The sequence below is a fragment of the Bombina bombina genome, chromosome 3, assembly GCF_027579735.1.
Source record: "Bombina bombina isolate aBomBom1 chromosome 3, aBomBom1.pri, whole genome shotgun sequence".
Classification (NCBI taxonomy): Eukaryota; Metazoa; Chordata; class Amphibia; order Anura; family Bombinatoridae; genus Bombina; species Bombina bombina.
Genome location: NC_069501.1, coordinates 382,894,144 through 383,038,322, shown reverse-complemented (window position 1 = coordinate 383,038,322; position 144,179 = coordinate 382,894,144).

The following is a 144,179-nucleotide window of genomic DNA, read 5'->3' as shown; positions in this document are numbered from 1 at the left end:
GTTGAGTATAGTTGTTTTCCATGTAGGTGACAATAATACAAATATGTTGAAAAATGTTAAAATTAGTTTAATAATAAGTTTCTGGTTTTTTTCCACTTGTGATCTGACAAGTAGTTTGTAGCGGTAAGAAGAAAATATTGCATTTGGGTTTCTCCCTAGAAACATATGATGAGAGAATTGTGAATCAACAGCGATTATTTTATGATTGGCTGCGTCAATTTACAACACAAGTGACGCTGTGGTTCCCAATTAGCTATTAGACTGACTATGTAATTTCCGGTTGGTAGGCGATTGGATCAATGGAGTTTTCCTTTTTAGTCATTCAGAAGCTAGGCACACATACGCCTAGATTTAGAATTTTGCGGCCAAAGGGGTGCGTTAGCTACGCATGCTTTTTTCTGGCCGCACCTTTTAAATACCGCTGGTATTTAGAGTTCACAGAATGGCTGGGTTTTCACTGCGTTAGGCTCCAAAAAGGGAGCGTAGAGCATAATTTAACACCACTGCAACTCTCGATACCAGCGGTGCTTACGGACGCGGCCAGCTTAAAAAACGTGCTCGTGCATTATATCCCCATAGAAAACAATGGGGCATTTTGAGCTGAAAAAAAACCTAACACCTGCAAAAAAGCAGCGTTCAGCTCTTAACGCAGCCCCATTGTTGTCTATCAGGAAACACTTCCTACGTCTGCACCTAACACTCTAACATGTACCCAGAGTCTAAACACCCCTAACCTTACACTTATAAACCCCTAATCTGCCGCCCCCGCTATCGCTGACCCCTGCATATTTTTTTTAACCCCTAATCTGCCGCTCCGTAAACCGCCGCTACCTACATTATCTCTGTGTACCCCTAATCTGCTGCCCCTAACACCGCCGACCCCTATATTATATTTATTAACCCCTAATCTGCCCCCCACAATGTCGCCTCCACCTGCCTACACTTATTAACCCCTAATCTGCCGAGCGGACAGCACCGCTACTATAATAAAGTTATTAACCCCTAATCCGCCTCACTCCCGCCTCAATAACCCTATAATAAATAGTATTAACCCCTAATCTGCCCTCCCTAACATCGCCGACACCTAACTTCAATTATTAACCCCTAACCTGCCGACCGAATCTCGCCGCTACTGTAATAAATGTATTAACCCCTAAAGCTAAGTCTAACCCTAACACTAACACCCCCCTAAGTTAAATATAATTTAAATCTAACGAAATAAATTAACTCTTATTTAATAAATTATTCCTATTTAAAGCTAAATACTTACCTGTAAAATAAACCCTAATATAGCTACAATATAAATTATAATTATATTATAGCTATTTTAGGATTAATATTTATTTTACAGTCAACTTTGTATTTATTTTAACCAGGTACAATAGCTATTAAATAGTTAATAACTATTTAATAGCTAAAATAGTTAAAATAATTACAAAATTACCAGTAAAATAAATCCTAACCTAAGTTACAATTAAACCTAACACTACACTATCAATAAATTAATTAAATAAAATACCTACAATTATCTACAATTAAACCTAACACTACACTATCAATAAATTAATTAAATAAAATACCTACAAATAAATACAATTAAATAAACTAACTAAAGTACAAAAAATAAAAAAGAACTAAGTTACAAAAAATAAAAAAATATTTACAAACATTAGAAAATTATTACAACAATTTTAAACTAATTACACCTACTCTAAGCCCCCTAATAAAATAACAAAGCCCCCCCAAAATAAAAAAAATGCCCTACCCTATTCTAAATTAAAAAAGTTCAAAGCTCTTTTACCTTAAAAAAAGAGAAAAATGACTGATCCTCACTCAGTTCATAAACGAACAAATCTTTAATCCATGTTATTTAAAAGTTGGAAACAGGACATGACAGAACATGCAGCCAAGCTGAATCGTCTGACCGGTTTCGGTCACACAGGACCGTAATCATAGACACAATGACACACACATGCAACTACCCTTAAAAAAGGTTAAAACCACAGTGATTGGTTAATAACAATTGCCACATGACAAACACCTTAATAAAATTGAATGCATTATAAAGATATGAGAAGAAAACCTATGTATAATTTTAATTCAAAACATAGACCCTGGATTAGTGTACAATGAATATTCAAAAGAGCTACCATTAGTAATAATTATTGTACTACTCTGAACACATTTGATGAACATCAGAGGGGAAGATAAATATTACAATTTAACAGACCAATTTATCATTATAAATAAACGAATTGACAGTAAATAATTAGCCTGGCCATTATTTAGTATTATTAAACTTAGCATATAAATCACACAGTTGTATAAATACAACTGCTAATACTAACCGGCACTATTGATGGCTTAATTCACCTGTGCCAAAAATTAAGTATATCATGTTCAGAGTTGAAACCTACTGGAACCAAACAATTCAGTTTGAATATCCAGTAGGTTTTTTGTCTGCATAGGGTGGTTAGCCTATCCCCTCCCCTAGGGGACTTAGGGATTTGCTCTATTGCTTGCCATTTGAAAGTTGTGACATCTCCATTGTGAACATCCAAAAAATGTCTGGAAAGGGCAGAGCATGGTTTATCACCTGAGATATATGATAGATGCTCCCTAATTCTAGTACCAACATCCCTAGTCGTTCTACCTACATAGGATTTTGAACAGCAAGTGCACTCAATGAGATAGACAATGTAGGTACTCCTACAATTAATGCATCCCTTAGTGTTGAATACCTCTCCAGAATGGCCAGATATAAATGATCTGCCCACCCTTATGTGGTCACAAGAGGTGCATGTACGTCTGCCACATCTATAAGTACCCTCATGTGTCAACCATGAGTTACTAGCAGATGGTTCCTTCAGTAGACTTGGAGATAGTATGTTACCCAGCGAGGCAGCTTGCCTCGCTACAAACATACAACCTCCCTCAACTTTGTCCCTCAATTGCTTATCTCCCATCAGTATCGGAAGGTTCTTCGCAATAATCTTGCACACATCTCCGTACTGATTAGAGAACTGAGTTACAAATTTTGGTTTGGTGTTAGTGGATGGGAGCTTTCTTTTATTTGAAACATCTCTTAGCATTGCTGCCCTGTCCATTTTCTTTACCTCAGAATGAGCTTTGTATACAACTTCTCGTGGGTAGCCTCTTTGTCTAAGCCTTCTACACAGGTCCCCACTTTCCCTCTGGAAATCACTTTGCTGGGTACAATTGCATCGCACCCTCATGAATTGGCCCTTGGCAATACCGCCAAAGACATGTTCAGGATGACTGCTTTTAGCATGTAACACAGTGTTACCAGCAATGGGCTTCCTATAGAGGAACGAAACAACCTTTTTCTCAGCTGGGACACCTTTAAGGACTATATCCAAAAAGCAGATATCAGTTTTGTTCCATTCAAAGGTAAATTGGATATCAACTTCATTTGTGTTCAGATAATCCACATACCTCTTAGCAGAAGTATTATCACCTGACCAGATTATGAGCAGATCATCAATATAGTGTATGTACTTGATGACTTGATCTGAGGGATTTATGCCGCTATCTCCATAGACGTGGGCCCTCTCCCACCAACCCATAAAGAGGTTGGCGTAGGAGGGGGCAAATTTAGCCCCCATAGCGGTCCCACGTCTCTGGAGATAGTAGCGACCCTGAAACATAAAAAAATTATGCTCAAGCAAAAATTTAACAGATCCCACGATAAATTCTTTCATTCTATCCGAAAGATCCATATAAAGGTCAAGATAGAATTCAATTGCTCTCAGGCCATTTGTGTGAGTGATGGATGAGTACAAGGAGACAACATCAATTGTCAACCAACTGTACTCCTCTTTCCAAGACACATCCTCCATCACACACATGGCATGGGTTGTATCCCTGATGTAACTTGGGAGCCTTTTTACCAAGGGTTGAAGAAAATAGTCAACCCACTTGGATAAAGGTTCTAATAAAGAGCCAATACCGGCCACAATCGGACTACCTTTCACATTGACAATACTTTTATGAATCTTTGGTAAGTGGTGGAAGATGGGAACAACCGGATTATTAACAATCATTGTTTCAGCAGTTGCATGATCAATTATCCCATCCTCCACCGTTTCATCCACCCAATGCCTCAGTTCATTTGAGTATTTCAATGTCGGATTTCCTGGTAAACCAAGATATGCATCACAGTCTTCTAACTGGCGAAGGGCCTCGCTCACATAGTACTCTTTGTCCATGACAACCACATTACCACCCTTATCAGACTGCTTAATCACAATCTGATCATTATTCCTTAAATCAGTCAAAGCTGATTTTTCTTTAAGAGTAAGATTATGGGGCCCCACTGTGTTAAATATAATTTAAATCTAACGAAATAAATTAACTCTTATTAAATAAATTATTCATATTTAAAGCTAAATACTTACCTGTAAAATAAACCCTAATATAGCTACAATATAAATTATAATTATATTATAGCTATTTTAGGATTAATATTTATTTTACAGTCAACTTTGTATTTATTTTAACCAGGTACAATAGCTATTAAATAGTTAATAACTATTTAATAGCTAAAATAGTTAAAATAATTACAAAATTACCTGTAAAATAAATCCTAACCTAAGTTACAATTAAACCTAACACTACACTATCAATAAATTAATTAAATAAACTACCTACAATTATCTACAATTAAACCTAACACTACACTATCAATAAATAAATTAAATACAATTCCTACAAATAACTACAATGAAATAAACTAACTAAAGTACAACTAAGTTACAAAAAATAAAAAAATATTTACAAACATTAGAAAATTATTACAACAATTTTAAACTAATTACACCTACTCTAAGCCCCCTAATAAAATAACAAAGCCCCCCAAAATAAAAAAATGCCCTACCCTATTCTAAATTAAAAAAGTTCAAAGCTCTTTTACCTTACCAGCCCTGAAAAGGGCCCTTTGCGGGGCATGCCCCAAAGAATTCAGCTCTTTTGCCTGTAAAATAAACACATACAATACCCCCCCCAACATTACAACCCACCACCCACATACCCCTAATCTAACCCAAACCCCCCTTAAATAAACCTAAAACTAAGCCCCTGAAGATCTCCCTACCTTGTCTTCAACTCACCGGGTTCACCGATCGGTCCAGAAGAGGGTCCGAAGTCTTGATCCAAGCAGCGGCTGAAGAACTCCATCATCGGGCTGAAGTCGGAAGTCCATCATTGGGATGAAGTCTTCTATCAAGCCGCATCTTCAATCTTCTTTCTTCCGGAGCAGAGCGGAGCCATCTTCTTCCAAGCCGACGCGGAACATCCTCTTTAAGCGACGCCTACTCGCCGAATGGCGGTTCCTTTAAAAGACGTCATCCAAGATGGCGTCCCTCGAATTCCGATTGGCTGATAGGATTCTATCAGCCAAACGGAATTAAGGTAGGAATATTCTGATTGGCTGATGGAATCAGCCAATCAGATTGAGCTCGCATTTTATTGGCTGATCGGAACAGCCAATAGAATGCGAGCTCAATCTGATTGGCTGATCGGATCAGCCAATCGGATTGAACTTGATTCTGATTGGCTGATTCCATCAGCCAATCAGAATTTTCCTACCTTAATTCCGATTGGCTGATAGAATCCTATCAGCCAATCGGAATTCGAGGGATGCCATCTTGGATGACGTCCCTTAAAGGAACCGTCATTCGTCGGGAAGTCATCGTAAGAAGAAGATGGGTCCACGGTGGAGGTCTTCAAGATGGAGCCGGTCGTCATCGGATGAAGATAGAAGATGCCGCTTGGATCAAGATGGTTGCCGGTCCTGATCGCCTCTTCTTCCCGGATAGGATGAAGACTTTGGAGCCTCTTCTGGACCTCTTCAGCCGCCGGATGATGGATGTCTAGCCCCCGCTTGGGCTTGGATGAAGATTTCGGAGCCTGGAACGATCGGTGATACCAGGCATGGTGAAGACAAGGTAGGAAGATCTTCAGGGGCTTAGTGTTAGGTTTATTTAAGGGGGGTTTGGGTTAGATGTGGGTGGTGGGTTGTAATGTTGTGGGGGTATTGTATGTTTTTTTTTACAGGCAAAAGAGCTGAATTCTTTGGGGCATGCCCCACAAAAGGTCCTTTTAAGGGCTTGTAAGGTAAAAAAGGTTTGAACTTTTGTAATTTAGAATAGGGTAGGGCATTTTTTTATTTTGGGGGTCTTTGTTATTTTATTAGGGGGCTTAGAGTAGGTGTAATTAGTTTAAAATTGTTGTAATAATTTTCTAATGTTTGTAAATATTTTTTTATTTTTTGTAACTTAGTTCTTTTTTATTTTTTGTACTTTAGTTAGTTTATTTAATTGTATTTATTTGTAGGAATTGTATTTAATTTATTTATTGATAGTGTAGTGTTAGGTTTAATTGTAGATAATTGTAGGTATTTTATTTAATTAATTTATTGATAGTGTAGTGTTAGGTTTAATTGTAACTTAGGTTAGGATTTATTTTACAGGTAATTTTGTAATTATTTTAACTAGTTTAGCTATTAAATAGTTCTTAACTATTTAATAGCTATTGTACCTGGTTAAAATAAATACAAAGTTACCTGTAAAATAAATATAAATCCTAAAATAGCTATAATATAATTATAATTTATATTGTAGCTATATTAGGGTTTATTTTACAGGTAAGTATTTAGCTTTAAATATGAATAATTTTTTTAATAAGAGTTAATTTATTTTGTTAGATTTAAATTATATTTAACTTAGGGGGGTGTTAGTGTTAGGGTTAGACTTAGCTTTAGGGGTTAATCCATTTATTACAGTAGCGGCGAGATTCGGTCGGCAGATTAGGGGTTAATAATTGAAGTTAGGTGTCAGCGATGTTAGGGAGAGCAGATTAGGGGTTAATACTATTTATTATAGGGTTATTGAGGCGGGAGTGAGGCGGATTAGGGGTTAATAACTTTATTATAGTAGCGGTGCTGTCCGCTCGGCAGATTAGGGGTTAATAAGTGTAGGCAGGTGGAGGCGACGTTGAGGGGGGCAGATTAGGGGTTAATAAATATAATATAGGGGTCGGCGGTGTTAAGGGCAGCAGATTAGGGGTACATAAGGATAACGTAGGTGGCGGTCGGCAGATTAGGGGTTAAAAAAATTTAATCGAGTGGCGGCGATGTGGGGGGACCTCGGTTTAGGGGTACATAGGTAGTTTATGGGTGTTAGTGTACTTTAGAGCACAGTAGTTAAGAGCTTTATAAACCGGCGTTAGCCCAGAAAGCTCTTAACTACTGACTTTTTTCTGCGGCTGGAGTTTTGTCGTTAGATTTCTAACGCTCACTTCAGCCACGACTCTAAATACCGGCGTTAGAAAGATCCCATTGAAAAGATAGGATACGCAAATGACGTAAGGGGATCTGCGGTATGGAAAAGTCGCGGCTGGAAAGTGAGCATTAGACCCTTTCCTGACTGACTCCAAATACCGGCGGTAGCCCAAAACCAGCGTTAGGAGCCTCTAACGCTGGTTTTCACGGCTACCGCCCAACTCTAAATCTAGGCCTTAGAGTTTCCCAAATCAACCTATTGATGAGCTTTACATCACCAAGAATAACATGTAAATTGTGGTATGCAAACTTTGCCCAACATCTTTGATAAAGCGCTGTTATAGTGCAGAACGCGTCAGAGGGGTTATCATGGTACTTGAGATCCTTGTTCCTATATTTTTTACTTTTTACTGATGTACTAATGACATTTTTTACTTTTACTATATTCCCTCCAATATTTGAGCACTCTATGATCATAACATGTATATTATACTATCAGCCATCGCAGGCAAGTCTTCTACTTGGATTTTGTGGACACGAGGCAGTGAGACTCATTTTGGGACTTTATACAAATGGGGCCCTGAGATGACGATGTTCTTACACCCATGGTTTGATGAGAGGGTGAGTGCATTGTTATTTGATTGTATTATGAATTTGTGTTAAATGGTATATGACCATTTATTTGACTTCAAAGGGGTATAATATATATGTGGGTCTAAATAATAATTCTATAATAATATTTAATAATGTGATTTAAGGTACATTTACTGTAAATATTTAACATTCCAATGTTCTTTATATACAGGAAAATGTTATTTTTATTTAAAAAAAAATAATATATATATATATATATATATATATATTTATATATATATTATTTTTTATATATTCATATAGATACACAGATATAGATATATATTTTAAAATTTTAGAGAAGTGCACTCACAGGAACGAACAACTGTAAAGAACATTGCATGCTATAGGTCTTTGCGATGCTTGGTTAGCACACATGCAGAATTAGTTATCTTAAGATGCATGATATAAATGTTAAATATAAAATATTGAAAAATTATGAATAATAATTATTAATAATTTTTAAATACTGTAAAATATACATCTGTGTGCTGTTGATTTTTTAAAAAATATTGTAGTACATCTTTAATAATTATTTACATGAATTATTAATATTTTTAAATATTTTATATTGAATACAAACATAACATACTTTAAATCAACTCATTTGGGTTAGCACCAATGAAAAACTATTGTTCTCCTGTCAGGTTTCCAAACTCTTACAGGAGTCAAAACAATTTCGGCATCTGCCTTAGTGGTAGCAGATACAAGATTACATACAACAAATAAACAATGTTGCATAAACTCACTTATGCTTTTTATAGAAGTTATTTTTGTAAGGTTGCCTACAGCGTACAGTGTGATTTGTGTAGAATATGTATGTCTCAGCTATTAATAATACTTATTGATCCATTAATTATGCCTCCTGCAGTGAATTATTCAGTAAATTATGCAAAGCAAAAACTGCAGTTACATTTTGCATTACAATTTGTGCTGATCAGAAAGGTTTCCTGTGCATCCCAATTAGAGAAACTGTCTGCTTAGTTTAACCATGTATCTAGATTACTTTATGAGGATGCAGGGATATTTTTTTTTACTACCTAACTCTAAAATCACTGCAAACTATTTATCATAAAAAAGCTGCCTTAATGATTCAGAATAAATACATTTAGAGAATTATTAAATCAGTTGCACTGATTTTCCCGCTTTCAAGCTTGTTAATTTAACTTTATTGGGTCACACAAATTGTTATATTTATCTAAAATATTATTTATAACATTTCTTTACCTTGTAAAGTTCAAGAATATTAAAAAAAAAAGTAAAGTAATTTGGTAATATTTTCCCATATGCGCACCCAGATTTTGTTACATTAATTGGTAGTATCAAGATGCAACTGCAATGCTAGTTAAAAATCAGAGATCTTACCAGGATGGTTGACATGCCCTGTATGATATATTGCTCATGCAACGATATCAGGACAGGTTCCTACAGCAAACCTTGATGGTCCCATTTAGTCAGTATACTGATATAATTACATAAGCCTCAGGATGCATTGTGTATAAAAGTATTGTAGGCAGAGATGTTCTTTATTCTTCAAAGATCGGGAAAAAGTCATAGAAAGGGGAAACATAGCAATTAGTAACAGCATTAAGTACTCAATAAAGCATCAATGTGTGCATGTGTATACATAAAGGGAGATTGTAGGCAACTTTTTTGTTTGTTTCATATAAAAGAGTATATTTTAAAATATATTGGGCTCCATTTAATACGTTTTGGAGTGCCTTTAAGAAAGACTGCAGCCGATTCTTAACCTACTATGGAGTTGATTAAGGTCGTGTCCAACCGAGGGGGTTTGACAGCCCCTCTTTACTCATGAATGGCTGCAGAGGGCTGCATTGCACAAGCAGCGGTTTGTGCAATGATAAATGCGGACAGTATACAGATCTTAGCTTGTTACACTTTCACAAGAAGAAATCCGGCTTCAAAAAGAACTGAATGCCACTAGTGACCACCTTCTTCTGCATTCGGCAGCTAACAAAAGTGCCAAAAGCACATCCCTAATAAATATCTTACAAACCTGGCAAACAACTGAGATTTATTCTTTGCTTGAGCACATGATTTGTTGGTATTCATTTATCATTATCATATCCATTAGTCTAATTTTCAAAACACTTAAGTGTTTAGTAGTTTTATAATAATAAGGTAGTATTACATTTTTGGCAGCATATGACATCCTGCTATTTGTATTGTACAGCAAACACGATCTATAATGCAAAGGAAATAGAAAAATGTTTCATTTCTTATTTTTTACAGTTTTATTTTCTATAAAGAAGCCACAATCCACAAGTAGTGATGTTGCGAACAGTTCGCCGGAGAACAGTTCCCGGCGAACATAGCTTGTTAGCGTTCGCCGCTGCGGGCGAACATATGCGATGTTCGATCCGCCCCCTATTCGTCATCATTGAGTAAACTTTGACCCTGTATCTCACAGCCTTCAGACACATTTGAGCCAATCAGCAGCAGACACTCCCTAGTGAGAGGAGGTTTAGTGTTGCTGCTGCTGACATTATAGGGAAATAGATAGCTAGGCTAGTGTATTTAGTGTCCACTACAGTCCTGAAGGACTCATCTAATCTCTACTGTAAGGACAGCTAGAGCTAGAACTTCAGTTGTTATTTTTTTTATTATTATTTGTAATTTTATTTGCATTTGCCTGGCTTTCAGCCTGTGTGTGAGGATTACAGCATATACAGTGATTAGTGCCACCACTGATATCTGCTTAACATTAGTGTAAATTTAAACAACAAAACTTTTAAATCATTTTGCTAGTGTAATCTAATTTCATTTTCTATCAGGCCTGTGTGTCAGGCTTACACAGCATATACTGTGGTTAATTGCTGTGTCAGCAGCCACCACTCATATCTGCTTAATATTATTGTAAATTTTTTAAAAAAAAACTTTTAAATAATTTTGCTAGTGTAATCTAATTTAATTTTCTATCAGGCCTGTGTGTCAGGCTCACACAGCATAGACTGTGGTTAATTGTTCTGTGCCACCACTGATATCTGCTTAACAATCATTAGTGTAAATTTTTTTTTTTTTTAAACTTTAAAATCATTTTGCTAGTGTAATCTAATTTCATTTTCTATCAGGCCTGTGTGTCAGTCTCACACAGCATATACTGTGGTTAATTGCTGTGCAAGCCACCACTCATATCTGCTTAACATTATTGTAAAATTTTTTTAAAAAACTTTTAAATCATTTTGCTAGTGTAATCTAATTTCATTTTCCGTCAGGCCTGTGTGTCAGGCCCACATCAGATAGTGTGATTAATAGCTCTTTTTTTCCACCACTTATATCTGGTGTAACATTAGTGTAATTTTTTTTTTACATCAGTCCTCTTCTAGTGTTATTTAATTTTAGTTGCCAGGCCAGCCTGGCTGCCATTAGTGCCAGCCTGTGTGTCAGGCTGCCAGCATATACTGTGCCTACTTCCATCCTCAGTGCCAGTCCACCACTCCTATCTGGTGTAACATTAGTTTAAATTTTGTAAAAAAAAAACTTTTACATCAGTCTTCTAGTGTTATTTAATTTTAGTTGACAGGCCAGCCTGCCACTAGTGCCAGCCTGTGTGTCAGGCTGCCAGCACATACTGTGCCTACTTCTATCCTGAGTGCCATCACTCCTATCTGCTGTAACATTAGTGTAACTTTTTAAAAAAAAAATCTTTTACATCAGTCTGCTATTGTTATTTAATTGCAGTTGCCTGTCTGCCAGCGTGTGTGCCAGGCCCACTTTCCAACTAGTGCCACGAATCATATTTGTTATAACAGTAGTGTAAATATTTAAAATAAAAACTTTTTTGACTGTGAATCATCAGTCTGCTAGTGCAATTGAATTGCAGTTGCCTGCCTGCCAGCGTGTGTGCCAGGCCCACTTGCCAACTAGTGCCACCAATCATATTTGTTATAACAGTATTGTAAATATTTAAAATAAAAACTTTTTTGACTGAGAAACATCAGTCATCTAGTGTAATCTAATTGCAGTTGCTTTCCTCCCAGCGTGTGTGCCAGGCCCGCTTGCCAACTAGTGCCACCAATCATATTTGTTATAACAGTAGTGTAAATATTTTAAAAAAATATTTTTTGACTGTGAAGGATCAGTCTGCTAGTGTAATCTAATTGAAGTTGCCTGCCTGCCAGCGTGTGTGCCAGGCCCACTTGCTGCCAACAATTGCCACCAATCATATTTGTTATAACAGTTTTGAAAATATTTAAAATCAAAACTTTTTTGACTGTGAATCATCAGTCTGCTAGTGCAATTGAATTGCAGTTTCCTGCCTGCCAGCGTGTGTGCCAGGCCCACTAGACAACTAGTGCCAACAATCATATTTGTTGTAACAGTATTGTAAATACTTTAAATAAAAACGTTTTTGACTGTGAATCATCAGTCTGCTAGTGCCATTGAATTGCAGTTGCCTGCCTGCCAGCATGTGTGCCAGGCCCACTTGCCAACTACTGCCACTAATCATATTTGTTATAACAGTTTTGAAAATATTTAAAATAAAAACTTTTTTGACTGTGAATCATCAGTCTGCTAGTGCAATTGAATTGCAGTTGCCTGCCTGCCAGCGTGTGTGGCAGGCCCACTTGCCAACTAGTGCCACCAATCATATTTGTTATAACAGTATTTTAAATATTTTTAAAAAAAACTTTTTTGACTGTGAAGCATCAGTCAGCTAGTGTAATCTAATTGCAGTTGCCTTCCACACCACGGGTCCCAGTCCCAGACCGCATGTCTTATTGTTATACTCTGTCAGGGAAATCATATATCTATCAAATCTATCTATTTATCTATCAAATCTATCTAACTATGAATCGTATCTATCAAATATAAATTGCATCTATTGATCGATGTAATTCGTATCTATCAAATGTATATTGCATCTTTTGATCTATGTAATTCGTATCTATCAAATGTATATTGCATCGATTGATCTATGTAATTCGTATCTATCATGAAATGTATATTGCATCTATTGATCTATGTAATTTGTATCTATCATATGTATATTGCATCTATTGATCTATGTAATATACAGGGAGTGCAGAATTATTAGGCAAGTTGTATTTTTGAGGATTAATTTTATTATTGAACAACAACCATGTTCTCAATGAACCCAAAAAACTCATTAATATCAAAGCTGAATAGTTTTGGAAGTAGTTTTTAGTTTGTTTTTAGTTATAGCTATTTTAGCGGGATATCTGTGTGTGCAGGTGACTATTACTGTGCATAATTATTAGGCAACTTAACAAAAAACAAATATATACCCATTTCAATTATTTATTTTTACCAGTGAAACCAATATAACATCTCAACATTCACAAATATACATTTCTGACATTCAAAAACAAAACAAAAACAAATCAGTGACCAATATAGCCACCTTTCTTTGCAAGGACACTCAAAAGCCTGCCATCCATGGATTCTGTCAGTGTTTTGATCTGTTCACCATCAACATTGCGTGCATCAGCAACCACAGCCTCCCAGACACTGTTCAGAGAGGTGTACTGTTTTCCCTCCTTGTAAATCTCACATTTGATGATGGACCACAGGTTCTCAATGGGGTTCAGATCAGGTGAACAAGGAGGCCATGTCATTAGATTTTCTTCTTTTATACCCTTTCTTGCCAGCCACGCTGTGGAGTACTTGGACGCGTGTGATGGAGCATTGTCCTGCATGAAAATCATGTTTTTCTTGAAGGATGCAGACTTCTTCCTGTACCACTGCTTGAAGAAGGTGTCTTCCAGAAACTGGCAGTAGGACTGGGAGTTGAGCTTGACTCCATCCTCAACCCGAAAAGGCCCCACAAGCTCATCTTTGATGATACCAGCCCAAACCAGTACTCCACCTCCACCTTGCTGGCGTCTGAGTCGGACTGGAGCTCTCTGCCCTTTACCAATCCAGCCACGGGCCCATCCATCTGGCCCATCAAGACTCACTCTCATTTCATCAGTCCATAAAACCTTAGAAAAATCAGTCTTGAGATATTTCTTGGCCCAGTCTTGATGTTTCAGCTTGTGTGTCTTGTTCAGTGGTGGTCGTCTTTCAGCCTTTCTTACCTTGGCCATGTCTCTGAGTATTGCACACCTTGTGCTTTTGGGCACTCCAGTGATGTTGCAACTCTGAAATATGGCCAAACTGGTGGCAAGTGGCATCTTGGCAGCTGCACGCTTGACTTTTCTCAGTTCATGGGCAGTTATTTTGCACCTTGGTTTTTCCACACGCTTCTTGCGACCCTGTTGACTATTTTGAATGAAACGCTTGATTGTTCGATGATCACGCTTCAGAAGCTTTGCAATTTTAAGAGTGCTGCATCCCTCTGCAAGATATCTCACTATTTTTTACTTTTCTGAGCCTGTCAAGTCCTTCTTTTGACCCATTTTGCCAAAGGAAAGGAAGTTGCCTAATAATTATGCACACCTGATATAGGGTGTTTATGTATTTAGACCACACCCCTTCTCATTACAGAGATGCACATCACCTAATATGCTTAATTGGTAGTAGGCTTTCGAGCCTATACAGCTTGGAGTAAGACAACATGCATAAAGAGGATGATGTGGTCAAAATACTCATTTGCCTAATAATTCTGCACTCCCTGTATGTATCTAACTATCAATTCTATCTAACTTGTGGTTGTGCAAATGGACTGTTTTCAGTTGTTTGCGGTGCGTTACACGGGGAGTTTGGTCTGTCACTGTGAAGCAGTCGTAACCCTTACACTACCTGATTGATACTATTTCATACCTGATTTTTTAAAGCACATTATTCAAAAAAAATTTCAGAATGTTAGGTGATTAAGGCACTTTATGGCTTAAAACCAGACTCTGCATCAACTATGTAATTTTCCGTGGGAGTTTTGCCATGGATCCCCATCCGGCATGCCACAGTCCAGGTGTTAGTCCCCTTGAAACAACTTTTCCATCACTATTGTGGCCAGAAAGAGTCCTTGTGGGTTTTAAAGTTCGCCTGCCTATTGAAGTCAATGGCGGTTCGCGCGGTTCGCCGGTTCGCGAAATGTAGCGGAAGTTCGAGTCCGCCGTTCGCGAACCGAAATATTTAGGTTCGCGACATCACTATCCACAAGTCATAACACAGTTAAAATGAAAGTTATTTTGTGGTTCAGTCACATTATATCTATAGGGCTTGCACCAGGACCTCATATTTTTTAGAACATTTTTTCAAATGTAAATTAAAGGGCCAGTCTACAATAGAATTTTTAGTGTTTTAAAAGATAGATAATCCCTTTATTACCCATTCCCCCGTTTTGCACAACCAACACTTTAATATTTATATACTTTTTTCCTCTGTGATTACCTTGTATTGAAGCATCTTCTGACAGCCCCCTGATTACATGACTGTGACTATTTATTATCTATTGAATTGCATTTAGTACTGTGTTGTGCTAAATCTTAAATAACTCATTGGGCGTGATTGCAATGTTATCTATATGGCCCACATGAATTAGCAATTTCCTGTTGTGAAAAGCTAATAAAAAGCATGTGATTAAACCACACTGTACACAAGGGGCACCCTTGTTCCAACACTGCCCTTTCTGGATAATTAAAACCATCAGCTGCTGAGAAAGCAGCTGCATAGGAGCAAGAGGAGCTGCTTCTCTTTGACTGTGAGTTGTTCTTCCCCTTTGCTTAGTCTGTACTAGTGATGTCGCGAACCTAAACATTTTGGTTCGCGAACGGCAGACTCGAACTTCCACAACTGTTCGCGAACCGGCGAATCGGGCGAACCGCCATTGACTTCAATAGGCAGGCGAACTTTAAAACCAACAGGGACTCTTTCTGGCCACAATAGTGATGGAAAAGTTGTTTCAAGGGGACTAACACCTGGACTGTGGCATGCCGGAGGGGGATCCATGGCAAAACTCCCATGGAAAATTACATAGTTGATGCAGAGTCTGGTTTTAAGCCATAAAGGGCATAAATCACCTAACATTCCTAAATAGTTTGGAATAACCTGCTTTAAAACATCAGGTATGATGTTGTATCGATCAGGTAGTGTAAGGGTTATGCCCGCTTCACAGTGACAGACCAAACTCCCCGTTTAAAGGTACAGTCTACACCAGAATTTTTATTTTTTTTAAAAGATAGATAATCCCTTTATTACCCATTTCCCAGTTTTGCATAACTAACACATTTATAATAATATACTTAACCTCTGTGATTATCTTGTATCTAAGCCTCTGCAAGCTGCCCCTTTTTTCAGTTTTTTTTAAAATATTTACACTACTGTTACAACAGATATGAGTGGTGGCACTAGTTGGCAAGTGGGCCTGGCACACACGCTGGCAGGCAGGTAACTGCAATTAGATTACACTAGCAGACTGATGTTTCACAGTCAAATTTTTTTTTTTTTAAATATTTAAACTACTGTTACAACAGATATAAGTGGTGGCACTAGTTGGCAAGTGGGCCTGGCACACACGCTGGCAGGCAGGCAACTGCTATTAGATTACACTAGCAGACTGATGTTTCACAGTCAAAAAAGTTTTTTTTTTTAAATTTATACTATTGTTACAACAGATATGAGTGGTGGCACTGCAGGCAGGCAACTGCAATTAGATTACACTAGCAGACTGATGTTTCACAGTCAAAATTACACGGGTAGAAAACCCCCCAAAAAAACAACTGATGTTCTAGCCCTAAAAAGGGCTTTTTGGGGTACTGTCCATAAAGCAGAGATCAGATGAGTCCTTCAGGACTGTAGTGGACACTGAATACACTAGCCTAGCTATCAATTTCCCTAAAAAATCAGCAGCAGCTACACTGTCCCTCCTCTCACTAACAATGCAGGATCAGAATGAATCTAAAATGGCTGCTGCCCAGGAGCTGGGAGGGTCTGAGAGGGAGTGTCTGCTGCTGATTGGCTGTAATGTGTCTGCAGACTGTGAGATACAGGGTCAAAGTTTACTCAATGATGACGAATAGGGGGCGGATCGAACATCGCATATGTTCGCCCGCCGCTGCCAACGCAAGCAAGCTATGTTCGTCAGGAACTATTCGCCGGCAAACAATTTGCGACATCACTAGTCTGTACCACAAGATATGCGCTTGTGCAAACTTCCTGTACAAATAAGGGGGCATGTTTTTCTGTTTGACCACTCTGTAACAGACAATTTTTCAACCCTGCCACTATATTTGTAAAATAAAGTATATACACTTTAATTAAACTGTGAGCCCTGTTTTGCAATGTGGGGGCCACACAGAGGAGCCAGGCATGATGTAGGTGGAGGGCAGACCAACATAACCCCCTGTAGCAAAATCAATACTGATTGCAGGGCCAGATAAGCCTCCTATAGATGCTGGCATGGTTGAGACCTCTGAGACCCCTGTATTTAAGCACATGGATAGCACTTTGTGTTAGTGAAACCTTTCCAAAATCCTAACCTGACTTTATAGATGTGTTAAATGATATATTCTTCTTCCGAGCATCCACTGTTTATATGCTATACATGTGCTAATTACATATCAATAAATGTTGTGGTTCATATACTATATATATATATACAGTATATACAAATTCACAAAGTTTGCTTTAGCACACCATAAAAAAGTTTAAATACATCTTTGGGAGTGATGCAAATATATGAGTCCAGGGAGTTATATTCTATTATAAACAGAAAAAGCAGAAATGATTCAGCCCATAAAGACAAAGTACTGTTAGGACCGGTCAACATTGGGACACCTTGTAATTTGGTGACTGGCCAAGCAGAATATGGCCATATTGTGTGACTAAGTTACCAATTTTAATATAAAGCATATACTGTATATTATCAAATATGAAGGTATCATCTTAAAGTTCATTGCCTTTATTCTTGCTTTATTTGAAAGATTAACAATTTGAAGTCTGTGCAGAACTTTGTGTGGCAACTCAAGTGATTTTTTTTTTGTGCCTTGGCACTTGCTGGATCATTTCAGCCATATAGAAAATCCATGTTTACATTAGCAAAACAACTGGAATCACTTAACGATTTAAAGAGAGAGAGAGAGGGAGGGAGTGAGGGAGGGAGGGGGAGAGAGAGAGACTTAATGTGACAATCATAGACAGTTGATAGACACACATATAGATTTACATACAGAAAGAGAAGCAATCTGCCAGGATCATAGATTTGTTAATATGCATATGGATAACATAGTATCTACTTACTTTACATAGTCTTACAGAGTCAGTCATCCTAAAGGATAGTCTCCATTAAATAATCAGGTGTCTTGAAGGAACACTATGTGTAGGAAGAAGGGAAGCTTAGGTGCAGCAAGTGCACCTCATCACTTGCAGTGCCGATAAAACCGTAGTCTCCTCAGCTTTTACTGTATGACAGTGCAGGGCTTTTCATTTAGGCCCTGATGATCAAAACTGCAAGATGGTGATATATTCAAAAGGGATCCGATGCAATGTCGAGAAAGTTGGTCTAAATATTCAAAAGTGCCGACATTACTGTTTACAGGCAGCATCGCAAGAGGTATTTTACTATACATCAAAATGGGTGGTGATGCTGGCAAAATATTCTTAGCGCATTGAAACCGATATTGAAGATTTCAATTAAAGAATCCCTTTTAAATATATAGCACCAAGCCTAACAAATATACCTATATACCCCTAAATTGACTAACCCTACACTACTTAATCCGTAGCCCACCGCAGTAAACTTCCTAACCTAGTAACCCCTAAACCACCAAAATATCCAAATGCAAACCTGCCCTACACTACTTAACTCCCTAACAGCTAACCCACCCAGACCTATAACCTAACACCCATAAGTTACACAAAATATTAAAAACACATTACCAAAAAAGCAAGGTATGACCAAAAATAAAACAAACACAGTTATGCCTCTCCTAAAACTGAAGACCACTTAAAAAAAAAGCCAACCCCAAATAAAAAAAAATAACAACACTAAAATCTACTCCAACACTTGCCCTGAAACAAGCATTTTTTTAGGACATTGCCCAAAAGTAATTTTGCTCTTTTACTTTGCAAAACAAAAACCCCACCCCCACCCCAGACCCCACCCCCCAAAGAAAAAGCCTACCTTAAAATACCTACTCTAACAATTGCCCTGATAAAGGCATTTGGTAGAGCATTGTCCTAAAGTGATTATAGCTATTTTGGTCATTAAAAATAAATCCCTATTCTTCTTAAAAAAAAAAAAAAACTATGCTAAAAAAAAGATTGTCCTAAAAAGGGCAATTTGTCAGGCATTGCCCTTGGAAGGGCATTTGGTAGGGCAGTACCCTAAAGTGATTATAGCTCTTTTGCCCATAAAAAAAGCCCTGTTTTAAAAAATATCCTGTTTTAAACTATCCTAAAAAAGTTGCCCTGAAAGGGCATTTAGTAGGGCATTGGCTAAAGTCACTAGTACTAGTATGTAAGTTTAATTTCCAGGATATAACCCTAATTCTCCCATACAATTGCATTGCTATATAATAATGTATGTTCATTTTTTTTTAATCCAATCATAATCATCTATCTGATTAACCAAATAAACATATATAATCTTACTGTTGTCATTGCCAATAAAGCCACTTAAAAAAAGCCCACTCCAAAATAACAAAAAAACCCTGTACTAACACTAAAATCTAATCTAACAATTGCCCTGAAACAGGCATTTTGTAGGGCATTGCCCTAAAGTGATTTAGTTCTTTTACTACTACTACTACTACTACTCTAAAACCAAAGTAACTCCCACCCCCAAATAAAAAGCCTACCTTAAAAACACCCATAGAAAAAATAAAAATATATACAGTAATTACAACATAAATCTAAAATTTGCTACCGTAATATATTCGGCCATTTTAATTACTATTATTAGGTATTATTATTATTATTATTAATATTATTATTATTAATAATAATAAGGTATTATTACATATAACAATGTAAGGATATAATTGTTTCATTATTTTTTAATAGAGCTCATATTTGATTGAAATTTTTCTTGGTCACTTAGAAAGAAGCAAGATAATTTTTCTTGTTATGTATCAGTTGTGACTCTTTCCTTTAATAAAGATAACACTATCAGAATCCACAAAAATAATTATTTGAGTTAAATGAAAACATCCAGGCAATGATCATCTTTCCTGGTTCTTTTGACCTCTTTAGATCTGTCTAATACAATTTTCTCATTTATTAAAGGGAGCCAAAGCCTCAGATACACAATTTCATTGAATGCAAATGGAATCATTTCAAATATATCTTATCTTGCTCTATTGATCTTTTGATTTTGTGTATGGTTTGTCTGTAGAAGGTCAGCTTAATCTATTAATGACTTCTTTTAATTTCTCGTGAAATTTTATTTGCTTATTGAATCAAATTATTTGAGTCTTTTGAAAGGAAATCAAATTGAGTTTTGCATAATTTAAAATGACATCAAATAATTATGAAGCTCTTATTGCAGTGGCGTATTTAGGTTTTGCGCTGCCCTAGGAACTCAAAATTTGCTGCCACCACCCACATTAGATATTTTTGGTGTAACGTGACTTTTTTTATGGTATTTCCAAAGTTAACGTTCAAGTGTGCATGTGTGTATGTATGAGTGTGTGTAGTATATGTGTGGGTGTAGTGAGACTCATAAAGTGCTGCCCCAAATCTGTTGCCCTAAGCAAGTGCCTTGTTTGCCTAGGCCAAAATACGCTCTCTTATTGTCTTATTGTGTTAAATTGCAAACTACTTTTCTTTTAGATAATTTTTTTTTTGCTTTTATTGCTTTGGTTCTTGGAGTTTAATGAATTTCTAAACAATGACTCTAATGTGTGTATAAACTAATGTAACCCTGCTGTATGCATTTTTGATAAACATCCTCCATTAAAGCGAATCTTGTTGCATTTTGCTCTTTGGTGATGTAATTTATGCTACAATTAAATTCATGTATAATTGATATCCATACAGTTTCTTGAAAATGGTAGCATGCTGCAGTAATCTGTATCTAAATTATATAGCAATAGGGATAGGTATAAAACTGGCAACACCATAATCTACTGTTTTTTTTTTTTTTAATTGCAAACCCCCCTTCTATTGGTTTTTTTTTTGTTAGCTCTTAGATAATTATAAAATAAGATACAACTTTGTATTTTATTGATGTCTTCATCATAGTGTTTGCAATTATTTTACTTATATATCTTGTTCTTTTATAAGATATTTGTAAGCAATATTATGTAAAACAGTTATTCCATTATTGCCTGATAAGTAGAAAATAATATTATTTATTGAATTAAAATATGAAGACATAAGGGACACAAATGAAATTATATCAAGACATGCAAGTAAACATATCTGCAGTGTATTACAGTAACATATTGACTAAAATATATTTCTTAATGTGTATAGATATTTCCATTCCTTTTAAGATTATTCCATCAGTCTTACAGGCTCCTATTAGTATTACTATGATATATATATATATATATATATATATATATATATATATATATATATATACACATACACACACATAAATATATATATATATATATATATATATATATATATATATTATTGCATTGCTTATAATATCCAGTGTTGTTTGTAAAACAAATATGTAGCTCTTTACCATTTTAGGTTCATGTAGAAAGACCACACATTACATAGTTAAAAATAAATAATTTGCTGTTAGCAGGAGTTCCAGTTAATATTGCCAAATACAAATATTTCAGGACATCCATTAAATCTTTAAATGTTTTCTGCTTTATGTTCTCAGAGCTATAAAGTTGATAGTGGGCTATAAATCCTTGGACTTCCTAAACAAATGAAATACAAATTTCTATATCAGTATTTCTTATGTGCAGTGTAAGTCATATGATATGAGATATATTTGTGTTTTGGCTTACTAAAGACATTCTAATATTCTGAAAATACATTTTTTTTCACTTTAAAGATCCCATAATTGCATAAACACAAGAATGTAATTTACTATATGTGACGGGAGTCACCAAGATCTGAGGGCCTGTTATGGAACATTATTTGGGCAGGGGGTACATGGGCTTAAGGATACCCAGAGACTGCATTGAAATGTGGAATTTTATATGCTGGACACCCCATGTACTTACATAACTCTGTCTTATGTCCACGTCACCCTGTATCCATAAATACAGGATGGGTACAGTGTGTGAGTGCCCCTTGTGGGAGCAATTGTGACTCTATAAACCAAGTGGGCATAAAGGACTGAATAGTTAATAGTTATATTTTGTAATAAGATGTATTTTATTTACGTTTCAGATCTGATTGTGTCTCAGGAGTCTGTCTGGGTAAACTGATTGTGTTCCTGTGTGATTATGTTAACTAGACTGCCCAACATCAGATTGTCTGAGTAAACTTTCTTCCACAGTTAATTAACTTGATATGTAAATCTGTTTTACCTGTGAATAGACAATTGTTAGAGGTTTGATGTGTTGTTCAAATGTTTGCTTTACTGTTTAACCAATTCCCTCTATAACCTGAAGCTCTGTGACTCTGGAATTCCAAGGTGTATAAATCTGTGTGCTGCTTTAAATAAAGTGTTCATTTTGTGTTCAGCCCCCTGAGTGTTGTCTCAGTTCTGTTCCCCTACATAACTTTAGACTGAGGTCAAAGGGAGATACCAGAAGCTATTGCTCTGGATAAAGGGATATCCAGAACAAGAGAAGTGTTCTGACGGAGGTACTCATTCAGGGTACCAGGCAGTCTGTCACATCATACAATGCTTAAATTTCCAGCAAAGTTCAAATTAAACTTTCATAGTTCAGATTGAACATGCAATTTCTAACAACTTTCCAATTTAAGTTGGCAAATAAGTTATCAAATTTGCTTTTTTCTTTTGGTATCCTTTGTTGAAGTGAAGGTTCTGTAGCAGCAATGCATTACTAGGAGCAAGCTGAATCTGATGAACCAATGACAAGAGAAATGGGTGCAGCCACCAATCACTAGCTAGTTCCAAGCAGTGCATTGTCACTCTTGAGTCTACCTGGGTATCCACTTCAATAAAGGATATTAGGAGAACAAAGCAAATTGAATAATATAAATTACATTTTGCATTTTTTATGTGAATCATGAAAGTTTAATTCTGGCTTTATTGTTCCAACAAAGGAACAAAATAGTAGAATTACATAGTCAACAAATATATAATAAAACAATAATAAAGAATGCAATAGCACTTACATTCAGTTTCAAATGAACAGTGAATTTGAATTTTTTCTCACCATTGTCAAAATTTATTTTATTTCCCCACCCCCTGTGTCACATGACATCCAGCAGGCAATCACAGACTCATGCTTAGCAGCAGGAGTTGGTTCCATAGAAAGTGTGCACATTATATAAAGAATGATCAGCTTACCTTTTACAATTGTTTGCTTTCACTAGCTCTTTTACAGACAAAAGCTTTTGTCTCACACAACCAATAGATTTCAAAAGGTGCTCTAACAGTTGCACGTGAGCAATATTGTGGCTCTTTGCATACGTCAGAAGTAGTGCGTGTATTACAAGTTGAAACATGTTTTTTTAGCGCAATTGAATTTAATGTGCATCGGGATATCACACCTTTAGAGCTCTGGTTATCTGTTACGCTCAATTAAAAAATTGCCCAAATTGCATCAAAAATACATTTAAAAGTGCAGTTACACTCATAATAACATTATTGATTAAAATTATCCAAAAACAATATTGCAATATAAAGTTATAAGGGTTCAAAGATAAGAAGTCTCAGGCGTTAGGGAAAAAAAAAGAACAGCAAATAACTTTGACATTGAGATACAAACATACAAATGTCTAAATATATTTATATATATATATATATATATATATATATATATATATATATATATAGTCTCAAATATTAGCAGGCACTCACTGGGTTTCAATGAACAAATAGTTTAATCCAACAAGTGACGTTTCGGGGTTTTACCCCCGTCCTCAGACTCAAAAACCCCAAAACGTCACTTTGTTGGATTAAACTATTTGTTCATGGGGGCGTGTCCGGGCGGCGGTCATGAACGGTCGCAATATCAGGAGCTCTAGCAAAGAATTAGCTAATCCGCCAGTTATTGCTAATACATCGGATTAATTTGGAAGCAGCATTGTATATTTGAATTTTGTGGACATTTCTGACCTGAGTGCCGGTGTATTTATGACAGCAGAGCCCTGATCTGGGCAACTGAGACCTCAGGTGACAGCCTAACACGCGGCCTCAGACACCCCCCCAGTAGAATAGCTGGGTAACGCAGTCACAGGAGGACTGCCATATCTTTTACCATTAGATCTGTGGAGATAAGATTTTACATCCCCCATCGCTAATCATAAGATTTAATTATAGGATCATCTGGTTACGGACCTGCTCAAGAATGCAGAAACTGCAGCACTTTTACCAGAGATCATAGCAATAGTAGATGCACATTTCCTCAAGCTCCATGCAGTACTGACAGCAGAGTGGACCTCCTTAAGAGAGGAGTGCAGGTATTTTACTAGAAAGCAACAACCTTCAACAGAGATCCCAGTGACCCCTCATCCAGGGAAGAAACCCTCCGTTCTGGATTTTACAAGTGCTCTCTCACGCAGTGCTCCTGTGGGCAACCTCCGGCCTGTACAGAGCATACTAACCTCCCCAGTGAAGACTGACTTCAGATGTGGTGCTAGTGAGCAGCGGTCTGAATTTGAAAGCGTAGCGGTTCTTTCAGCTGGAAATCATCACAGAGCTGTTAACCTCGATACTACAGCAGCGGAAGGAGTGGGCATGCAGCGTGGAGATAGCGATATTGGAGTGGGTCAATCCGTGGTGCTCTCGGATCCCAATAAGGACACTGGTGACACTTTTGGTCTGCAGGTGTCTATAGTGAAGGACTCTACCCGGAAAATGCATGGTGCTGAATTTCTTCTGCTCCAGGGAAGCCAAGTTCTGAACTCACAAGCTAGAGGTATTTGTATTTGCACCTGTGACCCATTTGGACTGAGACTAGCAGAAAGGTACACGGTTGATTGTCTTTATGCATTTGAGAAATCCGGGGTAGGTTAACCTACGCATATCTAATGTTACCCAGCCTGGATAATGCTGTCGGATAAACATTCTGCAGACTTCAGGACACACACTTGTAAGAGGACTGTAATTACAATTATTTAAAGATTTTATTGGTGAGAATATAATAATTAGGTGAAATGGCACTTTTCCCCCTAAGGGCGTTTCTGTATTAAAGACTCACAATATATATTTTGGGACTTGCAATTCCAACTCCAATTGAAAGAAAGTTTACCATGACCAGCTACAGCTCAAAGTTTGATTTAAAATGCTGCTTAAAATATGTGTGTATATGTTTATGTGTCTATGTGTGTGTCTGTATATATGTGTGTATGTATGTATATGTATACATATGTGTATATGGCATGTGTGTGTGTATGTATGTATGTGTATATGACTATACATGTAGGAGCGGGATATCCTATAATGGTTTTGGGGCTCACAAAGTTATGCCTACTATAACCCCAGTAGCTAAATCTATTAAGGAGTATGACTCACAACACCATATACTATAGACTTACTGGTTGTATATATACATATCATAGTCTCCCCAGAAGCCCTACAGATGTGCCAGCTGCCTACGGCCGGGCAGTAAAGGTTATTTTATAAGCATTGGGGACTGTAGGTTGTGCCTAATCTTAAGAAGGTACTTTGATTCTGAAGTTGGTGTTTAATAATTGCAAGGGTATACTTCCTGCTCTATTTGTCGCAAGTTTCAAACATATAAACAAATTCAAATATGCTGGTAGACCTATTCTCTAGTCCTCACTATTGTATGGGATGCTGACATTCTGGTAGAAGATGTTTAAAATAATTTCAATGAGAATTATCTTATTCTGCCTTCTAATTTCTCACAGGAACGTTATTTATTCAGTTATTTACTTGCTGTGTCCCTTTAGTATAATCAGTATAATCCTTTGGGGGGAATGATATACCTAAGAGTTTCTCTTCTAATGACAACTTTAAGTTTGTTAGCCCTCAGAGATAATATGTTTTGCTTGTTATTCTCCTTACGGTGATGAAGGATGCTCTCTAACCTATAACCCAGTGTGCCCAAACTCATATAGGTTGATTGATTATTGAAAGTATAGTTGGTGATGAATATTGCTTGATAAGCCAAACCCAGGTTTATTGGCACCTAATACCCCAATTTGACTTGTACCTTAAAGGCACATATTGTAACAATTGGAGTTCTTCTCTAACTTTTAATACATATATCTCGTTTAAGTGTCTAGTTTATCTCTACTTTCTGCAGTTTTATGGCTCACACGTCGCTTCTTTTTGTTAATTTTTTGTGGTGGAGGGTCTAAAAGAGGATCTATATTGTTAGACATCTACTTCTGTTAACACCCCCATAGGGATCGACAGCGCAGGAGTGGCTTTGGTTTGCCTGTGGAGGTGGCAAAAACTAAAGATATCCATTATAGAGCTTATATGTAAATAATTATGTTTTCCTCCCTTACAATTCCCCTATTGATCTATAGCTATTTTGGCCTTTGTCCACTAATCTGAGGAAATATTTTACTTCCTTTTTTCACCATGTTGAAGGGGAGCTATTTTTGCTTTATGTCTCCATAGATCTATACAAGTTCTTTATATCTATAAGTATGCTACTTACTACTAAGTTATCAGTTGCTAGTTTATATTTAAATCCTAGGTCCAAGAGTGACCACATCAAAAGCTAATTTTCCTCTTTTATACTACATAACTTTTCATTTAGGTACAAGAGTTACCTTCTGCGTCAAGCGAAGAAACTTGTCAAGAAACAGATTTAAAATGGAGGTTCCAGATTAATCTTTTGCAATTTTTTTTTTTTTTATAAATAACTTTTATTGAGGTATTTTGAACAACATACATCTTATGCATTATGGGTCAAGAAATGACATTTTAACAACATAACATTAAGGCATAATCCTCGTTTTTACAGAGGCCATCGACAAATGACTCATGAAACTTCACAAGCATTTTTTTTTGGTTTATCATGACATCAATATAAGTGGGACAGCCACAAGGTTGGTGGGTCAGCCCATTAGGGTATCTAGGTAATCAAGGTAATCAAGCACTACAGACCTCGCCGGGTCGTGAATAATGATAGGTCATATGTCTCACCAAACGAGACACGTGGAGTGAGAGAGCCCCTATTAATCCATCCTAGGGATCTCCAACTCCCCGTACCCGGGTGAGTTCTATGTAGGGGTTCAGGAAAATCTCTTGGAGGCGTGGTTGGAATCCAGAAGAGCCAGGGTGGTGAAAGAAAGAAAAGGGGGGTCAGTCATTAAAACTACCCCGTCTCATTTAAAGTCGGTCTATTAATGTAGGTTTATGGGTCCAGTGGGTGTCCCATGGCTCCCATGTCAGGCAGAACTCAGTCAATTGTCTGCGTTCTCTGTATACATAGTTTTCCATATTTTTAATATGGTCCACACAGTCTATAACTCCCTGCAGTCTCGGGGTTGGGTTTTTTTCCAGTTCCTGGCTATAAGGAGTTTAGTGGAAGTGAGGATGCATATTAACAGGTTTCGCCTGAATCTGGGGAGAGAGTCTACTCCTAGGTGTAATATAGCTAGCTCTGGGGTAAGTGGCTCCACCATGCCCAGATCTCTGCATAGTGTTGTCACTCTGCTCCACAAACTATTCATTACCGGGCAGGTCCACCAAATGTGGAGTGGAGTGCCTCGTTCCCCACACTCCCTCCAACACATTGGGGAGTGGGCAGGATATAGTTTCTGCAATTTTGTAGGCACAAGGTGCCATCTTGTAAGAATTTTGAAGTATAACTCGTATAGAGTGACACAATGGGTAGCTTACTTGGTGTGGCTTATTGCTTCTTCCCATGCTTCAAGAGGGTATGTAAGCTGTAGGTCTCTTTCCCAGGTTTCCATGTGGGTTGTTTTAGAGAAGGCATTCTCCTCCATTAAACATTTATAATGTACTGAGAGGGGCCTATATAGTTGGAGAGTTGCTCTCTAGCCTGATTCCCAAGGGGATAAGTCATGGAGTTTGGTCTCCAAGAAACCCCAGGATTTCATTAGAGACCGAATTCGCCAAAGGTCAAAGTGAAATTTTGGAGGCAACTCGGGTGAGGTTACCATCGAGAGTTGTGTCTTCAATTGTCTATTGTCATAGAAATCTTTTAGGGTACCTATCTCATTGGTGGGCCATGAAATGATATGGATATCAGTGAGTGCTAATAGGAGCCCTCGCATGGAATGGACTGGGGAGGGATGGGGGGCTATGAGCCTATTATGTTTTAGTTTCAGCCAACTCTCCTGGCATCCCTTCACTATATTGTTGGAGACACAGATTTTTGACTGCCAATGTGGGGGGAGCCAAAGGAGGTTCTCCAGGTCAACGTATGCTGGCAGTGAGGCCTGCTCCAGCTCTCTCCATCTAGTAACTGGAAGGTCTTTACTCCATGCCGATGCATGTGTAATCATTGCGGCTTTGTGATATTTTCTTACATTAGGAAGGCCTATTCCTCCTCTATCTATAGGGGCCTGAAGGATGTGAGCTGCAACTCAAGGTCTCTTGTTGTGCCAGGTATAGGCATTGAAAAGGGTCTGGAACTTTCGGAGCAGGGAGATAGGGAGTGGGATAGGGATGCAGCGGAATAAATATGTGAGCTTGGGTAGCACCATCATTTTGAGGACTGCAACTCTTCCTTGCCACAAGATCTCACTAAATCTCTTGGAATTGAGGTCCACTGTGATCTCTTTCAGGAGGTTCTCAAAGTTTTCTTTAATAGTCAGGGTTTTGGAATGGGATAAAAATACTCCAAGGTGACGCACTCCCTTGGTAGACCATTTAAAAGAGTAGGTAAGCTGAATTCGTTTTTTGTCCTCCCCAGGTAGATTTACTGAATATGCTTCTGTTTTACTGACGTTAATTTTATAGTATGATAGTTCACCAAATCTCTCCAGTAGAAAAAAGAATGGGGGTAGGGAATCAAGGGGTCTGTGAGGAAGACTGTGAGATCGTCCGCAAACAGGGCCAGCTTCTGGACAGTGTCATGGAGCTGGAGTCCCTGTATTGCAGAGCACCTCTTGATGGCGGCCCCAAGGGGTTCGATTGCCAGGACGAATAGGAGAGGTGACAGGGGACATCCCTGTCTGGTCTCATTTGCTATCTTTATTTATGGGGAGCAGAACTCTAGTCCCCTTACCACCATGGTGGGAGAAGAATATAATGCCCTGGTAGCCCTGATATAAGCATCTGGTATGCCGAATGCCGCTAGAGTTTGAAATAGATATTCCCATCTCACCCTGTCAAACGCCTTCTCGGCATCGAGCAACAGGGTGAGTATGGGTAGGCCCAGATCAGCTGACTCCGCGTAGATGTTGAGGAGGTGACGAGTGTTGTCTGAGCCTTGTCTATTAAGGACAAATCCCACCTGGTCTAGGTGTATGAGTGTTTGCAGGTGTTTGTTCAACCTTTTGGCTAGGATTTTGGCATAAATTTTGGTGTCTACGTTGATGAGGGAAATGGGCCTGTAGCTTGAGCACAACGTATTCCAATGTTGAGGGTATACAGCACTTTAGTATCCAGTGGTGTTAACACTTGACAATTTGGGACTTCGAAATAAAAGTACCTTTAATCCTAATCTGTCTAATCACAGTATAAATACGTTTGTGAAATTAGTTGACTTTGAAATTGCATCTTTAAAAAGCAAAATTAAAAAGCAACAAAATAAAAGAAATGGATCTGAATTAAAGTCAATTAATTTTCATAAACAAGATCATTTGGCCTTAAAAAGCCTGAAGGGTAATGAAAACATCATATTTAAGGGGGCTGATAAGGGGGGAGCCACTGTTATAATGAACAAGTACTATTATGTCAGTGAAATAAAAGAACAACTGAGTGATACCTCCACTTATAAAAAGATAGTTAATAACCCCCTTAATAAGATACAAAAAGAAATCAATTATATCCTCAAACAGGCAGAGGACCAGCAAATTATTAACAATACATTGCCTGATTATTTACAGGTTGTAGACCCCAGGATACCAATTTTTTATATGGTCCCTAAAATACACAAGGACCCCACTAGACCACCAGGGAGGCCTATTGTCTCCTGTGTAAATTCTATATATACCAATATAGCTATTTATCTTGACAGACTGTTACAGCCTGAAGTAGTAAAAATGGCCAGTTATCTTAAAGATACAGGCCATTTTTTAGACAAGATAAAAACTTTGGAATTACAGCCTGACAGATATATACTATATACAATCCATCAATCACGAAACAGGTATATCTATTATAAGGAAGGTATTAATGGTCAGTGGTAAATATTCATATGCACAATGTCACTTGTTGGAGAATTTATTGCGTTTAATATTATATTGGAATTTCTTCCTTTTCAAAGATGATTGGTACATTCAGATAAAGGGGACAGCAATGGGCTCCAATGTTGCCCCATCATACGCCAACCTATATATGAACGAGTTTGAAGAGCGCCTAGTATATGAAAATCATCTATTTAGACAACACGGATCTGTATGGTGGCGCTATATAGATGATGTGTTTGACGTGTGGTGGGGTAGCATTGGAGAACTTGAAGAATTCACTAAAGAGCTCAACACTATGGTAAGAGGCCTTCAGTTCATGCTGACTTACAGTGAAGAACACATTACTTTCTTAGACACTAGAGTCACTAAGGGTCAGAATAGGTTAGATATAGATATTCATTCCAAAGAAACAGACAGGAATACATTGTTAGAATACAATAGTTTTCATCCCAAAGCCTTATCAACTCATTACCAAAAAGCCAACTACTGAGGGTGCAAAGAATAGTGAGTACACCAGAACTTAGAGATAAAAGACTATTAGAGATGTCTAACAAGTTTAAACACAGAGGCTATCCCCCACAACTACTGAGTGAAACAATTAAGGAGCTTACATCCCCTAGGAAAATACAGGAAAGAACAAACAAAGATAATAGACTCATATTTGTATCACAACACAGTGCACATAGCCAAGTTATCTCTAAAGTAATTAGAAAACACTGGCACATCCTCAAGGATTGTAACCAACAGATTGAACAGTTTAAGGAATACCCTTTAATGGCCTATAGACGGGTTAAAAACATATGGGACCATCTTGTAAAAAGTGATATTGGAACAGATAAAAAAGACACACAAACATATATGAGTAGCAGGAGAAATGGAAGGTATCCCTGTTTGGGATGTGTTAGCTGTAACTCTATCATCAAGGGCCCATATTTCTATCATCCGCACAATGGTAAACGTTATGACATTAGGGGGTTTCACACCTGTGACAGTAGCTTTGTAGTCTATCTTATAAAATGCCCGTGTTCTATGTATTACTTAGGCAAGACTACACAGAAGATCAAAGATAGACTCAGCCAACACAGATCTAATATAAGAAAGAAAAATTTGGAAGCCCCCTTATCAAAACATTTCCTGGAGAAGGGCCACAATATCAGCCAGCTACGCTGGCAAATTGTACAACATATTCCTGTCCCCCGTAATGGTACTAATAGGGAAAAAATTCTTAAACAACAAGAAATGAGGTGGATCTATTTATTAGACACGCTTATCCCTAAGGGTTAAATAGAGATTTCGACCTTAAAGGGACAGTTTACTCAAATATTTTCTCCCCTTTAATTTGTTTCCAATGATCCACTTTACCTGCTGGAGTGTATTAAATTTTTTACAAGTAGCTCCTTTACCCTTATATTGGCATTTTAAATTGTTAATTTAGCATGTAGTATCCCCACCTATTCTGAAAGTTTGTGGCCGCGCGTACCAGCTATAGATAAGCTTTGTAAACACAGCCAGCAGAAGAAATTACACTCCCAGTGTGATAAAGCAGAGATAAGGTAATAAAATGTTGATTTTCCATTGTTCTCTCAAAGTATTGGTGATTGTTTTAAGGACAGATATAAGATAAAGAAGCAGGTATATTTGCACAATGTGATACAGTAATGAGATCTGATTATACCTACAAGCTCAACCTATTTTATTAGGCTGTGGCTTCAAAACACAAAATCAGGGCTTTAATATACAGAAATAAACCTTAAAAAGCTAATTTTCATACATTTTTTACTCTGCAGTTGGTAAAAAAAGCAATTGTAAACACATAAGGGAAAAACTATTTTACAGTATACTGTCCCTTTAATTGTTTCTCTTAGTGTTTCACTTAGTTTCTTTGAAAGTAATAATACAGTAAATAATTAATGTTCCCTATAAAAAAACTGTTTAATAGGACTTTCAAACAATTTTTCTAAAATAAAAATTTTGACAAGTAGGAACTTTTACTATGAGTTTAATATGTCATCCTTGCAAATATTATTGAAGTTTTAAGAATATAACTTTAATGTCTTACTTTTTGTGAAATAAAGAAAATTGCTTATTATAGGTACAACAAGAGATATAAACATTGCCATAGTCACAAAAAGTTTTAACACATTGTTGCACATCCGATAAATTGTTTAGTCTGTTACATTGTTTTTAATTTGTATATACATTGTATATTATTTTGCATCCACTAGGGGGTGTGATGACACCCACACTGAAGCCTTTTTGGCGCTAAAAGAGGTTTAAAAGAAGATTGAGTAATGTTATACAATTAGCATGATTAAGTGGGTTTGCCACGAAAAGTCGCTGTTTTCTATGTAACCAAATAAAAGTTTATACTAAGATATTGGTGCTGGTGTTACTACAAAAGTATTTTTGAGCACAACGTGGGGTCTTTGCCCTCTTTATGTATTGTGATAATATTGGCCTCTAGAAATTCCCGTAGGAACCTGCCTCGCTGAGCCACACTCTCAAAAAACTGAAGTAAGACTGGAGATAGAATAGAGCTAAGGGCCTGGTAGAAGGTAACTGTGAACCCATCATGGCCCGGAGCCTTGTGGGGAGATAGGCTAGTTATAGCAGCTATAACTTCCTCCACTGTGAATTGTCTAGCTAGTGAAGTCTTGGCTTCCTCCGATAGCGTGGGCAAATCTAGGGTCTCCAGAAACTCGCTAATGTCTTTCGGGCTAGCTCTATCCGCCTTCTCTGAAGTTGCTATATTGTAGAGGGAGGAGTAGTATGTTGCAAAGGCTGCCCCTATTTCTTTGGATGAGTAGACTGGGCCTTTTTGGGTGCTAATGGAAGCTATCCTACTCTGCTGCATGCGCTTCCTAAGTTTGTTTGCCAATAACCTGTCTGCTCTGTTGCCCTTGTAATAGTATAGCTGTATAGTCTGTGTAGGCTATCCTGTACTTTCAGGGTTTCCCGTCTGGTGATTTCCTCTCTGATTAGACCTATCTGTTGGGCTATTTGGGATTCAGGGCGCGACTTATTAGCAGTCTCCAATGTTCGGAGATCTCCGTATAACTTGGCAAGTGAGTGACCCCCCCGATTTACGGAAGTGGGCAGATTTTTTAAGGAAATGCCCTCTAAGGTAGGCTTTGAGTGTTGCCCAGACTATATCTATGTCTGTAGTACCGGTGTCGTTGTGAGTTAAAAAGTCAGCTATTGTATTAGTAAGTGTTGGGAGTTCTCCCTCAGCTGCGAGCTGTTCGGGAAGCCTCCAGGGAGGTCTAACAGTTTGACGAAGTCCATGTATACCATGTCATGGTCTGACCATATACATGGTTGAATCGTCAAGTTCACCCACTTATCCAAAGACCATGAGTCGCATAGTATATAATCAATTCTTGAATAAGGATTGTGGGCTTTGGAGTAGTGTGTAAAATCTTTTTCAGTGGGTGCTAAACATCGCCATGCATCGTACAGGTCGAATTGATACATAAGTTTGTGGAATGCATTATAGGTTGATGAAATATTTTTGTCTGCATGTATGGTGAGGGTAGATTGTTTGTCTTTCTGAGGGTCCCATACCATGTTCAGGTTTCCCCCTATGATTACATGTCCCTGTTTGAGTTGTTCTACTCTAGTTAAGAGGTTTCGTACAAATGGAATTTGCTTCGTTTTTGGTGTGTATATAGAGACTAGGGTGAATATTGTTTCATTAAGCTTACAGATTAGTATCAAGAACCTACCTTCAGGGTCTCTTTCTATGTGTTCTGTTTTGAATGTCAAATCTTTGCTGATCAGGATTGCGACCCCCCTGGACTTCCCATCTGTATTAGAGGCTACTTCGCATATTGGGTAGTGTTTGGACCCCTTGATAGTATGGACATCTCCTGTCCAGTGTGTCTCCTGTAGAAACAATATGTGGACCTTGTGTGTACGTAGATATTTGAGCAAGAGTTTTCTCTTTGTGGGGGAGTTTAAGCCTTGCGCATTTAATGCGGCTATTCGGATGGGTGCCATGGCAGTGGCTTATGTGGATCTGTGAGAGGAAAATGACCGGGTAGGGGGTGGAGTTGATTAGTGGGAGATATTTCCTAGTGGTCAGGTACAAATATCCACCGGGTCTATAGTGCTTGTCACAGATAATAGAACAATAGCCCTAGAGGCTGTACAAATAAAAGTGTCAAATATTCACTTTCACAATGAGTGTCTCCACTGGTATTGCTACCAGGGGGGCACAACTAATTTTGTGGGGCAGAGGTAAGCAGAGAGAGGTCATGCTTCCCGCCAGCCATAGAAAACAATAACAAATTTTATAACATAAACATTGCTATAGCATACTTAACAAGACAAACATTATCTTAAACAATGAACAAGACTGAACTGTTAAACCATGGGAGTGTTGTAAGCTGTCAGTGAGGTAAGTTACGTTGTTATGGGGAGAGTAGGGAGAGGTTAGGTAGACGTGGTCTGCCCGCCAACTGTCTTTGAAGGTCTAATATGAAGGCGGGTGTCCACTACTGGGCCTGGGGTACTGTAGGTGTCTCATCTGGGCTTTAGTCCATGGTCATGTTTCGTCTGGGTAGCCATCAATAGGTTGGTACAGTCATATGTTTAATTGGGCTATGTTAGTGAGTAGTGGCCAGACTAAGGGACAATGACTTGATTAGAGTAGTGAGGAGGCTACCTGTAGGTATTTTTTAGGTTGGTTAGGGTTAGTTCTGTGGGCGTTGTTTGTTAGTCAGTAGGCAAAGCATTTATTCTGACAGTTTGAATAAAGAAAAAAAAAGAATATTGACATATTGCAAGTAAACCATTGCTTGAATTTGTTCCCTTAACCTTAGGCATCTAATCTAAGGCCTATCTAAACAGGAAATACAATATGAATTGAAATTATTTGGATTTTTCTACATTATTAACAGAGAAGAAGGTAATTAAATGTAGTGTTAGCGGAACAGTGTGAATAACAATAAACCTCAGGTCTGCCAAATGCAGAGATAAAAAGTTATTTAGATACAGTCTGTATAGATTTTATAGGTCTTACCCATCTTCATCCGTAATCTTGAATCCTTCCTGAAGATAGTGAGTGGGGCATGCCCACAACCGTCTCTAAATTTACATTGGAAAGTTCAGTTAAGCTGTAATCTGTAATCTGTATTCTGCAAGCAGGTTCCTCATGTATCCTCAGGTAAAGAAACTTCTCTGGGTTCCAGAGCCCTTTTTAATGCTGGGGTAGATGTTTGCGGGAGTGGTTTCCATGTAGGTGCTGAGGCCCTGAGTCCACTTCCTCTGTTAGTTTCAGGAATTCTATCTTCTCGCTCTGGTGGAAGCAGGGACCATTTCTGCAATAGTTCCCGAGCTTGTTGTGGAGAGGTGACTATGAATTGCTGGCTGTCTTTAGTGATAAATAATCTTACTGGAAAGCCCCACCTGTACTTAAGGCCCTTCTCTCTTATTAGCCTAGTGAATGGTTGGTAGTGTCTGCGTAGTTGGAGTGTATGTGGTGAAAGGTCTGGGAAGATCTGTAGTTCAGCATACTTATCTGGCAAAGACTTTTCTTTAGCTAGAGCTCGGAGGATCTTTTATCTGCACGTGTAATAGTGAAGTCTGGCTATGTCATCTCAAGGTTTCCCCTCATCAGCTGATCTTGGTCTGAGTGCTCTATGTACTCTATCGATAAAAGTGTCACTGGACTGTTCAGGTCCAAGGATGGCTTTGAACAGATCTTGTAAATACATTTTGAGGTCCTGAGGTGGGACAGTCTCTGTAATCCCCTTGATCCATATGTTGTTGTGGCGTGATCAGTCTTCCAGATCTGCTAGCTTTAGTTCTAGATCCGAAATCTGGCCCGCTAGGCTTTCAGAATAAGCAAGGAGGTTTGAGTGGTCTATGGCAAGATCCTCTTGTCTGCATTCCAACGCATCTGTGCGCTCGCCAATGTCCATCAGGTTATTAGAGATGCTGTCAGTGTAAGGATTCCAGTCCTGCTTTTACTTTTTGCCTCAACTCACCTTCCTCACCTGTACTTAAGGCATCACCCCGCCCCAAACAAGTGCTTAGTTGTTGAGTATTGTTTGCTGAAACTAGTGCTCTGTTTCTTATAAGCTATATACTTATCAAAAGAAAATTTACTTCTACTACTTTAACATTTGGATTTACAAATACCAGCTGCAGTTTGGTCTCACAAAGGGACTAATAACAACTAGTCTCATTCATCCTGAAGATTGCTATTCCAAGAAGTATTAAGTTATTTCAACTCCACATCTCTGCAGGAACTGCTATCTAATTTCCAACAGGAGGATTCTACCAACTACCACTACGGTATTTGTATCAATTCTAATTTACCTTGGATGCCTTAAGTAACGGATAATTACAAATTTCATGTTTTCTTTTGAACTTATGTAAATTGACTTTATCTCTCAGAAATTACTTTGATTGCAACGTATGTTTTATTTAATTCTATGAACTTCCTTTGATACATTCTCATACCGGACAGTAACGAACTTTATGTGACGTCACACAGCTTCATACATCTCAGCGTGCCATACAGCTCCTTACAACCCAGCGTGTCTCACAGCACCAATTGCAATCACTAGTCTGTGTTCAGATTTCCACGCATCAAGCATTACTCTGTGTGCTGTGTCTCGCAGCAGGTCACGCCCCTGTCAGCAGCTGCAGTCTGTGTGTCTCACATCTCTCATGCCTCAGTGCTTATTACAATGAACACTATCTCTCACATTTGGGTTTGAGCACAATTAATGTCAAAAGTTGTTATTAATAATAATACTTATTTTCTGCCTCTAAATATTTATATGGTATAACGATATTATATAACCATATAAAGACTTACTGCCATTACTTATAAAAATTACTCTGAATAAAACAGTCTATGCTGATATAATAGCCTGTACTTCAGTTGTGAAACAAATATAATTTATTTAGACTCTGCAGTTGTGATTCAAATAACCAAGGAACCTGATATAACAACTAAGCCATAAAATATGGATCCAGCAGAGCTTCCTCAAATTGTTTATAATTTAACACAAAGAGTTGACCAACTTAGTCAAGCCTTTAGAGAGTTACAATTAGAAAATGAAACTTTAAGAAAAGTAATAAAAGACACTGTCTCTATTAAACAGAGCCTTCCTGACAATCTGTCAGAACCATTTATTGCACCTCCAGATTTTTTCAATGGAGATAGGAATTTATACCGTCAATTCAAAAATGCTTGTCTGCTTAATTTCACCCTTAAACCTAAAACATACCCAAATGATAGGGTTAAAGTCCTTACAATGATAAGCTATTTAAGAGGTGAACCTCGCATTTGGGCAGACACTCTCTTTGAGACAAATAATGCTGTTCTTTCATCTTTTTCATCTTTTCTGGATATCATGGATGAATTATACTATGATTCTAACCTACAGTATACTGCTGAGAAAAAGATGAGGAACTTAAAACAAGGTACCAAACCTGTTGAATGTTACATAACAGAATTCAAGCAACATTCTATTGACTCTCAGTGGAACGCCATTGCTTTAAAAAACCAGTTCAGGCTTGGACTCTCTGACGCAGTAAAAGATGAATTAGCCCGAACTGAGTTACCTGAAACATTGGAAGGCCTTATGAAGCTCAGCAGGCAAATTGATAGGAGATTACGTGAAAGAAGATTTGAACGTCAATACCCTGAAATTGTTTATAAGAAGGATAAGGTTCTAAACCATCCCACTTCTAACAGTCCTCATACTGGTTCAACTGGTGCTGAAGCAATGGGTATAAGTTTTTTTAGAGGACCTCTAACTCCTGAAGAACGTATCAGAAGGAAGACTAGAGGCCTCTGCATGTATTGCGCATCCTCATCTCATACTTTAAAGGATTGCCCATCTTTGCCACAGAACAAGAAGAGTAAGTACCATACCATTCTTTCTCTCCAGTCAAAGCATAACAACCCTCTTCATTGTTCTTTACTTCTTTCTCTACAGTGGGCAAATAATCAATTGACCATTCCAGCCATATTGGATACAGGAGCACAAGGAAACTACATTGACAGTTCTCTGGTTTCTAAAAATAAAATACCATTGATAAAAAAGTTGTCTCCTATTTTCCTTCGTGTGGTTGATGGCTCTGAGATATCATCAGGGCCAATTACACATCACACCATCCCGCTCTCTGTCACTACATTAAAAACACATCATGAACATCTCACTTTTGATGTAATCACTTCTCCATTATTCCCAATAGTACTTGGGCTAGCTTGGTTACAGCTACACGAACCTGATATTAATTGGAAATCCTTAAATGTTCAATTAAATTCTGATTTCTGTCAACAGACTTGCCATAGAACCTTTTTTCACAGTTTATCCTCCACATCAGAAACTCTGATACCAGAAATGTACAAGCAGTTCTCTGAAGTCTTCAGTAAGAAGGAAGCAGATACCCTTCCCCCACACAGAATCTACGACTGCCCTATTGAACTGAAACCCGGAACCACACCACCTATTGGACATTTATACCCACTTTGTCAACCAGAACTGGATCATCTAAAAACTTACCTAGATGAAAATCTAAAGAAAGGGTTTATCCGTCCTTCGGTTTCTCCTGCTGGTGCAGGAATGTTCTTTGTGCGGAACAAAGACCAATCTCTTCGGCCTATCATTGACTTCAGACAATTGAACAAAATAACCATAAAAAACCGATACCCTCTCCCCCTCATTCCTGAACTCATAGAAAGACTCAGACATGCTCAGATTTTTACTAAATTAGATTTGAGAGGGGCGTACAATTTAGTGCGTATCCGTGAGGGGGATGAGTGGCTTACCGCTTTTAGAACTAGGTATGGGTTGTTTGAATATCTAGTTATGCCTTTCGGCTTAACTAACGCACCCGCAACTTTCCAGTTCTTTATTAATGACATTTTCCATGATCTCCTTGATACATGTGTTGTTGTCTACCTAGATGACATTTTAATCTATTCCACAAATCTAGAAGAACATATCAAACATGTTAGTTGGGTTTTAGCAAGACTCCAAGTCCATCGGCTATACGCCAAATTGGAAAAATGTATTTTCCACACCAACAAAATAGAGTTCCTGGGTTACTCCATCAGCCCAAATGGGATTCAAATGCAAGATAACAAAGTGGAAGCAGTAAAATCATGGCCCACACCTTCAACACGGAAAGAACTACAAAAGTTTCTTGGTTTCAGTAACTATTACAGAAAGTTCATTCGCAATTTTTCTAAAATTGCAAAACCTCTGACTAAATTAACTAGTGCTAATTGCTCTTTCCAGTGGACTAAAGAACAGGATGATGCGTTCAGCTTCCTAAAGAATTCCTTTTCATCTGCCCCCATTCTGAAATATCCTGATCCAAACCTTCAATATACCCTAGAGGTGGATTCTTCAGATTATGCTCTTGGCGCTGTCCTCTCCCAAAGACAGTCTCCTACAGAACCACTACACCCAGTTGGGTTCTATTCAAAAATTATGACTCCAGCAGAGATCAATTATTCCATTGGGGACAAGGAACTTCTAGCCATTAAAAGAGCCTTTGAATTCTGGAGACATCTCCTTGAAGGTACCTCCCTACCTATAGTGATTTATACGGATCACCGGAATTTGGAATATCTACAAAATAATAAAACTTTATCCGGACGTCAAGTGAGATGGAGTCTCTACTTTAGTCGTTTCAATTTCCAAATCATGTACAGGCCGGGTTCAAAAAATGGGAAGGCAGATGCACTCTCTCGACGAGATCCAAGACCTATACAAGAAGACTCTCCTACTAGCATTCTTCCCCCTACTCGATTCCTTGCTATCCTATCTCAACAGGATAAGGAATACCAATCTGATCTTTCTTCAGAAGACCAAACCCTACTAGATAGCCTAACCCTTCAGGATGGTTTTTACTTCCATGGTTCTAAACTCTATATTCCAGAACGTTTCAGACAGAAAATAATCAAAGATCATCATGACCCTCCACTAATTGGTCATCCAGGAATCAAACGTACACATGAGCTCATCTCCAGAAGTTACTGGTGGCCCTCGATGAAAACCAGTATAAAGGAATATATACAACATTGTACAACCTGTACAGTATCAAAACCAGAAAGGAGACCTCCCTATGGCTATTTAATTCCTTTGGAAGTACCGGAATCTCCTTGGTCTCATTTGGGAATGGATTTTATAGTTGATTTACCACCTAGTTCTGGACAAACCACCATTTTAGTTGTTACCGATCATTTTACTAAAATGGCACATTTTATTCCTTTTCACAAGTTACCCACTTCCATTGAAACAGCATATTTATTTCTAAACCACATTGTACGATACCACGGGTTACCATCCATTTTAACTACTGATAGAGGAACCCAATTCACCTCACGCTTCTGGAAAGCACTCACTAAAGCACTCCAAATCGATCAAAGGTTAAGCACAGCCTTCCACCCTCAGACTAATGGCCAAACTGAGAGACTCAATCAGTGGCTTGAGCAATATCTACGTTGCTATTGCTCATATCATCAAAATAAATGGACTTCCTTCCTCTCCATGGCTGAATTTGCCTATAACAATACCATTAACAGCACTACAAATTACTCTCCCTTTTTCGCCAATTATGGTTTTAATCCAAGATTCACTATCCAAACGACTTCTACACATGACTCACCATCTGTTGATGTGCTAACACAAAACATAGCTGAAAATTTCCTACATTTACGAGATAACATCAAACAAGCTCAGGCTTCTCAGAAGAAATTTTATGATTTACGTCGTAGAGCTTCTCCGAAATATTCTATAGGGGACTATGTTTGGTTATCTTCCAAAAACATTAAAATGCACTTACCAAGTAAAAAATTGGCTGGGTTGTTCCTTGGCCCATTCAGAATTCTACACATCATCAATGAAAATGCCGTCAGGCTTGATCTACCTGATTCTTTACCCATCCACCCAACTTTTCATGTATCATTATTGAAACCCTACTTGGGAGATAAGCCTGATGTACCTCTTCTACCCCCTTCTCCTATTCAATTGGGCACTGATGTCTATGAAGTTTATGATCTTTTGGACTCAAGATTTTATAATGGGGAATTACAGTATCTGGTCCGATGGAAAGGGTTCGCCCCAGAGGATGATACTTGGGAACCTCATGCTCACATTAATGCTCCAAAACTTATTGCTCGTTTCCATAGACGATATCCAAACAGACCTAAATTCCAACCCGTGGTCGGCTTGCTTGAGGGGGGGGATCTGTAAGGATTCCAGTCCTGCTTTTACTTTTTGCCTCAACTCACCTTCCTCACCTGTACTTAAGGCATCACCCCGCCCCAAACAAGTGCTTAGTTGTTGAGTATTGTTTGCTGAAACTAGTGCTCTGTTTCTTATAAGCTATATACTTATCAAAAGAAAATTTACTTCTACTACTTTAACATTTGGATTTACAAATACCAGCTGCAGTTTGGTCTCACAAAGGGACTAATAACAACTAGTCTCATTCATCCTGAAGATTGCTATTCCAAGAAGTATTAAGTTATTTCAACTCCACATCTCTGCAGGAACTGCTATCTAATTTCCAACAGGAGGATTCTACCAACTACCACTACGGTATTTGTATCAATTCTAATTTACCTTGGATGCCTTAAGTAACGGATAATTACAAATTTCATGTTTTCTTTTGAACTTATGTAAATTGACTTTATCTCTCAGAAATTACTTTGATTGCAACGTATGTTTTATTTAATTCTATGAACTTCCTTTGATACATTCTCATACCGGACAGTAACGAACTTTATGTGACGTCACACAGCTTCATACATCTCAGCGTGCCATACAGCTCCTTACAACCCAGCGTGTCTCACAGCACCAATTGCAATCACTAGTCTGTGTTCAGATTTCCACGCATCAAGCATTACTCTGTGTGCTGTGTCTCGCAGCAGGTCACGCCCCTGTCAGCAGCTGCAGTCTGTGTGTCTCACATCTCTCATGCCTCAGTGCTTATTACAATGAACACTATCTCTCACATTTGGGTTTGAGCACAATTAATGTCAAAAGTTGTTATTAATAATAATACTTATTTTCTGCCTCTAAATATTTATATGGTATAACGATATTATATAACCATATAAAGACTTACTGCCATTACTTATAAAAATTACTCTGAATAAAACAGTCTATGCTGATATAATAGCCTGTACTTCAGTTGTGAAACAAATATAATTTATTTAGACTCTGCAGTTGTGATTCAAATAACCAAGGAACCTGATAGTCAGCTATTGGCAGGCGAGAAATCCGTTGCATTAGGGTTTTGTCAGAGTGATTGTCTGAGAGACTCCCCGTGTCAGAGCCTTCATCTTCAGATCTCATGCGGGCCATCCTGGTCAGGTGTTGGAAGTGGTCTACCACCATTCTTTTTGGCGTATTGTGGGGCTTTTGCTTTCTTTTGTGAGGATGAGACATTTTAGGGTTTGGTCAGCAATTATAGTCAAGGAGGCTCTGTGTTATGTCAATAGGAACCTGCTTGCTTCTAGTATGCAGTTAGGTTCACATAGGCTGGTCGGAGTGCAAACCCTACTGTGGAGGTTTACATGCTGGGGCTCTCTGGGGGAGCCTAAGGGAGAAAGGAGAAAGTGGTAGGGTGCACTCTTGTTATGTAGAGGAGCCCAAGGTTTGATGCTATCGTGAGGAGGTCTATCTATAATTACCCCTAAACTGATGCAGGTCTCAGGTCTCTAGATCTCTCTCCAGGGGAGGTGTCCCCTCAGGACAATGCTGGAAAAGGGTATCTGGGGTATGACCAGCAGGCAATGAGGGCCGGTGGGAAAGGGGGGAGAGAGATCACTGATCAGACCTCTTTTCTGTTATGTAGGGGGGTTATAGGCTCACCGTGTTACACCCCGGATCGTAGGAGCTAGTGCGATTCTCACCTCAGTATTCCCTGTATTCTATGTTGAGTGTGGCACTCTGCAGTGCCAGGAGTGGCCTTTACACTGTGTGAGTGGTCCTTTGTGAAGTGCCCAGCAGGTAATATCAGGGTAGCCTTCCTGTTTTAGTCCATATATAGTAGGGTGAATAACTGACTGGCCTCCACAGGGGGTCTAAGGCTCAGCTGGTGGAAAAAGGAACGGCTATGTCAGAAGATGATATATTGCAGTCTATTTCTCAGCTGCCCACTTTCTATATCCAGCTAGGTTCTCCTTAGTAAGTGGGAGTAAATGGGGGCGAGAGGGGAGCCTTTACTTGAGCGAGTTTAATATTGGGGAGGGGCTGCCTGTGTATTGCCCTCTCAGGGATCTCTGTGGTATGGCCCAGGGAAGTTTTCCTCCTTCACTCCCCTCTTTCCCCTCAAACTTAGTGAGTGACTGTATAGAGTCTGTATATCTGGTGCTGGAGGCAATTTATGCAACAATAGGGTCTCCTCTGTCACTTGGGGGCAACACCTGAGTCTATGTCTGAGGCTGTGTAACTCTAGTATGGCCAGTACGTATTTGTCTCAGGGATACAGGCAGATGTCTACAGTTAGGGCCTTACAACACTGGTGTGGCCTAGAAAAATTGTGTACCTGGATTAGGCAAGTCACCGACAGTACAAGCCTGAGTTGTGATCGGTTCAGGAAGTCCTATCCTGCTAAGGTCTGTACGGTGCTGTAATTTTATGCTCCGCTGTTAGCAGGCCTTAGTTGCGTTGGGAGTGAGGGCCGCAAGATGGCGGAGTTGCGTGCCAAAGCTGGAAGGGAGGTTGTGGCGCACTCCGTAGTAAGTCTCTCTCTAGGGTCCCTCCAGCTCCAAGCCGGCGGGCAGCACCCAACACAAAGAATCCAGGAGCAATGGGAAGTAGGTCACTTTTTTCAAGTTTCAAGTAGATATCTGTCTCCTCACCCGGTTGCAGGGAATAGCAGACTGCTGGTCCGGAGCAGAGCCCCGACCCTCCGGACAGAAGCAGTGAAGTCGAGAGGTGCTTTCCAGTAGTAGACCAGAGTTGGAGGTGTCTGAGCCTTGAGCCGCGGTCACTGGCTTAGTGTAGTTTTCACACGGCAGGGCCAGGCCGCATCAGTCGGCGTCTGCTGGTCTCAATAGCCGGTTGCTCTCCTCTGATTGTCCTTTCCCCCAAGCTCACAGGGGTCTTTAAGTCCTCAGGCAGGGTTAATAAACTTCAAGGATTTAGTTTTTTCCCTTAAATGATGCGTTATTTGTAATTATAAGAGGGAGGTCACCCTAGGCACATCTCTCTAGTTTGCTGGCTAGCTCCGCCCCCAATCTTTTGCAATTTGTTGTGTTGATTACATGTATGCTAATGATTATTGTAAAATTGGTTTGTATATTGCTTTTGTATAATTGGAACTCTTCTTTGTTATTTTTTATTTGCACAACCTCAATAAAAAAAAAATTATAAAAAAAACAAAAAACAAAAAAAAACTATTTGTTCATTTAAAACCGGTGAGTGCCTGCATATATTTGGGACTGTGATTGTTTTGCTGAGCACCCCGGAAGCAAATCATGAGTGCTAAACCCTTATGTGTTATATATATATATATATATATATATATATATATACACCGTAATGTTACGCATATAGGCCGCACTTTTTTCCCTTGATTTGCAGCTTTAAATGTGCAGTGCGGCCTATATGCGGGGCGCAGCCTATAATCGGGTGCTTATCGGCAAAATTGTACTTGCGCAGTACAGCCGAACTTCCGGTGCACCCTGTGGCCTTATGGGAATTGTATTCCGCCGGAGTTGGGTAGTTTTGCAACGTTTTGCAAGAGTTGATTGGTTTGGTTGATGAGCAGGATGCTCATATGCAGGAGCCACCGCTGTGAAGGTGTGTGAATATGCGGTAATACTGTGCTGAGCACAGTGTAATTTGGAGAACGGGCTTAAACAGCTGAACTTCCGGTGCACCCTGTGGCCTTATGGGGACTGTAGTTCACCGGATTGGATAGTTCTGCAACGTCTTGCAATAGTTCATGTGAGTCAGTTTTGCTACTGATATTGTCGGGTAAGAAAGTGCTTTTTTTCCCCATCACATCATACCTGCTAAACCTGCTAATAATGTACCAGTGCATACCAAATTGCAGCTTTAATATGTTAAAATAAAAAAAGGAAAGATGCTGTACTCTTTAGTACTGGTAATTTAAAATGTCAAAAAAGCCTTTATTCAGCCATTACAGCGTTAATGTCTGAATAAATGTTTTTTCACATTTTAAATTACTGAAGAGCATCTTTCCTTAGTTTTTTTTCTATACTCTTGGGAAAGTATAAAAGTATCCCCTGGGAGCTGACACCCTGCATTGGGACTCATTGCTTGCACATTTTGTGTGTTTTCTTTAAAAATTGAATTTCTTCAAAATGGCACCAAACTTTAAGGGTGCGGCCTATATTCAGGTGCGGCCTATATGCGGCACAATACGGGTATATGTATATATATATATATATATATATATATGTGTATATATATGTGTGTGTGTGTTATGGGTAAAGTCAGTTATTGGGTAATCCTTGGATTACCCGGGTAAAACAGATATTACCCAAGTGGCTGTGGGTAAAGTCCGATGTATGATCATAAATCCCCTCAGAGTGCATTAGCCACCTTGTATACCTCATTCCCCAAGGTTCACTTGGGGTGGATGGCAGATGATTGGGGTATGCCTTCCTTGAACCCCCCAGGCAGAGGGAAACAAAATAGGGTAGATGGGGGAATTACAGTACATCAGGCTTTACCCACAGCCATTTGGGTAATGTCCGTTTTACCAGGGTAATCCTAGGATCCAATAGGAATGCAAGGGACACCATCTTGAATCGCCTACCTTGCATTAAAGATTCAGTGTACGGCGGCAAGCGTATGAAGAGGATGCTCCGCACCGGATATCTTCAGGATGGACCCGCTATGCGCCTCCGGGATCAAGATAGAAGATGCCGCCTGGATGAAGATTGAAGAGGCCGCCTGGATGAAGACTTCTCGCTGCTTGGATGAGGACTTTGCCGCCTGGATGAAGATTAAAGAGGCTGTCTGGATGTAGACTTCTCGCCGCCTGGATGAGGACTTCGCTGGGATGAAGATCATTCAAGCGGGACTTCAAAAACTGTAAGTGGATTATCGGGGGTTAGTTATAGGTATTTTAAGGGTGTTTTGGGTGGGTTTTATTTTTAGATTAGGCTTTGGGCAGTAAAAGAGCCAAATGCCCTTTTCAGGGCAATGGGTAGCTTAGGTTTTTTTTAGAGTTAGGTTTTTTTATTTTGGGGGGTTGGTTGAGTGGTGGGTTTTACTATTGGGGGGGTCTTTGTAATTTTTTTTTACAGGTAAAATAGCTGATATCTTTGGAGCAATGCCCCACAAAAAGCCCTTTTAAGGGCTATTGGTAGTTTATTGTAGGCTAGGGTTTTTTAATTTTGGATGGGCTTTTTTATTTTGATAGGGCATATTAGATTAGGTGTAATTCTTTTTTTATTTTTGATAATTTTGTTTTTTTATTTTCCAATTTGTTGTGTTGGGGTTCTACGACCCTTCCAAAAAGACTGTGGTTAGTGCTGATGCGAGCAGTTATGGGTTAGGGGCCACCCTCCTGCAGTTGAATGAGAACAAACTACAGCCCATCGCCTACTGCTCCCCGTACTCTGACGGCTGCTGAGTCGGAATACACCCAAATTGAGAGCGTGCCTGGCTGTAGTTTGGGCTTGTGAGTGCTTCCAGCTTTACCTAGTGGGTTTAGAGAAATTTAGTCTGGAGACTGACCATAAACCGCTAGTCCCTCTAATCAATTCCTATGATATTGACAAAATACCCCTAAGATGCCAGAGACTTCTGATGAGGCTGCTCAGGTTCAACTTTCAGGCAGTGCATGTGCCAGGGAAACAACTGGTAGTGGCAGATACACTTTTCAGGCTCCCGCTGGCTGCTGCTGAAGAATCTTCAACAGAATCAGATGTGAAAGTATATGTAGATTCATTTCTGGTATCCAAATCTATTTCGGCAGGAAGCTAGAGCAAATAAGAAAGGAGACATATTTAAATACTGACCTTCAAGAAGTTATTAAGTACATAAAAGAAGCTTGGCCCAAGAGCCTGGCAGCCTGGATGTCTTTAAGTTCTTACCAGTCAGAAAGGTCGCAGCTCACGGAGCTGGATGGGTTGGTGCTGTTCCAGGACCGCATTGTTATTCCTGTTAGCATGTGGCAGGAAATGTTAAGCAGGATTCCTGATGGCCACTTGGGCATTACAAAGTGCAGAGAAAGGGCAGCTACGGCAGTATGGTGGCCTGGGATCAGTTCCAACATCGCAAGCAATGTGTCAAAATGTGCCTTTTGCCGGGAACACCGGCCTACTCAGAGAAGGGAGCCCTTAATTTATTATCCGCTGCCTGCAGGTCCATGACAGAAAATAGCTGCTGATTTGTGAAAACTGCATGGGAAAAGTACCTAGTCGTGATTGACTACTATTCCACGTATTTTGAGATTGCACCCTTGAATGAGATAACAATTCAAGCCGTTATCACTTGTCTCAAGAGCTTGTTTGCCCAGTGGGGCATACCAAAAGGAGTTAGTGAGTGATAACGGAATGCAGTTTGCTTCCACGGAGTTCAGTTCTTTCAGCAGTCAATATGATTTTGTCCATTCTACATCGAGTTCACATTACCCGCAGGCCAATGGAATGGCTGAAAGGACAGTTCAACAACAAAGTTCATTTTGAAGCAATCCGAGCCGTCTTGGCCTATAGGGCGACTCCCATTCAAGCCCCTGTTTTAGCCCGGCACAGGTGATGCTAGGATGTCCGATTTGCACCACTTTACCCTCTGTGGGTGTCTTCCAGCACACTAGCTCTGTTCCTCGGGACAAGGTCCTTAGGAGAGGCTAAAAGGGGCTATTGTTTCTTCTACGACAGGAAACACTCTGTGAGGCCCTTGCAGGAGCTGAATGTGGGGCAAAGTGTCAGAGTTAAACTGGATGATGAGAAGAAATGGAAGACGCCTGCTACGGTAATTGGACACTCTCCAGAACCAAGGACTTATGTAGTCCTTACTAATGGAGGGACAGTCACACGTTGAAATCGAAAACATCTTCAGCCAGTACCTGAGAGTTTGGGACTGGGTGCCTCAGTACCACTGCCGGTGGGATCCCCTGTTTTCAGAGGGGTGCCATCCCCTCAGCAAGATCACAGTGGGGATACTTCTTTGCTTTCAGCAGACTCTCAATCACCTTCTTCTGTATCAGAGGACAGTTCATGTAAAATGACATCAAGTTGAAGGGTGGTGAAACTTCCAGCCCAATATTGGGATTAGCACTAGTTAGAGCAGTGACCAGAAGTATGGGCAGAATAATCCCATGGTCACTGTGGACTAGGGTAGTCTACCCCGATGTTCAAGTCAGGATAGTATTTCCTGTTGTTTATATATATTCTCTTTAACTTGTTATTTGTTGTATACTAAACAAAACTATTTTTGTATGCTTCTTGTATACCTTGTTATTTGATGTATTAAAAAAAATGTATGCTTTGTCTTTTGAAAAGGGGGAAGATGTGATTAGAGTGGAAAGGGACGTCACCTATGGGGGGCGTGATTTAGGGGACGTTATTGTCTATGTCACAGTTACCAAGTTAGATGTGTTGTACAAGCTGTTTACTTCTAGCTCTGCAATAAAATAGCATTGTACCTTCTATGCTGTGTCCTGCATCTCATGACAGACAGTTGTCAGTTACTGAAATCATAAAATTTATGCTTTGAGCTTCCCCCTAGAATTAATTGTGCTCTATGGGAAACATCATCTACAAAATACTTCTAAAATTTTTGCCCTCATTTATTAATCTGCAGAGGACAAGGTTCCTTATTTGCCCAAGCTAGTGAGTGGTAAGGCAGCATTTGCTGCAAACATTTGTTTAATGGGTCACATTTATCATTGCACAAGCAAATGCTCATGTAGCCCTGCACCCTGCTGTTGTGCAACCAATTACTCGAGAGCAGGGATTGTCAATCACCCTGGATGGAGCAGTTTGGGGTAATTTAACTCCTCAATGAGTCTTGCAGCTACTGCTTCTTAACTTGTGGCTGCAGACTATCCTGAGCGAGCCTGAACAGAAAGGATTTCTGAAGCTGCATTCACAGCTTTATAAATGGATCCTTTAATCTAGTTGAACCCATCACTGTTAAAAATATATGACTTTTTTTAAAGAAGCAGAAGCAGAAGACTCACTGGAGTCAAATTGTGAAAAGATGATTATATTAAAAGTAAAGGACTATTCTCCATTAACCAATGGTATGTAGGGAATGTCATATAACAGTATATCATTGGCTACTCATAATTTAATTAACTGCCAGCTTCATTAGTTATTTTGTACACATTTATTTATCAAATCTTGTCATCTTTTATTTATTTATTTATTTATTTATTTAATTTTTTTCTTACTTTTTCTACAGTTGTAAAATCTTGACTTACATGGATATAAATCCACCTGCAGTCTGATTATTTAGCTGCACCACACATAAATATTTTCTTTTCAGCCAGTAATAGGATAATTTATTTTTTGCTTTTTTCCTGGCTCTAATAATTATTTATAGTGTAATGATGACTCTGTTCTATAGATTTAAAAAAATATTTATTACAATTAGTTTATGGATCAAATTAGTTTTCAGGTCATCAACCGCAAATACGCTGGAATTCCGCAGTGTATTTGTGTCGAGCCTGATTTGCCTTAGTTATCAAACCCTACAGACCGGCAAAAGTAGAATTTAGTGACGTAACATATGGTCCGCCGGACTCAGTCCAACACAGATCGATGCTTACATCATTAGAGATGTTCTGAACGCAAGTTCAGCACTATCTGACTACTTTGATAGTTATCAAAAGTCTACCAGGTACGCTATTCCGGCCCAGCGTGCCTGGTTTTCAATCCGCCGCACTGGATGCCATAGGAATCAATGGGAGTCTGAGAGCAGCGAAAGCCGAGCGAAGTGGTCCTCCAGATTGGCAGAAGTCTTCATCCAAGCCGGGCAGAAGAGGTCCTCCAGACGGGCAGAAGTCTTCATCCAGGTGGCATCTTCTATCTTCATCCATCCGGCGCGGAGCGGGTCCATCTTCAAGACATCCGATGTGGAGCATCCTCTTCATCCGGTGTCTTCTTCAATAATGACGGGTACTTTAAGTGACGTCATACAAGATGGCATCCCTTCAATTCCGATTGGCTGATAGAATTCTATCAGCCAATCGGAATTAAGGTAGGAAAAGTCCTATTGGTTTATGCAATCAGCCAATAGGATTGAACTTCAATCCTATTGGCTAATCCAATCAGCCAATAGGATTGAGCTCGCATTCTATCGGCTGATTGGATCAGCCAATAGGATTGAAGTTCAATCCTATTGGCTGATTGCATCAACCAATAGGATTTTTCCTACCTTAATTTCCGATTGGCTGATAGAATTATATCAGCCAATCGGAATTGAAGGGATGCCATCTTGGATGACATCACTTAAAGGACCCGTTATTGTTGAAGAAGACTCTGGATGAAGAGGATGCTCCGCGTTGGATGTCTTGAAGATTGACCCGCTCCGCGCTGGATGGATGAAGATAGAAGATGCCACCTGGATGAAGACTTCTGCCCGTCTGGAGGACCTCTTCTGCCCGGCTTGGATGAAGACTTCTGCCGTCTGAAGGACCACTTCACTCGGCTTCGTTGAGGACTTCGGCCCGGTTGGGTGAAGACGTCTCAAGGTAGGGTGATCTTCAAGCAGGGCCGGATTGGCCTACCAGGATACCAGGAGATTTCCGGGTGGGCTGCTTTTTATTCCCAGTCCAGCCCTGTCTTCAAGAGGTTAGTGTTAGGTTTTTTAAGAGGGGATTGGGTGGGTTTTAGAGTAGGGTTGGTTGGGTGGGTGGTGGGTTTTAATGTTGGTGGGGTTGTAATTTTTTTTTACAGGTAAAAGAGCTGATTACTTTGGGGCAATGCCCCGCAAAAGGCCCTTTTAAGGGCTATTTGTAATTTAGTATAGGGTAGGTTTTTTTATATTTTGGGGGGGCTTTTTTTATTTTGTTATGGGGATTAGATTAGGTGTAATTAGTTTAAAAATCTTGTAATTATTTTATTATTTTCTGTAATTTAGTGTTTTTTTTTTTTTGTACTTTACACGTAATGCTGTGTGTAATTTCATTTTGATATATATCCATTGAAATGTGATCTGCCTGAATTTGTATGCTACCTCGATGCAGCTATAAGGAAACTGTATTTTCTGTATGCTTTGTCGCCTGATGTGCTCATTAGTGAAAGAGATAGTAATTAAAGGGACAGTAAAGCCAAAATTAAACTTTCATGATTCAGATAGAGCACACAATTTTACACAACTTTCAAATTAATTTGAATTATCTAAATATGCACAATCTTTCTATATGCACACATTATGAGCCACCAGCTCCTACTAAGCAATGCTAGAATTCACAATTTATACGTATATGTGCATTTTGTGAATTTGTTTCAGAAGAAAATCCACTTCTCATTTGAAATTTAAATGAATTGCCTCTGCATTGTTTTTTTATTATGCATTTATTGATTATGCCATTTTACTGTGTTTAGTGGTCCTTTAATCCATATTGGCTTCAATAAATATAAACAGTTATTCTTATTTCTTGGGGTTGTCATAAAGGGGCTATCAGCTAATTGCTGACAGGAATTTGTGTGAAAGCAACAGCTGGCAGTTCCAAATGTGTTGCTATGCAGCGGATCTGCTGCTATCCAATACAACCAGCATGGGGTATATACCTTTTATAAGAACTCTTTATTTTAATTCTAAAATGCATTCAGGTTATAATTACAAAGCACTAACAACTTTAGTCTTCCAACTGTAGCCATAACTTCATTAGTTTTGTAAGAGTTGGAAAGTCAGAGGGCTCAAACAATTAGCTGGTTCGATAATTTCAAAGACAAGTTAATTATAATTCATGTTCCTTTCAAGTTCTGAATGCTGCTTAACTGCAGTTGTCAGTAAAAAAAATGAAATAAGACTGTCCAAAGAGTCGGTATTGATCCACTGCTAAAATAATTTTATTCCTTTCATCAATTTGATCATCCAAGTCTTTGAGAAATGCATAACTCAAGTTATCAATCTGTCACTTAAATATTTACAATAGTCTTGGGAATTGAAAGAAGCCATACATTATTTAAGCCCCACTTTACTCTTCTGAAGATGTTCATTTCTAGTTTTTTTTTCTCTTTTTTTTTTTTGAAACCTTGAGATAAGTCATTCTCAGATATATTTCTAGAGAAAAAAAATAGTTATGAATTTATTGCTGGGTGCCAGTCAAGATTTACTCAAGTCAATCATTTGTTACTGTCACATATTAAACTGTTAGACGAATTGGACTGAGAATGTTTCATTAGTCAAAATACATCTGAAATCTTGCTGTGGGGAGAAGATGTGGAGAAGCTGAAATGATTCCAAGTTCATTTTAAATGTGCAATCCCTGGGGATTTACAAAACAAAAACAAATTTGCCATTATAAAACACATTTAACTAGATGAAAAAGCGCATTTGGCTGTTTTACTTTCTTTGGGAATTAAGAGTGATTATATTTATTTACGAGCCTGCCGCCAAATACATAACTGTTGTTGTATATAGTATAAAAGACTATCCATTTTTGTGTCTCTAAAAAGGATTTATGTTAGTTTATTGTCATCTATGTAAAGAATAATAGATTATTCTTTCTATGAAAAAGCTTATTATTATTGCATGTATTATCATTTCACATTTATCCTAATTCTATTATAATTGTGACCCAGATTCAATCATTCTGAGTTTGTTGTGCAAAATTGTCAGTTAGTTTTCTGTGTTTTTTTAAAAACTATGCTGGAAGTGTTTATTCAACTTTGTTAGTGCATGTCATGTCTGAGATAATTCTGTTTTCATACATTAAGAGTATTTCTGATGACCGCTTTGTGCTTCTTTTTTTTTTTTTGTAAGATTCTTTTAAGCACAATTCATGATGCATGTGCAATTAACTCTTACATTTCAGTTTGCATTTACATTAACACATTTAACACACAATCATATGTGTATGGACATTTAGATGATTATATTTTATTTTTTAACATTTGTAAACTCATTGTTCAAAAAAAAAGTTTATCAATCCTGAGATTGAAAATGTCATATGTCATATTTTAAGATCATTTAAAAGGACAGTCTAGTCAAAATTAAATGTTCATGATTCAGATAGGGCATGAAATTCTAAACAACTTTCTAATTTACTTTTATCTTCAAGTTTGCTTTGTTCCCTTTATATTCTTTGTTGAAAGCTAAACCTAGGTAGACTCATATGCTAATTTCTAAGCCCTTCAAGGCCGCCTCTTATCTCTTATATTTTTACCGTTTTTTAGAGCTAGACGTCGCTAGTTCATGTGTGCCATATAGATAACATTGTGCTTACTCCCATGGAGTTATATATGAGTCAGCACTGATTGGCTAAAATGCAAGGTTGTCAAAACAACTGAAATAAAGGGGCAGCTGGAGAAGCTTAGATACAAAGTAATCACAGAGGTAAAAAGTGTATTAATATAACTGTGTTAGTTGTGAAAAGCTAGGGAATTGGTTATAAAGGGATTATCTGTCTTTTTAAGAAATAAAAATTCTGTAGTATACTGTCCCTTTAAAAGATATTTCATTTTAAAAATAAAAGTAAAGCTAACATTACTAATCACATTTTATAAATATTACAGTAGAAATATAAGCTAATAGAAATGGCTAAGTTATCTGAAATTCTGCTCTAAAATAAATTGATGTTTCTACTTTAGTCATATATAGATTTGCAGATTTTATAAAATCTTTACTGTTGAATATCTGTAAATTATTATAATGTCTGAAGAAGAAACCTCAGTGTCATGAAAGCTTTCAATTGTGTCCACTATTAGTTAGCTATTAAGGGCATTACCAGTACATCACTTTTTGTTTTTCTTACAAAAGGATTTTTACTTTCTATGAATACACTAACTAACATGGTACTGGCCATTTTCTAAATTATTATAACATTTATTACGCTAACTGTTTTGGCGGTAAAAGATTAACTCAACTACAAAGTAAGAGAGACACAGAAAAGCCACTTAGAAGAACAGCACGCAACTTAGTAGTGTAAATTTGACAATAATGCAATAATTTATGAACTTAGAATAAACAAGGAAATAATGTAATGAAACAAAAAGAACAAAACGATTACAGAACACAAGTAGACGTATAAAAGCACTTCTTAGTAAGATTCAAGGCAAGGTCAATCCATAGTAAGAATTTGTATCCAGCCAGGGCACAAAAGGGTTAAGCAACAGCTTTGCCAGAGTCCAGGGTCATAGAAAAGTAAGAATCTGTATCCAGCAAGAACACAAAAGGGTTAAGCAACAGCTTTGCCAGAGTCCAGGGTCATAGAAAAGTAGCAATTAAAGGCAGGGAACCAAGGACTAAAGCTATATCAGAGGTTCAGACAATTTAGAGTAGCAGTAAGTGCAGGCACTGAAAAAATGCCGGTTCTCCAAGAATGCCAGGAAAGCAGTCTGAAAATAGAAAACTAATTTAACTGGCAAGGAAATGATCTGACCAGCTTATTAGGCAGCTGGCAGCAGATCACAAGAGAAGACGATTGCAGCATAGCGCATGCATACAGACACAGCTGCATTACACCAGTGCATCCAACTTTACGTCAATGTAATTCTAAACAATGATAACATTTTTACAACTGCATTGCACCAGCATATAAAATACAATTAGTTTTTCTAATATCATGTAGAATTTGGCATTCACCTGATATTTAATAACTAAAAGAAAATAACAAATAATTGCCATACAGCTTAGTTGTAACTGCTTTTTGGGAATTACAATAAGGCAGCATAATTATCAGTGGAAAAACACGCTGCACCTTGAGGTCTTGGAGAATGGTTCTACATATATAAATGCTTTACAAGGATACTTACTTCTGTTCAATAACTATCGGCCATCTGTAAAATGTCATGAGGTTATCTTTTGGGATGCACTAATGGGGGACGATTTATCAAGCTTCGTATGGCCCCTGAAGGCTCGCCAGAAACAGAAGTTATGAAACAGCGGTCTAAAGACCGCTGCTCCATAACTTGTCTGCCTGCTCTGAGGCCACGGACAGAAACCAAATTGAATACGATCGGGTTGATTGACACATATGCTGTCGGAATTTATCAATGTGCGGCGGACATGATATGCGACATAGTATCATGTCCGCTTGCACATTAATAAATATACCCCTTTATCAGTGATTTTCTGCAAATTTCATCACCCCAATTTTAGTTTTTGGAGGAAACATGTTCCATTAAAAAAAAAAAAAAAATGGCTTAAACTGTGAGTAGGCTGCACTTAAAGGGATAGTCTAGTCAAAGTAAAACGTTAATGATTCAGATAGAGCATGCCATTTTAAGCAACTTTCTAGTTTACTCCTATTATCAATTTTACTTAAAGGGACACTGAACCTACATTTTTTCTTTTGTGATTCAGATAGAGCATGCAATTTTAAGCAACTTTCTAATTTACTCCAATTATTATTTTTTCTTCATTCTCTTGCTATATTTATTTGAAAAAGAAGGCATCTAGGCTTTTTTTTGGGTTCAAAACTATGGACAGCACTTTTTTATTGGTGGATAATTGTATCCACCAATCAGCAAGAACAACCCAGGTTGTTCACCAAAAATGGGCCGGCATCTAAACTTACATTCTTGCATTTCAAATAAAAATACCAAGAGAATGAAGAAAAGTTGATAATAGGAGTAAATTAGAAAGTTGCTTAAAATGTCTTGCTCTATCTGAATCACGAAAGAAAACATTTGGGTTCAGTGTCCCTTAAATTCTCTTAGTATCTTTATTTGAAAAAGCAAGCTTAGGAGCTGACCCATTTTGGGTTCAGCACCTGGGTAGCACTTGCTGATTGATGTCTAAATGTAGTCACCAATCAGCAAGCAATACCCATGGTGCTGAACCAATATAGACTAGGTCATAAGCTTATATTCCAGCTTTTTCAAATAAAGATACCAAGAGAACAAAAAAAATTGATAATAGGAATAAATTACAAACATCTTTATAATTGCCTGCTCTATCTGAATTATTCAAGTTTAATTTTGACTAGACTATGGCCCCTAGTTATCAAGCCGTCAACCTCAAATACGCTGGAATTCCGCAGCGTATTTGTGGCGAGGCTGATTCGCCTTAGTTATCAAGCCCTAGACACCGGCAAAAGTAGAATTTTGTGACGTAAGCTTCGATCCATCGGACTCTGTTCCGACACAGATCGATGCTTACGTCACTACAGATGTTCCGCACACAAGTGCGGCACAATCTGACTCCTTTTGCTAGTTATCAAAAAACTAGCAGGTACGTTCGGCACTTTTCCGGCCCAGCGTACCTGGTTTTCAAACCACCGCCCTGGCTAAAAGAAATACAAAATTACCTGTAAAATAAATCCTAACCTAAGTTACAATTTAACCCAACACTACACTATCATTAAATTAATTAAATAAATTACCTACAAATTACTACAATTAAATTCAATTAAATAAACTAAAGTACACAAAATAAAAAAAGCTAAGTTACAAAAAATAAAAAAAATAAGTTACAAACATTTAAAAAATATTACAACAATTTTAAGCTACTTACACCTAATCTAAGCCCCCTAATAAAATAACAAAGCCCCCCAAAATAAAAAATTCCCTACCCTATTCTACATTAAAAAGTTAACAGCTCTTTTACCTTACCAGCCCTTAAAAGGGCCTTTTGCGGGGCATGCCCCAAAGAAAACAGCTCTTTTGCCTGTAAAATAAAAATACAACCCCCCCAACATTAAAACCCATCACCCACATACCCCTAATCTAACCCAAACCCCCCTTAAATAAACCTAACACTACCCCCCTGAAGATCATCCTACCTTGAGCCGTCTTCAGCCAGCCGACCACCGATGGAACCAAAGAGGAGATCCGGAGCAGCAGAAGTCATCATCCAAGGGGCGCTGAAGAAGTCTTCCATCCAATTGAAGTCGACATCCAGGCGGCGCTGAAGAGGTCTTCCATCCGATTGAAGTCTTCATCCAAGTGGCGTCTTCAATCTTCATCCATCCGGAGCCATCTTCAGACGAGCCGACGCGGAGCCATCCTCTTCTTCCCGACGACTAACGACGAATGAAGGTTCCTTTAAGGGACGTCATCCAAGATGGCGTCCCTTCAATTCCGTAGGAAAAATCTGATTGGCTGATTGAATCAGCCAATCAGATTGAAGTTCAATCCGATTGACTGATCCAATCAGCCATTACAAGATCTCTGGTTAATTTTCAAAAAGTGCCCCAATTGCCCCCCAAACTTTATTATTATTATCAGGTATTTGTAGAGCGCCAACAGATTCTGTAGCGCTATAAACATAGGCGGTATACAAGACAACATTTATAGGGATCAAATGGATAGCGGGCCCTGCACTGTTGTAGTCGGCTCTTATTAAGGTGATCTACAAACAGCTGGGCTCATAAGCTTACATGCTAATGGGGTTCAAGGGGATAGAAATGGAGTAAGAAAGGTTAGTGTAGGTTGTATGCATCCCTGAATAGTACAGTCTTTAGGGAGTGCTTGAAGCTTACAAAACTAGGGGAGAGTCTTGTGGAGTGAGGCAGAGAGTTCCACAATATAGGAGCCAGTCTGGAGAAGTCCTGTAAACTTTAGTATATGCAATTATATAAAAAAGAATAGCATCTTTATTTTTTATTTTTTAAAGGGGTTAAAAGTGTTAGGGAAAAAAAGCACTGTGTTCTCTATAAATATTTATGTATATGCTTATATGCAAATATATTTATATAAACAAATATATTTAAATTTGCTGCCCATCGCTGAGTGACTTAACCCTTTCCATGTGCTAGGTTCTCATGTCCTGTCTGACAGCATGAGAACAAGGTTACCATTGGAGCCTATGGAAGTGCGCTCTCGTTAGTGTAATGCTTCAGTGCAATAAGAACGCAAGGTGGCGTTCGCATTGCACCTAACTTGTAATACCAGCACACATTTGCATGCACTGGTATTACTAAGTGGAGCACACATATATCACTTTTGAGATTTCTCCATTTGTAATCTAGCTCTTTATGTTAAAAATGTGTAAAAGTTTGTATATGTGTGTGAAAACCATTAACGTTTGTAATTACTAACATATTCCATTATTTTACCAATATATATATATATATATATATATTTTTTTTTTTTTTAAATGTATTCATTTGTATTTAGAAGTATTTAAAATGGTCTCCTTTTAGACTATAGTTATATGTAATTGTTACTGCTTGGTGGTTGGATGAAGAATTAGTGCCATAAAACAAATATAGACTTTTTTGTGAGTGCAGCTATCGTGACAGATTTTTGTGTGACACTTCACTAGCAATTCCATGACTGCCTGAGGTGTTAAGCCTATATTGTTCCTGCAACAGTTAAAACACATCTGTGGAAATAACATGTAAATTTGACAACATTTGTGTACTACTTCTTTTGCAATGCATGATTATGAATTGATGAAGCCTGTAAGAAAATAATAAGGTTACCAGTTTCTAAGAAAAATAAGCTGTCAGAGGAATCAAGAAAAGTGTTGGCTTAAAACAATTATATAAAACTATTTTACATGTATTTCAAGACAGTCTTATCCATCATCCAATGACCTTTAAGATCCATTACCGTGGTGTATTATAAACAAGAGGTCAGTGATATAGTTCCTCAATAAGTCAAATTCATGCAAAAGCAGAGAAATAATTATACATGTATTTGACCTGAAAATGAGAATGGGTGTTTAATTTAAGGGACAAACACAATATCAAACTGATATAGCTAAATGAGTGTCTTTTATTGTTTAAATTTCATGAAAGATTGAGAATGAACCAGATCAATTGGATAAAGGAAGTGGAGAGTGTTTGCTAAAGTTGGTAAATTTAAAATGAATATGACAGGCTAATATGAAGTGTCATACAAACCATAGAAAGGAATTCATTTACATGACACTCACTCCCACTAAGGCTTAGAGGCACTAGATTTTTTCTTAGAACTAGGAGACATTTATTAGCTGATTTAGGGCTACATTACGAGTGGAGCGAAAATGTTTGCGCCCAAGCGATAAGGTGTATATCGGGCTTACTCCTCGTATCAAGAGTTTAAAAGTAAACGCCATCACGTGAGCGCAATCGAAACATAAATGTTGCACTAAATGCATCAAAAATACATTGCAAAGTATAGTTACACTCATAATAACATTATCTAATAAAAAAAAATCAAAAAAGATATTACACACAAAAGTTATAAGGGCTCAAAGATATGAGATCTCAAGTGTTAGAAAAAGGCAGGCAAAGGGCTTTAACATAGAGATACATACATGTCTAAAGATGTATGTATGTGTGTGTGTGTGTGTGTAAATATATATATATATATATATATATGTGTGTGTGTGTGTGTGTGTGTGAACATATGTATACTTATTTATAAATGTATATATGTATTTACAGACATATATACACATTTAAACACATAAATACATATGTACATATACAGTATATACACATATATAATTGCATTAGAGCCCTTTTAAGTAGATGAAAACATGTAAAAGCATATTTATGCAATATTCTGATTAAATAAAGGCTTTAATTATATATTTAATATTTCACATTCCAATGTTCTGCACATAGCAGAAAATACTCTACGTATTTATAAACAGACTAGCTGTTGCCTGCGGCTTCGCTCACATGTATTTTGTGATTTGTTAAAAAAAAAAGTGAAAAATGCGACCACTCACAACGATGTGCGCCCTCACATGTGTGCCTGTTTGGATTGCACACTCGCTGACATTAAAGGGACACTGTACCCAAATTTTTTCTTTTGTGATTCAGATAGAGCATGCAATTTTAATTTACTTCTATTATCAATTTTTCTTCGTTCTCTTTATAACTTTATTTGAAAAAGAAGGCATCTAAGCTGAGGAGCCAGCAAATTTGTGGTTCAGAACCATGGACAGCAATTGTTTATTGGTGCTGCCCAATCAGCAAGGACAACCCAAGTTGTTCACCAAAAATGGTCCGGCATCTAAACTTAAATTCTTGCTTTTCAAATAAACATACCAAGAGAATGAAGAAAATTTGATAATAGGAGTACATTAGAAAGTTGCTTCAAATTGCATGCTCTATCTGAATCACAAAAGAAAAAAATTGGGTACAGTGTCCCTTTAACTTCTTCAGTTTTTGTTAATTCTCTGTGTTTCTTGTAATTTTAATACCAATTTTCATGTCTGTAGCATCTTTGTTTTTTGAGATATAGGTATCCTCATAAATCAGACCCTCCCTTTTGACCCCATTTAAGTGGATTTTTGGGAAACTTTAAAACACTTATTTCTTTATTTTTAAAGGAGAATCTAAATTCCAATTTTCAAGTCTGTAATTTCTTTCCGCTATATTACGAGTTGTGCGTTAAGGTAAAAAAGCAGCGTTAATAGGTCCTAATGCTGCTTTTTTAAGCCCGCTGCTATTACGAGTCTTGCAGGTTTAGGAGCGCCGCTCACTTCTTTGGCCTTACCGCAAAATGACTTATGTAAACTTCGTAAAGTCTTTTTTTCTATGGGACTTCCATAGCGCCGGTATTAAGAGTCTGCCCTGGGAGGCCAAAAAGTGAGCGGTACACCCTACCCCATCAAGAGTCCTAACGTATTTAAAAGTCAGTAGTTAAGAGTTTTACACTACAACGCCGTAGCATAAAACTCATAACTAAAGTGCTAAAAAGTACACAAACACCCATAAACGACCTATTAAGCCCTAAACCGAGGCCCTCTCGCATCGCAAACACTATAATAAAATTTTTAACCCCTAATCTGCTGCTCCGGACATCGCCGCAACTATAATAAACATATTAACCCCTAAACCATCACACTCCCACCTCGAAAACACTAGTTAAATATTATTAACCCCTAATCTGCCATCCCTAACATCGCCTCCACCTACCTACATTTATTAACCCCTAATCTGTCTCCACCAACATCGCTGCAACTATACTAAATGTATTAACCCCTAATGTAGTGGTTCACACCTAATTCACTTATAAGGTCTAAAAGCACAGTTATATTGAAATATGAATTCCAAGCACTGACCTTTAATATTATATCAATGAAATAGGTCTCATTTCTTACAAAGAAAGTTTCTGAGTACAATAAAGAAATGGTACTTGAGAGGATAACATTGTTTAAAAATAAATTTTTATTATACAGAAAAATCAGCTTACAGAAGTAATATAAAATTAAATTCATTTAAATCCAAAGTACACACGGAGTTAAAAGACTATCAGTTAAACTTGCTTTCAATAACAATTGTTTACATACCACTCGAAATGACTTCTTTGCAACCAAATTTTATCCTTAGAGATGCTCTATAATATCCTGTCAGAGTCACCTGCCTCATGTTTACAACAAGGTGTATTTATAGCTTTTTATTTGGATGACGTCATCATTTATTGTTTTCTTTTTATATGTATTTTTAGCATCATTTTAACATCAACAAAACTTGTCTAACTTGTTTTAGGAACAGTTTTTTTACATCAACAACGTGGCCTTGAAAATCTGTTATACAAGAGTTTAGACATACGCACTTGAAATTGCAATGAACATCCATTTTAGAGCTATAAATTCAAGGTTGAATAAACCTCCATTTTAGATCATATAACATCTTATGTTAAAACTAGTTAGTTGGTTAGTATGTTAGCATACAGATAATAAAAACTTTTTATATTGTAAAAGACTTTTGTTTAAACATACAAAAGGATACAGTTATACATTGTACACATTATAGAAGTACATCATTTAAACACACTATATATATTGCAAAATAAGCATATTAAAGATGATCTGTAGTGAAGAAAGAATAGATAGAGGCACCAATGGTGCAGATCAATGAGGAATCTCAAGGGTTATCAGTAAGAGATATGTACAGGGTACTCACTTGTAGGAGAGGCAATCAGTTATGCCTATAGGAGCAGGCTGGATTTAAACAGCAGGGCCCCAACAAGAAACACCAGGGTGCAGAAAATCAACAGGTCCAGGTTGAAGATTCAAATAGATATGCAGGCAGGGTGGTAGCAAAAGGGCAATTCACCCTAATTAGTAGCGTAGCATCAAGATATGATAGACACTTGAAAGTTGGTAAAATAAAAACAAATTTATTTAAAAATTGTAAAATACACAACTTCTTGTGGTGCCAAATAAAATCTTGGATAAATGGAGAAACAATGCAACGCGTTTCTCAGAAAAAACTGTTTCATCAGGCATGTTTCACATCAATACATTTAGTCCTTATATAGGGCTACGCTACTAAACAAACCCCTAGACACACCCTTCTCAAAAGCTATAGTACATCCAATCACAATCCTTCATTTGTAAACACCCCCTTGTTGCAGTGTTATCTATACCTTAAATATATTAAAGACAGGTGTATATAATGTTTTTTTCAAGCATAGGGAAAAACCCTATACTTAAATTCTCTAAAAATAATGTTAATAGTATTTATACTTGTAGTTAAAATGTTAAAAAATCGTTAATTTATAGTGATTCCTTTCCTTCGTGTTTGGAGCCTGCTAATAGGAGAATTTAACTGTCAATCAAAAGTAGTGGTGATAGACGGCTCTATTAGCCAATCCTATGGTACACAATGAGTGTGAGTTGCCATCCAATTACCATCAGGCAGGCTAACAACACCTAAAGCCTCCACCAATTGCTAGTGGGCTAGTGAATATGTATACTCAATGCTTTCACTATTGGTGCTGGCCCGAGTTACGTGGTATAGATACCAAACAACCCCCACATACAAGTGTTTGGGTCCCAAAGTAATAGGGTGTGTATAAAACTATAACCGATAAATAAAAGGGACCAATCTATATGATGTATATTTGGTGACTGTCTCGAAGAGGAAAGAATGACAAATACATTTGTATGACAACACAAAGTGATGTGAAATAATGTGAATTACTGTGTCAGATTCAATTGTGGTGGATTAATTTACTGCAAGTGAGTGGAGTGCAGCAAGGGAGAAAATTTGCAAACTCCAGTTTACATAATAGTCCACAATAGACAGGGCCTATACCTAGAGGCATTGATGTCTATGAATACACATGCATGGACCAGTATGACCATATGCATAACATATAATGCTGGTACCTTAACTCATATTAGCTGCATGGAAGCCCACATTCATTAAACGAAGGCAGCCTGATACCTAAACTCCATATTTCTATTAACTGAATGGAAGCCCACATTCGTTAGACAAAGGCAGCATAATCTAAAACTTCATTCAGCCCCATTGGAAAAATAGTTTGAAATTTAAATATCCAATAGGTCTCCCTTTGTCTAAGTTGTGTGAACCTATTATAACTTAAACTACTAGGGATGCTTTCTATAGGAGTAATCCTAAAGTGACATTTCCCTAAGTTTTGATAGGGACAGCAATGTCTTGAGACACTATGTTTAGAAGATTTTTTTAAAACATTCCTCATGTGCTCACCCCATCTTGTTCTAACCTTCCTACAGGTGCGTCCGATATATTGAGTCCCACATCGACATGTAAGAATATATATCACATAACTGGAATTGCATGACAGGTGTTCCAAAATATGATATTGTTCACCTGTTGTGTGTGAGGTAATAGAGGTCGAGCCATATGTAATAAATTTACACATGTTACAACGTCTATTCCCGCATCTGAATGTGCCATTATTGTTTTGATTTTTAAAGATATTTTTCTGTGGTTTCAGGAATTTCTTACTCATCAACACCTTGCTAGGAGCTAGTTTTTGTTTCAGGGTCGGGGCTCTTCTATAGACAATCTTGGGTTGTGAAGTTAATGTTTTTGGAGTTTGCAAATTTTCCCTCTTGCTGCACTCCACTCACTTGCAGTAAATTAATCCACCACAATTGAATCTGACACAGTAATTCACATTATTTCACATCACTTTGTGTTGTCATACAAATGTATTTGTCATTCTTTCCTCTTCGAGACAGTCACCAAATATACATCATATAGATTGGTCCCTTTTATTTATCGGTTATAGTTTTATACACACCCTATTACTTTGGGACCCAAACACTTGTATTAATTTTAATTACACAATAGCACATTCATTGGTAGTTAATGGTATCTTAGCTTATATACACTCACACACCCACTCACAATTTATTGCATACATTCATATCATTTGTAGATCAAATGTCATACTAATAGATAATATCTCTTAATAAGTTTCACTTTGTGCACTTTATTATTATATCATTTTATTCTAGTATTAATTTTACATTTTAGTTATGTATGATATATACACGTTACACTTCAGCACTATTTCCATACATATAGGATTTTATATACGTGTGCATAGCAATGGCTACGTATTTAGAGCAATGCCTTGGTCCCGCAACATACCATTTCTTGTGTATGTACTTATAGCAACATCATTTCACGGCTAAGTATTTATAGCAAAACCTTGGTCCCGCAAAATACCATTTCATGTATATGTATGCAGCGAGTTGTTTTGGTTTTGTTCTAGTGGCTGTCTAGTCAGATCGTCATGATGATTGCTGAGAATGTCTTACTTGCAGAATTGCGGAGACCGCACAGCTTATTCATTTGATATATACCCTGTTAGGTACATAGCGGGTAACAGGTTTGTTAATACGCCCACTTTTAGTAAGATATCACTATTAGGCATTATACAAGTGACCTTTCTAGTCATGTACACAAGAGATCAGCTTAGTACTTGTCACGATATGGGCTATCACGTAGTGCACTGGCTATAGTTATGATCCGCTGAGTTTGCTGCGGCAGACAATCACATAGCAGTTGCTAACAACAGTGTGGGGGTTGTTTGGTATCTATACCACGTAACTCGGGCCAGCACCAATAGTGAAAGCATTGAGTATACATACTCACTAGCCCACTAGCAATTGGTGGAGGCTTTGGGTGTTGTTCGCCTGCCTGATGATAATTGGATGGCAACTCACACTCATTGTGTACCATAGGATTGGCTAATAGAGCCATCTATTACCACTACTTTTGATTGCCAGTTAAATTCTCCTATTAGCAGGCTCCAAACAAGAAGGAAAGGAATCACTATAAATTAACGATTTTTTAACATTTTAACTACAAGTATAAATACTATTAACATTATTTTTAGAGAATTTAAGTATAGGGTTTTTCCCTATGCTTGAAAAAAACATTATATACACCTGTCTTTAATATATTTAAGGTATAGATAACACTGCAGCAAGGGGGTGTTTGCAAATGAAGGATTGTGATTGGATGTACTATAGCTTTTGAGAAGGGTGCGTCTAGGGGTTTGTTTAGTAGCGTAGCCCTATATAAGGACTAAATGTATTGATGTGAAACATGCCTGATGAAACAGTTTTTACTGAGAAACGCGTTGCATTGTTTCTCCTTTTATCCAAGATTTTATTTGGCACCACAAGAAGTTGTGTATTTTACAATTTTTAAATAAATTTGTTTTTATTTTACCAACTTTCACGTGTCTATCATATCTTGGTGCTACGCTACTAATTAGGGTGAATTGCCCTTTTGCTACCACCCTGCCTGCATATCTATTCGAATCTTCAACCTGGACCTGTTGATTTTCTGCACCCTGGTGTTGCTTGTTGGGGCCCTGATCAGCTAGCTGGACTGCTGTTTAAATCCAGCCTGCTCCTATAGGCATAACTGATTTCCTCTCCTACAAGTGAGTACCCTGTACATATCTCTTACTGATAACCCTTGAGATTCCTCATTGATCTGCACCATTGGCGCCTCTATCTATTCTTTCTTCACTACAGATCGTCCATCATCGTATGCTGTTAGAGAGCTGCCCACCGAATTCTTCTACAATCAGATATGTTTGTTCAGCATTCAGGATCTTAGCTGACATTATACTGGACTTTTTATTTTTCCACTAGTCACCTGTGGTAATATAATATTACATTACTGAATAATTATAATAATAATTTATATATATTTTCTAGTCATTGTGCTATTTATACACCACGTATCACATTGTTGTTGTTTTTTAATATTATATATACCATCACTATTTGTACTCTGTAGCGCCTCCTAGAGGATCTTAGGGGGTTATTTTTACCCCCCTTATTTCCTAATTTCTATATTAAAGATGATATTTTTCACAATTTATGTGAACAGGCTCTTATAACAAGGTACAGTCTTTATGTATAGAAGCTGTACATGATAGATTTAAAAGAAATCTATCATTTATAGTAAGCTATAAGTGTCTTGCTGAAAGAATGTATTTCTTACTGTTGGTATAGTTTTTAGTCAAACATTTTATAGCAATGTTAATACTAACATTTAAAACTAACATTTACATAGCAGCTTTTATTGAGACAAGCATGCTATAAACAAAGTTTATTTGCAAAGTTATGCATTGTTAACTAAAAATTACATTTACAAGCACAGGTATATCACAGGGTTAATGAAGCCTGTTACAGCCCCTCCAATACATTCTTGAGGAAAAGATAAGAAAGTGTCCAGACCTTCGTTCTCACAGAAAAAAAATGCGTCATTAATGTCCGGGATTCAGCAGAGTAACTGACATGAAATCAAAGTGTCCTTAATAATGCAAACAAAATAAAGTCTGACATTAATGATACAGGAATTAAACTGAACTTTTTCATAATCTTCTTCAAGTAGGAGTATATCTGTAATTAAGACATGAAGCGTTGAGCCAGACAGAACATCATGTTTGTATTCCGTTATGGAAATTTTTACAGCAAACTTTCCACTGAACAAGATAATCAACAGTTCGTTTGTAATCCGCTATGGAATTATTGCAGCAAACTTTTCTCTGGATTGGAGAATCAGGATTTTGTTTGTAATCCGTTATGAGAAGTTTGAAGCAAACTGTAAGTTGAACAGAAACGTTTTACTCCTGCGCCAGCAAGAAAAACAGTTGGATCCCAGCCAATGTAAGTATATGACGGATTCATACAAATAAAAAAAATCTCCATAAAGCTTTGTTGAAGCATATTAGTTTCCTTTTATAAGTTACACGATTGCAACGTTAAATAACTGTAAATCCCAAGGTAACAAAGGTTAAATCCTCCTCATTGGAAGATGACTTGCCATTTAGGAATAAGTCATAAATAAATTCTCCAAAATATCCATTTGATAGAAACTGGTTAATTGGTGTATGATTCATTAGTGGATGAGTTATAGATGTCCAGTTAGCATGGTATTTCTTGCTTGGAGAAATATCCTCATAAAAATGTGTGTCGTAGGAGTAAATTTATTACTTTCCTTTTCAATGAGGAAAAAAAAAAAAAAAACAACAACAAGTTTGCACATTCTTCATTCTTGATTCTGCTTTAATGCAGAGACGCTAATAACAAGTAGCTTTTAAGTTAAAAAGCTTGCAAAAAAATTAAAAATAAAAAGGTTGATAATAAATTGTGATCCACAGGTTTTCTTTGTGAAAATAAAGAAGGATTATTAATGTTTCTAACCAATAAGTTTATACTGGTTACATTTACAATAAAAATACATTTATAATAAAAATAATAAATCTTTACTTCTACAGATGTTATTGGCATATAAATTATAGCTTAACAAGATATATACATATAGCATATATGAATTATAGCATAACATGATAATAAGCTTGCCGTTTCTTTTCTGGTATTTCATTCAAAAGAAAACAGATTGACAAATAATTGCTTATTATATTTATTTTTTTTACTTAGATTTTCTCCTAGGAAGAAAGGACAAAAATTCTAAATAAAATGATACACAATACTATGGCTATTAATACATAGTACATATTCCCAGTATGTCTCCAAAGATACCATTCCCTACTGTAGCTAAACCTTCTCCAACAAAAACAGGCCACAATTGCAGTGTAGCAAGTATACTTCATGTGTAGTAGTGCATGTGAGCCTGTATTCATGGAAATATTTATTTTTCTTGTGTGGGTGGGTGAAGTAAGGGCCTGTGGTCAGGGCCGCCACTAGAAATTTTGGGGCCCCTCACTTAACCATTGATCAGGGCCCCCCTCCTCCTTTGACATGTGCAATTTTTGACCAAGTGACTAAAACGTAAATGCACTATATTCTTGTAATGCTGGCATTATTGAATCAATAATTTACCTAAAGTTCTAATCCAGGTAGGAAAGTCCCCTTCATGCAAGTCAATTCTTAAGAGGTCTGCATGTGCCCTTTTAACCAAATTCTGAATTGCTTCATGGGAGGAGCCTAATCTCACATGCATGTTATGTAAATGAGCCCAAAATGCTGTCATGTATGGAATTTGCAATGTAATATGGGGTACCTGCATTGTTAAATGTGACCTAGCATGTATATTTTAATCACAGGTGGTGTTAAAATTATATTATAACACTCCACAGATTCATTAACTGTTACCATCGTAGCTTGCAACATTGGAATATTACAATCATTTTGACTAGTAATCACAACATTATGAATTGGTTCTATGCGAGTGTATGGTGATTGTACAGGCGTAATTTTAACAGTACAATCACAGTCTTGTTTATCAACACCACATGGTTTTCTTTTGTAGACATTTTCACATATTAATATCCTAGATCAACATAATTTTCTGTTTCAACATATTCCCAGCTATTATCATCTCATAATATTGTTATTCTACGCTTTAATTCTCTTGTTATTCTACGCTTTAATTCTCTTATAAATCATTGATTTTGAAATATGCAGCATAATTTCTGTTTGTTTTACCGTTAAACTTAATTGTGTAGAAATTTCTGTAACATTTAATAGTGTAATATCAATGTGTCCTTCTTGTAAAGTTAACCTTATAGCTGTCAAATAATTTAGTATTGCTACTGCTTTTATTTCTTCATCTACCATTGTAAAATCAGACATCACTGCAGTTAGCATAGTTATCATGTGATCTCTTAAGATCATCAATCCTCTCTTCAATTCTTCATCATTAATATCTGAAATTTCACTGACAATAAATACTGCATCACTTAATAAATGCCCTGTCAATATCTGAACTTCAGCATTAGACATTAACTGCCTTTTATTTATTTTTTCTTCTGTATTACAATCATCTGGATTTATATTCTCTATTGTAATATATGTTACATTATCAAATATATTATTTGTTCCCCAAACAGCTTCATCATAAGTCATATCTGTCACATTTTGCTTATAACATTTAGCATATTTACATGGTATGTCATCAACTGATATATTTACATCCATTTGTAGTTTCATACTTGCAATTACTACATTTACTGGATATTTTATCTATGAGACATTTCTGAAACAGGGAATATATTACATAATTTTTGTTAATAATGTGATGTTTTGTCATGCACCAAAACCCTGGCATGCCTACATAATGTAGGAATCCCTTATCAATGTCTTTAGGTTGAAAACGAAAATACTTTCCTGACTTCCTGAGGTATAAACAGCAGGATGTACATCTATAGTCTGTTTCCAAGACACAAATGCCCTTTTTAATTAGATCTTCAACTGTTATATTACAAAGATTGTTCTTTTCTTTGCATGAGTGACTGTAATACATTGTATTTAAGAAAGCTGCATATCTTGGCTTTGTACACGTATCCCATTCTTTTAGATTCAAAAACATTTCATCTTTTCCTTTCTCATTCCATTATGTAGGTAATGCTAGCTCTTGCAGTCTTCCTATCTGTTGATCCACTACTTCAAGCTGAAGCTTTTCAAATAGTTGCAGGTATCCTTCATCTGTATGTAACTCTGGTGTCCACCTTTCTGAATAAAGTGTGTTAGTACAAAACACTGCTCCATTATAGGATTCTACTCCTCCAGGAATCCTATACTCCTTCCTTTACACTTTCCCAGAATGCAATGCGAGGATCTGTGTGATTTTCAGGAAAGAAGCCTTTTTGAGTTAATTGTCCTGTGTTTAAATAAAAAATAGGATATTCTTTATACTTGACTTTGTCAATTGTAATTCCAGGACATGGACTTTGATCTGCTTTTATTTCTTTTGCAGGCCATCTCCTTGTCCCTTGAAAGTCCACATAATAGCAATGTGCAAATGTTGAAAAACACATTTTTTTCTCTGTATGTCTTTTTTCCCCAGCATTCTTGCAAAGGCAAATCATATTCCAAAGTCTTTACTTGTATCATTTCCATTTGCCCATTTATGTGATCTTTTACCAATTTTCTTCCCATTTGAGTTGTCATCTTTGCTTTCTTTGATATTACTGTTGAATCTATCAATACGGCTTGATATTCCTAATACTTTTTGTTTTTGTATTATAGGTTTTGGAAATAGTTTCCAATAAATTCCTTGCAGTAGCCCATTCATCTTTATTTCTACAGGTTGCAGATTGTAATGTTCAGCTCTTTTTAGTCTTGATATCATTGGTACAGCATCCTCTGGAGCTTTTGTTTGATTCCATGCCAGAACAGCTCCAGGTCTCTTTGCAAGATTATTCCACTGTAGACGAAAAACTACCATGCAGGTTGATATCAAGATAAGGAGAATTATAAAAAGTATCAGTACTGTATATCTCAAAATTTTAAGGTTTTTATAATTGAACAAGTTCTTTAACATTTTCAGTCCTTGTTGTTGTATCAGTGTTCGTGCTGATAGCATAGTATTTAGGTAAAACAGGATTAGATCTTGTAACTGGTGTTGGTGTATCAAATGAATCTACTTCAGTTATTTGATCACCTTCTTCAACATCATAATAAAAAAGGTGTTATAGTCTCTGGATTTGAAGAAAATGGCATCATTTGAAATTGTTTATTAATCCGGTTTGCTTCATTCAGAGTAACCCACTGAGAGTAAGTCAGAGGGTTTGTCATCTTCTAACTCAAATTTAGAAGCTGGTTTTAAATTATCAATGCTGACAATTCTGTCTTTTCCTTGTTTGTCTTCTATAATCAAAGTCCTTAGGTTAATGACATGTTTTACCTTTGTAGGTTTCCACCTTGGCCATAAAGGTTTCGCTGCTTGAACTCTTTCCTGGACAAACTGACCAACCTGTGGTGTCCAAGCTCATAAAAGGTTAGGTGTAAAAGCAGGTCGTGCAAAACAATCACTTATTTCTTGTAAAATAGATAATTGCTCTAATCTCCCTGGTGCAGAAAGGTACTCAGTATTAAACATTGTATTCATAGGTATACCATATAACAATTCATAAGGTCTTTTCCCAGAAATATCAGAAGGTATATTATTTAAACCTACTTGTACATAAGTTAACAGGGGATACCACTGTTTTGGGCGGTTAGTTAGTAACTTGGTTAACAATCGTTTTACCTCAGCATTTTTCCTTTCAACAACCCCACTACTTTGGGGATGATAATGTGCACTGATTTCCCATTTTATATCAAAACACTTAGCCCAATCTTGTGCTTGAGTAGATGTTAAAGCTGATCCAGCATCTGAGTGTAGGGCTTTAGGTTTACCAATACTTACTAAGGAATTGAGACTATCAAGCGTGGTACTAGCCGTGGCAATTTTAACAGGGTATAACCATGTGAACCTTGTACAAGCATCAACACATACTAACACATATTTATACCCATGTGAAGTAGGTAAAGGCCCTATGTGATATAAATAAATCAGATCAAATGGCTTATTAGGAATTTCTTTAACAATGTATGGTTGTTTATAGTGATTTGGATTATTAACAAGGAGACATGCTTTACAACTCCCTATAACTCTTATGACCGTTTCCTTCATATTAGGCCACCCATATTTTGACTTTAGGGTAAATAAGACTTTATCTCGCCCTAAATGAGGATGTCCAATACTAGAAAAGGCCATCTCTGTTATGTTCCATCTGTCTATGACAGGGGGAATAATCAATTGTTAGTCTCCAATCTTAACCATACAATGTTTGTCTTTTAATTCATAAAGATATTTTTTAGGATAACCAGGTGGATTAGGTCTGGTTTTATCCAAGCAAGCATTTAACTCTGTGTCAAGATTACTGGTTGCTGTCATTCGAGTTTTAACTGCATTTACTGCATATTTTTGACTTACACTTTGTGCAAGAGTATCTGCAAATGTATTGCCTTCTGTATGCAAAGAAGAACCTAGCTTTCTATGAGCTGGTTCATGTACTACTTCAATATCAGGCTTTAGATCCAAATAAACAGCAATTGCTTTCCATTTGACAATATGCTGTAATGGCTTTTTCTTTGCAGTTAAAAAAAAAACATTAGATTTCCAGATTCGTAAATCCTGGAATACAGATCTTACCAGGTATGCAGAATCAGTTACAATTAACACTGGCCCTTTATCTAACAATGCTTCCTTCATAGCAAATGCTAGTGCAGAAATTCCTGCAAATTAAGCTGAATGATCCCTTAAAGGGATTTGCCATGAACGCATCAAAGTCAGAGTGGGAGAATATTTTGCAATTCCTGCTCCAGCAGATTTATTTACTTTCTCTTTACTAGAGATTATTGCAGAGCTATCAGTGTAAAATATAGCTGAATTGTAATAATTTGGATAAGTTTATAAATTCCAACTTGAGGGTTGCTTTGGAGGTGGTAAATCATCTAGAGGTGTCAGATTCTTATCATGAATAAAATGTATCTGTGGGTCTTCCAAAATAGAAAACCATTTTATCCATCTATTCTTTAGTGCTTTCTTGTCTGGTATAGTTTGCTTTTGTAAGTTATCAAGTGAGGCTACTGATGTATGTACATATATATCTTTCCCCTGTGCAATCTGTCTTGACTTTAACAGTGTTATATTAACAGCTACCAAAAGCTTCTCTATCATAGTAAACTTTATCTCTGTTTGTGAATATACATAAGATAGAAGTGCTATTGGAATTGTCTCATTTACATTATATAACCTTATATTGCTTGCATTCGGCGATACATTTATGTAAACTGATAGATCCTTAGTACTATCTCTTTGAGCTAAATACTCTGTTCTATTTACTGCCTCTAATAATGCATTTAGTGCATCCTCTTCCTGAGTCGTCCACTTAAAAAGTATCCGTGGTCTTTTTGTTTTAGATTTTATCTCCCTTGAGACTGCAGCATGCAGAGGTGCAATTAACACATTGAAATCAGGTATGAAAAACATTGCATAAGTAAGTAAACCAATTATACTACGTAATTGTTTTAGAGAATATGGATGTGTTAAAGCTGCTATTATTTCTTTATAATTATCAGATAATCCTCTCCCCCTTTCAGAAATTTCAAATCCCAAGAAAGTAACAGTGTGTCCTGCAATTTGAGATTTCTTAAGAGATACTACATAACCTGCAGCATGTAATATAGTCAAAACCTGATCCAACACTGCTATGTGTTCTTCCTCACTATCATGTGAAAAATATATGTCATCCACATACACCTCCACTTCTGGAAATTTAGACAATAAATTACTACAACCGAAGTAAATAACGCACTCGAATTAAAAAATCCCTGAGGTAATCGGGTAAATACCAAAGTTTTGCCTCTCCAAGGTAAAACCTGTTATCCAGTAACTATCTGGAGTAATAGGATGACTCCAAAAACCATTTGCCAAGTCTAACTTTGTCTTAAAAGTTTTCCTTCGCAAATTGTGTATAATAGAAGGTGCATGTGTATTTTGTGTTGCCACCCATGGTGTAACTCTGTTAGCTTCTCTATAGTCTAATACCATTAACCAAGAACCATCCGGTTTGGGAACAGGGTAGACTGCTGAGTTCATTTGACTGTACTGTTCTTTTAGTACTCCTTGTTTAAGTAAATCATCAATGACTTTCTGTATATAGGGAATGGCTACACCATTGATTTTATACTGTGCCTGTTTCTTAGGAACTACTGTGCTTGTAGCAATATGATGACTGATTCCTTTACGATGTCTAACCTGTTTTTCCCACTTCTGAAATATTTTAACATTTTTATTTAATCAAAAATCTAAGTTTCTAACATCAGATACTGCAGTATGATCTAATTGAATTTTCATAAATGCTTATTCCACAACTCTAGTAGTTAAAGGAAGTACATCTTCCAGCTGCAATGAAATACAATGTGCTACATCCTTATAAGCTATAAGAAAATCAGAATCAAGCTTAGGATGCTGAACTAATTCTAAGTGCACTCTTTTACCATTTATTTTTACTTGTGCATTATAAGAGGGATAAGTACCTTCACCTTTTAAAGTCTGTATAGTTATATTTCCTAATACATCTTCTTTTAACATATCTGATTGTACTAAAGATATTTATGCTTGTGTATCTAAATACCCCTCTTAAGTCTCTCCCCCATATTCTACTGTTAATTTACTTCATGCACCTTCAGACTCTTCTGGGATGTCTGGTAGTGTATATAAAGAGAGAGTGATGTGAACTAGTAACACATCACGCCCTTAGGGGGCGCTTCCTTATTGTGAAAATTCACAACAAATAATGAGATATACTGGTGGATATTGTTTAAAAAATGTACTAGATTGGAATAATCAGAAAGCAATACCAGATACAATTAATATAAAACATAAAATATAAATGAAATACAATGAAATAAAACCCAATACAAAAAAACCTAAAAAATAAAATAATAAATTGAATGGAAAATAAATAAAAAGTAAAAGTCTATATATCCTTGATGATCCAAAGGTGGAGGCAGCACTCTGTCAAAGGATGGCAATCCTGATGTACAAAATCTGAAAAAGAGTAAAACACAGAGGCGCCAACATGGCCTATTATCGCCAGTGAAATTAAGAACAGCAACACAGATGAGTAGGATACTCACAAACAAAAAGCACCCAGCTGGTTCATATGCAGCAGGCTGAAACTTTGCAGTGGTCCAGCTCACTGTGTCCTTGGCACAAAGGCAGTTGGATATCCTCAGAAGGCCCAGATATCAAATACCTAAATGAGCAAGAAAAAACAAACCAACATGGCCAAATATCATCTGGACAAGGATATTTGGACCCAGAGTGTTTAAACTTACAAGATAGTCTGCACCTGGAGGTGCAAATTCAGCAAACTGGAACCATAGTGTCGCCCAGTAGACTACTGCAAAGGCAATCCTCAGCAAAAACCAGGAACAAATATGTAGTTTTCACATAAAGTGATAAACCACACAATAGCAAGTGTATAAAATATTAAAATCTTTATTAATACAGCGACGCGTTTCTCAGCCTACTCAGGGCTGTTTTATCAGGCTATGAACAAACATTATGATACACTTGCTATTTAACAGATAATCTATAACAGAGGAAACTGATGTAATTGGTTGAGCAATTAGCAATTAACAAACCACACCCTTAACACATCTCATTAATGTAGTTGCTTAGTAACAGTTATATACACATATGGGTCAAATAGTGTCAAGCATGTGTTAACTAATTCATATAAAATAATAAAAAAATAAAAATGACCACATATATAAACTGCAGTTGGCTCATAACATTCTGATAATCCCCACAATGGACATAAAACAAACCTCATTAAGAACAATTTTAAGAATATTTAATAGAAAAAACCCTAATATAAGCACTTCTATAGATTGAAATTGTATATTTAGTACAAGTACATAAAGCATTTGTTATGCCATCAGTGACCACTCATAATATAAACATCCTATTAATCTATATATGTGATAAGTATATACAGGGAGTGCAGAATTATTAGGCAAATGAGTATTTTGACCACATCATCCTCTTTATGCATGTTGTCTTACTCCAAGCTGTATAGGCTCAAAAGCCTACTACCAATTAAGCATATTAGGTGATGTGCATCTCTGTAATGAGAAGGGGTGTGGTCTAATGACATCAACACCCTATATCAGGTGTGCATAATTATTAGGCAACTTCCTTTCCTTTGGCAAAATGGGTCAAAAGAAGGACTTGACAGGCTCAGAAAAGTCAAAAATAGTGAGATATCTTGCAGAGGGATGCAGCACTCTTAAAATTGCAAAGCTTCTGAAGCGTGATCATCGAACAATCAAGCGTTTCATTCAAAATAGTCAACAGGGTTGCAAGAAGCGTGTGGAAAAACCAAGGCGCAAAATAACTGCCCATGAACTGAGAAAAGTCAAGCGTGCAGCTGCCAAGATGCCACTTGCCACCAGTTTGGCCATATTTCAGAGCTGCAACATCACTGGAGTGCCCAAAAGCACAATGTGTGCAATACTCAGAGACATGGCCAAGGTAAGAAAGGCTGAAAGACGACCACCACTGAACAAGACACACAAGCTGAAGCGTCAAGACTGGGCCAAGAAATATCTCAAGACTGATTTTTCTAAGGTTTTATGGACTGATCAAATGAGAGTGAGTCTTGATGGGCCAGATGGATGGGCCCGTGGCTGGATTGGTAAAGGGCAGAGAGCTCCAGTCCGACTCAGACGCCAGAAAGGTGGAGGTGGAGTACTGGTTTGGGCTGGTATCATCAAAGATGAGCTTGTGGGGCCTTTTCGGGTTGAGGATGGAGTCAAGCTCAACTCCCAGTCCTACTGCCAGTTTCTGGAAGACACCTTCTTCAAGCAGTGGTACAGGAAGAAGTCTGCATCCTTCAAGAAAAACATGATTTTTATGCAGGACAATGCTCCATCACACGCGTCCAAGTACTCCACAGTGTGGCTGGCAAGAAAGGGTATAAAAGAAGAAAATCTAATGACATGGCCTCCTTGTTCACCTGATCTGAACCCCATTGAGAACCTGTGGTCCATCATCAAATGTGAGATTTACAAGGAGGGAAAACAGTACACCTCTCTGAACAGTGTCTGGGGGGCTGTGGTTGCTGCTGCACGCAATGTTGATGGTGAAAAGATCAAAACACTGACAGAATCCATGGATGGCAGGCTTTTGAGTGTCCTTGCAAAGAAAGGTGGCTATATTGGTCACTGATTTGTTTTTGAATGTCAGAAATGTATATTTGTGAATGTTGAGATGTTATATTGGTTTCACTGGTAAAAATAAATAATTGAAATGGGTATATATTTGTTTTTTGTTAAGTTGCCTAATAATTATGCACAGTAATAGTCACCTGCACACACAGATATCCCCCTAAAATAGCTATAACTAAAAACAAACTAAAAACTACTTCCAAAACTATTCAGCTTTGATATTAATGAGTTTTTTGGGTTCATTGAGAACATGGTTGTTGTTCAATAATAAAATTAATCTTCAAAAATACAACTTGCCTAATAATTCTGCACTCCCTGTATACCTAATAGGATCGGTTTGTAAACTAACCCCATTCCTGTCAAGTTTGAAAAAAAGTTTGAAAAAAAGTTTGATAAAAAGTTTCATGGGTATTTGCTTATGGTTTATATGCATGATTATGTGAGATCTTGTGTTAGCATTGTTTACTTGCTCAGATATTGTAAACTAATCGTTGCTGGTATAAGAAAATTCAGGATAACTTAATAATCATTATAATGTCACACTTGACCTTGTTCCGTTGAACAGCGGGAAGACTGCATCAGCTGTGTGTGTATAAATTTACAAACCCATGTCTGGAACTTTTTACAAACTCAGCTCTGTTATTCTTTTGCTGGAAAATCTTTTCTCCTTTCCTTTCCTTTTCTATGCTATTTGAAGTTACTAGTGCATCTCCAGTCAGGTCCTTACCTACAAGTGTATAAGTATGTCTTAATATATATCAGGTATTTGTTTTCGGTCTCTCAGCAATAGGCATAGAGAGTATTTGTCTCTCTATATCTAAAATTAAGCCTTGTCCTTTAACATTTGGCTTTAAACAACTCCATACCATGTCGTGATTATTCTTTGTAAATCTCAGCTCTAATAAATATGCTGCTACAATACCACTATTTATATTCATCATTCCTAAAATATCAGCAAGTGAAGCCAAAGTATCTTTACCTTGTGTCTTTACATGATATGCATAAATCACTGAATTCCACTTCCTTGCCTCAAATATACTTCCAGTTCCAGACATGGGTTTGTAAATTTATACACACACAGCTGATGCAGTCTTCCCGCTGTTCAACGGAACAAGGTCAAGTGTGACATTATAATGATTATTAAGTTATCCTGAATTTTCTTATACCAGCAACGATTAGTTTACAATATCCGAGCAAGTAAACAATGCTAACACAAGATCTCACATAATCATGCATATAAACCATAAGCAAATACCCATGAAACTTTTTATCAAACTTTTTTTCAAACTTTTTTTCAAACTTGACAGGAATGGGGTTAGTTTACAAACTGATCCTATTAGGTATATATACTTATCACATATATAGATTAATAGGATGTTTATATTATGAGTGGTCACTGATGGCATAACAAATGCTTTATGTACTTGTACTAAATATACAATTTCAATCTATAGATTTGCTTATATTAGGGTTTTTTCTATTAAATATTCTTAAAATTGTTCTTAATGAGGTTTGTTTTATGTCCATTGTGGGGATTATCAGAATGTTATGAGCCAACTGCAGTTTATATATGTGGTCATTTTTATTTTTTTATTATTTTATATGAATTAGTTAACACATGCTTGACACTATTTGACCCATATGTGTATATAACTGTTACTAAGCAACTACATTAATGAGATGTGTTAAGGGTGTGGTTTGTTAATTGCTAATTGCTCAACCAATTACATCAGTTTCCTCTGTTATAGATTATCTGTTAAATAGCAAGTGTATCATAATGTTTGTTCATAGCCTGATGAAACAGCCCTGAGTAGGCTGAGAAACGCGTCGTTGTATTAATAAAGTTTTTAATATTTTATACACTTGCTATTGTGTGGTTTATCACTTTATGTGAAAACTACATATTTGTTCCTGGTTTTTGCTGAGGATTGCCTTTGCAGTAGTCTACTGGGCGACACTATGGTTCCAGTTTGCTGAATTTGCACCTCCAGGTGCAGACTATCTTGTAAGTTTAAACACTCTGGGTCCAATTATCCTTGTCCAGATGATATTTGGCCATGTTGGTTTGTTTTTTCTTGCTCATTTAGGTATTTGATATCTGGGCCTTCTGAGGATATCCAACTGCCTTTGTGCCAAGGACACAGTGAGCTGGACCACTGCAAAGTTTCAGCCTGCTACATATGCACCAGCTGGGTGCTTTTTGTTTGTGAGTATCCTACTCATCTGTGTTGCTGTTCTTAATTTCACTGGCGATATTAGGCCATGTTGGCGCCTCTGTGTTTTACTCTTTTTCACATGTCTGGTAGTGATTTCTCTATTTGCCCTACTTTTTTAGTATTAGCTGGGGCAACTGAAATTTCACCCCTTTCAGTAGAACGAATCTCACGCTCCTGATATCTATCCTGACCCCTGTACCTTTTCTTCTATATCTTATACTACCATCTCCAAATCCATACCGATCTGGAGTTTTTTTTTTTTTTTAAATGGTCTCAATGTCCTGCAAGGAAATTCCTCAAAAGGCAAATCTGAAGATTTGCTCTAAATAGTTATAAACTGATTTTCATTGGTGTAAGATGGAGGTGCTTGGGAGTCAGGTTGTGGAGGATTAAATTTTGTTTGTTTTTGTGGATATTGTTCTCTTGCATTCTTTTTTACAAACTCAGCTCTGTTATTCTTTTGCTGGAAAATCTTTTCTCCTTTCCTTTCCTTTTCTATGCTATTTGAAGTTACTAGTGCATCTCCAGTCAGGTCCTTACCTACAAGTGTATAAGTATGTCTTAATATATATCAGGTATTTGTTTTCGGTCTCTCAGCAATAGGCATAGAGAGTATTTGTCTCTCTATATCTAAAATTAAGCCTTGTCCTTTAACATTTGGCTTTAAACAACCCCATACCATGTCGTGATTATTCTTTGTAAATCTCAGCTCTAATAAATATGCTGCTACAATACCACTATATATATTCATCATTCCTAAAATATCAGCAAGTGAAGCCAAAGTATCTTTACCTTGTGTCTTTACATGATATGCATAAATCACTGAATTCCACTTCCTTTCCTCAAATATAAAAACATACAAACCAGAGAATAAAATAGCATTAACTAACATTCTATTTTGTGGAAGATAATAAGTTGGATAAACTCCAGCTAATGCATGAACTCTGTCATTTAACCACAAAGCTATGTCCTTCGGAATGTGTGGCATCACTCCAATTGTTGTTTTTATATTTCATTTAGGAATTCCTGCAGCTTCAGCATAAAAAACAAAAAAACTTGCTATATGCCTGACACTCCAGACATTTTCACTATTTAAAACCTGAGCTCACATATAACCTAAAAATTGTATCACATTAAAAAGGTTTTCCCTCTCAGCTTGCTCATATTCTGCAGCTGGTATTATTTATTTTCCCTTTACTGGACTGTACAAACTAGATCTAGGAGTACCCCACATCTCAATTCAGGCTAAAGCCTTTAGGGCAATGTCTTTGTATTCCTGTAGCAATAACAGGAGGTCTGCCTAAAATCTCTACTATACCATCATAAGAAAAATTTGTATTTCTATTTGTTGCACGATCAAAATCTGCATCTGTAGTGTGATATATAGGTTGTTGCAAAACTACTCCAGCAGCATTAGCAAAGTTTAAATGAATTAAACCATAACTGTATCTCCAAAGCAATAACCTCATAATTTCCAATGACTCTACCATTCTGCATTTTAAACACATAATTGAGTTTTAAAAGATTCTGCAAAATCCTGATTAGCCATGATATTTTAGCACCTTCCCTTACGTATAAGGGGACCCAGGTAAAATTATAATAATTATTATAAAACATATATTATCTCTCAAAACACCCAGGGACACCAATTGTAGTGGTTCAAACCTAATTCACTTATAAGGTAAGCACAGTTATATTGAAATATGAATTCCAAGCACTGACCTTTAATATTATATCAATGAAATAGGTCTCATTTCTTACAAAGAAAGTTTCTGAGTACAATAAAGAAATGATACTTGAGAGGATAACATTGTTTAAAAATACATTTTTATTATACAAAAAAATTAGCTTACAGAAGTAATATAAAATTAAATTCATTTAAATCCAAAGTACACACAGAGTTAAAAGACTATCAGTTAAACTTGCTTTCAATAACAATTGTTTACATACCACTCGAAATGACTTCTTTGCATCCAAATCTTATCCTTAGAGATGCTCTATAAGTCACCTGCCTCATGTTTACAACAAGGTGTATTTATAGTTTTTTATTTGGATGACGTCATCATTTATTGTTTTCTTTTTATATGTATTTTTAGCATCATTCTAACATCAACAAAACTTGTCTAACTTGTTTTAGGAACAGTTTTTTTACATCAACAAAGTGGCCTTCAAAATCTGTTATACAAGAGTTTAGACATACGCACTTGAAATTGCAATGAGCATCCATTTTAGAGCTATAAATTCAAGGTTGAATAAACCTCCATTTTAGATCATATAACATCTTATGTTAAAACTAGTTAGTTGGTTAGTATGTTAGCATACAGATAATAAAAACCTTTTATATTGTAAAAGACTTTTGTTTAAACATATAAAAGGATACAGTTATACATTGTACACATTATAGAAGTACATCATTTAAACACACTATATATATTGCAAAATAAGCATATTAAAGATGATATTTTTCACAATTTATGTGAACAGGCTCTTATAACAAGGTACAGTCTTTATGTATAGAAGCTGTACATGATAGATTTAAAAGAAATCTATCATTTAGAGTAAGTTATAAGTGTCTTGCTGAAAGAATGTATTTCTTACTGTTGGTATAGTTTTTAGTCAAACATTTTATAGCAATGTTAATACTAACATTTAAAACTAACATTTACATAGCAGCTTTTATTGAGACAAGCATGCTATAAACAAAGTTTATTTGCAAAGTTATGCATTGTTAACTAAAAATTACATTTACAAGCACAGGTATATCACAGGGTTAATGAAAGCCTGTTACACTAAATTCCAATTTGTCTGTAATTTCTTTCCGCTATATTATGAGTTGTGCGTTAAGGTAAAAAAGCAGCGTTAAGAGGTCCTAATGCTGCTTTTTTAAGCCCGCTGCTATTACGAGTCTTGCAAGTTTAGGAGCGCCGCACACTTATTTGGCCTTACCACAAAATGACTTACATAAACTTCGTAAAGTCTTTTTTTCTATGGGACTTCCATAGCGCCGGTATTACGAGTCTGTCCTGGGAGGCCAAAAAGTGAGCGGTACACCCTACCCCATCAAGAGTCCTAACGTATTTAAAAGTCAGTAGTTAAGAGTTTTACACTACAACGCCGTAGCATAAAACTCATAACTAAAGTGCTAAAAAGTGCACTAACACCCATAAACTACCTATTAAGCCCTAAACCGAGGCCCTCTTGCATCCCAAACACTATAATAACATTTTTAACCCCTAATCTGCCGCTCCAGACATCGCCACAACTATAATAAACATATTAACCCCTAAACCGTCACACTCCCACCTCGCAAACACTAGTTAAATATTATTAACCCCTAATCTGCCATCCCTAACATCGCCGCCACCTACCTACATTTATTAACCCCTAATCTGCCGCCACCAACATCGCTGCCACTATAATTTAAATAAATCTAAATAAAAATTAATATTAATACCTAAATAATTCCTATTTAAAACTAAATACTTACCTATAAAATAAACCCTAAGCTAGCTACAATATAACTAATAGTTACATTGTAACTAGCTTAACTATTTAATAACTACCTAGCTAAAATAAATACAAAAGTACCTGTAAAATAAAACCTAACTTAATTTACAATAACACCTAACACTACACTTTAATTAAATAAATTCTCTAAATTAACAACAATTAAATAAATTAAATTAAATTAGCTAAAGTACAAAACCCCCCACTAAATTACAGAAAATAATAAACAAATTACAAGATATTTAAACTAATTACACCTAATCTAATAGCCCTATCAAAATAAAAAAAGCCCCCCCAAAATAAAAAAAAACCCTATCCTAAACAAAACTATCAATAGCCCTTAAAAGGGCCTTTTGCGAGGCATTGCCCCAAAGTAATCAGCTTTTTTACCTGTAAAAGAAAATACAAACAACCCCCCCAACAGTAAAACCCACCACCCACACAACCAACCTCCCAAATAAAATACTCTAAAAAAAACTAAGCTCCCCATTGCCCTGAAAAGGGCATTTGGATGGGCATTGCCCTTAAAAGGGAAGTTAGCTCTTTTGCGGCCCAAACCCTAATCTAAAAAATAAAACCCACCCAATACACCCTTAAAAAACCTAACACTAACCCCCTGAAGATTGACTTACAGTTCTGAAGACCAGACATCCATCCTCAAGGAAGCTGCAGATGTCTTCATCCAACCGGGGCCGAAGTCCTCAACGAAGCCGGGAGAAGTCTTCATCGAAGCGGGGCGAAGTGGTCCTCCAGACGGGCGTCCCTTAGATTCCGATTGGCTGATAGAATTCTATCAGCTAATCAGAATTAAGGTAGAAAAAATCCTATTGGCTGATGCAATCAGCCAATAGAATTAAAGGTCAATCCTATTGGCCAATAGGATTGAGCTTGCATTCTATTGGCTGATTGGAACATTTTGTTCTACCTTAATTCCGATTGGCTGATAGTATTCTATCAGCCAATCGGAATCTAAGGGACGCCATCTTAGATGACGTCACTTAAAGGAACCGTCATTCAGTAAGAAGACTTCATTTCAAGAGGATGCTCTGCGTCGGACGTCTTGAAGATGGAGCCGCTCCGCGTCGGATGGATGAAGATAGAAGATGCCGTCTGGATGAAGACTTCTCCCGGCTTCGTTGAGGACTTTGGCTCGGTTGGAGGAAGACTTCTGCCGCTTCCTTGGGGATGGATGCCCGGTCTTCAGAACAGTAAGTCGATCTTCACAGGGTTAGTGTTTGGTTTTTTTAAGGCTGTATTGGGTGGGTTTTATTTTTTAGATTAGGGTTTGGGCCGCAAAAGATTCAGGGCAATGGGGAGCTTAGTTTTTTTTAGATAGTATTTTATTTGGGGGGTTGGTTGTGTTGGTGGTGGGTTTTACTGTTGGGGGGGTTGTTTGTATTTTCTTTTATTTTGGGGGGCCTTTTTTATTTTGATAGGGCTATTAGATTGGGTGTAATTAGTTTAAATATCTTGTAATTTGTTTATTATTTTCTGTAATTTAGTGGGGGGGGGGTTGTACTTTAGCTAATTTAATTTAATTTATTTAATTGTAAATTTAGTAAATTTATTTAATTATAGTGTACTGTTAGGTGTTATTGTAACTTAGGTTAGGTTTTATTTTACAGGTACTTTTGTATTTAATTTAGCTAGGTAGTTATTAAATAGTTAATAACTATTTAATAACTATACTACCTAGTTAAAATAAATACAAACTTGCCTGTAAAATAAAAATAAACCCTAAGCTAGATACAATGTAACTATTAGTTATATTGTAGCTAGCTTAAGGTTTATTTTATAGGTATTTAGTTTTAAATAGGATTTATTTAGTTAATGATAGGAATTTTTAGTTAGATTTATTTTAATTATATTTAAGTTAGGGGGTGTTAGGGTTAGACTTAGGTTTAGGGGTTAATACATTTAGTATAGTGGCGGTGACGTTGGGGGCGGCAGATTAGGGGTTAATAAATGTAGGTAGGTTGTGTGCGATGTTAGGGATGGCAGATTAGGGGTTAATAATATTTAACTAATGTTTGCAAGGCGGGAGTGTGGCGGTTAGCGGTTAATAAGTGTAGGTAGGTTGCAGCAACATTGGGGGCAGCAGATTAGGGGTTAATAAATATAATGTAGGTGTTGGCTATGTTGGGGGCAGCAGATTAGGGGTTCATAAGTATAATGTAGGTGGCGGCGGTGTCCGAAGCGGCAGATTAGAGGTTAATAAATATAATGCAGGTGTCGGCGATGTCTGGGGTGGCAGATTAGGGGGTTAATAAGTGTAAGATTAGGGGAGTTTAGACTCTGGCTTCATGTTAGGATGTTAGGTGTAAACATAAATTTTATTTCCCCATAGGAATCAATGGGGCTGCGTTAAGGAGCTTAACACTGCTTTTTTGCAAGTGTTATGCTTTTTCTCAGCCGGCTCTCCCCGTTGATTCCTATGGGGAAATTGCGCACGAGCATTTACGACCAGCTCACCGCTGATATTGGAGTGCTTTAAGGAGCAAAATTTTGCTCAATGCTCACTTCTTGCCCTTTAACCCCGGGTTTGAAAAAACCCGTAATACCAGCGCTGTAGGTAAGTGAGCGGTGAGAGAAAACTGCTCATTAGCACTGCACAGCCTCTAACGCAAAACTCGTAATCTGCCCGTTAGTTTTTTAGATATAGGTATCCTCATGAATTAACCCCCCTTTTGACCCCCCATAACTGTATTTTCGGGAAATGTTAAACCACACATTTCTTTATTTTTAAAGGAGAATCTACATACCAATTTTCACGTCTATGATATCTTTGGTTTTTGAGATATAGGTATCCTCATAAATCACCTCCCCCTTTTGACCCCCTTAACTGGATTTTTGGGAAATGGTAAAGCACGTATTTCTTTTTTTAAAGGAGAATCTAAATACCAATTTTCCCATCTGTAACATCTTTGTTTTTTCAAGATATAGGTATCTCCATAAATCACCTTCCCTTTTTGACCCCCCCTAATGGGAAATGATAAAACACGTATTTCTTTATTTTTCAAGGAGAAGCTAAATACCAATTTTGAGTATCTTTGGTTTTTGAGATATAGGCATCCTCATAAATCAGTCACCCCTTTTGACCCCCCTAAAGTGGAGTTTTGGGAAATGGTAAAATATGTGTTTCTTTTTCTTTTTTTAAGGAAAATCTATATTTTCACGTCTGTAACATCTTCGGTTTTTGAGATATAGGTAGCCTCATAAATCAGACCCCCCACCTCTTTTGACCCCCCTTAAATTGATTTTGGGGAAATGTTAAAACACTTATTTCTTTATTTTATTAGGAGACTCTAAATACCAATTTTCATGTCTGTAACATCTTTTGTTTTTGAGATATAGGTATCCTCATTATTCATCTCTCCCCTTTTGACCCCCCCTTAAGTTTATTTTGGGGAAATGTTAAAACACGAATTTCTTTATTTTTCAAGGAGCATCTAAATATCAATTTTCACGTCTGTAACATCTTTGGTTTTTGAGATATAGATATCCTCATAAATCAGCACCCCTCTTTTGACCCCCCTTAAGTGGATTTTCTGGAAATAGTAAAACATGTGTTTCTTTATTTTTCAAGGAGCATCTAAATACCAATTTTTCATGTCCGTAACATTTTTAGTTTTTGAGATGTAGGTATCCTCATAAATCAGCCCCCCCATTTGACCCCCCTAAAGTGGATTTTGGGGAAATGTTAAAACACGATTTTTTTATTTTTCAAGGAGAATCAATTTTCACATCTGTAACATTGTCGGTTTTTGAGATATAAGTATCCTCATAAATCAGCCCCCCACTTTTGACCCCCATTAAGTGGATTTTGGGAAATGGTAAAACACGTTTCTTTATTTTTCAGGGAGAACATATGTAAAAAAGAACATAAAAAAATAACAAGTAGAATAAGCAGTGGGAGTGACAAAATAGAAAGTCCCTTAAGGATGGCAGCGAATGACAAGATAAACTTCTTGGAAACATCAGCAACCTGAAGGAAGAGGGCCCAACCAGCAGTTAATCAACTTGATGCAAGGAGGTAATGCTGTACAAGTGAAAGGACCAAATGGTGTGGATCATCATGCCTATCTACTACATAGGTTTTAAAAAAGAAGAAGATAGCATGGAAGTTAGAGCACAATAGTCTTTAAAGAACACAACAGTGAAAGTTATATCTAGATCCCATAGATATATAACTGCATAGGGTAGAACCGTTACGTTCGGAAAACCCTCATAGACTTAAAGGAGGGTTATATATATAGGTAAATGATAAAGTTATGTAAATAAAATAGACCAGTGTGTTCACCACCTCACATTTCCATATAATTAGTTGGTATGGACAAAATATGTTCCACCCACAACACTAATAGTGGTCCTGATCATCCAGTGGATCATCACAGCACAGAAAGGTACAATTATACACAAGAGATATAGATATATGATAAATCTACTGGTACCCATAAAGACAACAGATCATAGCAAAACAAAGGGAACGATACCATAACCACAACTACAAAAAGCATTGCCAATCCAATTGGCGGTTCAAGCTATGGGGATGTAAAGTTCTTAATTTGAAGATCCAATTGTATTCCACCTGTAATAGGCGCTGGTTCCTGTCACCTCCACGTTTGAGTGGTGGCACATGATCGATCAGAAAAAATCTGAGATCACTAACACCATGTTTCATCTGAATTAAATGTTTAGCTACTGGTTGATCGGATTCCTGACTTTTAATGGCCTCACAAATTGAGTGCCTGTGATTTGGAACAGCCAATAGAATGCAAGCTCAATCCTATTGGCTGATTGGATCAGCCAATATGATTGAAGTTCAATCCTATTGGCTGATTGCATCAGCCAATAGGATTTTTTCAACCTTAATTACGATTGGCTGATAGAATTCTATCAGCCAATCGGAATCTAAGGGACACCATCTTGGATGACATCATTTAAAGGAACCTTCATTGTAGAAGAAGCCGTCGATTGAAGAGGATGCTCCGCGCCAGATGTCTTGAAGATGGAGCCGCTCCGCGTTGGAAGAATGAAGATAGAAGATGCCATCTGGGTGAAGACTTCTGCCCGTCTGGAGGACCACTTCTGCCGGCTTGGATGAAGACTTCTCCCGGCTTTGTTGAGGACTTCTTACTGCTTTGTTGAGGACTTCTCCCGTCTTCATTGAGGATGGATGTCCGGTCTTCAAAACTGTAAGTGGATGTTTGGGGGTTAGTGTTAGGATTTTTTAAAGGTATGTATTGGGTGGGTTTTATTTTTATATTAGGGGTTTGGGCTGCAATAGAGCTAAATGCGCTTTTAAGGGCAATGCCCATCCAAATGCCCTTTTCAGGGCAATGGGGAGCTTAGGTTTTATCAGTTAGGCTTTTATTTGGGGGGTAGTTGTGTGGGTGGTTGTTTGTATTTTTTTGACAGGTAAAAGAGCTGTTTTCTTTGGGGCAATGCCCCACAAAAGGCAATTTTAAGGGCTATTGGTAGTTTAGTTTAGGCTAGGTTTTTTTTTTATTTTGGGTGGGCTTTTTTGATAGGGCTATTAGATTAGGTGTAATTAGTTTAATGATCTTGTAATTTGCTTTTTATTTTCTGTAATTTAGTGGGGGTTTTTTGTAATTTCGCTAATTGTATTGAATTTAGTTAATTGTATTTGATTTATGGAATTTATTTAATTGTAGTGTTAGGTTAGTTGTTAGTGTAAGACAGGTTAGGTTTTATTTTACAGGTCAATTTGTATTTATTTTAGCTAGGTAGTTATTAAATAGTTAATAACTATTTAGTAACTATTCTACCTAGTTAAAATAAATACAAACTTGCCTGTAAAATAAAAATAAACCCTAAGCTAGCTACAATGTAACTATTAGTTATATTGTAGCTAGCTTAGGGTTTATTTTACAGGTAAGTATTTAGTTTTAAAAAGGAATTATTTAGTTATTAATAGTAAGTTTTATTTAGATTTATTTGAATTATATTTAAGTTAGGGGGGGTTAGGGTTAGGGGTTAATAACTTTAGTATAGTGGCGGCGACGTTGGGGGCGGCAGATTAGGGGTTAATAAATGTAGGTAGGTGGCGGTGATTTTAGGGGCGGGAGATTAGAGGTTAATAATATTTAACTAGTGTTTGCGATGCGGGAGTGCGGTGGTTTAGGGGTTGATATGTTTATTATAGTGGTGGCGATGTCGGGAGCGGCAGATTAGGGGTTAATATTTTTATTATACTGTTTGCGATGCGGGAGGGCCTCGGTTTAGGGGTAGGTAGTTTATGGGTGTTAGTGTACTTTTTAGCACTTTAGTTATGAGTTTTATGCTACAGCGTTGTAGTGTCTACTACTGACTTTAGAATGCGTTACGAATCTTAACGGTATAGGGTGTACTGCTCACTTTTTGGCCTCCCAGGACAAGCTTGTAATACCGGCGCTATGGAAGTCCCATTGAAAATAGACTATACCCAAATTGCGTAAGTTTATTTGTGGTAAGGCCAAAAAAGTGTGCGGTGCCCCTAAATCTGCAAGACTTGTAATACCAGCGGAAGTAAAAAAGCAGCGTTATGAGCCTTAACGCTGCTTTTTTACTCATAATGCAAGACTCGTAATCTATCTGAAATTATCCAAAACAATAAAATTATTCCTATTCTAATACCCTGTTTAAAAAAAAAAAACACCCCAAAATAAAAAGCCTAATCTAAAATAAATTACCAAGGGCCATTAAAAGGGCCTTTTGAAGGCCCTTAAAAGGGCCTTTTGTAGGGCATTGCCATAAAGAAATCAGGTCTTTTTCTCCAAAAGAAAAACATACACCCCCTAATAGTATACAAACCCACAAAATAAAAATAAAGTAAAACCTAATATACCCATTGCCCTGAAAAGGGTATTTGTATGGGCATTGCCCTTAAAAGGGCATTCAGCTCTTTTGCTGTCCATTAAAAATGGGTATTCTTAAAAAAAAAACACCCCAAAAAGAAAAAAAAAACATTACACAAAATAACAAACGAATTATCCAAAATAATAACAATTATTGCTATTCTAATACCCATTTAAAAAAAAAAAACACCCCAAAATAAAAGAAACCAAATCTATAATAGCTACCAATAGTCTTTAAAAGGGCCTTTTGTAGGGCATTGACTTAAATAAATCAGCTCTTTTTCTAAAAAAAAATACAAACACATTACAAACCCCCACTCCCCAAACCCCAAAAAATAAAAAAAAACTATCTAAAAAAAACCTAATCTACCCATTGTCCTGAAAAGGGCATTTGTATTTGCAGCTCTTTTTCTTGCCCTTAAAAGGGCATTCAGCTCTTTTAAGAAATGCCCAAACCCTAATCTAAGAAAAAAAACAACATAAAAAACCTAAAAAGAACCTAACACTAAGTTCTGCTTGAACAATATTCATCCCAGCGGCTCTATCTTCATCCAGGCAGCTCCATCTTCATCCATCGCGGGACTGGCATCTTCTTTATCCCTGATGCGCAGAGGCGGAGGTCCAGGCGAAGGTCAGCCAATAGGAAAGAGAGCTACTTAAATTCTATTGGCTGATTTGAACAGCCAATAGGATTTTAGCAGCCCTAATTTCTATTGGCTGATTTAAATTTTTCAGCCAATAGGAATGCAATGGTAATCCTCAGTGTGCGGCAGACGATCGCATGAAGAGGACCTCCACGTCGGATTGATGGACTTCCACCTAGACCTCCGCCTCCGTGCATCGACTGCTCCGCCTCCGCAAGGTTGAAGAAGATGCCGGTCCCGCAATGGATGAAAATGGAGCTGCCGGAATGAAGATCATTCAAGTGGGACTTCAGCAACTGTGAGTACCTAAAGAGGGGTTAGTGTTAGGTTTTTTTATGGTTTTTCAGGTGTTTTTTTTTTTTTTTAGATTAGATTTAGATTGCCCTTTTAAGGGCAATGCCCATACTAATGCCCTTTTCAGGACAATGGGTAGATTAGGTTTTTTTAGTTCAATTTTTTTATTTTATGGGTTTGGAGAGGGGGTGGGGGTTTGTAATGTTAGTGGGTCTTTGTATTTTTTTTTTAGAAAAAGAGCTGATTTCTTTAGGGCAATGCCCTACAAAAGGCCCATTTAAGGGCTATTGGTAGTTTATTATAGATTAGGTTTCTTTTATTTTGTGGTGTTTTTTTTTTAAATGGGTATTAGAAAAGCAATGCTTGTTATTATTTTGGATAATTCGTTTGTTATTTTGTGTATTTTTTTTTTCGTTTTAAGGTGTTTTTTTTTTAGAATTGCCTTTTTTTATTTTTAATGGGTAGCAAAAGAGCTGAATGCCATTTTAAGGGCAATGCTCATACAAATGCCCTTTTCAGGGCAATGGGTACATTAGGTTTGACTTTATTTTTATTTTGTGTGTTTGGGGGTGGGGGTTTGTATGCTATTAGGGGGTGTATGTTTTTATTTTGTAGAAAAAGAGCTGATTTATTTAGGGCCTACAAAAGTCTCTTTTAAGAGCCCTTTGTAGTTTATTATAGATTAGGTTTTTTTTATTTTGGGGTGGGATTTTTTCTTTAAACAGGGTATTAGAATAGGAATCATTTTTATTGTTTTGGATAATTTGGTTATTTTTTTTGTAATGGTAGTTTTTTTATTTTTTGTAATTTTAGTGTTTTTTATTTTTTGTATTGGTAGTTTTTTTTTTATTTTTGTAATGTTAGGTTTTATTTCACAGGTAAATTTGTATTTATTTTAACTATGTATTTAGTAAATAGTTAATAACTATTTACTAACTAGTTTACCTAGTTAAAATAAATACAAACTTACCTGTGAAATAAAAATAAAACCTAAGCTAGCTACAATATAACTATTAGTTATATTGTAGCTAGCTTAGGTTTTATTTCACAGGTAAGTATGTATTTAATCCAAAAACTTATCGGAGACTTGATCAGTATTAACACCATATGTATAAATGGTTCCCTAGTGAAAACAACTCGAATCAGGAGTCCCACTCTCGCGGATATCACCAGGTCATAACTTATAATAAAGCATTCCAAGTATCGTGTAACAAAGGACTTACCACACTGAAGAAGTTCACGGTCAGAGAAGAAAATCACTTGCAAGCTGCGTACTCCATATTGCTGCAGCTTAGTGTTCTCCTCTATGTAAAGGGCAGGTGTTGGCAGAAATGCTTACAGCGTGTTGCCTCTGTGACTCACCAGATAGTATTGCAAGTGAGAGCTGCATTGGTCTCCGGAACTGTTAGGGCTCTCCAGAACCCCTACTCACAGAATAATACTCAGGCAAAACAAAATATCACAGTCCCAGTGACACAAAGGCAGGGAGAGATATTTAGAGTTAAAAGTACATTTTATTCCTTACTTGCATTAAAAGAGCATAATCAGCACAGCAAACAGACACCACAGCTGACGCGTTTCCTGCCTCACGGGCAGTTCATCAGAGCTAAAGAATAAGTGTTTCCAACAGCTGTTAAATCAAGGAAAAGCAGTCATATTAACCTATCACAGTGATGTATCACACACTCAATTTAACTATTAAATTGCTTCACCCTCAAACAGACAATCAAATGCAAAATTGCACCAACAGATACAGTTAAATATAAGAAAAACACTCATTTAAAAAAACGAACATATAAAATTCGAGTAAATAGAATTTTAAGGGAACCTCAAGGACAATTTGCAACATTGTAAATATCTGAGGCTAAAACCGCTGTTTGCAAAGAGTAGCTACTTTTGTATACAAGTTAAATGCAGCCAGTAAACAAAACAAGCACTTGCAAATATATTTCAAAGCCATTGAAGCCTCAGATAGAACAAAGTGCAATACATCATTTGCCTTAGTGTCACTGGCACTGTGATATTTTGTTTTGCCTAAGTTTGTATTTAGTTTGAAATAGGTATTATTTAGTTAATAATAGTAACTTTAATTTAGCTCTATTTTAATTATGTTAAAGTTAGGGGGTTTTAGGGTTAAAGTTAGGTTTAGGGTTAGGTTTAGGGTTAGGTTTAGGGTTAGGTTTAGGGGTTAATAGTTTAATTTAGGTTGTTGCAATGTGGGGGGCTGGCAGTTTAGGGGTAGTAGGTTTATTTAGTGGTAGTGATGTGGGAGGCCAGAGGTTTAGGTGTTAATAGCTTTATTTAGTGGTGGCGGAATAGGGGTTAATATCTTTATAATAGTGTGGGCGATGTTGGGGTGCGGGGAAATAGGGGTTAATAAATTTAGTATAGTGGTGGCGATATCGGGAGCGGCAGATTAGGGGTTAATAGATTTATTTCGGTGGCAGCGATATCGGGAGTGGCAGATTAGGGGTTAATAACATTATGTAGGTGCCGGCGAATTCGGGGGAGGCAGATTAGGGGTGTTTAGATGTGAGGTTTATGTTAGGGTGTTAGGTTGAAACGTAACTTTTTTCTCCATAGACACCAATGAGGCTGCGTTACAGAGCTTTTCATTCCGCAATCTCAGGTGTTAGGTTTTTTTTCTGACACTCTCTCCCCATTGATGTCTATGGGGAAAGTGTGCATGAGCACGTCAAAGCAGCGCTTGTATTTTGTGCGGTATAGAGCTCAATGCAACCATATCGCACGCACAAGCCGGCTTTTCAAAAACTCGTAATGGCAGCGCTATGGAGGGTGAAATAACACAACTTTTGTTGCATTTGTTAACTATTCTCTATAGCGCAAAACTTGTAATCTAGGTGTAAATACCCTAAGACAGGGTTCTTCACACATTTTTCCCCATGACCCAGTGCCATGATACCACTTACCTCCGCAACCTTATTTTTATGCTTGGTCTGAAAATATCTGAAATAATATACAAGATAGTGCAATTTTTGGCAAAGTGGCTAAAATGTGTGTTTACTTTATTCTTTTTTGTAGTCAAACTTAAAACTGTTGTAAAAGTTATTAACACACACACCACACACACTCTCATACAGCACACACACCACAAACTGATACAACACTCTCATACACACACCACACACACACTATCATACAACACACATACTCATACAACACACAAACAACACATACTCATATAACACACACACACCACACACTCTCATACAGCACACAACACACACTCTTATATAATGTCTTTGTATCCTGAAGCATTAAGAGGACCCTTTACTGGAACTAAGGGGCCTAGTAAAAATCCTGATAAACAGCCCCAGATCATTATTGCATCTCCACCCAACTTTACAATATACACTGTACATTCCGGTAGGTAGTGTTCTTCTGACATCTGCCCAGATTCTTCCATCAGACTGCCAGATAGTAAAGGCATGATTTATCACTACAGAGAACACGTTTCCACTGCTTCAGAGTCCAATGTTGGATTGCTTTACACCACTGCAGAGGATGCTTTGCATTATGCATGTTGATATGATGAGGCTTGTGTACATCTGCTAAACCAGTGAAACCCATTCATGAAAATCTTGATGCACAATTTTTGAGCTGATGCTGCACCCAAAGGTAGTTTGTAACTCGCTAATGAGTGATGCAAGAGATGATTGGTGACTTTTACCCTCTTGCTCTTCAGCACTCAGTAATCATTGTATTCAACCAATTGTACTGCCAGGGTTTGTCTATGGATATTTCATGGCTATGTACTGGATCTTATGCAATAGGTGTGGCTCAAACACCTGAACTCACTAGTTATTACGAGTGTCTACATACTTTTAACCATATAGTTTACAAATAATATTCCGCTAGATTACAAATGTTGCAGTACGGCTTTTAACGGTGAAAAAATGGCTATTTCAGCATAATGGCCAGGAACGCATATTACGAGTCATGTCAGTATAGCTGTAACGCAAGCATTTTAGCCTGTAACGCAACATTCATTCCACACTCAAAAAAATGACGTTTTTGTGTGGTATTTTCATAGCGCCGGTATTATAGGTTGTTTGTTCAGGCTAGAAAGCTTGCTTTATAGTCTATACCAACACAATTCATACCGCCATCTGAGACCTGTCGCAAAGTACACTAACACCCATAAACTACCTATTAACCCCTAAACCGCAGCCCTCCTGCATTACAAACACTATTTAAAATGTATTAACCCTTAATCTGCCGCCCACCCACATCACGACTATTAAAAAATGTAATAACCCCTAATCTGACGTTCACCCACATCGCCAACACTAAATATACCTAATACATATTCTTTTTATCCTAGCTTAGTCCTTGGTAATTTCTGGTTTGAAACTGTCCCTTGATTAATACCAATAAGAACAATTGCCATACTGTACTTTATGAGGGACAGTAATCCATTGGTGATCAGTGGGTACCATACCCTGTCATATAGTCAAGTTTAACATGTACCTTTGCAGAACTTCAGAACTGAAACAACTTAATTCTACTACAAGTTAAAAATACATAAACAATATAAACAAAACAAAACCTAACATAATACATTAAATCAATGTGCATTCTTAGATGAGCTAGGCTGGATAAAAAAAGCTTAAAAGTTCTCAGTTTAATATGTTCAGAATCAGGAAGGAATTTGATTAATTTTTATTATAGATAAAGGACTCTTTAAGGTAATAGAACCTTTCCAAGGTTAAGTTGTGATTAACTAGGGCCTTCCATTCAGAGATTGTGGGAACTTTTGTAAATTTCCAACATCTAGGAATTAACTGTTTTGCTGCGCTAAGCATTATTTGGAAAAGGTGTTTCCTTAACTTGCAAGTGATTTGTGAAGGGTGGGACAGTAGAATTGTTTCAGGGTTAGGGGTTAATTGTGTCTGTATGACTGAGTTAATATTGTTGAATATCCTCGACCAATATGATCGAATGGGTGTACAATCAATGTGCTTCATATGACCCTCTTGATTGCACCCTCTACAGCACTGTCCAGTGTTTTTTTTGTAGATATGTTTTATTTTAGCTGGAGTCATATACCATCTCATCATGATTTTGATGTTAGTTTCTTTGGCAGGTGAGGAGTGTGCTGACTGCATTAGCTTTTTAAATCTAAGGGTCCAATCCTGTAGGGATGTAGTTGTGTTCATTTCCCTATCCCATCCCTTGGTGTATGAAGGGGGTGTGGGAAGTTGTTTTCCAATACCAGTTTATAAAGTGTGGAGATTGTTGCATGTGTCTTTTCTGTAGACACGCACATTTGTTCGAACATAGTCAAGGGGCGTAAAAGGTTTTTAAATCTATGTGAGATTATGTAATGTCTTATCTGATGGGATCTGAACCATGATGATAAGAATGGTAGTGCTAACAAGTCCAACTGGTGTTTCCTTTTTAAATCATTATTATTTGTTAGTAAGTGGATAGGTAAGAAATCCCAAGTAGTGTATTTGGAGTATGCACGGCTTTAAGGCCTGGGAGAAATTCAGGATTGTGTAATACGGTGGTTAGAGGGGAATATTTAGTTGATATCTTACTATATGATTTAAGGATATACATCCAATCATTCCAAGTTTCATTGGATATGGAGGATGTTGATATTATTGGACCTTTGGATAAGGCTGGGTTCCAACATAAATTACCTAAATGGCTAACAGTTGCTAATGATGTTTCTACTTGGACCCAGCCTTTAGCATTAACTTCCTCATACTTGCGCCATTCAGATATTCTTTGAAGAGAGATAGCCAATTTATATGAGCGAAGATGCGGGACCCCCAAACCACCATTTTCTGGGATTTTGTGGATTGTATTTTTGTTTATTCGTGGTGACCTACGACACCAAAAGTAATCGTTCATGATTTTTTGTAAAATATCAATTTCTTTCGAAGCGTTTGGAATGGGGACCGTCTGAAAAATGTAAAGTGCTTTGGGGAGTAGCATCATTTTAGCAGCCTGAATCCTACCAGACCAGGAAATATTTTTAAAGAGCCAGGTGGAGGTTAAGGATTGGAATTCTGTGATTAAGTTCCCATAATTAAATTGACATAATTCTAGTTTATCTGGAGAAATGTGTACTCTCATCTAGATTACGAGTTTTGCGTTAGAGGCTATGCGGTGCTAACGAGCAGTTTTACCTCACCGCTCACTTACATGCAGCACTGGTATTACGAGTTTTTTTAGAAACCCGTTGTTAAAAGGCAAGAAGTGATCGTTCAGCAAAATTTTGCTCATTACTGCACTCCAATACCAGCGCTGCTTAAGTCAGCTGTGAGCTGATCGTACGTGCTCATGCACGATTTCCCCATAGGAATCAACGGGGAAAGCCGGCTGAGAAAAAGTCTAACACCTGCAAAAAAGCAGCGTAAAATTCCTTAACGCAGCCCGTTGATTCCTATGGGGAAACAAAAGTAATGTCTACACCTTACACCATAACATGAACCCCGAGTCTAAACACCCCTAATCTTACATTTATTAACCCCTAATCTGCCGCCCCCGACATCACCGACACCTACATTATACTTATTAACCCCTAATCTGCTGCTCCAGACACCACCGCCACCTACATTATATTTATGAACCCCTAATGTGCTGCCCACAACATCGCCGACACCTACATTATATTTATTAACCCCTAATCTGCCACCCCCAATGTCGCCATCACCTACCTACATTTATTAACCCTTAATTTGTAGCCCCCAACGTTGCCGACACTATATTAAAGTTATTAACCCCTACCCTATTGTATCAATGCAATGTTTTGTGGTCCCAGGACATACTTGAAAACAAGAGAAAGCTCAATGTATCCTTCTTGGTAAAATATTTTATAAATAAATAAATAAATAAATCTAAGTCCAACCCTAACCCTAACACCCCCTAACTTAAATATAATTTAAATAACTCTAAATAAAATTACTATCATTACCTAAATAATTCCTATTTAAAACTAAATACTTACCTATAAAATAAACCCTAAGCTAGCTAAAATATAACTAATAGTTACATTGTAGCTATCTTAGGGTTTATTTTTATTTTACAGGCAAGTTTGTATCTATTTTAACTAGGTAGAATAGTTAGTAAATAGTTATTAACTATTTAATAACTACCTAGCTAAAATAAATACAAAAGTACCTGTAAAATAAAACCTAACCTAAGTTACACTAACACCTAACACTACACTATAATTAAATAAATTAACTAAATCAACAACAATTAAATCAATTAAACTAAATTAGCTAAAGTACAACCCCCCCCCCACTAATTACAGAAAATAATAAACAAATAACAAGATATTTAAACTAATTACACCTAATCTAATAGCCCTATCAAAATAAAAAAGCCCCCCAAAATAAAAAAAAACCATAGCCTAAACTAAACTACCAATAGCCCTTAAAAGGTCAATTTTTGGGGCATTGCCCCAAAATAATCAGCTCTTTTATCTGAAAAATAAAAATACAAACAACCCCCCCCCCCCCACACACACAGTAAAACCCACCACCCACACAACCAACCCCCCAAATAAAATACTAACTAAAAAAACCTAAGCTCCCCATTGCCCTGAAAAGGGCATTTGGATGGGCATTGCCCTTAAATGGGCAGTTAGCTCTTTTGCAAGCCCAAAGTCCCTAACCTAAAAATAAAACCCACTCAATACACCCTTAAAAAAACCTAACACTAACCCCCTGAAAATCGACTTACCGGGAGAAGTCTTCATCCAAGCCGGGCCGAAGTCCTCAATGAAGCCGGGAGAAGTCTTCATCCAAGCCGGGCGAAGTGGTCCTCCAGATGGGCAGAAGTCTTCATCCGGACGGCATATTCTATCTTCATCCATCCGGCGCGAAGCGGGTCCATCTTCAAGACATCCGGCGTGGAGCATCCTCTTCCAACAAAGTCTTTTTACTAAATGACGGTTCCTTTAAGTGACGTCATCCAAGATGGCGTCCATTAGATTCCGATTGGCTGATAGAATTCTATCAGCCAATCGGAATTAAGGTAGAAAAATCAATCAGCCAATAGGATTAAAGTTCAATCCTATTGGCTGATCCAATCAGCCAATAGCATTGAGCTCGCATTCTATTTTCTGTTCCATAATTCTATCAGCCAATCAGAATCAAAGGGATGCCATCTTGGATGACATCACTTAAAGGAACCGTCGTTTAGTAAGAAGACTTCGTTGGAAGAGGATGCTCCGCACCGGATGTCTTGAAGATGGACCCTTTCTGGATGAAGATAGAAGATGCTGTCTGGATGAAGACTTCTGCCCATCTGGAGAACCACTTTGCCTGGCTTGGATGAAGACTTCTCCCGGCTTTGTTGAGGACTTCAGCCCAGCTTGGATGGAGACTTCTCCCGGTAAGTCGATCTTCAGGGGGTTAGTGCTAGGTTTTATTAAGGGTGTATTGAGTGGGTTTCATTTTTAGGTTAGGGACTTTGGGCTTGGGTATTCCTAATAGATTAAGGTTTTCCCATATGCGCTGAAGATGCAGTGTTTTAGGTCTCGTGTCTGGATTAGTACAGTCCATGGTAGGGTTTAGCGGAACATTCAGGTCTCCTGGTATAATTAAAGGGCCCTTTGCATGAGTGATGAGGGAATTTGTAACCGCATTGATAAAACTATCTTGAAGCTTATTAGGTGCGTAAAAATTCACTAAGGAGACTGGTTTGCCAAACAAAAGACCAGTAACACACAAGTACCTTCCTTATTTGTCATGGACCAAGTTTGTTTTAGTGAATGATATAGATTTATGTATCAGGATACTAACTCCATTTACTTTTTTATTTGGATTTGTGCAGTGAAAATGTAGAGGGTAGTGTGAAGAGAAAAATTTGGGGATATGTCTAACTTTAAAATGTGTTTCTTGTAGCATAAGGATATGACCCCCCCCCTTTTTGTAAGTCTGACATTGCCATCCTTTGTTTGTTGGGACAATTTAACCCTTTTGCATTTTGTGTTATAATGAGAAGATCCTGTCGTGTGTTATTACTCATGATAATACATTAAGTGTGAACTTGAGCCTGTATTCAGTGAAAGCCAGCATGGTATCAAATAAACATAACTTGAGTACATGAAAAAAAAACCAAAAACAAAAACATTCAACATGCATAAGACACATTTTCTAGAACCTGAAAAGGAAGTGATTAACACATCACAATCAAGGAGAACTATTCTCCTAACTGGATGAGAACAATTACTTAACAAATTATTATAAAGAACTCACTAATGTGATCCGCTTATTACTGTGCCCTTAGTAACTTAAGAATACAATGCAAGAACCTTAAACCATACACAAAAGAGGTGAAACCAATAGAAAGAAGTTCAGTATGCAATACCTTTATTGAAAAAGGGAAAAGGATACCATAAACCGCTCCCATACTCAGCACTTCTCAGTCTCTTGGTTTTGAGAGGCGGAAAAATGCCTGCGTGTTTTCCTTTGCTGGACTTGCCATCACTCCTCTCTTTGTGGGAGAAAAATGAGGCTGTGGTCACTTGTTTGTTCTGAATTGGAAGCTTGAGTTTCTCCATCCTCTGGGAAGGGAATGTTAAGGTTTTTGCAAGCTGTATGAATTTCACTAGGTGAGGAGCAGATGATACGTCTTCCTTTCCATATGACTATTAGATGGAAGGGAAATCCCCATCCGTAGGGTATATTCAACTTCCTCAGAAGCGTGGTGAGAGGTTTTAGCTCTTTGCATTTAATAAGACAGATCCGCGAATATTTGTAGATCTGTGTTTTCATATTTAATAGGCTGTTGTTCTCTAGCTAGCCTCATTAACTCTTTTTTTACTTGATAATTTGTAATCCGGACGATAACATCCCTGGGAGGTTGATTGATCTGTGGCTTTGGACGTAAAGCTCTATGAGCTCTGTCTATTTCAATCTTGGATGGTATTTCATCTTGTTTGAGTGCTTTTAATGTCTTGCAAATAATGTCCCAGATCTTCTGGAGGTATGGCTTCAGGTATACCCCTGATTCGGATGTTGTGACGTCTACTTCTATTTTCTATGTCATCCACTTTATCTTCTAGCTCTTGGATTGTGGTATCTTGTTTCTAAATGACAACCTGTAATTCTGAGATGGCTGTGGAATGGGTATCCTGAGTGTTTTCAATCGCTTCCACTCTGTGGCCAATCTCTGAGATTTCTTTTTTTAGCTCGCTTATTTCCTCTTTTATGCACTGCTTAACTTGTGTTATTAGTGTATTAATGTCTTTTTTTGAGGAGATTGTATCAAATAAAGCTTTGGGTACTGTTATAGTGCTGCTGTAGATTCTGTATCTGTTTCAGACGAAGAGTAGGCTGTTGCAGGGTCCTGGTCTTCTGCTGCTGTATTTAGTTTAGACTTGGATTCCCGCAATTTGAAAAAATTATTCACTGACGGTGTAGATGGTTGTTTTAGTTTAGGACCTTTCCCCTGTTTGTTAGTTTTTAGGAGACATTTTGATTTTATTTCCCCTTCTTGCTGTAGTTAATGAAAGATTACACTGTTATAGCCTGTGGGGATGTTTCGATATTGCAGGGAAAAATGTGCAGAGTGTGGCTGCTGCTATTAGCTCATATACATACTATAAGTATAAATAAGTATATCCCTTAGTTAGCATTCTTGATAACTTTGCTTCTTGTTGCTGTGATATCTGCTGTTGCTTGTGGTAGGCCTTGTTAGCCACGTGTGGTGTCAAGGCTACTCTCATGGAAGCGTGTTTTATAGTGTGGTATTAAACTCTTTTTTAATTACCACAGAAAACTGTTTCAACTGTTCTGTTATAGGCTCTGTGTAGCGGTTATAAAGTGTGTTTTACCTTCCGTTCGATGCTAGTTTAGTGCGTTTAGGAAGCTAGGAAGGGTTGCAGCCTGTATCCACCATTGGCTTATAACATGGTCTTACCTAATGGTAATCATGCTGATGTTGAGGTGATCCAGTGCCATCAGAAACCTCTCGTAGCAGCTGCGGCTGTTATTAATGGTGCCTCTTTAGTCACTTGGACCCGCTATCTTCCCCGCTTACTTTTTAAATGTTCAAATGTGATCCTTGGGGTCTGTGGGCACTTTGGAGGACCGAGTCCTGTAAAACTCAGGCTTTTGGATACTGCCTATGGCATTCTCAACCAGAAAGGGCTCCGGAGCTCTTTCACACAGCAGCCATCTCCTTGGCTGGCTGGCTGGCTGGCTAGCTCCGCCCCCCTAAACAGCTTTTTTACCTGTAAAAATCAGTCAATAGGATTTCAGTAGCTTTCCTCCTATTGGCTGTTTTGAACAGGCAATAGGATTTTTGAAGCTCTCATCCTATTGGCTGATTTGAATTTGAAGAATCAAATTAGCCAATAGGAATGCAAGGTATGCCATTTTGAAATGGCTACCTTGCATTCAATTTAAGTGTACGGCGGTGATCGTATGAAGAGGACGCTCCGCTCAGGATGGGATTGGCTTCCAGGATGGCTTCCCATGCGCCCTCGGGATGAAGATAGAAGACGTCCCAGAGATGGATGAAGGTGTCGCTGCATGGATGAAGATGGATGTCCGGACTTCAGGAACCGTGAGTAGATATTCTGGGGTTAGTGTTTTTTTTATTTCATTTTTCTGGGTGTTTTTTTTTTTTTCAGTAACTTGTAATGGCAGTGCTATGGAGAGTGAAATAACGCAACTTTTTTGGGCGTTAGTTTCTTACCCTGTTTAGCGCAAAACTCGTAATCTAGGTGATTATTAGGTGAAACCAAAGATTTCAAAACTAAAATGCATTGCATATAAAGTCAATAAGGGTTACATTTCTTTCTCATTATATATATATATATATATATATATATATATATATATATATATATATATATAAAGCTGCTCCCAGGTTGTAAATCGCCATAGAACCGGCTAACAATAGTATTGAGCAAGTTATTTGTTCCTGTGAGTGCAATTATCTCTGTATATATATATATACCTGTATATATATATATATATATATATATATATATATATATATATATATATATATATGTGTGTGTGTGTGTGTATGTACAGTATGTATATATACAGTATATATATATATATATATATATATATATACACACACACACACATAAAAACTGTCTTTTATTTGATTGCAAACTTTAAACTTGAATGATCCATATTTATTAAAACAAACCATCAGAACTAGTCACCAATGATAATGAAGGCCATTACTTAACTATACAGCTATAACATTCAAATGACCTTCAAAGAGCACAAACACATACTATTTTCTGCATCAACTGAGATATTTGATCCATTTCTATAGTATCAGATGAATTAAATGGAAACATTTTAGGGACTAAGGTAAAACAGGAAAATGCACACTATATAATAAAACACTATTAACGGTTGCAAAATTAGACCACATTTAAGTGGAATATGATTATACCATAGGAGCTATCTTTTAAAAGGAGAGAAAGTTTTAATTTGTTTCTTATATGTAGAGATGCATACTATAAAAATATTTATCTAGAATAAAAAGCAAAAATTATTAGAAATTTGGAATATGGTATATACAATACCCAACAGAGGAATCATTTGACAATAACCTGAATTTCCATATACAGTATATTCATTTAATTTGAATACTTTTTCTTTCCTTGTGTATGAGAAGCAATGAAAATGCTCTATCTGATCAATAATTATGAGAAAGACTACATGTAAAATAATACTTTAAAATTATAGAGGGAAATAAAGTATGAGAATATTGCAAAATTAAAAACAAAAGAAAAATAAAGATATGCTAAAAGGATAACAAGTAGTTAATAGTTGTTTCTAGTATTCCATGAACTTTGAGTAGAGTCATTTTTTCTGTTCTGTTTTCTGTATATATAATTTTATTAAATTGGTTTCAGGGAATCTGCATAATGTGTTATCATTTTCAAGCTTACTTACAACTAGATTACGAGTTTTGCGTTAGAGGCTATGCGGTGCTAACGAGCAGTTTTCCCTCACCGCTCCCTTACATGCAGCGCTGGTATTACGAGTTTTTACAAACCTGTCGTTAAAAGGCAAGAAGTGAGCGTTGAGCAAAATTTTGCTCATTACCGCACTCCAATACCAGTGCTGCTTAAGTCAGCGGTGATCTGGTCGTACGTGCTTGTGCACAATTTTCCCATAGGAATCAACAGTGACAGCCAGCTGAAAATAAGTCTAACACCTGCAAAAAACAGAGTAAAACTCCTTAACGCAGCCCCATTGATTCCTATGGGGAAACAAAAGTTATGTCTACACCTAACACCCTAACATGAACCCCGAGTCTAAACACCCTTAACCTTACACTTATTAACCCCTAATCTGCCGCCTCCAACGTCGCCGACACTATATTAAAGTTATTAACCCCTAAATCTAAGTCTAACCCTAACCCTAACACCCCCTAACTTAAATATAATTTAAATTAGTCTCAATAAAATTCCTATCATTAACTAAATTATTCCTATATCAAACTAAATACTTACCTATAAAATAAACCCAAAGCTAGCTACAATATAACTAATAGTTACATTGTAGCTAGCTTAGGGTTTATTTTTATTTTACAGGCAAGTTTGTATTTATTTTAACTAGGTACAATAGTTAGTAAATAGTTATTAACTATTTAATAACTACCAAGCTAAAATAAATACAAAAGTACCTGTAAAATAAAACCTAACCTAAGTTACACTAACACCTAACACTACACTATAATTAAATAAACTAACTAAATTAACAACAATTAAATCAATTAAATTAGCTAAAGTACAAAAAAACCCCACTAAATTACAGAAAATAATAAACAAATTACAAGATATTTAAACTAATTACACCTAATCTAATAGCCCTATCAAAATAAAAAAGCACCCCCAAAATAAAAAATAAAGCCCTAGCCTAAACTAAACTACTAATAGCCCTTAAAAGGGCCTTTTGTGGGGCATTTCCTCAAAGTAATCAGCTCTTCTACCTGAAAAAAAAATACAAACAACCCCCCAACAGTAAAACCCACCACCCACACAACCAACCCCCTAAATAAAATACTAACTAAAAAAACCTAAGCTCCCCATTGCCCTGAAAGGGCATTTGGATGTGCATTGCCCTTAAAAGGACAGTTAGCTCTTTTGCAAGCCCTAAGTCCCTAACCTAAAAATAAAACCCATCCAATACACCCTTAAAAAAACCTAACACTAACCCCCTGAAGATCGACTTACCGGGAGAAGTCTTCATCCAAGCTGGGCGAAGTGGTCCTCCAGATGGGCAGAAGTCTTCATCCAGACAGCATCTTCTATCTTCATCCATCCGACGCAGAGTGGCTCCATTTTCAAGACATCCGGCGCAGAGCATCCTCTTCCAACAAAGTCTTCTTACTAAATGATGGTTCCTTTAAGTGACGTCATCCAAGATGGCGTCCCTTAGATTTCAATTGGCTGATAGAATTCTATCAGACAAATGGAATTAAGGTAGAAAAAATTATATTGGCTGGTGCAATCAGCCAACAGGATTGAGCTTGCATTCTACTGGCTGATTGGAACAGCCAATAGAATGCAAGCTCAATCCTATTGGCTGATTGCCTTAGACAATAGGATTTTTTCTACTTTAATTCCGATAGGCTGATAGAATTCTATCAGCCAATTGGAATCTAAGGGACGCCAACTTGGATGACGTCACTTAAAGGAACCGTTATTTAGTAAGAAGACGTCGATTGAAGAGGATGCTTCGCGTTGGATGTCTTGAAGATGGACCCACTCCGCGTCGGATGGATGAAGATAGAAGATGCTGTCTGGATGAAGACTTCTGCCCGTCTGGAGGACCACTTCGCCCAGCTTGGATGAAGACTTCTCCCAGCTTCGTTGAGGACTTCGGCCCGGCTTGGATGAAGACTTCTCCCGGTAAGTCGATCTTCAGGAGGTTAGTGTTAGATTTTTTAAGGGTGTATTGGGTGGGTTTTATTTTTAGGTTAGGGACTTTGGGCTTGCAAAAGAGCTAACTGCCCTTTTAAGGGCAATGCACATCCAAATGCCCTTTTCAGGGCAATGGGGAGCTTAGGTTTTTTTAGATAGTATTTTATTTGGGGGGTTGGTTGTGTGGGTGGTGGGTTTTACTGTTTGTATTTTTTTTTCAGGTAGAAGAGCTGATCACTTTGGGGCAATGCCCCGCAAAAGGCCCTTTTAAGGGCTATTGGCAGTTTAGTTTAGGCTAGGGCTTTTTTTTTTTTCAAAAGAGCTTTATTGAAGAGAATAAGAAAATTACAGGTAACAATAAGCTGCCAAGTACATATACAAAAAATACATACAAATATTTCACATCAGCTGTGGATTGATATCTGTTGAACTCTTCAACCCTGAGCATAAACATACAGCTTTCCCAACACGCAGGTTGGGAGAACCTGGGCAAATAAAATTTTTCAAAGCAGTTTCTTGTTGTGAAGGTCATATATAAAAAAGAAAAAGCCATCATGGAAGGGGTAGAGCGGTGAACCAAGAATAGAACATAGGAACCTGTGACTCATGGGATTCCTATAGAGTAAAAAACGGAAGAAAGATAGAGTGAGAGAAAAAAGAAGAGAGAGGAGAAGAAGAAAAAAAGGGGGGGGGGATAGAGGGAATGGGTTAGGACATGATCATTGTTGCAGTACCACGAACGCTCTATAATTATATGGTTCCGTGCCAAAAGCCTAGGATAATCTCATACTTATCCAATTTATGGTTCTTCAGATAAAAATACCTTTCCATAAGAAGCACCTCTTCCACCTGTAAATACCAATCACCTATTGTAGGGGGGCTTTGTGATTTCCACTTCTTGGGGATCAATTTCTTGGCGCTGGTTATCATGATTAACATTAGGGCTAGATGAGCCTGGCTTTGAGCCTTTGGTAAAGCTAGAAAAAGTAGGATCTCAGGAGTATTCGGGATCGAAATGTTTAGAACCTCAGATATTTTATTCCTGACCTCCCTCCAATAGAGCTCAAGAGCCGGGCAAGACCACCATATGTGTATTAGGGAGCCATGCCCGCCGCAGCCCCTCCAGCATGAAGGGCTGACAGCCGGGAATATCTTATTCAGCCTAGTGGGAGTTAAATACCATCTACTCATAAATTTTATTTGAGTCCCTTGTATGTTTGCGGAAACAGAGGATCTCTTAACCAGCCTAAATGTCCTAAGCCAAGACTCAGAGTCTGGGTCTAAACCCAAATCCTCTATCCATTTCTTTACATAGGTCGGGAGTATATCTGTCCCTTGCTGAACCACCAACCTATACAAGAGAGAGATCAAGTGCCGCAGAACGTTTTCCGCTACACACAACCTACACACAACCTTTGTTCTTCCCAAATCCCGTCTGTGTTTATGCCTAGTGATAAAATGTAACAACTGACTGTAGTGCAGCCAAGAGGCAAATAACAGGGGCTGCCTTTCTTGAAGTGAGGTTTGCGGGATGACTTTCCCATTGGCAATAACTCCAGATATGGAACCTGCCTTCATTTTATAGGGTTTCATTCTGTTATGACCCATCTTATAGTGCGGAAGCTCAGGATGTTCGAAAATTGGTGTTAGCAGGGAGTGTTGTGTGGAAATATGCGTAGTCGTGGCAATAGTTGCGTCCCAATTATTAAAAATTTCTCCCGTTAGATGGTATTGCGAAACCTTTTTAGGGTGCTGTGAAGAAGGGAGCCAGGCCAGTGAACTCATGTTGTGTATCTTGAAGATCTGCCTATCTAGGGTGATCCAAGCTTTATGTTCCGAATTCTGCGCCCACTCCACCACTCTCTGAAGGCCGATCGCTCTCTTATATGATGAGAGTTCTGGTAAACCTAGCCCCCCTCTATCCCTTGGAAGATACATAGTGCGTTTTGGAATCCTAGGCCTAGTGTTAGCCCAAATGAATTGCTTGATTAACTTTTGCATCTGAGTTATGTACCCCCTGGGAAGTGCAATTGGCAGGGTTTGAAGAAGATACAGAATTCGGGGCAAGATATTCATCTTAATAACCCCTATTCTTCCAAGCCAAGATATATATTTATTCCTCCAGGAGGAGAGGTCAGCAGCAATAGCACTTCTCAGTGGGGCATAGTTATATTTAAAAAGGTCTACAGGGTCAGATGTCAAGTTTATGCCAAGGTATTTTATTTTGTTATTTGCTAGGGGAAGCTCATACTTTTGGTGCAAAATTTGTATAATTTGTGGGTCTGTATTAATATTGAGTAGTTCAGATTTATTTAGGTTGAGTAAAAAATTCGAAGCCCTCCTATACGCTTTAATTTCATTCAAGAGCTCAGGAATGGAATCTGCTGCGTTAGTCAAAGTGTATAGGACATCGTCCGCATAAAGAGCCTGTTTGTATTCTGCTGTGCCTACCCTAATGCCTGTAATAAGTTGATTAGAGCGGACTTTATGGGCCAAGACTTCTATTGACAATGCGAACAGCAATGGTGACAGAGGGCAGCCCTGTCTGGTGCCGTTGCTGATGTCGAATGTGTCAGACAGAGTACCATTAACTCTAATTTTCGCGTTGGGGTTCGAATATAATGCGAAGACCGAATGTAGGAATGCTTGTCCAAACCCCAATTTTTCCAATACCCGACACAAAAAAAGCCAACTAACCCTATCAAAGGCCTTCTTTGTGTCGGTGGAGAAGAGCACCAATGGGAGATCTGAAATCCTGGCATGATTTATCAGTTGTGTGACCTTGATCGTGTTGTCCAGGAACAAAACCTACCTGATCATTGCTGATTAGCTCAGGTAAATATTTATTAATTCTGTTCACTAAAATCTTTGCTAGCAGCTTCATGTCCGCATTTATTAGGGAGATGGGTCTAAAATGATCAGGGGAATCTGCAGCCTTGCCCGGTTTAGGTAGGACCGTAACATGAGCTTCTAAGAGTACCCGGGACAAATTGGGGTTATCTCGGAGACCATTAAACAAATCTAGGAGGGGTTTGCAAATACTGCTTTAAATTTTTCATAATATCCTGAGGAGAACCCATCTGGACCTGAGCTTTTACCTCCGGGGCAATTTTTTATAGCATTGAGGAGCTCTTCTAACGTTATTGGAGAGTCTAGGAACTCTGACGCATCCTTAGTTAGTGTGGGGAGGTCAATGTCTTCCAAATAGGAATTGAGATAAGTCTCTTGTTGGGAGATCTCATCTGCAGAAGGGAGTATTGCAGACTTATCATGTATGTTATATAGGGCATGATAGTATCTGTGGAACTCGGCTGCAATTTGGGTACTACTATGTAAAGTGCGTCCGTCCGTCATTTTGATATAGTGTATATAAGACTGGAGTCAACGTTTTTTAAGAGTCCTGGCTAAAATTCTGCCCGGCTTATTTCCCCCCTCATAGTAGTGTTGTTTTAGGTGGAGGGCCATTTTTTGATGCGCTTCATTTAAGTGTTTTCGGAATTCTAGTTTTACTTCTTTTAATTGAGTTTTAGTGTCGTTACATGAGGGATCTGCTTTATGTTTATTCTCCATTAAACCTATCTTAGACTGTAGTTCACTATATTTGGCTCTATACTGTCTAATGAGGAATGCCTTGTGTTTAATTAGTGCCCCTCTGATAACCACCTTGTGCGCCTCCCAAATTGTAGTTATAGAGGATGAAGGGTATGTATTAAGGTTAAAATATTCCCGCATAATTTTGTTGATATCATTAAAGATTAGGGGGGTGTCAAGGATAGTTTTGTCTAGCCTCCATGTTTGTTGTGTGATGGGAATATCTGGCCAAAGTATTGAGCAAGTAACTGGAGCATGTTCGGACCAGGTTATGTGTCCTATGGTACTATGATGAGTGATCGAGAGGCCACAGGAGTCGGTATAAATGTAATCAATCCTGGAGTAACTATTGTGGGGTATCGAATAGAACGAATAGTCCCTAGAGGTAGGATGAAGTGTGCCAAACATCATGTAGAGTTGCTTTTTTTACAGTGTCATTTACCTGGTTAATCGTGGATAAGGGTGTGCATGTGGTTCCTCGTGAGGTGTCGGCTAAGGGGTTAGCAACCAAATTAAAATCCCCAGCAAGATACGTAATTCCTCATGAATGTTCTAGTAACAGATCAGAGATCTTAGTCATAAAGGACTCTTGGCAATGGCTAGGTGAGTAGATGGAAGCTAGTGTAATGTAGTGTCCAAATAGTGTACCTACAACAATGACAAATCGCCCATCTGGGTCTCTCTCAGTATGAGTCATAATGAATGGTATTGATCTGTGGAATAGAACACCCACCCCTCCTTTCTTACTCCGACCCGAAGCAAAATAAGCAATTGGAAATTGGGAGTTATGAAATTTAGGCTCTTTGCCCTTTCTATATTGTGTTTCTTGTACTAAAATTATATGGCTGCGGGATTTGTTCAATTCCTTAAAGGCTATAGAGCGCTTGCCAGGGTTATTCAACCATTTAGCATTGATGGTGGTAAGGTTAATGGAGTGGTCTCCAAATTTACTAGCTTTGGACTGCATTATCCTATCCTGAGAGGGGAGAGGAATACCAGGGATGGGGAAAAAAAAACAACAGAAAGATTAACGGGAAAGAGAGAACAAAGAAGTTTCAATACAGGAGAAAAAGAGAAAAGAGAAAAAACAATTATTTACGAGAAAGATCTAGACCAGCTAGATAACAGCAATATTCCTCCTGTTCTAAACAGGCTAGTAAAAAACCAAGTATAATAACACATATAAAACTGTGAAACATATTAACCTTGTTGCATCGACTGGGTTCATGCGAGAGCCAGAAGCAAAAATAGCGACTTATTTAGGATCTTTACATAGGCCTTTTCGACACTGGTTAAGAGAGTAGCCGAAGGGGCAACCCACCCTTCATAGGGATTAATTCCTGTTACCTATTAATGTGCATAAGTTATAAGTGCAGATGCTATTTATACGGGACAATTTGAATGTGGGAATCGGGGACAATACTAGGGCTAGGGGTTAATCGTATGCCTTACTTCCTTGTTTGTGGACTTGAGAGACTATTCATAACAGGAAGAATCTGAGAGCATTATATTTACCCCGTTTTGTAACAATACGCTTTCTGAGGCAATGGATCACTAATTGGCAGTATGGACTGTCTAGGAAAGCCGAGCCCCCCTCACCAGTTATGAGGATTTATCTATCATTATGCATTATAGCAAAACAAATTATTTCCAAGGGGCTGTTCATAATTGACAATATAACAAGGCTTTATCTCACCAATGCATAACAGTATACATCAAGCATTAATCTATAAAGGATCTTTATGTGAGGCATTCAGATATATAATAGCAATACCACCCTGATGGACTAGCCTCTCCCCTCTATATAAACCTTTGCTGAGCACTGTCATCGTTTAAAGCATTAAAGGAGATAGCTCATATCGCCTCTATACTATAATACATATTACCAACACCTATCGGTGAAACATATTACCATACGGTCATAACCTAAAGGCCAGAAGCTAAATGGGGCTAACCTGTAATAAGGAAGCATTGTTAAAGTTTTGCACGTTTAACACATTCTAGAGAAAAAAATAGTCTGTAAACCTCATCCACGCCTAAGCCAGATACTAAGAACCTCTATGAAGACGAAATGAAAACAGTACAAGATAATATGGAAGTATTTGAACAGTAGTAAAGTCTAATTGAAAGTCCATGGACCTCATTCTATACCCCATAGTAGGGATTAATTCCCGTTACCTGTTAATGTGCTTAAGATATTAGTTTTAGTGTTATTAACAAGGGGCAATCTGAGTGTGCAATTAGGGGATAATACTGGGGTGAGGGGTCAGTCTTGTGCCTCCCTTCCTTGAAATTAACAATATAACAGGGCTTTATCTCATTAGGGTACAATAGTATCCATCAAACATTAATATATAGAGGGTCTTTATGAGAGACATTCTGCTGTATAATAACAGTTTCGCCCTGATGGTCTATCCCCACCCCTCTATCTCAACTGTTGCTAAGCACTGTCAATCCTTAAAGCAGTAAAGGATATAGTGTGCAGCGCCTCTATACTTTAAAACTTATTAATAGAACCTATCGGTGAGACATCTCACCGCACGAACATAACCTAAAGACCATTAGCTAGGTGGAGCAAACCTGTAATAAAGAAGCAACATTAAAGTGTTGTACATATAAAACATTCTAGAGAGAAAAAATTGTCTTTAAACATCATCCTGGCCTAAACAGGAGGCAATGAACCTCTTTAAAGGCGAGGTAAGAACAGTGCAAGTTAACAAGGAAGTCTTTGAACAGTGTTAAACCAAGTGAAAGTCCATGGACCTCATTCTATACCCAGTAGAAATTTGAAATCAGCACAAAGTGCCTAAATGTACATTACCCAATGGGCTGTTCCCGAGGATGGTCACCTCGTAGGCGAGCAGAAGAATCTGCTCTCCCCAGCTTTATTTCTTCAACTGTAGGGGCTTGTAGTGAAAGGTTTTCAAAAAAGAGCTTTTGGTCCATTCCGGGCCTAAAAATGGCTGTTTTGTTGTTGTTAGTAGTGATGATGGATACTGGGAATCCCCATTTGTATGTGTTAGAGGACTCCTCTAGGACCACGACCCTCTTGTTCTCTTCTGTTTCAGGATTCTGGTATCTGCACTGCAAAGTGTAGAGACAAGCGCTTGGAGGGCTGTTTCACAAAACACAAGGATATGTTTGCAGAACAACTCTAACTTTATTATGTCAGGGTGGCCAGTTATATACACTCCAGAATACATTGAAATCTGTAGTCATTAGCTCATTTCTAAGATAAGGAAAAACATCTGGCATCCTGTAAGTTGTACATCACATTTGTCAGATATCCTTGCAGACAAGAGTTACAGCATATAGGTTTAACAAGTGACATATTCATAATTACATCATTTCACATGGTATTTCTATAAGAACAAAGAAACTCATAGAAAATATAATTGGAATAAAAGGAGTGTTTGGGAGTCATTTCTACAGGAATACCTAACTACAGATAAACAATAACTGGGCCTCCTAGCCCAGCACAAATCACAGCCGTTTGACATCTTGTAGAGATAACTCTGCATCCAAGCACATCTTCAGGGTCATTCTCAGGGCTATTATATCTATGCAAGTCTCCCTAACATCAGCATATTTCTTACTACATAATAAAGCACTATAATAAAAGTCTAATCATTACAAAATGGATGCTAATCATCACAAGATGGCTGCGGGGAACAAGATGGCTGCCGTCAGGTTCATATTACCCCTAACATACCATCCTTTTATTCTAACAGAATAACATAAAAATAGACTGGCATAGAAAAGTAGTAAAGCCTTATATTATGGTAACAGAACTCTGTGAGAATACTAAAGAGAAAAATATTTGCATGTCGTGATATACTTTTATAGGCTAATTGTCACTGCATATCGGTACAGTCCCTCCAATACCTTCCATCTATCTTCCAGCCTTCCCAAAACTACCGGTCTACCGGCACAGAGACCCAACCAGCCCCCCATCTACCCCCAAACAACTCTGCATCTTCTATCTCTCCACCTGCATTGCTAGCACCCCCCAATATGTCCAACAGTTCCTTTTAAAGCATGACATAGCAACAGCACAACTGTCTCTAGGTGGCCTCTGATCACTTTAAGAACAGTCTTTGTCCATTTGAGAGCGCTGCACCTTGACACTTTGCTATAATACAGTTCTCCAACAGTTCATTTGCAGTAGGGGTGCTTATCCACGGTTCTTCCGCAGGGAGATACTGGAAATCTGATGGTTTGTTCATGGGGTAGACAAGGCAACCAGTGGATACCCATGGCAAGCAAACACTCGAGTCACAGGGAGTCTAGGAAGCAAACAGAAACAGTACAGGATGAGTACACACCGCAATACAATCACAATTAAGTCCAAATAAAACGTCACTTTCATCCTATGTCATTTAAAATCAAACAAAACATTGTTGATATATAATACAAACTAAATACATTGACATTTCTCAGAGAATAATTTACAACTTCTCTATACACTTTTAAATGATACTTCATGAATACTACGCAAGTGAAAACCTGTCAGACTTCATCAAGGGCCTGAATGGTTATGCTAAAACTTATGCTAAGGCCTGCCCTGTAGCAAAAATGGAAAAAAAGAAAACAGTCAATAAAAATAAATGAATTTCTTTACACTGTCACTTTGAACTTCTAAAAATAAAAGAACCTTGTGTTGCTTTATTCTGGATGGCTGCTATCTATAATGTTTATAATTCTCCAACCTAAATTCTCTCACACTCCTGTATGAGGAAAGCATACAAACAGAACATCATTTAAAACTACAAGTTCTTTTAAAGGTAAACACATCTTTATGGTAAGAATTACTCTCTTTGACAAACATCAGGAATGACCAAATTCACTTTGCAGATACCATACTAATTAATAAAAGGGAAAAATACATTTGCTTTCATTAACTATAATTAGGCTATTCCCTGAAACAAACATTTCTCTGTATATTTACTATAAACTTCTAGCTTAGACGTGTCCTCCTTATGTTCTAAAGGGTGGGAGGGTCTAAGATATTATGATATATTGCAGCATTTTCCTGAAACATATTTTTATACTCAGTGGGCCATTCAATAGGGTACAATACTGCACAGTTCACAGTTACATTTATCTAAAAATTACTATGTTAAGCACATAAACTACAATGTGCACTAATACCAATGAAGCATATGATGTCTTATACCCAATATGATCAATAAAAATAAAACAAATACAAGAGAATACAAAACAAGCAATATAAGGAATGGAGTTAAAACAATACTCCCCTAATTTAATTGGTTGACCCTGTAACAGCATAACAGGACCTCCATATCGAGCGGTAAGGCACAGTCCAGAGAAGGATAGTCTTTATGTCCTGAAGACACACATCAGAGAAAACAGTCATGGATTACCCAGAGTCCAGTTCTGGGGCTGGTACCAGCATGCAAAGCAAAGAATGGATCCAAAGATAGTTCAGCAACTTTTTTTTACTGCAGTATGGTGGTTAAAACAAGCTTGACAAAAGGTCTTTCATTTTCTTCTTTTCTTTCTTTAAAGGTTTACTTGCTTTCAATCTTTAATCTTTTGAAGAGTGCACTTATGGGATTTTGCCTGTACAGATTTCACCTAAATATGGAAACTCAAAAATAATTCAGTTAGTGTCTTTTAATCTCTGAAGACAGCTTCATGATCTCATCCTGCAAATACAAATATAGTGTTAAGAACCACATAGAAAAATAAAACATTTTAGGCATCTGAAATATGAGAGCAAAATAAAACACAGAAAGACAATAAAAAGATCTAATCCACCAGGGAGGGGAAAAAAAGAGTGGGGTGTGGGCGTACAGGCTACAACCGGGGTGGCCAGCAAGGTAAATGCTTTTCCGTGGCCAGATTCCCAATGAAGGAAAGTTCTAGACAATCCTAGGGACGTAGTGCATCCTGCATTGGGGTAAGACAAGGAAATTTTGGGCACAGCTGGTGGTTAGACAATAACATTGTACGAGGAGATTCAAAAACGTTTTAGGTTCACCTCCTAAAAGCAATCACCCCCATTACATAATGATATTCATCAATACTCATCAATACTTCCCCCATGTTTGCGTGAAACATCCCATGTGGCATGCAAACACAACATAACAAAAAACGAAAAGACAAATTATGCACTCCACTCATGCATGCAGAATACAATTCTCAATAGCAAGCAAAATCAAATACACCTCCACATGCAATATTCCATTCATACAGCACCTTACCACACGCATTCACGAAAAATAAAAACACAACATTCTCTTAGAAAACACTTAAACCAATTGTCCATTTTACAAAACAAAACATGAACAACCGACACAAACTTTTAACAACCAAAATTAACCTGAAATTCAAAACCAATTCTGCCATTCCCTGAAACGCAGCACTCGCAAAACACTACAAAATAATTAAAATCCTAAAACAACCATCTATACTGTGGTTCTGCAAATTCTACCATGTACAATTCTATGAGATCACACTAATAATGCAATCTCCGCAGATGCTCAATAAACTCCAGTTGCATATTTACACATAAAATCCCTAACCATAAATTTACAAAAGAACACATAAACACCTAAGTATCCAATTTTGGGAATAATTAGATAATAATGATACAGCCACTGTTCTATATAGCTCCTGATCACATGCACCATGCAAATCCACTGTTAAAGGGACATTTTAGTATAAATTAAACTTTCATTATTCAGATAGGACTTTTAATTTTAATCAACTTTCCAATTTACTTTTATCATCAATTTTTTTTCTTGGTATTCTTAGTTTAAACTAAACATAGGTAGGCTCATATGCTAATTTCTAAGCCTTTGAGGGCTGCCTCTTATCACAGGCTTTTTTTAAAATCTCTTTCCAACACAGAGAGACAAAATACACGTGGGCCATATAGATAACACTGTGTTCAGGCACAGGGGGTCATCCAAGATCCAGCACAAAACAATGCTAAATTTAAGACAATAGACCATAAACAGTCACAGTCATGTGACCAGGGAGCTGGAAGAATGCCCCTAGACACAAGGCAACTACAGAGGCAAAAAGCATACCAATACAACTGTGTTAGCCATGCAACACTGGGGAAAGGGTAATAAAGGGACTATCCATCCTCAAAACAATAACAATTATATGGTAGACTGTCCCTTTAAGTAAATCAGATGTGGCACAAATAATTTTTGAAAAGCTTCTAGAATCCAGTCTTTACTTTTACATAACCAAAATTTTAATAACAACACAATTATTTGATTTAACTTTGTTTATAATTTGATATTCACCATTCTGCAGCTCTCTAGCCAAATGTAACAAATGTATATAACAAAAAATAAAATAAGCTTTCTACAAAAAATAATAATAAAAATTTCCCCTTTAAATTATTCCCAATGAGTCATTGGCCTTACTTATAATAAAAATGTATACTGACATTCATTAAATAGCCTAAGCAAGCATAACCAGCATAAAAACACACAGTGGGATGCAGGCTAGTTAAAGGGACATTTTACTTAAATTAAAAATTATTTTTAATTGAAACTGCTGACACAGTTAAATATACTAGTGTTAGGCTTACAGTAAACCTCATTGTCTTCTCTGTAAATATTTCCTTAAAATCTCAGATGTTATATCAGTTTGCCTGTATCCCTTTAAATATTTTCATTCCTCTGTTTTTTCTCATTTTTTTTTTTTTTTTTTGTCCGCTAGTCTCCCGGATCCCTACACTAAAATTGTAAACAACTTATCACTTCAGTTTGCATTACAGAGAGAATTAAGTTATGCTGCAAAAAGAATCTCTCCTATATGTTATACTATGCAGCTTGTATCACAAGTCGTGGAGCAAACCTGTAATAAAGAAGCAACATTAAAGTGTTGTACATATAAAACATTCTAGAGAGAAAAAATTGTCTTTAAACATCATCCTGGCCTAAACAGGAGGCAATGAACCTCTTTAAAGGCGAGGTAAGAACAGTGCAAGTTAACAAGGAAGTCTTTGAACAGTGTTAAACCAAGTGAAAGTTCATGGACCTCATTCTATACCCAGTAGAAATTTGAAATCAGCACAAAGTGCCTAAATGTACATTACCCAATGGGCTGTTCCCGAGGATGGTCACCTCGTAGGCGAGCAGAAGAATCTGCTCTCCCCAGCTTTATTTCTTCAACTGTAGGGGCTTGTAGTGAAAGGTTTTCAAAAAAGAGCTTTTGGTCCATTCCGGGCCTAAAAATGGCTGTTTTGTTGTTGTTAGTAGTGATGATGGATACTGGGAATCCCCATTTGTATGTGTTAGAGGACTCCTCTAGGACCACGACCCTCTTGTTCTCTTCTGTTTCAGGATTCTGGTATCTGCACTGCAAAGTGTAGAGACAAGCGCTTGGAGGGCTGTTTCACAAAACACAAGGATATGTTTGCAGAACAACTCTAACTTTATTATGTCAGGGTGGCCAGTTATATACACTCCAGAATACATTGAAATCTGTAGTCATTAGCTCATTTCTAAGATAAGGAAAAACATCTGGCATCCTGTAAGTTGTACATCACATTTGTCAGATATCCTTGCAGACAAGAGTTACAGCATATAGGTTTAACAAGTGACATATTCATAATTACATCATTTCACATGGTATTTCTATAAGAACAAAGAAACTCATAGAAAATATAATTGGAATAAAAGGAGTGTTTGGGAGTCATTTCTACAGGAATACCTAACTACAGATAAACAATAACTGGGCCTCCTAGCCCAGCACAAATCACAGCCGTTTGACATCTTGTAGAGATAACTCTGCATCCAAGCACATCTTCAGGGTCATTCTCAGGGCTATTATATCTATGCAAGTCTCCCTAACATCAGCATATTTCTTACTACATAATAAAGCACTATAATAAAAGTCTAATCATTACAAAATGGATGCTAATCATCACAAGATGGCTGCGGGGAACAAGATGGCTGCCGTCAGGTTCATATTACCCCTAACATACCATCCTTTTATTCTAACAGAATAACATAAAAATAGACTGGCATAGAAAAGTAGTAAAGCCTTATATTATGGTAACAGAACTCTGTGAGAATACTAAAGAGAAAAATATTTGCATGTCGTGATATACTTTTATAGGCTAATTGTCACTGCATATCGGTACAGTCCCTCCAATACCTTCCATCTATCTTCCAGCCTTCCCAAAACTACCGGTCTACCGGCACAGAGACCCAACCAGCCCCCCATCTACCCCCAAACAACTCTGCATCTTCTATCTCTCCACCTGCATTGCTAGCACCCCCCAATATGTCCAACAGTTCCTTTTAAAGCATGACATAGCAACAGCACAACTGTCTCTAGGTGGCCTCTGATCACTTTAAGAACAGTCTTTGTCCATTTGAGAGCGCTGCACCTTGACACTTTGCTATAATACAGTTCTCCAACAGTTCATTTGCAGTAGGGGTGCTTATCCACGGTTCTTCCGCAGGGAGATACTGGAAATCTGATGGTTTGTTCATGGGGTAGACAAGGCAACCAGTGGATACCCATGGCAAGCAAACACTCGAGTCACAGGGAGTCTAGGAAGCAAACAGAAACAGTACAGGATGAGTACACACCGCAATACAATCACAATTAAGTCCAAATAAAACGTCACTTTCATCCTATGTCATTTAAAATCAAACAAAACATTGTTGATATATAATACAAACTAAATACATTGACATTTCTCAGAGAATAATTTACAACTTCTCTATACACTTTTAAATGATACTTCATGAATACTACGCAAGTGAAAACCTGTCAGACTTCATCAAGGGCCTGAATGGTTATGCTAAAACTTATGCTAAGGCCTGCCCTGTAGCAAAAATGGAAAAAAAGAAAACAGTCAATAAAAATAAATGAATTTCTTTACACTGTCACTTTGAACTTCTAAAAATAAAAGAACCTTGTGTTGCTTTATTCTGGATGGCTGCTATCTATAATGTTTATAATTCTCCAACCTAAATTCTCTCACACTCCTGTATGAGGAAAGCATACAAACAGAACATCATTTAAAACTACAAGTTCTTTTAAAGGTAAACACATCTTTATGGTAAGAATTACTCTCTTTGACAAACATCAGGAATGACCAAATTCACTTTGCAGATACCATACTAATTAATAAAAGGGAAAAATACATTTGCTTTCATTAACTATAATTAGGCTATTCCCTGAAACAAACATTTCTCTGTATATTTACTATAAACTTCTAGCTTAGACGTGTCCTCCTTATGTTCTAAAGGGTGGGAGGGTCTAAGATATTATGATATATTGCAGCATTTTCCTGAAACATATTTTTATACTCAGTGGGCCATTCAATAGGGTACAATACTGCACAGTTCACAGTTACATTTATCTAAAAATTACTATGTTAAGCACATAAACTACAATGTGCACTAATACCAATGAAGCATATGATGTCTTATACCCAATATGATCAATAAAAATAAAACAAATACAAGAGAATACAAAACAAGCAATATAAGGAATGGAGTTAAAACAATACTCCCCTAATTTAATTGGTTGACCCTGTAACAGCATAACAGGACCTCCATATCGAGCGGTAAGGCACAGTCCAGAGAAGGATAGTCTTTATGTCCTGAAGACACACATCAGAGAAAACAGTCATGGATTACCCAGAGTCCAGTTCTGGGGCTGGTACCAGCATGCAAAGCAAAGAATGGATCCAAAGATAGTTCAGCAACTTTTTTTTACTGCAGTATGGTGGTTAAAACAAGCTTGACAAAAGGTCTTTCATTTTCTTCTTTTCTTTCTTTAAAGGTTTACTTGCTTTCAATCTTTAATCTTTTGAAGAGTGCACTTATGGGATTTTGCCTGTACAGATTTCACCTAAATATGGAAACTCAAAAATAATTCAGTTAGTGTCTTTTAATCTCTGAAGACAGCTTCATGATCTCATCCTGCAAATACAAATATAGTGTTAAGAACCACATAGAAAAATAAAACATTTTAGGCATCTGAAATATGAGAGCAAAATAAAACACAGAAAGACAATAAAAAGATCTAATCCACCAGGGAGGGGAAAAAAAGAGTGGGGTGTGGGCGTACAGGCTACAACCGGGGTGGCCAGCAAGGTAAATGCTTTTCTGTGGCCAGATTCCCAATGAAGGAAAGTTCTAGACAATCCTAGGGACGTAGTGCATCCTGCATTGGGGTAAGACAATGAAATTTTGGGCACTACTGGTGGTTAGACAATAACATTGTACGAGGAGATTCAAAAACGTTTTAGGTTCACCTCCTAAAAGCAATCACCCCCATTACATAACGATATTCATCAATACTCATCAATACTTCCCCCATGTTTGCGTGAAACATCCCATGTGGCATGCAAACGCAACATAACAAAAAACGAAAAGACAAATTATGCACTCCACTCATGCATGCAGAATACAATTCTCAATAGCAAGCAAAATCAAATACACCTCCACATGCAATATTCCATTCATACAGCACCTTACCACACGCATTCACGAAAAATAAAAACACAACATTCTCTTAGAAAACACTTAAACCAATTGTCCATTTTACAAAACAAAACATGAACAACCGACACAAACTTTTAACAACCAAAATTAACCTGAAATTCAAAACCAATTCTGCCATTCCCTGAAACGCAGCACTCGCAAAACACTACAAAATAATTAAAATCCTAAAACAACCATCTATACTGTGGTTCTGCAAATTCTACCATGTACAATTCTATGAGATCACACTAATAATGCAATCACCGCAGATGCTCAATAAACTCCAGTTGCATATTTACACATAAAATCCCTAACCATAAATTTACAAAAGAACACATAAACACCTAAGTATCCAATTTTGGGAATAATTAGATAATAATGATACAGCCACTGTTCTATATAGCTCCTGATCACATGCACCATGCAAATCCACTGTTAAAGGGACATTTTAGTATTATTCAGATAGGACTTTTAATTTTAATCAACTTTCCAATTTACTTTTATCATCAATTTTTTTTCTTGGTATTCTTAGATTAAACTAAACATAGGTAGGCTCATATGCTAATTTCTAAGCCTTTGAGGGCTGCCTCTTATCACAGGCTTTTTTTAAAATCTCTTTCCAACACAGAGAGACAAAATACACGTGGGCCATATAGATAACACTGTGTTCAGGCACAGGGGGTCATCCAAGATCCAGCACAAAACAATGCTAAATTTAAGACAATAGACCATAAACAGTCACAGTCATGTGACCAGGGAGCTGGAAGAATGCCCCTAGACACAAGGCAACTACAGAGGCAAAAAGCATACCAATACAACTGTGTTGGCCATGCAACACTGGGGAAAGGGTAATAAAGGGACTATCCATCCTCAAAACAATAACAATTATATGGTAGACTGTCCCTTTAAGTAAATCAGATGTGGCACAAATAATTTTTGAAAAGCTTCTAGAATCCAGTCTATACTTTTACATAACCAAAATTTTAATAACAACACAATTATTTGATTTAACTTTGTTTATAATTTGATATTCACCATTCTGCAGCTCTCTAGCCAAATGTAACAAATGTATATAACAAAAAATAAAATAAGCTTTCTACAAAAAATATTGATAAAAATTTTCCCCTTTAAATTATTCCCAATGAGTCATTGGCCTTACTTATAATAAAAATGTATACTGACATTCATTAAATAGCCTAAGCAAGCATAACCAGCATAAAAACACACAGTGGGATGCAGGCTAGTTAAAGGGACATTTTACTTAAATTAAAAATTATTTTTAATTGAAACTGCTGACACAGTTAAATATACTAGTGTTAGGCTTACAGTAAACCTCATTGTCTTCTCTGTAAATATTTCCTTAAAATCTCAGATGTTATATCAGTTTGCCTGTATCCCTTTAAATATTTTCATTCCTCTGTTTTTTCTCATTTTTTTTTTTTTTTTGTCCGCTAGTCTCCCGGATCCCTACACTAAAATTGTAAACAACTTATCACTTCAGTTTGCATTACAGAGAGAATTAAGTTATGCTGCAAAAAGAATCTCTCCTATATGTTATACTATGCAGCTTGTATCACAAGTCATGGACAATACATTAATAGCAACACCTTGTTACAGTGGACTGTCCCTTTAAGGACTAACCATTCATTACGTAAATTACATATGTATATTCTAACCATAATTTAGGCTGCTTGTATGATTTACCACACAAATTTCACTTCTGTACTGTAGCATGCCCTGCAGATTAATTTACTTGCAACAAAAACGGACGCACTTTTAAATAAACTTTCAATTACAGCTTATAACTATATGTCATTGGGTGCACCAACTCTGTGCACAGACCTTACAAATACAACATACGTTAACCCATTAATCATACCAGAAACAGTTTCATATTTACCAGAGCGTGACAAAAAAATCACACACACCATCGCACTTTTAAAGCCACTTTCAAAGCCGTTACTTCACTTGCAGAAAGCAATATCATATCTTTACATGCCGCCACACAATTATCACTTAAAACTAAAACTGCACATGAATACCACATACTTAAAACATGCTGGTGACTTTAAAATACAGGTATATAAAATAACATTACCAAATATCTTCTAAAAACGTCTGATTTCCCAGCAGAGAAACAGAAAGAAACATTCTTACAATACAGACTCACAAGTTCATTCCATCTCGCATACCAGAGATTCACTCCCTTTTTTTTTCCTTTCGCAGAAAAATATCTATTGCATAGCGTACAACATATATATATTAAAAACCACCAGATTAACCTGTCACCAAGTTCAAAATGTATTTTTCTTTCCGATTCCACGCAAAATGGCCATTTTTTGCCTGGATTGGGATAATCATTTTCAAATAATACATTCTGTTTTTGGTTTAAAGTAAATCTGTTACACGCATACCACAGTGAGGACCGACAGACAACATCTCCTAAATTTCCTTACTGCACACACACATACAACGAAGCTTCTGAAACAGTTTTTTTTTTTTTTTTTTAAATTTCTCTTCACTGACTCTACACAGCTGCTCACTGACAGATTTTTTATGATCCCCCCTCCCTCTCTAGAGTGGGTGCCTTTCTGCCTGAAATAAACTTTTTCTTTAACAACACAAAAAGAGCAGCAGTAATAAAATGCACAGTCACGTAATATATATTTTAAGCACAAAACAGCACAGTAATTATATAGCAATAAAAAAAGCAAACTTTAAAAGCAATTAGAAAATGCAAATGCAATACAGCAATTTGAAGTGTGCAAGCAGAAAAACAAATGCAATACAGCAAGTTCAGTTTATAGCAAGCATGAAAGAAACAGATTGCGCATAGACAAAGATAGCAAAACAATTTCCAGGCCGACACCAGAGTTTATGGATAATATGCAATAATTTTTATGAATTATACCCCTTTATTTTACAACATATATACCGCATACAACACTATATACTTCAAATACCAAAAAAAAAATCCTTATATTCCAACAGAGACTCGAACTCCGTTTAACCTTAAAAATACTATATTTTAACCAATAAAAAACATATGTCTCTAGAGGACTCTAACCTCATCATATGTCACTGGAGGCCTCTAACCTCCGACACTATTTAATATCAAAGAACCAATAAATATGTATCATCAGAGGACTCTAACCTCAGATATCATATCTAAAAAAAAACAATAAATATGTATCATTCAGAGGACTCTAACCTCAGATATCATATCTAAAAAAACAATAAATATGTATCATTCAGAGGACTCTAACCTCAGATACCATTTAATCAATAAACCATGTATCACTTGGAGGCCTCTAACCTCAGATACTACTTTATAACCAAAAACAACTTTTACCAAAAAATTTCCATAAAAAAACACCTTAAAAACACCTTAAATATACATATATACACAACATACACAGATATGCATAACATACATACACATTCCCCACTATATTTTTTTTTTTTATAGATAACCTGAGTGTCTGGTCCTATAGGGTTCTAGTTTGACAATGGGTAAGCAAAAAACAGTCCAAAACAAGTGTTTCACTCACCCCTTGACAAGCTATCACTTCTGGCACCATTTGTTAGAGGACTCCTCTAGGACCACGACCCTCTTGTTCTCTTCTGTTTCAGGACTCTGGACAAGCGCTTGGAGGGCTGTTTCACAAAACACAAGGATATGTTTGCAGAACAACTCTAACTTTATTATGTCAGGGTGGCCAGTTATATACACTCCAGAATACATTGAAATCTGTAGTCATTAGCTCATTTCTAAGATAAGGAAAAACATCTGGCATCCTGTAAGTTGTACATCACATTTGTCAGATATCCTTGCAGACAAGAGTTACAGCATATAGGTTTAACAAGTGACATATTCATAATTACATCATTTCACATGGTATTTCTATAAGAACAAAGAAACTCATAGAAAATATAATTGGAATAAAAGGAGTGTTAGGGAGTCATTTCTACAGGAATACCTAACTACAGATAAACAGTAACTGGGCCTCCTAGCCCAGCACAAATCACAGCCGTTTGACATCTTGTAGAGATAACACTGCATCCAAGCACATCTTCAGGGTCATTCTCAGGGCTATTATATCTATGCAAGTCTCCCTAACATCAGCATATTTCTTACTACATAATAAACCACTATAATAAAAGTCTAATCATTACAAAATGGATGCTAATCATCACAAGATGGCTGCGGGGAACAAGATGGCTGCCGTCAGGTTCATATTACCCCTAACAGTATGGAACCATATGATTCCTCAGGAAAGATGTGATGTGGCTCAACTCCCTGCGTTTTTGCAAGGTCAGCGGTGACAAATCTGTGAAAACTTGTATCTCCTCTCCTGCATGCATGATGGGATGTTTTTTCCTATCTCCTTGAAGAATCTCCTCTTTATTCTTGAAGCTGAGGAACCGGACAATGATGTCCCTAGGGGGAGCTTTGCTCGGCGGTTTGGGCCTAAGAGCCCTATGGGCCCTTTCTATCCAGATTTCCTGAGAAGAAGGAGAATCTTTGATGATCCTGAACAGGGCTTGCAAATAGCCTTCAATATTTTGTGGTGCAATGGCTTCCGATACTCCTCGGAAACGCAGGTTATTCCTGTGTCCCCTATTGTCAATGTCCTCCAGCTTGTCGTTAAGGTACTGTAAGTTGTCTGAGTGATTTTGAATGTCTGCTGATTGTTGTTTCAGAGATGAAGCGTTATCTGTTGAAGCCTTTTCTACTGTGGAGACTCTCCCCTCAAAGGCAGAGAAATCTTTTCTTAAGTCCCCAAATAAGCTCCTCATTTCACTCATAACCCCTTTTATATCTTTTTTTTAGTAGACGTGGAGAATGTCATCTTTTGTAACAAATTGAGACAAATCTTTGCTGCTAGGTGGCTTAGCAGAAACTGGGTTATCTAGATGGCTTTCCATTTGTTTCTCTGCTGTTTCTTTGGCAGTATCTATGGGCTTAAGGTAATGGCTCATGGGCTTAGAAATGCCAGATTTTTCTGCCCTGCTGATTCTTTTATTAGGCATGCCCTATAACCAATGTCGCTGCAAAGACCCGGATTCAGGGCTAGCAGACAGCCTTATTAAAGACCCTGTTTGTGTTGTTTAGGAGGTTGCGTCAGAGTAGCATAAGTAGGCCTTGATTATAGGCCTGAGCCCCTTAAGCAGTCCTATGCCTTCCCTATCTGGGCCCTTTATAGTGATAACCTCAGGAGAGTAATTAACCCCCTATGCCTTTAATCGTTTTTGGGCTGTATATGAGCAATCTGTCTGATAGTTATGTTTCTGCCTGATTTAAAGGTATCTCTCCCTGCCACCTCCTATGCGTGTCAAAAGGTGAAGTGCCGTTTTCTATTACTTGGAGAGCAGGGATAGCTGCTGTAGAGACCGCAGCCCAAACATGTACTTTGTCTAATGTATGGGGATTGTCTCTCTTGTGTAACTGCCTATGAACTGTAGGCTCTGGCTTTTTCCCTCCCGGTCTGGGCAACGAGTATGCCGCTCCCAGCCACTTACCTTTGGGTAGGCCTCCTGCCTCCAGCCGCTCGGGGCGGGTTGTTAGATGCCAGTACCGCTGTGGTAGGTAAGTACAGGGGGATGTCTCCACACAACCGTTGCCAGTAAACCAGGTTAGCTCCGGATGCTCCTCCGATCACTCTTCACTGCAGCCCCAGTGACCGTGCGTGGCTCCGGATCTTGCCGCCTCCTCACTCTACCTATAGCGCCACCAAAGTAGGGGAAATGCTTCTCCAGATTACGAGTCTCCTGCTGCTTCCTACCTCTGTAAACTGCTGTACCAGCGCTGCGTATATTAGGAGGGTAGGCCCACCACGTGAGATTAGTAGCTCCGTTGCTGTTGGCGTTTATGTAGTATCTAGGTATCAGCTTCTCCCGACAAAGTTGAGTATTATGCTAGGGGGTCACACTCCCAGTCGACTGCACAGGTCAAATATCAGTAATAAAGAGCTTTAGAGTTACGTTAAGCATATTTGTCAGCTTTTGGTGGCAGGAGCCTTCCTAGTGTGCGACCATCTTCCTGCATGGTCAGGCTAATCCCTCCAGACTAGGGCTTTTTTTGTTTTGGGGGGGCTTTTTTTTATTTTGATAGGGATATTAGATTAGGTGTAATTAGTTTAAATATCTTGTAATTTGTTTATTATTTTCTGCAATTTAGTGTTTGATTTTTTTGTACTTTAGTTAATTTAATTGATTTAATTGTTGTTAATTTAGTTAATTTATTTAATTATAGTGTAGTGTTAGGTGTTAGTGTAGCTTAGGTTAGGTTTTATTTTACAGGTACTTTTGTATTTATTTTAGCTAGGTAGTTATTAAATAGTTAATAACTATTTAATAACTATTCTATCTAGTTAAAATAAATACAAACTTGCCTGTAAAATAAAAATAAACCCCAAGCTAGCTACAATGTAACTATTAGTTATATTGTAGCTAGCTTAGGGTTTATTTTATAGGTAAATATTTATTTTTAAATAGGAATAATGTAGTTAATGATAGGAATTTTATTTAGACTTATTTAAATTATATTTATGTTAGGGAGTGTTAGGGTTAGACTTAGATTTAGGGGTTAATAACTTTAATATAGTGGCGGCGACGTTGGTGGCAGCAGATTAGGGGTTAATAAATATAGGTAGGTGGTGTCAATGTTAGGGATGCAGATTAGGGTTAATAATATTTAACTAATGTTTGCGAGGCGGGAGTGCTGCAGTTTAGGGGACAATATGTTTATTATTATTGGGGCGGCAGATTAGGGGTTAATAAGTGTAGGTAGGTGGCGGCGACATTGGGGGCAGCAGATTAGGGGTTAGTAAATATAATGTAGGTGTTGGCGATGTTGGTGGCAGCAGATTAGGGGTTCATAAATATAATGTAGGTGGCGGCAGTGTCCGTTGCGGCAGATTAGGGGTTAAAAATTTTATTTTAGTGTTTGCGATGCGGGAGGGCCTCGGTTTAGGGGTTAATAGGTAGTTTATGGGTGTTAGTGTACTTTTTTAGCACTTTTGTTATGAGTTTAATGTTACGGCGTTGTACCATAAAACGCATAACTACTGACTTTAAAATGCGTTAGGACTCTTGACAGGGTAGGGTGTACCGCTCACTTTTTGGCCTCTGAGGACAGACTCGTAATACAAGTCGCTATGGAAGTCTCATAGAAAAAAGACTTTATGAAGTTAACGTAAGTCGTTTTGCGGTAAGGCCAAAGAAGGGTGCGGTGACCCTAAACCTGCAAGACTCATAATAGCAGCGGTAGGGAAAAAGCAGCGTTAGGACCTCTTAACGCTGCTTTGTCAGCCTAACGCACAACTCGTAATCTAGCCATGATATGCATTCTCAATTCCTTGGATATCTTTTTATATCCCTTTTCTGTTTTATACAGTTCAACTACCTTTTTCCCACAGATCCTTTGACAATTATTTTTCTTTCCCCATGACTCAGAATCCAGAATCATCAGTGCAGCACTGGATGAAAGATGCAAGGGTCTGTCAGGAGTCCAGAAACTCATTGACCTTTTATACACACACACACACTAATTACAAGCAAACAGATCACAGGTGAGGATGGTTACCTTTAATAGCCATTCAAACCCCTTTGTGTTAACTTGTGTGCATGTTATCAGGCCAAAATCACCAGGGTATGTAAACTTTTGATCAGGGTCATTTGGGTAGTTTCTGTTGTCATTACGATTTAAAAAGAGTAAACACAGTTGATTGATAATAAATGGCTTCAGCCAAACACTAACCATGATTGAAAGAAAAGTTTTTGTGTTATCATTCATATTCTCTGAAAAATGGCCAAGAAATCATAAATTCTGCCAGGGTATGTAAACGTATGAGCACAACTGAATATATGTCTGTCAATATATATATACACATATAAATCCGGGCCAGACTGGGACAAAAATGAGGCCCAGGCATTTTAGGGCAAATAGGCCCATATCCCTCTGCTCACCATTTCTTATTTAAAGGGACAGTCTAGTAAAAATTAAACTTTCATGATTCTGATAGGGCATGTCACTTTAACAACTTTTCCAATTTACATTTATCATCAAATTTGCTTTGTTTGCTTAGTGTTCTTTGTTGAAAGCTAAACCTAGATAGGCTCATATGCTAAATTTCTAAGGCCTTGAAGGCCACCTCTTCTCTGAATACATTTGACAGTTTTTCACAGCTTGAGGGTGTTAGTTCATGTGTGCCATATAGATAACATTGTGCTCATGCCCGTGGAGTTACATATGAGAGGGTACTGATTGACTAAAATGCATGTCACATACACACCGCTCCGCATACACACCACATACACACCACTCTGCTGCTTTGTATATGTGAAGTGACCCATATATGCAAAAAGTAATCGTTTAGCACAGCTACAGGACACAGAATTCTTTGATGTAAATTAATAATGTAAATTAGGGTTTACATATTTTTTTAAAGCAGAAGTGCAATTAACGCATATATATAACCATCACCTTTAAATCGCATATTGAAATTCTTATCCGTATAACCTCCCTGCTTAGGTGTTCCCCTGTGCCTTAACACGTTTTCTGCCAGAAAGGAATGTGATGCCTGATAATATTCTGCAGCTCTATCCTGCAGTCAGTTGGCTAAACACAATGATGTGGTGAAATGCCTATTCGAACTCACAGTGGCAATAATCAGCAACACATAACTTATACGACTCACAGTGTGATATTTACCCGTGTTCCTGATCATTATGACCCACCCACAACTTCCTTTTCCTGTTGCCCAACATGCACCACCCCACACTGACTCATTGAGACAGAATGCAGCAAGTAATAGTAGTCAGCTACCATGTAACAGCCCAGGTCACAGCGCAAGACAGTGGAAACCCACCGCACAGCCACAGTACTAATCGTACCTTAAAAACTGAAGCAATCATCTTTTGTCCGGGCATATCGAAGTCTCTGTGCTTAGTTGATAGCCCAGCCCACCCACTGTTCTAAGGAGCTCTGTCAGTCTGGAATCCTTGTAGCGCATGCAAATTTGTTTAGCACTTTACTCCACCTCCAGCTCCGCTTTCTACAGTTCTAGTAACTTACAAAAACACTTTGAAATATGACGAGCAATTAAAAAAATACTTATTTAAAAAAAATGGGCTGTGCACAACACTTGTACACTTGGGGGACAATGTGGGACTGAACACTTTCACAGCGGGACAAACTAATCTCTTACAACATGTGGATTGTGCAGCCGCACCGGCCAGCATCACCTCACCGCTGTATGCTTGGCCCACTGATATCTGACTGTCACTACAAGACAGAGCCACAGTGAAAGTAGTCAGTGTGTGCAGTAAAGTTGGGCGTGGCTAAGGTAACCGGCAGCCCACCATGCATTTGCCCGGTATGCCCTATGGTCAGTCGGAGCCTGATATAAATACATTAATATACAGTATCTCACAAAAGTGAGTACACCCCTCAAGTTTTTGTAAATATTTTATTATATCTTTTCATGTGACAACACTGAAGAAATGATACTTTGCTAGAATGTAAAGTAGTGAGTGTAAAACCTGTATAACAGTTTAAATTTGCTGTCCTCTCAAAATAACTCAACACACAGCCATTAATGTCTAAACCGTTGGCAACAAAAGTGAGTACACACTTAAGTGGAAATGTCCAAATTGGGCCCAATTAGCCATTTTCCCTCCCTGGTGTCATGTGACTTGTTAGTGTTACAAGGTCTCAGGTGTGAATGGGGAGCAGGTGTGTTAAATTTGGTGTTATCGCTCTCACACTCTCTCATACTGGTCACTGGAAGTTCAACATGACACCTCATGGCAAAGAACTCTCTGAGGATCTGAAAAAAAGAATTGTTGTTCTACATAAAGATGGCCTAGGCTATAAGAAGATTGCCAAGACCCTGAAACTGAGCTTCAGCACAGTGGGCAAGACCAGACAGTGGTTTCACAGGACAGGTTCCACTCAGAACAGGCCTTGCCATGGTCGACCAAAGAAGTTGAGTGAACGTGCTCAGCATCATATCCAGAAGATGTCTTTGGGAAATAGACATGGGAGTGCTGCCAGCATTGCTGCAGAGGTTGAAGGGGTGGGGGGTCAGCCTGGCAGTGCTCAGAACATACACCGCACACTGCATCAAATTGGTCAGCATGGCTGTCATCCCAGAAGGAAGCCTCTTCTAAAGATGATGCACAGGAAAGCCTGCAAACAGTTTGCTGAAGACAAGCAGACTAAGGACATGGATTACTGGAAACATGTCCTGTGGTCCGATGAGACCAAAAAAAACCTATTTGGGTCAGATGGTGTCAAGCGTGTGTGGCGGCAACCAGGTGAGGAATACAAAGACAAGTGTGTCTTGCCTACAGTGAAGCATGGTGGTGGGAGTGTAATGGCCTGGGCCTGCATGAGTGCTGCCAGCACTGGGGAGCTACAGTTCATTGAGGAAACCATGAATGCCAACATGTACTGTGATTTACTGAAGCAGAGCATGATCCCCTCCCTTTGGAGATTGGGCCACAGGGCTGTATTCCAACATGATAATGACCCCAAACACACCTCCAAGATGACCACTGCCTTGCTAAAGAACCTGAGGGTAAAGGTGATGGACTGGTCAAGTATGTCCCCAGACCTAAACCCTATTGAGCATCTGTGGGGCATCCTCAAATGGAAGGTGGGGGAGCGCAAGTTCTCTAACATCCACCAGCTCCATGATGTCGTCATGGAGGAATGGAAGAGGACTCCAGTGGCAACCTGTGAAGCTCTGTTAAACTCCATGCCCAAGAGGGTTAAGGCAGTGCTGGAAAATAATGGTGGCCACACAAAATATTGACACTTTGGGCCCAATTTGGACATTTTCACTTAGGGGTGTTGTGACGTGAGTCACCAAGATCTGAGGGCCTGTAATGGAACATTCTTTGGGCTGGAGGTACATGGGCTTAAGAATACCCAGAGACTGCATGGAAATGTGGAATTTTATATGCTGGACACCCCATGTACTTTCATAACTCTGTCTTATGTCCATGTCACCTGTATCCATAAATACAGGATGGGTACAGGGTGTGAGTGCCCCTTGTGGGAGCAAATGTGACTCTATAAACCAAGTGGGCATAAAGGACTTAATAGTTAATAAAAGCTGTTCTTATATTTTGTAATAAGATGTATTTTTTTTACGTTTCAGATATGATTGTGTCTCAGGAGTCTGTCTGGGTAAACTGATTGTGTTCCTGTGTGATTATGTTAACTAGACTGCCCAACATCAGATTGTCTGAGTAAACTTTCTTCCCCAGTTAATTAACTTGATATGTTAATCTGTTTTACCTGTGACTAGACAATTGTTAGGGGTTTGATGTATTGTTCATATGTTTGCTTTACTGTTTAACCAATTCCCTATGTAACCTGAAACTCTGTAAATCTGGAATGCCAGGGTGTATAAATCTGTGTGCTGCCTTCAAATAAACTGTTCAATTTTGTGTTCAGAAAACTGAGTGTTGTCTCAGTTCTGTTCCCCTACATAACTTTAGACTGCGGTCAAAGGGAGATGCCAGGAGCTACTGCTCTGGATAAAGGGATGTCCAGGACAAGGGAAGTGTTCTGACGGACGTACTCATTCGAGGTATCAGGCGGTCCATCACAGGTGTACTCACTTTTGTTGCCAACGGTTTAGACATTAATGGCTGTGTGTTGAGTTATTTTGAGGGAACAGCAAATTACACTATTATACAGGCTGTACACATTGTAGCAAAGTGTCATTTCTTCAGTGTTGTCACATGAAAAAATATAATAAAATATTTATCAAAATGTGAGGGGTGTACTCACTTTTGTGAGATACTGTATATAGACATATATATCTACATGCAAATACATATTTAGCAATGTATCTGTATGTATCTCAATGTTAAAGTACTTTGGTGGCTTTCTTATATCTTATATATAAGATATAAGATCTTATATCTTTGAGCTCTTATATCTTTTGTGTGCAATATTTTTTGGAATTGTCATAAAAAAAGAGTTCAGCCCAAGTTGGCTGGCATAACATTGTAATAGAAGTATTGCTATAGGCACAGATTTAACCCATTTCAAGGATAGATTAAAAAGAAGTTAAAAAAAAGTACACATATGCTTTTTAATGGCAAAGATTACATATATGGCATCTGATTAGCTAAAGTTTACCATCACTTTAATCAATTAAAGTAAAAAAATATATAATACACACTTTTACAATAATAAAGCAAAATCAAAATCCCTGCAACAACACATGCCCATAATACCTATAATGTCCCTGTTTAAATGTCTTTAGGAGATATTACACATATTTCTATAATTTTGGAGCATAACGGGTTAATATATGTGACACCGATTAACATCATATTACACTATTATATATAACAGGATCAATCAACATAAAGACCCTTTAACCTGTGATGTAATCGCTAAACCACTGAAATCTCAATTTAGTTTGTTCTTAATCTTGCACATTTGGTTTTTGGATTATGAGATCCTGTAAATAATGATGAAGATAGTAATTTCATGTTTTTGTGAGGTAACCATTTTGATCTTGAGAGGTAATAACAGTATTTTAGGTTTGTGATACTACTGACAATAATGACATAGGTTCAACAATCGATATTTGCCCAAAAACATCAAGGGTGTGATTAATCCTTAAATTACCTGTTGATATTTTTAACATGCATATAAAAAGGATATCTGTGAGAGATCAAATAAAACTGATTTGCAATAGTTGGAATGCAGTCATATACCGCCCCCCTGGCTCCGCAACTCTATTTCTAGAACACTTTGCTGCCTGGCTACCTTACTTACTTTCCTCGGATACCCCTGCCCTCATTCTCAGTGAATTCAACCTCCCTGTTGATAATCCCACTGCCTCCTCTGCAAAACAACTTCTGCAACTCACTTCCTCTTTTGGCCTGTCACAATGGACTGACTCTTCCACTCACAAAGATGGTCACTCCCTTGATCTGATTTTCAGTTATCGATGCACTATCTCAAACTTCACAAACTTACCTTTTCCTCTTTCTGACCACCACCTCCTCACTTGTACCATCACCTCCCTCCCTACAACTCTCCCTCCTTCTACCCCTCACACTAAACTTCACAGAAGAATCAAGTCATTAGATCAGCACCAGCTCACTAGTTCTCTTGAACCTCTTCTCTCTTCCATCCCCTCCTTTTCCTGTCCTGATGAATCCACCTGCCACTATAACTCCACCCTTACATCGGTCCTTGATAACCTGGCCCCCCCTACCATAACTCTGAAAACATACACTCATTCTCAGCCCTGGCATACTCCTCTGACACAGTACCTACGCTGATGTTCCCGTACTGCTGAGTGACACTGGAAGAAATCTCAGAGTTCTGCTGACTTTCTTCACTATAAGTTCATCTTGAACTCTTACTAATCTATATAAGCAACATTACTTCTCCACTCTTATCTCTACTCTTTCTTCAAACCCAAAATTTCTGTTCTCCACATTCAATACTCTTCTCCGCCCACCTCCACCTCCCACCACAACTTTTCTCTCAGCCCAAGACTTTGCCAGCTACTTCAACAACAAAATCAACTCCATCAGAAATGAAATCAGCTCTCAACACACTACCGGTCTCCCACCCCATCAAAAGCTCACAATCATCCAATACCCAAATAGCCATAAATTTAGCTCTTTTGCCCCTGTTATAGACAATGCCATTTCTGCCCTTATACTATCCTCTCATCTCACTACCTGGCCCCTCGACCCCATACCCTCACAACTACTACCCTCACTCTCTTCTAACCTTACCCCTATACTCACACACATCTTCAACCTCTCCCTCAGCACTGGTATAGTCCCACATCTCTTAAGCATGCATTAGTCACACCTATCCTCAAAAAACCTTCTCTCGATCCAACCTCCTCATCCAACTACCCCCCTATTTCCCTACTACCTCTTGCCTCAAAGCTTCTTGAAAAGCTAGTATATGCACGTCTATCCCATTTCCTTACACTAAACTCCCTCCTTCACCCACTGCAATCTGGATTTCGCCCCCTTCACAGAGACAGCAATTGTTAAGGTTACCAACGACCTACTTAGAGCAAAATCCAAAGGCCACTTCTCTCTACTTATCCTCCTTGATCTGTCTGCAGCCTTTGATACTGTTGACCACCCTCTTTTGCTCCATACACTCCTATCCTTCTGCATCTGTGACACAGCTCTCTCTTGGTTCTCTTCCAATCTGTCTAACCATACCTTTAGTGTAGCCTTCTCTGGGGCATCTTCTGCCCAGTTACCTCTTTCTGTTGGGGTACCACAAGGCTCTGTCCTCGGCCCCCTTCTCTTCTCAATCTACATGTCCTCACTAGGTTCCTTAATAAAGTCCCATGGGTTTCATTATCATTTGTATGCCTACGATACCCAAATCTACCTCTCTGCACCAGAACTATCTCCTTCCTTGATAACCCGTGTCACTAACTGTATCTCTCATATCTCATCTTGGATGTCCTCTCACTACCTCAAGCTAAATCTCTCCAAAACTGAGCTCCTTATTTTCCCCCATTCTTCCAAAATCTCCCCCCCCATGTCTCTATAACTGTTGATAACTCCATCTCAGATCTTTCATTCACTCCTCACTTTCAGTCCTTGGCTAAAGCCTGCCTCTTCCACCTTAAAAACATTGATAAAATTAGACATTTCCTTACACAAGACACAACAAAGATTTTAATCCACTGTCTCATCCTTTCCCGCCTTGACTATTGCAACTCTATCCTCTCTGGTCTCCCTAGCTGACACCTAGCTCCTTTACAATCCTTTACAATCCATAATGAATGCCTCGGCCAGGCTCATCTTCCTTGCACGTCGCTCTTCATCTGCCGCACCTCTCTGCCAATCCCTTCACTGGCTTCCTCTTGTCTCTAGAATTAAACACAAAATTCTCACTCTGACATACAAAGCCCTCAACTGCACTGCTCCCCCCTATATCTCAGATCTTGTCTCCAGATACTCTCCTTCCCGTCCCCTTCGCTCTGCTCATGACCTCCTACTCTCCTCCTCTCTTGTCACCTCATCACACTCCCGTTTACAGGACTTCTCCAGACTGGCTCCCATCTTGTGGAACTCTCTGCCTCGCTCCACAAGATTCTCTTCTAGTTTTAAAAGCTTCAAGTGCTCCCTAAAGACTCTACTCTTCAAGGATGCATACAACCTACGCTAACCTTTCTTTATACCAGTTCCTCTCCTCCATTGCTATCCCCTGAACCCCCTTAGCATGTAAGCCTAAGAGTCCAGCTGTTTGTAGATCACCTTCTTAAGAGCTGACTACAACAGTGCAACTCTTGGCAGGGCCCTCTACCCATTTGATCCCTATAATTGTTTTGTTGTATTCCGCCTTTGTTTATAGCGCTGCGGAATCTGTTGGCACTCTACAAATAACCGATAATAATAAAGGTTGTAATTTTATTTAAATCATTACATCTTAACAATTCTTTAATAAGATAAATGTTGAACAATCTGTTGATTAACATACATATATGGCTTTCATCAATGGTTGATAAAATAATTGAATCATTAACTCTTAACAATTATTTAATACTACATAGGGTTAGAAACTTCATAATTCTCACTCTGACACACAAAGTCCTCAATTGGACTGCTTGTCTCCAGATACTCTCCATCCCATACCCTTCGCTCAGCTCATGATCTCCTACTCTCCTCCTCTCTTGTTACCTTCTCACATTCCCGTCTACAAGATTACTCCAGATTGGCTCCCATCTTATGGAACTCTCTGCCTCGCTCCACAAGAATCTCCCCTAGTTTTAAAAGCTTCAAGTGCTCCCTGAAGACTACTATTCAGGGACGCTTACAACCTACACTAACCTTCCTATCTCCACTGCTATCCCCTAAAACCCCATAGCATGTAATCCTATGAGGCCAGCTGTTTGTAGTTCACCTTCATAAGAGCCGACTACAACAGTGCAACTCTCGGCAGGACCCTCTCTCCCAATTTGATCCCTGTAATTGTTTTTATATACTACCTATGTTCATAGCGCTACGGAACCTGTTGGCGCTCTACAAATACCTGATAATAAATAAATAGGTGACTGCAAATACTTTGGCAAATTGCTATTTATATTTCATGAAGTGATGCAATGGAGAGTATTTTTTTTTCCTCATTGTAAATGTATGAACATTTAAAACATGTTTTTTACTCTATATTCATTAATAGAAACATAGAATTTGACGGTAGATAAGAACCAAAAAGGCCCATCAAGTCTACCCATATTACATGTTACTTTTTCCTTAGAATAGCCTTTTGCATGTCCCAGGCATTTTTGAATTCCTTTACAGTCTTTGTGTTTACCACCTAAAATGGAAGTTTATTCCATGAATCCACCACACTTTCTGTAAATAAAATGCTTCATTAAATTTCTCCTGAATCTGCTACCCTCTAACTTTAGATTGTGACCCCTTGTATTGGCATTTATTTTTTTGTGAAAAATACTTTAAGATTCTATTTGATTAAGTCCCTTCATATATTTGAAGGTTTCTATCATGTCACCTCTTTCCCTTCTATCCTCTAAACTATACATAATTTAGATCATAGAGTCTTTCTTTGTACGTTTTATATTTTAGACCATGTGCCATTTTAGTAGCCCTCCTTTTGACCGCTTCTAGTTTATTTATATCTTTCTGAAGATATGGTCTCTAGAACTGTACACAGTATTCCAGATTTGGTCTAACTAATGATCTGTAAAGTGGCATAAGAGCCTTGCTATTTCTGCTACTAATACCTCTTCCAGTGCAACCAAATATTTGACTGGCCTTACTGGCTACACTGCTGCATTGTGTACCACATTTTAAATCATCTGAAATAATTAATCTCACATGAGCATTACATTTTCTAGACCCGAAGAAAATATGCACAACTCACTGAGCCATGAAGATTTAGTTTAAATTCAATTTGCTTAATAGCAGTCCATTTCTATTATTGGTCCAAAATATTGAGCAGACAATTATAAATTGATTTCTTTGGTGTTACTAAATGTTACCAGAAAAAATATCAATAAATGTTGGTTCAACTAATAGTAGCATTACTCAAGGTAAAATGAATTATAGCAATAAAACACAACTTTCAGCCATTTGCTTTTATTTCTAAGGTTCATTTTTCATATGTGTTTCCTTATATCACTCACTCACATGTGATCTTGAAATATAAGGTAATGTATAACAGAATTAATTGATTTAATATGAGTAAGCAGAGATAACCTTGATCAAAATCTCTGTATTGATGTTTTCAATTTACACTGATAGATTAATGAAAAGAAGAATTGGTTTGAAGGTTAGCCTAAATTGGCATTGAGACTAATAAATCTCCACTAAGAAAATTGGTGTCATAAGGTTCTTACTTATTGCAGGATACTTTGGACAAGGGTCGCAATGTATCTTGAAATTTGCTGAATAAGTCATTAGAATAAGCAGCAAAACTGTCCTTGGAACAAAGTGGATCTTCTCATTATTAATGCTATAATATATATAAGAAATCATCATGATTATTTTATGTATATAATGACGTGTTACATTATTTATGTGAAACAAGATCAATGAAAAAAATGAATGAATTTTACAAATATAAATTTGTGATGTTTAATTATACCTGATAACGACAAATCAGACTAAAACTATTTTTGAAAGAAAGTATTTTTTTAACAATAATTTAACAACTATTTTAAACTTTAAAAATTCTAGGCAACATGTTTATGCACCATAACAAATGATAGCAGCTCTGCAGTTCATGAATTAGATACTGTTTTGGTCAGTTTCTTAGAGCGAAAATTATGTGTATGTATGTATATCTGTGTGTAGGTGTGTGTGTATTTGTGTATGTATATATGTGTGTGTATGTTTGTGTATGTGAGTGCGCATATATGTGTGTGTATATATATATATATATATATATATATATATATATAGTACAACATATAGGGGTAGATTTATCATAGTGCGAGCGGATATGATACAATGTAGCGTATTATGTCCGCTGCACATCAATATATGCCAAAAGCATATGCTGTCGGCATTTATCATTGCACCATTTATCATTGCACCAGCAGTTCTTGTGTCGCCTCCTGCAATGCCGCTAGGTGGGGGTGTCAATCAACCCGATTGTATTCGATCTGGTTGATTTCTGTCCGTGGCCTCAGACCAGGCGGACAAGTTATGGAGCAATGGTCTTTAGACCGCTGCTTCATAACTTCTGTTTCCGGCAGGCCTGAAGGCTCGCGCAGAAACAGGGGCATCAAGCAAAACCTGAGCTTGATAAATCGGCCCCATAGTCTGCACTCACTGGATTTGTGAAAAAATAAAATAGATTTATTTTGTTATATCATAGTGACGTTTCGGTATCCACAGACCCCTCCCTCAGACCAAACAACCCAAGGGTCTGTGGATCCCAAAACGTAACTATGATATAACAAAATAAATCTATTTTTTTCACAAATCCAGTTTATATGTTTTACTATTGAAATTTAATCCTGACTAAGCACCCTGGTCGTTCACTACCTGGCAGTGAGAGAGCAGAGACTTTTGGGATTTATATATATATATATACAGTATCTCACAAAAGTGAGTACACCCTCACATGTTTGTAAATATTGTATTATATCTTTTCATGTGACAACACTGAAGAAATGACACTGCTACAATGTAAAGTAGGGAATGTACTGTGAGCCTGCATAACAGTGAAAATTTGCTGTCCCCTCAAAATAACTCAGCACACAGCCATTAATGTCTAAACCGTTGGCAACAAAAGTGAGTACACCCTTAAGTGGACATGTCCAAATTGGGCCCAATTAGCCATTTTCCCTCCCCGGTGTTATGTGACTCGTTAGTGTTACAAGGCCTCAGATGTGAACGGGGAGCAGGTGTGTAAAATTTGGTGTTATCACTCTCACACTCTTTCATACTGGTCACTAGAAGATCAACATGGCACCTCATGTCAAAGAACTCTCTGAGCATCTGAAAAAAAGAATTGCTGCTCTACATAAAGATGGCCTAGGCTATAAGAAGATTGCCAAGACCCTGAAACTGTGCTGCAGTACGGTGAGCAAGACCATACAGCAGTTTCACAGGACAGGTTCCACTCAGAACAGGCTTTGCCATGGATGACCAAAGAAGTTGAGTGCATGTGCTCAGCATCATATCCAGAGGTTGTCTTTGGGAAATAGCAAATTGCTGCAGAGGTTGAAGAGGTCATGGAAATAGCATTGCTGCAGAGGTTGAAGGGGTGGGGGGTCAGTCTGTCAGTGCTCAGACCATACGCCGCACGCTGCATCAAATTAGTCTGCATGGCTGTCATCCCAGAAGGAAGCCTCTTCTAAAGATGATGCACAAGAAAGCCTGCAAACAGTTTGCTGAAGACAAGCAAACTAAAGACATGGATTACTGGAACCATGTCCTGTGGTCCGATAAGACCAAGATAAACATATCTGGTTCAGATGGTGTCAAGCGTGTGTGGCGGCAACCAGGTGAGGAGTACGAAGACAAGTGTGTCTTACCTACAGTCAAGCATGGTGGTGGGAGTGTTGTGGTCTGGGTCTGCATGAGTGCTGCCAGCACTGGGGAGCTACAGTTCATTGAGGGAACCATGAATGCCAACATGTACTGTGACATACTGAAGCAGAGCATGATCCCCTCCCTTTTGGAGATTGGGCCGCAGGGCAGTATTCACACATAATAACGACCCAAAACACACCTCCAAGGCGACCACTGCCTTGCTAAAGAAGCTGAGGGTAAAGGTGATGGACTGGTCAAGCATGTCTCCAGACATAAACCCTATTGAGCATCTGTGAGGCATCCTCAAATGGAAGGTGGGGGAGCGCAAGGTCTCTAACATCCACCAACTCTGTGATGTAATCATGGAGGAGTGGAAGAGGACTCCAGTGGCAACCTGTGAAGCTCGGGTGAACTACATTCCCAAGAGGGTTAAGGCAGTGCTGGAAAATAATGGTGGCCACACAAAATATTGACACTTTCAGCCCAATTTGGACATTTTCACTTAGGGGTGTACTCACTTTTGTTGCCAACGGTTTAGGCATTAATGGTTGTGTGTTGAGTTATTTTGAGGGGACAGCAAATTTACACTGTTATACAGGCTGTACACTAACTACTTTACATTGTAGCAAAGTGTCTTTTCTTCAGTGTTGTCATATGAAAAGATATAATAAAATATTTACAAAAATGTGAGGGGTATACTCACTTTTGTGAGATACTGTATATATATATATGTGTGTGTGTGTATGTATATACAGTATGTGTGTGTGAGCATGTATGTGTGTATATACTGTATATATATATGTGTGTGTGTGTATGCATATGTGTATGTGTATATGTGTGTGTATGTGTGTGTGTGTGTGTATGTATGTGTATGTATATATGTGTGTGTATGTGTGTGTGTGTGTGTGTGTGCATAAAGTCAATTTACTTGCATTTCATAGCACAGAACTACATTAACTTGAGTGAATTGTTAGCACTCTGGGCTCACTTCCATTGAGTCGTTAAAAATGGAGACGTAAGCTACCGAAGCAGACGACAGCTAAAAATAATTTACGGCTCCATTTTAGTACCAGGTTTCCATTGAAAAGATTAGCGTGTTGCGCGCAGTTGCTCTTTTTGGCCGTACGTAAGTTTGCGTTGCCAACCGATGTCGGATTTGTCGAAAAGCGCGCCATAACAAGTGCATTGCCATGGTAACCCGACCTCTGTCTATAAGAATAACGGTTTGCGCCTGCGCTCTTTACCTGTGATCGCCTCTAGAGAGAAAGACACGGGGAGCTAGTTGCGTTGGTAGGAGTTTTGGGTTTTTGAGAGTTGTTTGAGAGTTAGTGGAGAGTTTGATATTTTATTTTCATATATTCTTATTGTAGGCCTCATATAATATTAGGAACACACACACACACACACACATACATACATTAGTTAATTAACACACGTTAGTTTATACACACAGACACACACACACACAATTTTATTTGATACAAACACATTCACATTTTTTTTTTATTTCATTAACCCCCCATATCCCCATCTTCCTTTATTAATTCTTTCATTAACCCCCTTATCCCACTTCCCACCCCCCCTTTGACTACCCTTCCCTTCCCCACTATATAACTTTTTTTTTATATATATACAGTATATATATATTTTGCCCATCCTTTTTTTTTTTTAACATCCCATATTTTTTGTTTCATTTGACTATATAGCCCACCCCTTTCTTCATTTGCATCCCTTATTATTTTTTGATAATTTTGTCATAATCCTCTTTTTTATCTTTTTTTCATTTACATCCCTTTGTTTATTTTCACCCCCACATTTTATTTTTATTTTGAGAGATATAGAATAGAGATAGTTAGGGTCTAGATAGGTTAGGTAGTTAATTTTGGGGATATTTAATTTAGGGTTTAGTTAGGTGAATTAGTGTAGTTAGGTAAGCTAGGGACTTTAGTGTTAGGTTAGAGTTAGGGAGGAAGGAGAAAGCGATGGATAGGCCTAGTGGAGTTGGGAAGGGGGTGGCTAGGGGGAGGGCAGTGGAGAGGGTGGATAGAGGGAGGGGGAGGGGGAAAGTAGGGAGTAGTATGGGCAGGACTAGGGGCCGAGGTTTGGGTGGAGGATTTGTCCTTCCTCAAACACTGGCAGAGGAGGGAAGGAGAGAGGGTGGAAGAGGAGTGGAGGTGGGAGGAGTGAGGAGGAGTCAGCCTCAGCTAGGCACAAAAAGAAAAGGGAAAGTGGGGCAGACTGTGGCAAGTGGGAGTGGGGCTAGTGGTAGCCTGTCACAGCCTGCAGGGACAGAGGAGGGAGAGAGGGCTGGTCCCCAGTCACAGGAGGGAGAGTCTGTGTCTGCTGGCCCTTCAGGTGTGAAGGGCAGGCTAAGAGAGGAGAGGTACTCTGAGGAGGAGGAGAAGGAGGCTCTTGTTGAGGCCTACTTGGAGAGGGCAGCTCAGCTGGAGAACCCTAACCTGAGGGCGGGTGTCCGGAATAAGCTGTGGGAGGAGATTCGAGTGGCAGTCAGCTGCTTAGGACGTAATCGTTCTACTGCTAGTATATAACATCGATATCATGATTGCAGGCGAGAAACAAAAACGAAGCTGGGACAGCAGGCCAAATATGCACGTGGGACAGGTGGTGGTCCTAGCAAGAGAATACACCTAAGGTCATGGGAGGAGATGCTGTCCAATGTCATCTTGGATGAATCTGTTCACGGATGTAAGGGGACAATGGACACCTCTGTGCCACCTGAAGAGGTGTATGAAGGTGAATATTCAATATTAAATATAACCATATATGTGATGTATATATGTTGTATATCATAAATACCCATCTGTGTTTAGCTATGAATCTAAATTTACATAGTTGTATTTAATATGTTCAGCAAGCACTCTGTATTGTATATCTGCTCAGACAAGCAAGAATATTGATAATATAATATCCAAGAATATTAAGCATTTCATATAAATCATGTGTCATTGTCCTTAAAGGGACACTGTACCCAATTTTTTTCTTTTGTGATTCAGATACAGCATGCAATTTTAAGCAACTTTCTAATTTACTCCTATTATCAATTTTTCTTCGTTCTCTTGCTATCTTTATATGAAAAAGAAGGCATGTAAGCTTTTTTCTAGGTTCAGGACTCTGGACAGCAGTTTTTGATTGGTGGATGCATTTATCCACCAATCAGCAAGGACAACCTAGTTTGTTCACCAAAAATGGGCCGCCATCTAAACTTACATTCTTGCATTTAAAATAAAGATACCAAGAGAATAAAGAACATTTGAAAATAGGAGTAAATTAGAAAGTTGCTTAAAATTGCATGCTCTATCTGAAGCACAAAAGAAAATATTTGGGTACAGTGTCCCTTTAACAATGTTCCTTTAAGACACAGTCTATAAAGATTCATCAGTTATGGTCATATATGCTTGGATTTTATCCCAAACACACTATATGTGTGTGTGTGTGTATGTGTGTGTGTGTATGTGTATGTGTGTGTGTGTATGTGTATGTGTGTATGTGTGTATGTGTATGTGTGTGTGTGTGTGTGTATGTGTGTGTGTGAGGATGAGGATATCTATGGCGACACTACCTCCTATATCAGCCTCTTAGAAGGTGATATGCAGCAGCCTAGGGCATATGAGGTGGAGGATGTATCAGGCCCTTCTCCATCTACCTCGGAGACAACATTTCATGTTCTGGGTTCTGAACCCCAGCAGATTCATCCTCCTCAACACTGGCAGTTCATGCATACTTCACAGCAACAAATGGCACAGCCCCCACAGCTGCACCCACCGCAGCAGATGATGCATCCCCCACAACATCCTCCTCAGCAGCAGATGATGCATCCCCCACAACATCCTCCTCAGCAGCAGATGATGCACCCCCCACAACATTCTCCTCAGCAGCAGATGATGCACCCACCACAACGTCCTCCTCAGCAGCAGATGATGCACCCACCACGACATCATCATCCTTAGCAGCAGATGATGCACCCACCACAGCAGCATACAGATCTGCATAATCTGTACTATATGCCTCCCACTCCTATGGCACAACAGGAATCCACACCACCACCCACTGCACCCACCAATGTATTGCCAACAGTGCCATCACAGACAACCTCCCAGTCACCAATATGG